At 41.4% G+C, this 144,179-nt stretch overlaps 2 protein-coding genes, 3 long non-coding RNA genes and 1 other non-coding gene across 12 annotated transcripts in view; 2 read left to right on the forward strand and 4 right to left on the reverse strand.

The window, feature by feature from the left end:
- LOC135973546 (uncharacterized) overlaps positions 1 to 1,184 on the reverse strand; it is a 12,226-nt gene extending 11,042 nt beyond the window's left edge. The window contains exon 1 of the long non-coding RNA XR_010590443.1: positions 1 to 1,184. This exon is cut by the window's left edge and continues 5,184 nt beyond it. This is a non-coding gene — a long non-coding RNA (uncharacterized LOC135973546).
- Positions 1,185 to 44,065: 42,881 nt separating this feature from the next.
- On the reverse strand, positions 44,066 to 85,808 carry LOC101934701 (transmembrane 9 superfamily member 2-like). Its single transcript, XM_008179007.4, has 17 exons — positions 85,478 to 85,808; positions 83,121 to 83,188; positions 81,725 to 81,818; positions 80,535 to 80,662; positions 80,156 to 80,285; positions 73,815 to 73,942; positions 72,124 to 72,235; positions 69,737 to 69,813; positions 68,734 to 68,842; positions 65,579 to 65,711; positions 63,003 to 63,122; positions 62,761 to 62,818; positions 59,358 to 59,517; positions 58,061 to 58,212; positions 57,147 to 57,258; positions 55,486 to 55,657; positions 44,066 to 44,695 (listed from the first exon to the last, which is right to left on the reverse strand). Exons 1-17 carry the CDS (start codon positions 85,601 to 85,603, stop codon positions 44,628 to 44,630), a joined length of 1,947 nt encoding a protein of 648 aa, XP_008177229.1. The 5' UTR covers positions 85,604 to 85,808; the 3' UTR covers positions 44,066 to 44,627.
- A 1,658-nt stretch (positions 85,809 to 87,466) lies between these two features.
- On the reverse strand, positions 87,467 to 118,482 carry LOC135973548 (uncharacterized). The gene is made up of 4 exons (XR_010590445.1): positions 117,701 to 118,482; positions 115,741 to 115,817; positions 101,538 to 103,539; positions 87,467 to 87,540 (listed from the first exon to the last, which is right to left on the reverse strand). It is a non-coding gene; the product is annotated as an uncharacterized LOC135973548 (long non-coding RNA).
- On the reverse strand, positions 107,264 to 111,952 carry LOC135973547 (uncharacterized). The gene is made up of 3 exons (XR_010590444.1): positions 111,806 to 111,952; positions 110,889 to 111,040; positions 107,264 to 109,057 (listed from the first exon to the last, which is right to left on the reverse strand). It is a non-coding gene; the product is annotated as an uncharacterized LOC135973547 (long non-coding RNA).
- A 3,483-nt stretch (positions 118,483 to 121,965) lies between the features above and the next one.
- RBMX (RNA binding motif protein X-linked) lies at positions 121,966 to 143,305 on the forward strand. Of its 7 annotated transcripts, XM_065557333.1 has the most exons (12): positions 121,966 to 122,086; positions 123,557 to 123,682; positions 123,865 to 123,971; positions 130,835 to 131,006; positions 132,114 to 132,233; positions 132,626 to 132,740; positions 134,854 to 134,979; positions 135,068 to 135,156; positions 135,666 to 136,922; positions 137,829 to 137,916; positions 139,645 to 139,816; positions 141,428 to 143,305. In XM_065557333.1, the coding sequence occupies exons 2-9, from the start codon at positions 123,574 to 123,576 to the stop codon at positions 135,971 to 135,973; spliced, it is 1,146 nt and encodes a 381-aa protein (XP_065413405.1). In that variant the 5' UTR covers positions 121,966 to 122,086; positions 123,557 to 123,573; the 3' UTR covers positions 135,974 to 136,922; positions 137,829 to 137,916; positions 139,645 to 139,816; positions 141,428 to 143,305. The 7 variants fall into 7 exon arrangements, with proteins under 7 accessions (XP_065413405.1, XP_023955596.1, XP_023955597.1 ...); XM_024099828.3 differs by lacking the exon at positions 139,645 to 139,816 and having other exon boundaries at positions 135,053 to 135,156; XM_024099829.3 differs by lacking the exon at positions 139,645 to 139,816.
- LOC112058714 (small nucleolar RNA SNORD61) lies at positions 123,724 to 123,797 on the forward strand. The gene has a single exon (XR_002887863.1). It is a non-coding gene; the product is annotated as a small nucleolar RNA SNORD61 (small nucleolar RNA).
- Positions 143,306 to 144,179: the final 874 nt, after the last annotated feature.

Genomic DNA, 144,179 nt, shown 5'->3' on the forward strand with positions numbered 1-144,179 from the left:
TATTTCTGAGCTCCAGGGTCACACTGGAAACCTCACCTCCACCTTTAAGAGTGTAGAACTCTGCAAGGTCTGGGAATAAAACAATAACTGCTGTAGGATGTGGGCTGAGAAAGAAGGGGAGCTAGAACCTTCATGTTTTCATTTGAGAATTTTTGTAGACTCTTTTTCATAAAAAAGGTGTTTTGGCAGCTGAAATGTTCTCCATGAGCTGACAGATAAGCAAGGCAGGTAAGGAGAAGGGCTTGGATTTAAATAAGAACCCGTTTGAACATCATTGCTTCCAGTAAGGTGCATTTTTATATACAATTTTGCAGGTTCAGTTCACACTGGCCCTCCACACAAGTCTCAGGAGGCCTATGAAACCTCCACCTCCTTGAAAGCCTCAGAGACATATTTGGTGGGGGGCTGGAAGAGGAGAGTGGGGAGAAGAAAGAAAAGAAAAAGAAAGGTCTAGTATCCCTGCTGCTTCCATAGGTGGAAGGAAGGCTATGCCCCCTTCCCATCTATCTAGGTTGTCATGATGTATGGATATCTGTCTTTTTAAAACTACAAACAGGCTTCCACACAACTTGAGTTCCAGCCTTGTCCCCTTTGTTTACCCAGAGACTACCTATTGTCTGGAACTCTATACAGCACACAGAGACATCTAGTGGTTGAATAATCATAGAAGATTAGAATTGGAGGAGACCTCAGGAGGTCATCTAGTCCAACCCCCTGCCCAAAGCAGGACCAACCCCAACTAATCATCCCAGCCAGGGCTTTGTCAAGCTTGGCCTTAAAAACCTCTAAGAATGGAGATTCCACCACCTCCCTAGGCAACCCATCCGGTGCTTCACCACCCTCCTAGTGAAATAGTTTTTTCCTAATATCCAACCTAGACCTCCCCCACTGCAATTTGAGACCATTGCTCCTTGTTCTGTCATCTGCCACCACTGAAAACAGCCGAGCTCCATCCTCTTTGGAACCCCCCTTCAGGTGGTTGAAGGCTGCTATCAAATACTCTACAAATAAACATATTACATAGATATTTATATGGCCCCCATCACTGTGATATCTCAGGGCTTGTCTACACAGGGAAGTTAATGCATAGTAAGCAAGGGTGTGAATTTAAAGCACGCTAGCTATTCCACACTGACTCCCCATGTAGACATTCTTCCTGTGCACTAAAAATGCAGCACACAAAGGGGTAGTGGGTAGTAAGAGTGTCTACACAGAACGTTAGTGCACAATAACTAGAACATTTTAAATTCACATCTTAGCTTATTGTGTACTAGCTTCCTTGTGCAAACAAGCTCCGAGTGCCATTGGGAGCATCCTGAGTCCCAGTCCAGTGCCTTAACCAAAAGGTTACCCTTCCTCCTATAAAACTGAGGTGAAAGATAGCGGTCCACAAACATTTAAGACTCATGCAGGGGTCCCACAAGGATCCTCTTAACTTCTGTGAGGATGGGGAGAGTGCTCAGTTCACTTGTCGTTTTAGGGAGGTACTGGGTGGTGCCCCACTTCTGTGAACCTCCTGCAGGAGACTGATGCCCCGCCTGGCGTTTCGGAGGGAATGGGAGTCCCCTTCCTGCAGACCTTGCGAGAGACAGAGAGGGGAGAAGTAACCGTCTGCCAGGCTCCTTTCTCTCCCCCGCCACATTATGATTATTTATTTAAAAACAAAAAGCACGTACACTAAGGAAATTAAAACGTCATGAAGTCTGACAGCACATATCAGTGACTGTGGGGGGGAAAAAAATCAAAGATTCAAGTGATGTCAGACAAGACTATCGCAGCTGAAGCAGAGGCATGAAATCAGTAGAAATCAGTTTTTATACTCCACCTGCAAGCTGTCCATGTGCAGTGACTATTCAGTATTTAAGCCATAAAGTCCTGTGGGTGATGAAGGGCCCAGTCATCTCCCCCACCCTCACTAGCTCCATCTCCTCCTCTTCCCCTATCAGTTTTCCTGGCCCCTTCCACTCTCCAGAGCACAGCTGCTGGTTTGCCAGGCAGGACTTACAGTGAACTGCTCCCCCCAGTGGGCCAGTCTGGGCCAGTCCCTCCCATTTGCACTTTCCCTTTGGACAAAACACTCAATGTCACAGTGTTTTAAATACACTCCTCGCACAGGACTGCCCCTGAACTCCACCTAACGAACACCAGTACCAAAAATCTGGCCTCATTCTTCCAAGGCCCTGCAGAAACTACCACACTCTGGTGAGGATTTTTACCCTTACTTTACAATATGTACTCTTAATCTTAAGATCATCTTATTTATGCACACACAAATACACACATATAGGCTGGCATCTTCATGAATTGGCTGTAATTCCACCCTCAGATCTCTTCTCTAGCGGACAACAAGATGCTACAATTAATTGGCTCTGACTTTCTTAAATGTGAGAAGGAAAAGAAGAGAACAGGTCGAAGCTTTCAGGAGAGTCTGATTGGGCCAGGGGATTGATTTTTAAAGCATTTATTTTGCCCTCTTCTCTGAATGCTTTTACTCTCATGTTTGAAAAAAACATTTTTTTGCATGGTTTAAAGTTTTCTGAGGAATGCGATTAGCAGCCCATGCTGTCCCAGTGCAGATTTGGTCACAGAGAATTAATACTCCTGCAGTGCCCTGCAAAAAGGTTCTGTGGAAGTGTGACGGGGCTGGGCTTACGGGTAGTGTCATCTAGTGGTTAGGCCACTGGGCCTCCACTTCCCCTACACCCTGTCCACGGTGCCTCTCACCAGCAACCACTCCCACGCTATGATACCTCTGTTGTGAAGCACAAGCGCTTAGCGTAGCCTCTGCTGCCCTCCTTCTGTGCTTCCTGGTCTCCTCTCCGTAGCCCAGAACAGAGGGGAATACCTAGCTCTAAGATTGTAGACCTTTTTAAACCAACAGGTTCCTTCAGTGGAGTTCAGCTTCTATGCCCTGTGGCCAACATCACTGTGGCGCTTGGTCTGCATTTGGCCTAAGACTGTAGTTCCTAAGGCACCTGAGTACACAGCACGGGTTAGACCAGGATAGGATGACAGCTTCTGTCTCACCAACACAACTTACTTAGGATTCATCAGCACATAGACTGTGGGCTAGTCAGAACAGGGTGTAAGAGGGAGGATTCCTGGACTCTGTTCCCTTCTGGTTGTCGTTCTGGCCACATCAGTAATGCACTTTGGTACCACCATTCCATGCTTCATCCTTCCTAGCAGCTATCATTAATATCCTGAATAGCTGTTGCTCTCTTTTGTTTTGGCACAGGGGAGCATTTGTGCCCCAGAATAGAGTCGGCTGGATTTTTAAATCACACCATGTGCTGAAGACATTTTGTAGGGTATTGCGTATGCGTCACCAGATACGTTGGCTCTGTAGTGGAGGGAGGGAGGGGGTCCCTGTGCCGGCCGCCATGCCAGTAGAAGATTGGGTGTGTTTAGATTCATTTAGTTAATAACAGCTTTTAACCAACTTTGTAAGCAGTTGTTAGCAGCGCTGGCTCTCAGAATGCTGTGTGACCACCACACACACAAGCACTTAATGCTCAGTAACGGCAGCTGCTGACCCCATTTCACCCTTGCCAATAATCTCCTACAGGTGTATATTCCTGAAACCAATGAGTAACCGTGTCACTGTGTTGTGGCAGCCACTAACCATGCCTGTGAAGCTGCACCATCGTCCCCAGCTCCTTGTGCAGTAGGGCGTCCCCACAGTACAGTGCCCCACATGCTGCTTCGGAGCACTCCATTGCTGCCCTCAATTTCCCAGAATGCACTGGTACAGCCAGGCATCCATACATGATGCTTAAACTCATTGGACACATGGTAAATGGGTTGTGAAAAAAGCTGTGGCAGGACCACCACCCTACCCAATTACGTCCTAATAAAACCTTTCACGTCCATTGTAAGTCAGGTCAGGTGAGGGGGGCAAACCAGTTGCAGTAGGTTGTACTTTGATTGGGGATGGGGCCCTACATGACAACAGAAACAACAGGTGGTGACATCACATGGCAGAGTGGGAGAAAGGACAGAATCATGCAGCCAACATGGAGGTTATTGTACCGGGGGGGTATGGCAAAAAATGTTTTAAAATTATCCTCCTCGCTTCTCCGCCTCACAGGTAATCAAGTGCTTTGCCCACATTAGAGATACACAGATAAAAGGTGATTTAAATGCACGGTATCCTTCTGTATTAGATGTGCACATATCTCCATCCTGCACTGACTGTGAACCCTGTCCTTTCACCCCACCTTGCTCCACCCCCTCCCACACACACTGGTGTTGAAGATTGACTTCTCTTGGTAAAACCACAGTAGAGTGGTGGAGCAGCCACCTCACGTTTTCACCCCAGCAGACTCCTCACCACAGTATCCCCCCCCAAAGGCTGGCTCTGGCATTTCTGAAAGTAAACTCTGTATTTGAGGCTGGGTCGTTTCGACGGGTCCTGAATTTGACATCACTCTCAAATTTCTGTGTAACACAATCATCAATGAATGCACTGTTTTAAGATTTAAAATGATGGAAAGATTCTATTGCAAGAATACAAATATCAGCTTCATTTTTTAAAACTAATATCCAGCGGCTTTTTCTCACTGTCCATTTTGGGGCAACATTGTATAGAGTCCTTGACATATTTATGAAGTCCTAACCTCAAAAAATATTGCCAGCAGCAGGTCATAATTCTTTGATATGTGACCTATAGTTTTCAAACAGTGACCTGAACAGACTGGCTACTGGGAATGTATGTGTTTTTTTCCTTAGCAAGTTCTCCTCTGAGACATATTTACTGAAATACTTTATTACCTCATCATGGAGCATAATTTAAACCTGCAGTTAAGCACTCAGCATTTAAATAAAAGCATGCATCATTTTGACAACAGTTTGTCGAGAGGGTATAAAATTTTCACAAACTATTAGCCCCCAAATTTCTTTAAAATTCTAAATGATTAGCTTTTCCAAAAGGAAAAGAGTAGCCGAAATTAGACACATTCAGCGAAGCACATTTCAAAGCTCCAATTTTTGCCTTCTGTGTTTTAAATGTAACCATTCTGGATTAGCAAAATATGTGAATTTAATTAATGCAATCTAAACAAAAGAACTGCTTTAATCCATATGAGCAATGTGTTGACTTGTCAATGTGAATTTAATTAGTATCTTCAAGTCTAACTCCAAAAAAACCCGCTTTAATCTAATTATCACATTTATAAAAAACCATTATCACATATTCCTTGGCCTGAATTGTTTTGCCATACAATCCAGATTGTTGTTCTGGAGTAGGAGAGTGCTTCTAACAAGCTCAATAGACTTCAAGAGCATAAATTTAGGCTCAACAACGTCTGATACGTTAAATTCAATCTCTTTTCTGTTTGAGAGAAGATGATTTAGTATCTATCTTTTCATCATTTTTTTCCTTGTGAAGGAAGTGAGATGCTTCTGGTTCAACCATTGATCAGGAAATGTACCAGTTGCACTTAATTCCAAACTTTTAAATATATACAGTGGTGAGAACAATTGCAGTTAGTTTCACATGTAGTCTGCAGTGGGGGAGAGACAGATGCTGCAATTGATGGTTTACTTAATAAACATTGATCTGAATTTTTCCGGGTGCTTAAGAAGAAATAACTATCTTAAAGTATTTACTAACAATAGTCCTTTAGCACCTAGAGAGCCCCACCAAAGACAGGATTTCATTGTGGTAGGTCCTGCACATACACACACAATAAGAGACAATCCCTGACCCAAAGAGCTTGCCACCTAAATAGATAAGGCAAAAGAAGTATCATCAACATTCTTCCGATGGTGAAACAGAGACACAGGGAAATTAAATGACTTGCTTACGGTCAGAAAAGAAGGCCATGTCTACACTACAGGGACTAGAGTGGCATAGCTACAATGCCGTAGCTACACCAGCATAACCCTGTAGCATAGGCATAGTCTACAGCAATGGAAGGGGGTTTTCTATCTCCCGAGGGATGGTAGCTAGGTTGTCAGAAGCATTCTTCAATCGACCTACCTACATCTGCAGGGGAGTTTAGGCCAGCCAAGCTACAGCGCTCAAGGGTGTATATTTTTCACACCCCTGAGTGCAGTAGTTATGTTGACCTGTGTTTTAAGTGTAGCCCAGCCTGGAGCCTGGCAAAGAAGAGAACTGAACTCAGGTCTCCAGAGTCCCAGTCTGGTACCTTATAACCACAACTCAACCTTCCTCTCGAGTCAGACCTATGTAAACATTTTTCATGTTAGGGGAAAAAGAAAAGTCATAACTTTTAGGAAATCCAGCTGCTGACTTGTTCTGCATTTTTACAGTTTAGCCATTCATTCATTCTCACCATAGTTAAATACCTGTGTCCAACATCTCTCTCTCTCAGCAGGGCCCTGACATAGCCTGTTTTGTAAGGTCTTGACATATGCTGCCCCATTCCAGTGCCTAGCAACATTTCTTGAAATATATATTTTCCATTGATTTGTCCAGCTCTGCCACTAACCTGCTGTATGACCTTGGGCTAGTCACTTCCCATGTCTGAGCCTCTGTTTCCCAGTCCACTTCTTGCATATTTAGACTGTAAACTCTTTGGGACAGGGATTCTCTCTTACGACAGAAAGTCCTCAGCTCATTTTTTTCCTTCATAAGATTCTTAGCCACAAAAAGCCTGAATTGTCTCTCTATTAATCACAAGGTAAATCTAAATATTAATGCTGTGTGTAAAAAGTCAGATTTGAAAGGGCAAACAATCCACATTTTCTAATATGTCAATGTGCCATATCCTGCCATTAATTTTATTGTGGAAGCCTGATTTAAAATAGACAGAAAAACAAGGCCCAACAACATTAACGTTTTCTTCTATGTACCAGTTATCACATTTAACAGCAAACCATCCTTCCCTTTGCTAAAATCCAAATGATTGGGCAATTCTGCTACTAAGTGATATCGTGAAGGAACTTAATGCAGGTAACTGTTTAAGAAAATAAAACCCCACACCTGAAGAAGAGCTCTGTGTATCTCGAAAGCTCTCTCTTTCACCAACAGAAGTTGGTCCAATAAAAGGTACTACCTCACCCACCTTGTCTCTCTAAGAAAATAATTACATGCATTTTGAAAAAGCTTTGATCAGATTTCTACTCAGAAACAAAAGAGAGACCTCTGCTGGGAAACAGAAAAATTAAAATACCCTTACTAAACTTGATATTTTTTAAACAATGCATGGTTCGTTTTATATATTACACACACACACACACACACACACACACACAATTCAATAGAATTTATTTAAACAAAGAAATCCACATTTGCCTTGTATAACTAGCAGATAAGTTACCCCATCATCTATGCAGAGAAATAGAAAGAGACTGGGAAAATGCATACATCTGAGGACTTCAGAAATCAAGCATCTTGTATGATAGTAAGAAAGAGCCTTCTTAATTAAAAAGAAAAGCAATTAACCTAGAACACGTGACAGAAAATATTTCATTCAACATTATATAAAATCTTTAGGTGTCATGTAGTAAAGTGATGTAGGATCTAATGCTGCAGTCTTTACTCATGCAAGTAGCACCTACATTGGCTTCGAGGAAACTAAGTACACAAGAAAAACATGCAGCATTGATATATAACTTATTGTGATATACCACACAGGAGCTTTATTATACTGCTTGTATAAAAATCAAAAGAAAATCCCTTCTTTAGAGGGGGTGGAGGTCACACTGTAAAATCTAGCAAAGAATAAGATACAAATTAGAACTCACATACTGAACTACAAAACCATTTTAACTGAACTACAAAACCATTTCAAGAAAAGAAACAGTCTATCTTCCCAGCACTGCATAGCTGGACCTACTCTTGTTTTGCAAATACTTCCATGCACTAACTAGTTTGGTGAGTGTTGACATTTTTTATCCAAGCCAAAATAAAAAACAAAAACAATCAAAAAAAACTTCCGGCTTTTTGAAATGCAAAAAAAAATTGCGTTTTGGCAAAAAAGAAAATTTTCATTAATTCCCCCAGCTGGAGATTCACCATTTTCCAGGGCAATTTGGCTGTTTTCCCAACATGCAAAGCCTCTGTGGGTCAGCACCAGCAGGGTTCATTTCCACAAGATCAGTCTTCAAGTATGTAATGCAGACTATTGTGTAAATACAGTATGAGCATAGCTAAGGCCACTTGATTGGGTGCCTAGTTTCCTGGCATTTACTCCCCCATCAGCCAGTTTTTAGCACACATTTAAGGGAGAGTGCCTAGTAATACTGGTCTCTCATTTGAATGAGCTCATGAAGCCATATTCTACTATGCAGCACATCTTGGACTATGTTCAGGTTCGGCAAAATGCAATTCACATGACGGAAACTGAACTGGAATTGCTTTAAAGGGGGCGTAACTTGCCCAAACCAGTTTCTGCTGCACATGCATTTTCCTCTTTCAAAAGGGAGAAAGGTCTCTGAAATATATGCATGTAAATGAGAGCGTCCCCTAGGCTAACTCTGAGCCCGCTTCATCTCCCATCTGATTGCTAAATACATTCCAAATAAATACAGCAAAAGCTAGACATCAGAGCACATCTAAGAGGTGGGGGAAATCATCATTTAAAATCCCACATTTACTTACACTTTAATGACTTAGACACACAGAAAAGTTTCATGTGTATTTACATAGCTGGAGAGCACCTTCAGAAACTATGCACTGGTAATTCTAAATATAATAAAAAATATTACCCCACTCACCTTGTACCTTTAATATCCTGGGACCAACACAGCTGCAACAACACTGCAAACTACTAGTAATCACATCAGATTGTGTGGTGGTTTGATGACAGAGACTATAATAAACCCACAAAACTTGTGGTCACAAGGTGAAAGTCTAGTGTACTAACCCATCTTTTGGTTTGTTTGGCTTGGTTTGTTTTTTTAAAGGAGTCACAACTAGTATGTTATTATTACTTATTATCAGAGACCCTTTATACAAAATCTATAAACTTCATAGATATTTTTTAGCATCCTGATTGGTTTGAGGCATAACGTTTTATGATAACACATTATTCTTGCATAGTTTGTCATATTTCTGTGCAGAGGGATGGGGCTATACCCAGCCCTCTACACTTCACGTTATAATGCTACTTAAACTGCCATGTATCCTAAGAGAGCCTCGTGTTTGTTTCAAGAATCAGGTTTCTGAAGGTCAGCTTCCCAAAAGCTTGGACATGGAAGGATCATTGTGATTAGGTGCTGATTTTGATAAGCTTCTTAGACCCAACCCACAAGGCTTTTCTGGATTTATGTATTTGGTCCTGCCATGCGGGCAGGGGACTGGACTCGATGACCTCTCGAGGTCCCTTCCAGTCCTATAATCTATGATTCTATGTGCCAGTAATTTCAATAAAAGAGCTTCGTCCATATGTGCACCTTCTTAACATCCTGGTTTGCCTTTAACTCTTTGATTCACCTTTAAAAAATCATCTGGGGCTTCCCCCTGCACATACACACACCCCTCTCCTATTTCTTCTCAAAAAGACATTCTGAGAAAAATACACAAGCTCCCTTCCTGAGAATGTGTAGGTCTGAGTGTCTGCTGTATTGATTGACTTCACACATACACACGTCTTGACGTGGTGATATACCGGATGTGTTTCTTCCAGGTTAGTCTCAGAGCCCTTCCCTTTGAACATCTAAGCAGCAGCACAGCACTTTGATGGATTCCATTCACAGTACATTTTGCTATACTTTATTTTTAAGTGAGTGTGTCTCTTTCACTTTACATTAATCTGATATTCAAGCAGAGTCCTTATGCAGATCCCTATAAATACACCCCAGACAGAAAGAACAGCCTGAAAATACTCATGCTCCTTCCTCCATTGCATCACACTCACATGATTACACTCTGTCCCATGCTATCCATCCCGTCCACCTAACTGCAGCCACAGTTACTAAGACACAGCATACAAAGTCAAAGTGAAACAAAACCTAAGGGGGAACAAGAGAGTTAAAGAGAATTATGTTTGCTCTGCAATCCACACCCCTCCCACCACCCCCACCCCCACATAACCACCCTTTACTCTCGACATATAGAACTGGACATTTAAAACACACAGACAACACCAAGAAATAAGATACAGCATGCCATCAAGAGCAGCACATTTCATTTATAAAAAGGACTGTGGCCAAAAGATGTGGTCCCTCCTCTATCCCACTGCCCCTTCCCAAGGGAGACCATGGCTTCTGCTCCTTTGCTGTTGCGTCTTTTGTGGTTTACAGAAAAAATGGTTACTCACCTTTTTGTAACTGTTGTTCTTCAAGATGCATTGTTCATGTCCATTCCAATCAGGTGCGTGCCCGACAGCCGGAAGGTTTTTCCCCTAACAGTATCCGTAGGTCAGCCTGGGCACCCCCTGGAGTTGTGCCCTCATGGCACTCAATACAGTGCCCTGCTGACCTGACATTCCTTCAGTTCCTTCTTGCCGGCTACTCCGACAGTGGGGCAGGAGGGTGGGTATTGGGAGTCACCTGATTGGAATTGACATGAACAAGCACTCAAAGTACTCCCGAGCCTAAATTACAGAGGCGGGGTCGGAGTTGTGCACTGATTGGAGCAAGGCCGCATCGTCTCTGGCCTGCTGGGTAATCACATAATGCATGGTGAAAGTATGTATGGAGGACCACGTCGCTGCTCTGCATATTTCCTGGGTGGGAACCTGCACCAGGAACGTGGCAGAAGAAGTCTGCGTCATGGCAAAGTGCACAGTGAGCAGAGGGGCAGGCATCTCTACCAGGGTGTAGCCCTCCCGGATGCAGAACGTGATCCATGATGAAATTAATTGAGAGGAGGAAGACCTTTCATTCTGTCTGTCACAGCCACGAAAAGTTGCTCGGACTTTCAGAACAGCCTTGTTCTCTCAATGTAAAAGGCTAACGCTCTGCGGACATCCAATGAGTGAAGCCTCTGCTCCCTGCCGCTTGAGTGCGGCTTAGGATAGAACACTGGGAGGAAGATGTCCTGGTTGATGTGGAAATGGGAGACAACCTTTGGGAGGAAAGCCAGATGAGGCCTGAGCTGAACCTTGTCCTTTTAGAACACCGTGTAAGGAGGCTCTGATGTTAGGGCCTTGAGCTCAGACACCCTCCCGGCTGAGTTTATCGCTACCTGAAACGCAACCTTGTATGAGAGGTAGAGCAGGGAGCATGTCAATAGCAGTTCAAAGGGCGATCCCATAAGTCTGAAAAGAACCAGGTTGAGGTCCCTGACCAGGACTGGCTGTCGAACTTGCGGATATAGCCTGTCGAGACCTTTGAGGAAATGGCTGACCCCAGGGTTGCGAAGACCGACCGTCCCGCTGCGCCTGGATGGAAGGCAGAGATGGCGGCCAAGTGAACCATTATTGATGACATAGACCGTACCTGCTGCTTAAGATGGAGAAGGTAGTCCAATATGAGTGGAATAGAGGTGAGCATCGGGGATGAACGATGCTGTGCCAACCAGATTGAGAATCTCTTCCACTTGTCAAGGTAGGTAGCCCTGGTGGAGGATTTCCTACTACCACCAAGGACTTGTCTAAACTAGTCCGAGCAGGAAAGCTCCACCAGGTTTAGCCATGGAGCTTCCACACCATGAGGTGCAACGACTCAAGGTTTGGGTGCTGGAGATGGCCGTAATCCTGAGTAATCAAGTCCAGGAAGAGCGGCAAAGTAACTGGGGCTTCCATGGACATGTCCAAGAGCAACATGTACCAGTGTTGGCGGAGCCAGGCTGGGGCTATCAATATTACCACCCCTCGATCCCTCCGTAAGGCGGGATGGATCCAGTCTTTGAACCTGTGCAGCGCCCCCAGGCGCACCTTCAAAAGGCCAGTTTGGAACCTGAGGAGGGTTTAGACTGGCCAGAACCCTGGCCAGAGGAGGGATGAGGTCTCTTCTTTGAGTTCTCTTCTATTTCTCCAGCATGACTTATCCTTCCTACCCTGAGGTTGATAATTCCTCGGAGGGGATTGGGGTCTCAAGTGCCTCCATTGGGTGGCAGGGGTGTGGAGGCCCAGGGACTTTAAGGTGGCCCGAGAGTCCTTCTTGGAAAACAAAGACTGACCCTCAAAGGGGAGGTCCTGGATTGTCTGCTGCACCTCATACGGGAGGCCAGAGACCCGCAGCCAAGAACTCCTCCTTATGGCCAACCCTGTAGCCATGGTGAGAGACGCCACATCCACTGCATCCAGGGCCACCTGCAGGGATGCACGGGAAATTAATTTGCCCTCCTCTTCTACCGCGGAAAACTCCACGCGAGAGTCCAAAGGGAGGAGTTCTGCAAATTTTTGCATGGCTCCACAAGTATAATTGTATCTGCTAACCACCACCTGATGGTTAGTGATACAGATCTGCAACCCCCCTGTGGAACAGATTTTCCTCCCGAAGAGGTCCAGTTTTTTGGCCTCTCGATTCTTGGGAGAGGGCCCCTGGTAGCCCTGGCACTCGCGCTGGTTGGCTGCGTCCACTACCAGGGAATCCGGCTGGGGGTGGATGTAAAGGTGTTTGTACCCCTTTAAGGGGATAAAGTATCTCGACTCGTACCTCTTGGCGGTAGGCGGCAATGAGGACGGGGTCTGCCACAGGGTCTTTGTGGCATCGCTGATGGTTTTAATCAGCGCCAGCATGATATGGGATGGCCCTGGAGGGGAAAGAATGTCAACCGTTGGGTTGGCCTCCTCCACCACCTCCTCAGGTTTAATGTTCAGGTTCTGGGCCACCCGTCTCAGCAGCTGCTGTAGGACCCTGCTGTCCTCTAAGGCCAACATGGTGACTGAGCCAGCCACTGCCTCATCCGGAGATGAGGAGGACGAGATGGCGGCTGGTACCGGAGCCTGCTTCCTGCCCTCGGCTCCTCTTTTCCATGGGCTGCAGCATGATTCAGGCAACACAACTGGCGCCATCTACAGTGCGTGACAGAACCATGTTTTAGCCATATTACATTTACTTCATATTTCTACTGTAATAGTGCCTACAGTCCGAAACCAGGAAGACTGTAAACTACTCTTGTGAAATAGCTCAATTATGATATTTATTGCATCACATTAGTATTTTCCTCTTCCATATCCCAAACATTTATTTGGCCAGGATATTAACTGTAGTGCTTGGCTTGGTTAATTGATAACCAGTCAATTTAGGATAATCACTGCTGGCTTCTATCAGAACTGTTTAATCAGACCACTACAGAATGGGCTTTTTGATTTTAGTGGTAATTTACTGCTAGTTAGATGGGCTTGCTCCGAATTGAAGGAACGCAGCATTGAGGTGCATTGGATGACGAAAGAAGTGGTGCATTAGTCCTGAAGGGTAGTAATCACTTGAGCAGTATGTGTATGCAGCTTAAACGCTGAGCCAGGTCAGGCTACATCAGTGGATTGGATGGGAGACCACCAAGGAAAACCCAATCACTGCAGGAAGTGGTTTCTTTTACAAAGGAAAAACGGTAAGTAATTTAAAGGTGTCCTTATTTGAGTCAAATAAGCCTTTATTCACCCTGCTCTGTTCCCTGCACTCCTCTCCTCTCCAACCCCTTCAGGGCTGTCTGTTTATGTAGGCCTGCTTGCCAATAGAGCCCCACACTAGCGTCTGTTTTAGATTCAGCCCAATACACCGCAGCCGTTAACCCACTCTATTACAGTGTTGGCAATTCAGCAAGCTGCACTCTTCTGAGTCAGGACTGCACCAACCTCTGTGCTGAAGGGTTTGCTGCAGGTGCAGTTTTTCAGATGAGAAAGAGGCCTTAATCATCTTTTAGTCATTAAAGATCATAATTGCAAGAGCAGGGGTAGTAATCGTGGTTTCCTGGCAACATTCCAAGTTGGGTAATTACAAGGAGAATTTCAGCACACGGAATATAATATCAGCTGGAGAAAGTGCACACTCCCCTTACATAGCTGCACTTTGCTGGACAGCAAAAGAGTTAGAGATTTTCTCTGTAAATCTGTTGGTAAAGAGTGGAAAAAACTTGGGGATCATTCTGGATAAGAAGCATGGCATAAATGTACCATGAGTGTAACTCTGTGCACCTTTTAGACTGAAAAATTAATTTGCATCTAAATACATTCCAGTATGATCACATTTCAGTAACTGTGCTGGATAACCCCAGAAGCTCAACTTAGTCTTCCATTTTCATGTCCCAAAACTAAAACAAGGCACAAACTTTCAGATTCAGATATTCGTCCAGAAAAAGGAAATAAATATTGGCAATACTTTCCCCTTAGTCTCCATGCTGATTAATACAGGCTACAACGAAACCCTGCCAAGGGTTGGCGTCAATACCATTGTGGTGCATCAAATGAGGAAAAATAGGTTCATGGGCAAAAATGAAAAAGTTTTAATTTCACTTTCATAGGACTCTTCAAATAGGATTAAAGCTTCATTTTAGCCATGTTATCTTTGAGCATATATTTTCCTATGTGATTCAGCACACTAGTATTACCTATTGGTTATCAGGTTTTTTACTAGTTTAGGGATTTTTATTTCCCATTCCATAGGTACAAACAAGAAATCTCATGGATTAACTGATTTTTAAAAGTTTCCATGAAGGGCCCAATCCAAAACCCATTGAACTCAATGGATATCATTCCACTGACTACAGTGGATATGGGTCAGGCCCTAATTAAGAAGGGCTATCGATAACATTGGTTATATAATTAAAACCAAACTCATTGGTCACTTTCAATACCAATTCTTACTAACTAGATTTTTCTATTGACTGATCTTAAGACCTCATGGTGTTTGAGTATGCAAACATCAGTTGAGGAAGGGACATGATGGCACCACTGCCTACGAAATATTAGCTGTTCACTAACAGTCATTGGTGCCCACTTCATTGTTTGCACTGGACTATTAAACATTTATCTTGCAACAACTAGCCCTAATATTTCCACAGTTAAACACTTTCCTCTGTCCCAACCAAAAATGCTTGCTATTATTTTCTCCCCAACATGCTGCTTTAGATTTTAGTGGCTATTGTCCAATAGTCAGTGGCTAGTTCACACCAGAATAGAAGACTTTGTTAGTACAATACATTCTATTTAAATTCTTACCTTGGAAATAAATTAATGTCATTTTCCACCCTGTCCAGCTCCCATCTGCAGACTGGAGAGAGACACATGTAAACAAATTGCCAGTTGGCCTTTTGGAAATGAATGGCTATTGGCCAACTGGCTGCTGGTTACACTGAAATGGGGAAAGGAACTAGCTCTCACCACAGATCACCTTCAGTGGGAGCTGTCCCATCCCAGGAATAAAATTAATTGCGACTGTAAAATGTGATCCCTGCACTAGACTGGCATCACACCTGTCAACACTGTGAGCCCTTTTCAAGATGTCCATTTTGGATATAAAATGCCCTGTAGCAAACAAGATGCCTCCTAGTTGCCCTCCACAATAGCCTAGTACAACATGTGCATTTCTATTCCATTTCCTCTTATACATTCTGAGCAGTATTCTGCTACACCTCTACCTCGATACAATGCTGTCCTCGGGAGCCAAAAAATCTTACCGCGTTATATCGAACTTGCTTTGATCCACCGGAGCGCGCAGCCCCGCCCCCCGGAGCACTGCTTTATTGCATTATATCCCAATTTGTGTTATATCGGGTTGCATTATATCGGGGTAGAGGTGTACCTAGGAAGATATTTTCTATTCCAAATAATGGGCTTTGATTCTATATAGATTCTGATAGGCTTGATGTGACAATTCCTACCAGATGAGTAAGACCATAACTTTCATGGAGCAGGTTCTTGTGTAAATACTGTATAGTTTTAAAAATAGCATGGCTTATAGGTTGCAAGATGTGTAACTGGCTTTTTGAATGGTATTTATCAATTGCCTCTATGATATTATGTCTCATGCAATAAATATGAATCTTTCAGATTAGTGGAAATGAAGGTAAATTCGCTTTTGAAAGATAGTTTCATCAAAGGAATTTCTTCTACATAGAATTGATGAGCAATAATTAGACACATTCTTAAATAATTATTTAATAATATGGGAAATGTTTTTGCATGCATAGTATACACAAATAAAAGCCCCTTTCTAACTCCACCCCTGACAGATCTGATTTGGAGGCACACTTTATCAACCAAGTCCATTTGGGGGATGTGTAATGGCATTTTATATTGCATTGGACACCAACTTCATTAAGACAAAGAAAAGTAACCAAATGGAATATGCATGTAGTATGACTTCTTTACTATATCTCTGCAAGCACCCAACTGGCAGCTACTTGGCTGTTGGCCACTCAAATCCAAAAGACCATCTGCCAACTGGTTCACATTTATCCCTCCCAGGGTTAACAGATGTATGCTAGATGGTATGGGAATGTTGTTTTACAGAAGCAATTAGTTTAATCTTCAGATAAACAGATTAAATGCCAGGCTATTTGGAACAAAAAAAAGTTTGCTTCTCCCAATTCCAGAGTGAATGGCTAACTAGAAGCCAATGAGCCACTGACTATTCAAAATTGAAAGGCCACCAGACAACAGTACTAGCTTTATTCTTTCCTATTTTGATTCCTAGTGGTGGACAATATAGGATTGATTGATTTCTAGATTGCAAATGACTACAGGTATTTGTGCTCATTTTGATTAGTGTACTTTATTCAAATCACAATCTAACAGCCAGTTTGACATTCGAATAGCCAAAACTCAACTGGTTAGTTGATGGGTCTTTCAAATGGAAATCTAACCCTGATTTTTGACACTAACTCACTGTCTGACCTTGAGCAAATCATTTAACCCCATGTCTTATTTCCACCACTTCCCCTCTGTAAAATGAGGCTAATAATATGATTTACCTCAGAGGCTGTTCTGTGGCTTAATCAATTAAGGTTTGTGATGCCCTTTAAGATGGCAGGAGCTGTAGAGGAACAGAGCATTGTTATTAATTATACTAGTCAATTAATTTATTATTATCAAACCAACCAATTTTATTCTCATGACACAAGAGAGGGTTGTTTTGGTTTAAGCTCTCTTTTCTGTCATTTCTTTGCTTCTCCTCTTGTAAAGAGTTACTTTCACACTGGAGAAAACCAAATGAGAAGCTTAATCGCAAATAAAATAAATTGCCAGTAATTTCTACTATCCCCTCTGCTATTATGGAAAAATTTGCATTTGAATAGGGGCTTTTTTCCATCACAATCCAGCTTCACCTTGATCCTGCACTGTAATCATCATCCCGCATTTATGAAATCACAGCGTGTTGCCGTAGAAATTATGTCACAAATTCATCATTATGACTTCCCCTGCAGGAGCAATTGAAGCTGAAGATCAGCTGTAAGAGTTACCTTTTTACAAGCCCTGGTTTAAAGATATTTTAATATTTTTAAAAAGGTATAGAATTGAGATTAACCATCATAGGGAATTATTCCTACATGTCATAAGTATCAGAGGGATACAAGATTACCTCTATAAATTGCAGACACCATAAAATATGATCAAGAGACTTTATGGAGGATGATTTTCAAAATCAGCTCCTAATCTCTGAAAGGTTTCCATAAAAACAGACCATTAGCTTAAAAAAAAAAGCATTCAAAATCCCAAACACAGAAGCAGTATTGCAATAGTAAAGTTACAGACAACATATTCCAGTTAGGAAGGCTCATCTGTCAAACTGCTGAAAGGGATGGGTACATTGTCCTACACATTGCTGTGATAACCTGAGAAGTAGTTAGGTACCGTGGCAAGAAAAATTTCAGGTAAATAATTTATACTTAAAATATTTTAAAATGTTCCACTAGGTTAAGCCCCTGTTTCTCCTACTTCCCAGAGTGATAGGTATTATATTTTCTAATCAGAACCACTAAAGTACTTTTACCCAGGGGAAAACCTTAAAACAAAGACTATATGTGTTATAAGCAATGCACTCTGCTAGTAAGTGTCTTATTATCCTTCTTAATTATTGAAAATAATCCACGTTGGATTAAAGAGCTCCCCCAACCCCTCATAGCTAGAACTGAGACATTAAAAACATTAGCTAGTAGTCCAGTGCGGCAGCTCATCAGTTCCAGAGACACATGCAGATGTTTACTACAATTAGGGCCATGTGTATAAACGTTGCTGATGCTTGTGTGTGTGTGTGCAGGTGTGTGTGCACTGTCTCAGTGTGGGTGAAAACATCCAGATCACTTTGGAATGGCACATTCTGAATTGGGACTGGTCATGTGGCAAAAATGGGGCAAGAAAAATCAAATCTGTGATATATACAAGCCTCCCTTTCCTAAGACTTTTAAGCCCCTCGAACCTGAAATCTGTTCCATCTAGATGGACCCCTACCCTACACCCATGCACAGCCCTGTTGAAGTGCTATATGCGAGGGTTTCCCCATGCAGCTCAAGTTGCAGGATCAGGGCCTCAGTGATGGAGCCATGACAACTTTTCCCATTCCAAGAGTATGTACGACAGCACAGTCTTAGGTATCAGAGCCCCTTGCCGGGTATGAGTAAAGAACAGGCTCTACTGGTCTGTGCTCTGGGCCCCAGTTCCTGGAGTCATATGATAATGTCAGAATCTCAGTTTTCATCAACAAAAGTAAGTTTCCAGTTCTCACAAAGAAAAGCTTGAAACCTGACCTGAGCATGACTGTCGCAGTGACAACTGCCTGGGTCTCCGGATAGCCTGGAACACTAGCTCCAAAAGGGGCAAATGGCCCCCAACTGGATGGGGCATCCCACCAATACCTCCCTTCTCTCCTAAACGGAGACTCCTGCTGCTACTCCTGGGGAGGAATAGGCACCATGCTCCTTCTTCTGCCTCTCTGGGCAGGGAGGAGGGTCTTCTGCCGTCGCCACACCAAAGAGGTGTGATCACAGCATGAGGACTAAACCACAGAGTGCCCCATATTGTGCTGTTCATAGGGCCCCAGATTGCCTTAATCCCATCCTGCCCCTGACTCTTCCATCACTAAGCCCTTGGTAAGAGTGAAACTGGGTTAATAGGGCACCTTATTTACCCCTTTCCAGCACCAACACCATCATTCCTTAACTCCTGGCTTTCCAATAAGCTAAAAGGTTGAAGTGCCTGAATTGTTTTACAGTGCAGAATCCCTATTAACACATTACCCCACTCAGGGGATCTCAGGGGGTATTGTTTTTAATAGGGCATCCCTTTGTTTCTGTGGGTTTTCAAGAATTTATACTAAAGAACCTGCACTGACCAGCAAAATGCCCAGTGCCTGTGTTCAGATTGGAGAATGAGGGCCCAAATGTCAGCTAGCTCACTAGCATTTGTGTTTAATCCTGCAGCAATTGTAATTCCAAATGCTACCCTGTTTCCCCGAAAATAAGACATCCTCCAAAAATAAGGCCTACTTACAGTTTTGCCTCTCGTTGTAATATAAGGCATCCCCCCGATAATAAGACCTCCCCGATAATAAGGCAAAAAAATGTGTACCGTATTCTTCTTCATTGAAAAATAAGACATCCCCTGAAAATAAGACCTAGCGCATCTTTGGGAGCAAAAATTAATATAAGACACTGTCTTATTTTCGGGGAAACAGGGTAGTAACAAGGTGGCCCTAATACAAACTGCACACCAAGATTCTTAACTAGAGCTGCCCAGAAAACCATTTGATTTCACGCCCAAAAAAGAATTTGAGCTTTTGAAGTTTGCTTCCCATTGAAACAAAAATGAGACTCTGACATTTTTCATCGGGTGGGGGAGACCCCAGAATAGCCAATAGCCCGGTGATGAGGGCATTCATCAGGGAGACCTGGGTTCTGCCTGAGCCTAGTCCCTCATGTCCCATGCCCAGCCTAACCACTGGGCTACAGAGTCAGTCTCTCTCTGTCCCAAGGATTATTTAATGATTTATATGAAGTGGAACAGCTCCAACTGAGGTGCATCAGCTGAGTGATTTAGGCACTTGGCTAAGATCCTGGAAGGCGTGGGTTCAAGTCTCGCTCAATATCACAATGAACGGTCACCTCCAATTCACCCAGCTGCCTAACAGGTACCTGATCTATGGGGTTAGAACTGTCAAAAGCAAGCTGGCCACATCACTCCCTTGCTGCAAAACTGATGAGCCTTAACCGGGTCAACCTGATGAGGCTTTGGTATGGAGGAACTTTAACTGTCAACAGGAGAGAGCGAGTGACTGCCCTTATAGCCCAGTGCTTAGGGCATGACATAGGGAGATGGAGATCATGGATTTGAAGCTGGGTGTCCCACAACCCCAGTGAGTGCTCTCCCCCCAGGCTATTGGGTATTCTGGGAGCTCTCTCTCCCCTCCCCCCTCCGCCCCCCCCCCCCCCACCTGAGGAACCTTTCCAACACAATTTTCATCAAAACAGATACATTTCCATAAAACAGTTGTTTCAATGGAACAGCAGGTTTTTTGACAGAAAAGAGTTTAGTCAAAAACATTTTTGACCAGCTCCATTTTTAAGCACTGTGGCATCTAAACCTGGTCAGGGCAGGTCGAACAACATGGTAGTAAAGCATACCAGCAACTGATGTACACAAGCATTTCCTCTAAAGTTATCTTGACCCAGTCTGTCCTTAGCATCTCTCTCAACCAACCACTTACGTTTTGTCTGAGTGGCTGTGTTATTGCTTGATAAATGCTTCCCCTAAGTGTTTTGTTACCGCTTTGCTAAATGCCTCTTATCGTTTGATCTAGACAGTTGCTAAGCATTTCCCCAACTGCTGGGAGCACTTCACAGGGATACAAATTTAGATGGGCTCTGCAGCTGGCAGAAGTGTCCTGTTCCCAAAATTCACAATCCCCGCGCAGTGTGGATGCCGGCTAGCACCACGCGAGTGCTGCTACTCTACGCAAGCCTTCCTACTAGTCCCCACTGTGTGTCCAGAAATTCACTTCCCACAACTCACTGGGAAGAATTCACAGTTCACTAGGAAGGAATTCATAGAGCAGCTCACCTTACTGCAGCACAAAGAGCCATATGATGTGTGCCCAGATGGCTTAGTGCCACACATGAGTGACTGCAGCACCTCTGCGAACACAACACCTTAAGTATTATTGCACAGTGAGCTGGGTTAACTTGAGACAAGTAATTCCAGTGCAAGTCTCTCGAGTTAACACTGCAGTGAAGACACAGCCTCATGCTTCTGCAACTGCCTAGGGTGAGAGCCCTGAAATGAACAGGGTAAGTGCATTTGGGGCCACAGAATGGTGTCGTATTGGGTACACAATCACACAGGGACCAAGTCATGCAGTAATTGATACATAGGAGCTGGTTAACACTTCTCATGAGTGGTTTGACTTATTTGGTTCTGAACTCAATCCTAGGGCATGTCTCACTTGAGTTTGGGGGCTACATATTTTAGAAGTTAATCACTGTTGATTTAGGAACATCAGAATAGTCTATTCGATTTCAAGGGTTTGAAAGAGCCCCTAAACACTGGGAACAGTAGGAGAACTAGAGACCACAATTACTGGGAAAAATAACTTCCAGTTGATCTATATGAAGACTCTTTGTTTGGTGTGTATTGATTAATTCCGTTTTCATTTTCACTTGAGTTCTTCTGAAGTGTATGGAAAGCACAAGAGAAAAACTAGAGGGTCCCCAACACAACCAACAATGTCAGAGTGAAGGCCAGCAAAATGGCATATGGTTCTAGAAGAACCATAAAAGAAGGAACTAGAAGATGGAGGCTTACTGCCACCATCACCAGCTTCATTTAAGAAGTCAAAAGTCAAGTTGAACTGCAGAGAGATGTTGACATTTAACATTATTACTGTACTTCAGATATTTTTACAGACAAATATTAAGTTAAGAATATAAGAACGGCTATACTGTGCCCAATGCCTCTTGCTACATGAAGACTCTGGTTTTTGAAGAGGGTGCAAAGAAAGCAAATGAAAAAAAATCCTTATTTAAGGGTAATTTTTTTCAGCTAGGCAAATAATGAAGAGAACAGGGGAAGAAGTTATATTAGTTGTACCAAGGATTGTTGAAAAGGTTTCATTTTTACAGACACAAGCCCACCTCCAAATCAGAACCCCAGACCCTGACCCAAATAATGTGTGTGCTGAATCTGGATTTTTGAACATGGAGCTAAGTTTTGTTTTGGAAGGCTCAGAGTCTGGAGCCACATCTAAATTATGCACGTAAGGTCCAATGTTTGTCAAGTCACAAGATAAAAGTGGAATGATATTTTACTGCGATAAACAACTAGATTCTATTTATTTCATCTCTCTGAAGTCATAAGGCAGTTTTCTGCTGTATACAGATGTTCTAGCTAATTCAGGGGTTCTCAAACTGGGGTTCGGGACCCCTCAGGGGGTTGTGAGGTTATTACATGGGGGGTCGCGAGCTGTCAGCCTCCACCCTAAACCCCGCTTTGCCTCCAGAATTTATAATGGTGTTAAATATATAAAAAAGTGTTTTTAATTTGTAAGGGGGGGTCGCACTCAGAGGCTTGCTATGTGAAAGGGGTCACCAGTACAAACGTTTGAGAACCAATGAGCTAATTCCACCATTTCCTTTATTCACAGGTTCAGTGTGGTGAATTATAAGATACTGCAAAAGGATGTGGTGCCAGTCAAAGAATGATGGTATAGCATCTAAAAATGGAGAATTGATAGCGGGATATTAAATCACTTAAAAAAAACAACTTGTTCTTCAGCAGAGAGGCTTGAATTTCTAAGATAACAAAGGAGAAGATATAGAACTTCAAGGGCTGCTTACATAGCAATTCAGCAGTTAGATAGTTCAGAAAAGTACAATCTTGTGTCTTTGACCTTTTAAGCACTTAATGCTTTAAACGTAATGTAGATACACTAAGAAAGGAAACACACACTTCACCCCCATTCCCCTTCACCACCCATCTGCCTGTAGCCCTACTCAGCTGTAACCCCCTCTGCACATTTCTAGAATACACATGCGCTATGGCATTGAAGATAGGGAGAGCTTGTTCGAAGAGTCTCCTATAGGTACAAGCCTCCATTTTCCAATACCAAGTCAGCTAGGCTTAGTGGTACAACAGAAACCCTCCAACAATTTTATTTTAAATTTCTTAGCTTCACACACTGTATTCCTCTGTGCATAGTGGAAGATTCTGACTAGAGTATTTAAACCTCTGACTTAACGCTCAGCATTTCATCTCCTTAACAAGTGCCAATGCTTTACAAAACCGTTCTACAATCCCACTCTTACAAACTAGTTTCAAATCAAATATGTTTTTGTTCCTCTTAGTTCTGACAACATGGCCCCTTTTTTCTAGTGAGAGCTGAGGACAATGAAGATTTAAAATGATGAACCCTTTGGAAACTACAGAGGAGATTACATCCTTTAGAATGTCCTGTAAAACCCAGGTCATCAGTAGAGTGGTCCAAACCCCACAAAACAAACTTTGAAGGGAACCTTTCCCCATTCCCCCACAGTAAGCTCCACTTCCTCACCAAACTTGTTACCTTTGGTGCCTTCAGAGGAATCCAGCCACCTGTACCTTCCACCTGGTCCACATTTACAGTGATGGGTTACCTGGCAAAAGATGCTGCCTCCTTCAGAGTGTCTTCTATAGGGGATAAAACATGTCCTTCTGCCCCATCCCTGTAGTACAACCAGTGTAGGCACATCCTTCCCCTGCTTCTCAGAGACCCTTTCAAGATTTGGGGGAGGCCCCCTGACCTAGTGTCCCGCGAGGCCCTCCTCCTCCAGAGATCTGGGTAAAGAAGATGCCTGTCCTATTTAAATACTGCTAATGGTAATTTTCCTACATAGCATTTGGACAGCACAGTATTAACAAGGCCTTCCTGCAGATACCTCTGTATAGGATTAATGATGCAAAAGTGACAATGACATTCTGATTCAAGGAAAGTTTTTGTCAGGCTTCAAACATTATTTTCATTGACAGCCTCTAATGAAGTGTCACTTCTTTACAGAAACACATGGGATGGCAAGTTTAATCTGTAATTAAATTCTAGCAAAGTGGTATGAAGCACACTATTGGCTCCTCAGTACTTTTTGTTTAAATTATCTATAGATTGAGGCAAGAGTAAGGAGAAACAAAACAGAGCTCAGTGTGATGTTCTCTTGTGCACACGCTGCAGCAATTCCAAGTCCAAAATGGCAACAATCTCTGCTCACAGGCAGAGTTCTTTAGAAATGTAAAGGTACAGTACACAAAACAAAGTCACTACAGTTTCATAGATCTGCAAGACACAAGAAAAACTGTCATTACATAACAGGTTCAAGATAGATAGCTCGTTGCCTATCACCTGTCTTTCCTTGGACATGGTATTTAGACTAGTGAATTATAATGAATGACCAGAAACATGGTTTGGCTATTTTTTTGGCTGAAGTATTGCATAATATTCGCATCCATTTTTGCTGATTATTAAATATGTTTATTCGTTACCCCTCATTCCCCAACCATAAGCTGCAAGATCTACAGATCAGATATAAGGGAGAATGTCTTTCATTAATTAATGAGATCTTAGTTGATTAAAACTGCTACTGTTTCTACATTTACTGATAAGGTAGAAGGAATGCACACATCACACACACAGGGCCACATCTTGGCAACACACCCAAGTGTCTGTGCAACCAGCACATACCTAGCTACGGGGTCATCGCAACACAAATCCTCCCAGCTCAGAGCAGGCTGACACATGAAGCCAGCCAGATATGAGCTGGACAATTGTTACTTTAGTTTGTCTCAGGAGCAACTTGTGTGCTGTTTTGCAGGCATTTAGATGGTTAGGCATGGCTTCATATGCCCCTAGTGGAGCCCTGGGTGTCTCAGGTACCGCATGCTGGGTGATAACATAAGAGAACTGTGTGCTCGTAAATCTAACCTGGCTCTTTATAAAAAGAACTATTTACTGAGGTGCTCCAACTGCAGCTAGGCTAGCATTCAAATCATGTGCCTCCAGACTGGCTTTCTAGAGTGCCTCCCCCAAACCTTTCCTTCCTCCTGCAATCTGTGCACCTCCCTCCAAATTCCATGCCGGTTGCTGCACTGGGAAGCAAGGCCCTCTTTTCCTTTCAACTATTCCCTTTCTAATGGATTTGCATCACCCACAGCATAATGCCTGCATCTCTTACTGTGCTATGCTAGGAAACCATCTTTACCCTGTATTGCACTTACTGGGGCTCACAATCCACAGGCTCAATTCACCACTGCCCTGCACCTTGCATAGTCTTTTGCACCAGGGCAAAGTGAGCCTGAAACACTGCCATTCTGAAGTGGTGGCATTTTACAGCCACGTTACACTGGTGAATGCAGCTGCACAAGGTACAGGGCAATGGTGAATCAGGCCCCACTGTTTGTATTCTGTATCCTCATTTCCCTCTCCCTGCACCTGTGGAGCCATGGGCAGAGCCCAGCTCTTAGTTCTAGCTCTCAAGCTGGACATGCAATTTCTCCCCCTGCTCCCGCAAGTTTTCTAGCCTGCCTTTTTTTTCTTTTGTAATTAAGAAAGAAAATAGGCTGCAGCACAGTCAGTACTGGTCAGCTGTATTTTGTTTCCTAGAGATCATATAAGCAGTAACAGAAACTTTCACAATCGGAGTTTAAGGTCTAAAACAGTCTGGTAGCATAATTGATTCTTTGATATTTCATAATATACATTGTTTGCTTGATATTAGCAGTACTGATATATTATACGTGTTTAAATGGACAAAGTTCATAGGCATTTTAAGGAAATTCTGATAAATGTATTAAAATTGTAGGGCCCAAATGTAACGTACCATGACATGGTTACATTCATCTGCGCTCATTCATAGTGACTTGGATTCAGAATATCTATTTTAGCATATCTAATATCCATTTAAAAACAAAAATCCATGGATCTGAAGCCAACGCAAAAGATGCCCCACCAACTTTTGGGAGTTCGTCCTGAGTGAGGACTGCAAATCAGTCTGCAACCCATACAGAAAAATTGTTGTAAAAACAGCTCATTTCATAGGACATCTATAAAGCCTCATTTTGTTCTCTCAGGCTTCTGCTGACTCTGTACACGTGTGCTCTATTAACAAACACTAAGGCTTTGCCAAATGGAAATCCACAAAAGGGAGAAATTTGGTTTCATATTTCTAAGAGGGCAGTCTGGCAAACAGGAAAGATTTGATAGCAATTAGGTCCCAGTAGCTGTAGTTATTTAGTACCTGTAGGTCTGTTATGTTACAGCTGTATGAAGCGGGAGGACACAAGTAACAAATAATAATTAAATAATTAATCGAAAACATTGTAAAAGGTTTTCTCTTCTTACTTTAGCAATTAGACGCTTTCAGATGAGAAGTCTATGCTAGCAGTTTCTCATTTAGCCCACCGCAGCACAACTCATTAAGGGAAAGAGCAGAGGGAACTTCAGAGTCATTCAGAGCACAAAGTAGAGGAAAATAAAAAAGGCCAGCGCTACAAGCCCCATGGCAAGATTCTGAAGTAGGTTCTAATTAGATAACTACCAGCTTGCGATTTTCTAACCTGGACATTTCTAATCAGCGCGTAAAGAGAATTATATACAATATTCCGAAATGATCATTTAAAGTTCTTAATGATGTGGAGTGCTGGAAGTTATCTTGCCTGCTAATATGTTAATGAAGATGCTATCATTAAGGTCATGTGCTATAAAGAGTAGTTGTCTCATTTGCACTGTAGGTTGTGCAGCACTCTGTAGAACTATTGTGTTCTCTCCCCCTTTTTAAAAATCCCGTTTATTGTAGGAGCTGGAATTAAACTATGTACTGACGTTCAAGTTGGATGTGTTCAGATCTCTGCTTTCTTAAGCAAATTCAGGGCATCAGATATAAACTAATCCAATCATACTCCCTAAAGCAGGCTACTAACATTTTGGCATCACTGCTATATCCAGCAATCTTCATGTTGCTAAACATCTGTGGTGCCCTGGTTCACAACACACCAACAGTGCAGACCATAGCATGGGCTACCATTGAAGAGATTCAGTGTTCTCATAAAAGACAAACCAGTGTTTGTGAGAGAGCAGAGGCAGGGTGAGGGAATCCAGCAGGTGGCAGTAGACTCTATGGCAACAGCTACTGTGTTTATGATATAAATAGATCCTTACTGCCAACTTTTAATTTCAGGTTTCTAAGGGATTCTGCAAAGATCTTCTTACATTTATGAAAAATACCTCAGCAGTGTCCTTTGGCTCTGATCTGTGGTGTATAGGGGATACAAAATGATGCCATATTCACTTGTACTATAGCAATCGAAGGCAATGCCCTCCCCTAAGGACAGCCTACAGTTCGTTTCGGGAAGTCATGGGCTTTGTTTTGATTTGAAAGCCTGTGATGTTGAAGGCTCACTTCCCCTCTCCCCCACTTAGACCTCTAAACAAAATATGAGACAATCTGCACGCCGCTTTTCCATGTTCAAGAAGGCTGCACCCATTTTACTGAACGAAGCTACTGTGAGACATGCAGCAAAAGTCATTTCTCTTGCACTATATACACTGTTAATAATTGCAGATCAGGGAGGTGGCGAGTTAAAGCCTCCTGTTGGTGGCCACCAGTTTTGTTGAAGATTAATATTATGTATGATGTCCATCCATCTATCCTAGGTACTTATATAGCCCCCAGTACTGTAGTATCTGAGCACCTCCCAGTCTCCAATGTATTTATCCTCACACACACCCTAGGAGGTAGGGAAGTGCTATTAGTCCCATTTTATAGATGGGAAACTGAGGCACAGACTTGCCCAAGGCCACAGAGGAAGCCTGTGGCAGAGCAGAGACTTGGACCCAGGTTCCCCTAAACCTCAAGAAAACTCTGACCCTGGAGCATCCTTCCTCTCAGAGTTATTGTCAAAGATCCCCAGTGCACTGTTGAGGATGGAGGAGGAATGAGGTGGCTCCCTAACAATTTTCTCTTGAAGGATTTAAAAGCATATTCCTCAGTTGTGCTTCCAGGCCTGTGGAATCCAAAGGTGTATCCTTGACTTCTCTGCAAGCAATGGCAGAACCCCCACTGACTTCCTTGGAGCCAGGATTCTACCCCAGTTATAGTGTCACAGCATGGACTGGTGCTTGGGTTTTTGTTGGGCTGTACAGAGTTTAGTTCAATCTGTCCCATTTTAACGTGTGTGAGAATGTGTTGTATTCCTCCGGAAGTGCACTGTAAAGAGAGAAATGGTGACTTCTGTAATAAATGTAACCCAGCAGCATCCTGAGTACGTCTGCAGAGAGCTGCCACTGGTTATGTTTGGAGCATCAGACCTTAGCACCACCCAAAGTTACCGCCTGATTTCTCCACTGAAAGGAGGATGAGACTGTGGTTGGTGTCTGGCAAGATTAAACTGAGTTGCTCATGACCTTGGGCCAGTTTGTCCTTTCTGAAGTCCTTGCCACAGGCAATGTGTGAGCCTGGCAAGTGAAGAGCTAGTGCCTATTTACTAGTGGAAATCACAGCTAAGGATTTGGGTAGAAGGGGAAAGAGTCCTTCAGCGCAGCAGTTACAAAGAAGACAAGATAATGCAGGAAAACACAGCATTAACTCCTGGCATCAACAGCTGACTGGAAGTAATGACAGTCTTTCTGTTCTGTGTCTGTACAGCTCCTAGCACAACGGGGTCCTGGTTTATGGCGAGGGAGTCCTAGGCACTGTGATAATACAAATAATAATAATTTGGGGCAAAGGACAGGCCAGGGGAGCATTCTGGCAGTCTCAGTCGCCCTTAGCCAGCAAACACTTAGGCACATGTGTTACTGACCCAGGCATGAGTAGTTCCTTCAGAGTCAGTGGGAGCACTGACATGAGCAAGATGGTAAAGAGAAAGAGTGGTCTTGGGGGCAAGGCTCCAATTAGAGACTTGGACCTTTTGAATGTAACTCAGCCACAGACTCCCTAGGGAACCTTGGCCAAGTCACTTAGTCTTCCTCATCTGTAAAATTGGGATAACAGCACTACCACTCTGACTGTCCTGTCCATTCACACTGTAATCGTTTTGGGACAGGGACTGCCTCTTGCTGTGTGTATGTGCAGCACCTACCACAAGACCCTGATTTCCATTGGGGTCCCTATGTGTTACTGCAGGGGTAGGCAACCTATGGCAGGAGGCACGCGAGCTGATTTTCAGTGGCACTCACGCAGCCCAGATCCTGGCCACCGGTCCGGGGGGGCTCTGCATCTTAATTTAATTTTAAATGAAGCTTCTTAAACATTTTAAAAACCTTATTTACTTTACATACAACCATAGTGTAGTTATATATTATAGACTTATAGAAAGAGACCTTCTAAAAATGTTAAAATGTATTACTGGCACGCAGGGGCGGCTCCAGGCACCAACGCAGCAAGCGCGTGCCTGGGAGGCAAGCCGCGGGGGGGGGGGGGGGGGCTGCCGGTCGCTGTGAGGGCGGCAGTCAGGTGGCCTTCGGCAGTGTGCCTGTGGGAGGTCCGCTGGTCCCGTGGTTTCAGCAGTAAGTCGGCGGCGGGTACGCCAAAGCCGTGGGACTAGCAGATCACCCGCAGAAACGCCGGCGAATCCGCGTGACCATGGACCGCCGCAGACGTGCCGCCGAAGGCCGCCTGACTGCCGTGCTTAGGGTGGCAAAAAACATAGAGCCGCCCCTGCTGGCACACAAAACTTAAAATTAGAGTGAATAAATGAAGACTCGGCACACCACTTCTGAAAAGTTGTCGACCCCTTTGCTACTGTAACACAAAAAATAATTGCTATTTCAGGAGCACCCAAGCAGTCCCACAGTCAGGAGCAGGACCCCAGTGTTCTGGGCGCTTGTCGCAGTAGACACCCACACAATCTCACAAGCGAGAACTACACAGCAGCTCTTTGACCTTTACCCAGCACCCTGACCAGACAGACACTGGCTCCTGGACCAGGTGAGCCCCTATACATTTGTGTGAGAGGATTTAAGGGAAACATATTTGTTTCCTTCCCTTCCCACCCTCCTCCTTTTGAGAAATCAAGGAACTCAACATTGGGCAGAGATTGGGAAAGTATTTGTTCAGTCATGGCCATGAAGCAACCTCACACAACCCCCCATCCATTCAGGGTGTAGTACATTTGCATTACTCACTGTCAGATACTGCTAGCGTCCATTCTCCTTCCTGCCAAGAGGTAGCCCCTTCGCCACTTGGGACCTGCAAAGAGTAAAGCAGGGCTACATCAATGATTCCGTTGGGTGACCCAGAATTACAATACCTGCTATCCACACAGTCCCTTCTGTCATTGCACCTCGTACCTTCTAAAACACAGGGGGAGTCATAGGCACATTTATTACACTAATTATGCATATTAGCCACCCTCAGATAACACAATTAACTCCAGTTTGCTGATCTCTTTGCTCCTAAGCCTCCTTTCTCCCAAGGAAATGTTCCCTTTGGGTTTGTACACCAGCCAAATCTTTCACAGTCTTGATAGCAGAGCATCCCAGTCAGCACAGGAATTCAGAATAGAGCCACGCAGACAGCAGCAGATGCACATTGGTAGCAAAGCCCTTCTCTTTACATCTTGCACCAATCCAAGTCCATCTCTACCCAGGGCAAAACTGCACATCCCAAACTACAAACCAGGTTCCAGTCACATGCAACTTCTAGCCTTGGCTTCCTGAGACCTCCCACCTGACCAGTGGTCAAGGCTCTGGGTCTGAGAGACAAATGGGCTTTTTGGGGGTTACCCCTTCAGCAGCTACCAGCCCCTCCTCTACTCTGCCAATGTCCATTTCCAGGATCTAAGCCTTCTCTCTAGTGGCAATTTGCCCCAGTTACAGCCAATGATAAAGTTGTGCAGGTACAGGCCCCTAGAGCAATCAGGTAAAGTTGCTAACTGCCCAGTGAAGGATAAGCTCTATAGATGTCTCTGTGCACTTGGAGTGGCACCAATTGGCCTGAAAATGGGCAAATCCCCAGTGCAGATGATACTATGGCTGCTTTCTCTAATCATGCTTAATTTTAACCCCACTGGGCTTCTGCTTCCTTGGATTAACATTAAAATCAAAATTCACCAGTCTTTTATGATCCTATCACTGAGATGTTCTTTTACATCCAACTTTCCTGACCGCTTCACCTGCTTTTCCTGCAAGAACTACCTTAGTTTGTCCGATCCTGGGGAAACCCTCCCTTCCCAGGATGCAGTTAGCTTTTCCTGACCATTTGGCTGATTGCCAGCAGATTTAGTTAAAACTTCAAACACTTTGTTTTAAGACACTCTAAACATCTCATCTTAAAACTTTCATGCTGATGCAGATTTCCATGGATCTTTTCGGGAAACAGCACAAAGGAGGAAAGAGGTGTCTGAGTTAGACAACAGAGCCTGAGAACACATGGCCATTTCTACCATCTCATTACAGAGCCTGACCCTTGGGTATGTCTTTCCAGCACCCCCCTAACCTTCCTGAAGAGAGAGACCTGACAACATACAACAACTTCCGTTTTGCTTTAATGCTGGTGCAGTAATCAGAATAACAATCAAACAGCATTTACTGTAAGATGGTGGCGAGTTGCATTAGGCTCTGGAAAAACAGGGCAAGTGCCAAATCTTTTCAGATAGAGCCCCCGATCCTTCCATCTGATCAACACGGGTATATACTCACATCCAAAGCCCCATTCAGGTAAATAGGGTTCTGTGAAAATCCAAGAGTCCTCCCAGTTGTATCCACATGCAGGACTAGGGCCTTATTTTTGTAGTAAGGGTCTTCCTTGGGGATGGCCCTTTGAAACTTTTCAGCTATGTTATCCCCATTCTCACCATGTAGTCTTGCTGCCCTCCAACCTAGCAAGCCTCCTCTAGCAAAGGAAGGCCCCATTCCTGAAAGCACATGAGTAATTTTACGCACAAAAATAGTCCCACTGAGTGTGTGTTGGCAGGATCAGAGACTAAAATGGATTGATACTGGTGTCATGCTTTCTGGAGTGGCTCATGACCGTGAGTGCCAACCTCACGGCAGACTGTCGAAAAGCAGAGCAGAAACCCCAGACTGGTTTTATGTTCTATAATTAGATTTTACCACCCCAGCAAGAAGTGTGAACTTCTACAACACTATAACAGTCTTACCACGGAGTCACAGACAGTCCCCTTGAGCATTCCGGTCTAGCTTGCCACCCAGGCAAGATTGACTATGTGACAGATGGTCTCTTTAGACTCAAAATCACAACAATATTCAGGTTACTTCTAGTCCCAAAGGATTAGTCACTTACCCCAGATCAATTGTACTCAGATCTTAAACCAAAGACAACACCTCAAGCTAATCCTGTAATAAACTAACTAAAGATTTATTAACTAAGAAAAGAAATGAAAGTTATTTACACGGTTAAATTAGGAAACACGTATGCACAAATGAGTTACAGTCTTAGATTTAAAAAGGCAATATAAGCTTCTATAAGAAGCAGCTCTATATGTCCTTTAGGGCTGACCATGGGAATTTCTTGCTTATGTTTAGCAATCTTTGTCCCGCAGAGCTCAGACAGCATAAAGAACCCAGTTTCTCCTTGTCAGGGATTTTTATCCCCTTCACCCACAATCCAAGCTCCTAGGATGAGTTCATGCACATGTCTCCCCTTCCTGGAGGGAGTGAGGAACACTCAGGAGTGAGTCAACGAGGGCTCTGTCCTTTGATGCCACACAATGCCTCATTGGCTTTCAGTGGGCTATCTTGTGTGCAGGACAAGTGCTTCACCTTAATTAATGCTTCTCTAATTGTTTGGTAAGTTACACAATTGCAGAGGTTTACAATGCAAACACTCAATACAGCTCTATACCATGGGCTAGTGGTTATAATTGAGATCAATACATTCAGCATCCTACACTATTCATATGGTCTAGACACCAAACACAGCCTTACAACTCTAATATTTACCTTAACAATACAAGCACACACGTCAGCCAGACTGCTTTCCAGGCTAGCCTGGGGCCTTGGCATGAGCTGCACCTGGTCTCTCAACCTCACAATTGGGGATAGATATAACTAACCAGTGGAATTCACTTCCACCATTTCGTACTGAGACTCTTAAGTGAGATTCTAAAACGGATTAGACATGCTTACAAATAAGAAGAGCCTCATCAGTTATAATAGCTAGAGGAATCTTTTCCAGGGCAGTCAAGCCTTGTGGTTAAAGGCAAAAGATGACCCATGGGGCCAAGGAAACTGTGACATAGTGCTGGAAAATAGGTGAATTATAGGTGTTTCTAAATGCCTCCTATTGTTCAGGGAGAGGATGGGTTTGTTATCAAGGCCCTGGACTAGCACTCAGGGGAACTAAGTTCTATTGCTGACACCGACATCCTGGGTGACCCTGGGAAAATCACTTAATATCTCTGGGCCTCAGTTCCCCATGTGTAAATTAGGGATAAAAGCACTGCCCTGCTCACAGGGCAGCTGTAAATACAAATCTATTAACAAATACGAGTGCTCAGACACTGCAGCGATGAGCACCATAAGAAAGCCTATACATAAGCATACATCATCGACCACAGTCAGGGTTAAAGGACTAAATGGATCTTGGGGCTCGTCTACTTGAAATGCTACAACTGCAGCTGCACCGCTGTAACGCTTCAGTGTAGACACTGTCTACACCAATGGGAGGGGTTATCCCATTGGCGTAGATAATCCACTTCTACAAGAGGTGGTAGCTAAGTCGACAGAAGAAGTCTTCATCGACCTAACGCGGTCTACACCAGGGGTTAGGTCAACTTAACTATGTCACTCAGGGTGTGGATTTTTCACATCCCTGAATGAGTTAGCTGAGTCACCCTAACTTTTTAGTATAGATCAGTCCTTAGTCTATTCCAGGATGGTAACCCCTATGAAACGGATTCTCTTTCAGAGCCTGTCACTGCTTTTCCTTAATTACTGGCCAGAAGGGTTGCTGTAATATATGAAGCATTCTTCTCAGTAGAGGCTAAGTTTGTTGCTTACAATTGCCCCTACCGTATTTCAGTTTTAACTGAGCAAACTGGATGGCACCTCAGTCTTATGGTTGCATTTCTTTTCTAGTAAATTCTTTTAAAAGTAAATTTTTCTCTAATTCTTTCTCTGCAATTGTCATCAAAGCCAACCTGGTAACCTGTTATCCTCTTGTAAGAGCATTTTTACGTGCCAGTGACACCAACATTTTTGACCAACTAAAGCAGTAAACTACCAGGCTGGTTACATTACTGTAATTTTCTATAATTTCACTGTAGTTTTTACCCTGGGAACAGTTACAATGAGAATTTTGACTGTGTGTGTTTCTTTTCCATTACTGGTAGCTAAAGAGGGAGATAAATATGCCTTAATGTAAAAATATAATCCCTGTACCATATAGTCCAAAGCATTTTTGCTACAGCTATAAAGTTTTTCAATATATTATGATTCCTGCAACAAACAGCCCAGGACGGAAACTAAACCAAAGAAATATAGGAGACACATGTTCACATCTGATTAATCTGACTTTTTATGGTAAACAAAGCAACTCAAGGGGCTGTAAAAAGCAACTCTTTGCTACTGTAATAAATCTCTGTGTTTATAGTGTTTTATGATGTCAAACATCTAAGAGTTGTTCCTTCACTTGAAAATAGAATATAAATTACCTTGGGTAAACTCTGCAGATGCTAATGTTATCTAGAAAACCCTGGGGCTAATAACTTCATGGAAGGTCTAAGAGCTTCCCACTGGGTATGAGCAAAGCTAATGAGAGTGCATAGAGTAAGCATCTAGATTAGAAAGATAAGATACCTTACTGTGAACTCAGCAGCTCTGGATAGTAAAATAGTAGGGCTCAGAAGTGAGTTTTCAGGTACAGGTTCGTACTGTCTCAACAAAACAAAGGCCTGATCTTAAGACCACTGAAGTCAAAAATATCCAGTATTGAATTAATGGAGACATGTGAAGGAGAATCCACCATGTCCCAAGGTAAGTTATCCAATAGTTGATAACCTTCACTGTTAAAAACGTGTATCTTATTGCTAGTCTGAATTTGTCTAGCTTCAGTTTCCAAGCACTGGAACTTGCTATGCACTTTCCTGTTAGCTTATAGAATATCTACTGTGAGAAATCTCATCTTCATTTAGGTACTGTTAGACCAGGTTCAAGTCACCTCTTAACCTTCCCTTGAATAAACTAAATAAATTGAGCTTCTCAAGTCTCTTACTGTAAAGCAGGTTTTTCAGACCTTGAATCATTCTTGTAGCCCTCTTCTGAACCCCTTCCAATTTTTCAACATCCTTTTCAAATGTGGACACCAGAACTGGACAGTATCCAGTAATGGTCTCACGGATGCCATATGCAGAATGCCACCTCTCTATGCCTACAGGATAGTCACCTCCTCATGCATCCAAGCATGGTTAGTCATCTCGGCTAGCATCACACTGGGAGCTTATATTCTATTGGATATCCACTATGACCCTTCTAAGTCTTTGTCAGTGTCACTATATTCCAGGAAACAGTCCCCCATCTTGTAAGTGATATATAGTGCAGTTGGGCTCTAGCCTTGGTGCTGATGTTGCAGCTGGTAGTCACATTTCTGAGCTGGGTCCCAGTAAGTTAATGAAAACAATATTGTTGTTAGCAAGAAGAAATTTTCTTATTTGGGATAAAAACACAGTAAGGATCAGAATCAAAGCCAATGGGAGTCTCTCTCTTCATTGCAGTGGGTTTAGGATCAGGCCCTAGTAGGATGGGTTAAAGGAATGACTCCCCAGGGATCAAAGACACAGGAGCTGAGGCAACTCCAAAATATTCCATGGAATCAGAGATGTGTCTCTGCACTAGTCCTCTCTGTACGAGGAGGCTGAACCGACATCGAACCCCTTCGACCCCATTGCCGAGTACATCTGACCCTCCCTTGTGCAGGGTGCTCCTGTTTGTTACCTTTCTCCTTACTGCTGAATGAGGAATGAATTGAAAATAGTTATTAAAAATAATTATATTTTAAAAACCCCATCCACCATCTGTTGTAACAAAATTATGCAGCTTGCCTACTGCACCCTAGAGAACCTAGGAGCCTCTGTATCTCCTAGCAGCAGCAGTGCCTAGTCCAAGCAGGGTGGGCTATGGAGTGGGCAGGCTTAGGCTACATATTCTGGTGATTGGGGTTTAAGTCTGGCTCTTAATAGAATTTCAAGGCAGATTTTTTTCTCTTGTCAAGTCTGGTGGCTTAAATACCTGAGAGAACAATACTAAAGGCTGGAAAAACACAAGTAAGTATAACGAGCAGGGATGGTTGTGTAGTTCAGGCATTGGTCTGGCATTCAGACAATCCGGATACAATACACAGCTCTGCTGCAGCCATTCTGTGTGACCTTGGGCAAGGCGTTTACAGCTGTCTGTGCCTCAGTTCCCCATTTGTACAATGGGGATAATACTTCCTTTGGGAGGAAGGATGGCCTGGTGATTGGGGCATCAGCATGAGCTGCGCGAGATCAGCATACAGTTCCCTGCTCCACCACAGACTTCCTGTGAGATTCAGGCAAGTCACTTAACCTCTCTGTGCCTCAATTTCCCATCCATACAATGGGGATGATAATGCTTCCCTATCTCACAGGGGGCTCAGAAAAGAGATGGGCATTGCTGGGATAAACACACTGCCCCTTGAAATGTCATGAACTGACACCCCTACGAGCAGGTTGAGCACAGGATACATAGAATACTTTGCCTGCCTTATCTATTTTGATTGTAATCTCTTTGGAGCAGGGACTGTTTCTTACTATGTGTATTTATGGTACCCATCATAATGAAGCTCCAATCTAGAGCCCTTTTAATGTTCTTTTAAAAAAAAAAGCTAATTATAATAACAACAATTATTAAGAACAGAGGAACAATTCTGTATTAGTTGATGGAATGAGCTACACAGGACATAAAAGGTCCATTAATCTATTAATACCCTTTATTGGCTATTAGAACATAACGGCCATACTGGGTCACACCAGTGGTCCATCTAACCCAGTATCCTGTCTTCTGATAGTGGCCAATGCCAGATACTTCAAAGAGAATGAACAGAACAGGGCAATAATCAGCTGAACCATCCCGTCAAGTCCCAGCATCTAGCAGTCAGAAGCTTAGGGACACCCAGTGCCGGCTCCAGGGTTTTGGCCGCCCCAAGCAGCCAAAAAAAAAAAAAAAAAAAAAGCCGTGATTGCGATCTGCGGCAGCAATTCGGCAGGAGGTCCTTTGCTCCCAGCGGGAGTGAGGGACCGTCCGCCGAATTGCCACCGAATACCTGGACGTGCCGCCCCTCTCCGGAGCGGCCGCCCCAAGCACCTGCTTGTCAGGCTGGTGCCGGCCCTGGGGACACCCACAGCATGGACACCCCTGACCGTCTTGGACAATAGCCATGGATGGACCTGTCCTCCATGAACTTCTTTAATTCTTTTTGAACCCAGTTATGCTTTTGGCCTTCACAATAACCCCTGGCAATGAGTTCCACACATTGACTGTGTGTTGTGTGAAGTACTCCCTTTTGCTTGTTTTAAACCTGCTGCTTATTAATTTCATTTGGTGACCCCTGCTTCTTGTGTTATGTGAAGGAATAAATAACACTTCCTTATTCACTTTCTCTACACCATTCATGATTTTATAGACTTCTATCACATCCCCAGCCCCTTAGTTGTCTCTGTTCTCAACTGAACAGTCCCAGTTTTTTTAATCTCTCCTCTCATGGAAGCTGTTCCATACTCTTAATCATTTTTGTTGCCCTTCTCTGTACCTTTTCCATTTCTAATATATCTTTTTTGAGATGGGACGACCTGACCTGCACACAGTATTCAAGGTGTGGGCATATCATAGATTTATATAGTGGCATTATGATATTTACTGTCTTATTATTTATCCCTTTCCTAATGGTTCCTAACATCATTAGCTTTTTTGACTGCTGCTGTACATTGAACAGATGTTTTCAGAAAACTATCCACAATGACTCCAAGAGCTCTTTCTTGAGTGATAACAGCTAATCTACATCTCATCATTTTGAATGTATAGTTGGGATTATGTTTTCCAATATACATTACTTACATTGAATTTCATTTGCCATTTTGTTGTCCAGTCACCTAGTTTTGTGAGATCCCTTTGCAACTCTTCACGGTCTGCTTTGGACTTAACTTTGTACCATCTGCAAACTTTGCCACCTTGCTGTTTACCCCTTTGTCCAGATCATTTATGAATATGTTGAACAGCACTGGTCCCAGTACAGAACCCTAGGGGACAATGCTATTTATCTCTCTCCATTCTGAAAACTGACCATTTATTCCTATCCTTTGTTTCCTGTCTTTTAACTGATTACAGATCCACGAGAGGACCTTTTCTCCTATCTCATGACGGCTTACTTTACTTAAGAGCCTTTGATGACGGACCTTGTCAAAGGCTTTCTGAAAGTCAAAATATACTATATCCACAGGGTCACCCTTGTCCACATGCTTGTTGACCTCCTCAAAGAATTCTAATAGATTGGTGAGGCATGATTTCCCTTTACAATAGCCATGTTGATTCTTCCCCAACAACTTATGTTCATCTATGCGTCTGACAATTTTGTTCTTTACTATAGTTTCAATCAATTTGCCTGGTACTGAAGTTAGGCTCGTCAGGATCGTCTCTGGAGCCTTTTTAAAAAATTGGCATCACATTAGCTATTCTCCAGTCATCCAGTACAGAAGCTGATTTTAGCAATAGGTTACATACCACAATTAGTAGATCTGCAATTTCATATTTGAAGTTCCTTCAGAACTCTCTGGTGAATAGCATCTAGTCCTGGAGACTTTTTACTGCTTAATTTATCAATTTGTTTCAAAACCTCCTCTACTGATGCCTCAATCTGGGACAGTGTCTTAGACTCTCCATCACATCTTCTGCAGTAAAGACCGATGCAAAGAATTCATTTGGCTTCTCCCATCCAGTGGCCCCACTGATTACTTCAGAAGCAGGAAGCTTGCCAAATACTTACAAAAAATTGCTGTTGGTTTTTGAGTCTTTTGCTAGTTGCTCTCGACATTCTTCTTTGGTTGACCTAATTATACTTTTACACTTGACTTGCCAGAGTTTATGCTCCTTCCTATTTTCCTCAGTAGGGTTCAACTTCCAATTTTTAAAGGATATCGTTTTGCCTCTAATGGCCTCTTTTACTCTGTTGTTCAGCCATGGAGGTATTATTTTAGTCCTCTTTCAATTTTTGTTAATTTGGTGTACACACTTAATTTGAGCCTCTATTATGGTGTTTTTCAAAAATGTTTCCATGCCGCTTGGAGGCATTTCACTCTTGTGACTGTTCCTTTTAATTTCCATTTAACTAGCTTCCTCATTTTTGTGTGGTTCCCCTTTCTGAAACTAAATTCTACTGTGGTCATCTTCTTTGATATGTTGATAGATGAGAGCGGGCAGCCCATGGGAAATGACTGATCGTCCTTGAGAGTCCTTCTTTTGGATCAAGTACTGTATTGGGGATTAGAAATCTCTCTTCTCTGACCCCATTTAATCCTTGCTCTTTGCTGTTCATTGTTGCAGAAACCATTCTAACGAGATCTGTGCAAACACCTTGTGGAAAGCTGCCATTTCCTGCTTTCATAAACGGGCTCCAAAAAATTCCTCCTTTGCTCAGATTTCAGCTCCTTCAGCCCATCAAATTTCAACATAAGTGAAAAACTATTTGACCAGCAAAGCCTGCTTTTTTTCTCACTAAAGTCAGAAGTTGGGGTGGAGGGGTAGTGAAGGAAGTTCAGATTTAGAATGCTGCAGCGCCTGGTCTGGATGGAAATTCAGTCACTCCATAGCAGTAAGAGCTATAGGAAGCGGCCAGGCTTAGCGACTATTTAGAACAGTAAGGTAAGCACAGTATGGCTGGTGCAGTAGCTTCTGCACTATGTTCCATACTGGGTTCCTTATCTACAGGGACAGCAGTGTTCGTTGTCACAGCAACGAAACAAACAGCAGGGGAAGAGCACTAATGGCAAGGAGAGGAGGAGAAGGGAGCCTCATGCAGCAAACTATAGGCAGGGGTGGCTCTAGCCTTTTTGCCACCCCAAGCATGGCAGGCAAGCTGCCTTCGGTGGCATGCCTGCGGGAGGTCCGCCAGTCCTGCGGCTTCGGCGTACCCGCTGCCAAATTGCCGCCGAATCCATGGGACCGGCGGACCTCCCGCAGGCAAGCCGCCGAAGGCTGCCTGACTGCCGCCCTCGCAGGGACCGGCAGGGCACCTCCCGTGGCTTGCCGCCCCAGGCACGCACTTGGAGCACTGGTGCCTGGAGCCGCCACAGACTATAGGAGCTTCACTGGTTGAACAGATGCACTAGGAGTGTCCCCTCTGTACCTAGACTGGCCACCCTGCAGAGGCCACTGCATTGCGGGCCTGCACCAGTGTGCGCAACATCATTCCCAGGAGTTAACAGCCGGCCTAAGAAGTGAGGATTTGGAAGTTATGAGACCTCCCATCTCTGTCTCCAGAGCTTCAGCACAGTGCAGCATCCGCTGGCTTCTTCCTTTCCATCCCTTGGCTGAATACTGCAGTCAGTCCTTTCTCATATTGAACACTTGCCAGCTTCTAAAAGGTATTTTGCCTATGTAATAACTACAGGATTGGGCCCCTTGTTAGAACAGGGAGCAGGAGGTCTGTCTCTGACCAGAGAGACATAGCTATGCCATAGGTGCAAAAAAGTGTAGTTAAATTTCTAGAGAAAAAAGGCTCAAAGATGACAATGCTGCAAATCCCAGCTTTAGAAAGATTTGTACTAACAACAACAACATCTGCTCTTTAGCAAAGAGCAGCACTGACAACGCTTGCAGTGGAAGCACTGGATTTTAAACAGCTCCCTCTGTTTGTATAGCGTTCAGATGCAGAGAAGCTGTTGAAAGAGGTAGGGGGGCTAAGTCCCCTCTAGCAGCAGTGAGCTCAGCTTCAGCACAGAAAAGAGGCAAAGCAAATCCATCTTCGATTTCTCACCGTCTTCTTCAAAGAACTGGAAGCGGGTGGTAGATGTAACAGCTGACATCAACCGGTCATCAAATCCATAGTAAGTAACTCAACGATAGACAAGGGTGGGCAGCCCATGTGAGACACTACGTTTTCACCCCTGCATCATCCAAATTATCTCCCATTTGACAGAGCTACTTTGGGTGCCAGCTCCCCCTTTTCATTTCTGCTTCCAGCCATTCTCTTTTTTCATCCCCTCTCTCTAGACCTCAATATTCTCCCATCTCTCGTTTCTTCTCTGCATATCTCTGAGTGGGGCCGCTGCCTTCATCTGAAACATGTCCAGCAGCAGCAGTTCCTTAGCCTGCACCAATCATGTAAGGCCACTGGCCTCGGAAAGACGGCGCTGCTGTATCATTTTTAATCCAGCACTAGCAACTGGTGCCCTCTTTGTGTTGCGGAGTGCATGCTATTGAGAGCCTGGAAATCCTTGCAAGCCAAGAATCAGCACTAGATCCAAGGTAAAGCCAGTGTAATCTGGGGATGGTCCCACTTTTGTGGGGTATTCTCCTGGTTTCTATACTATCCCAGTGGAATCAGACAACAAAAGGATCCGAGTCCCTGCCCAGCCCTTTTTAGACGGATGCCTGCCTGACCTCGAGGACTCCTCTTCCACTCTCCCATGCAGCAGATTCCTTGTAGCCCCAATAAAGCTGGGCCCAGGATCCCTGGGAGGGCTTAACCCCCAGTCTCATCATGAGTCACTCAGGACAGGGGCTAGAGCATCCCCACTCCGGGGTACTCTCCACACCAGCCCCTTCCCTAACTCAGCGATTGCTACATTGAGTTTAAACCACGTATAATTTATTAAACAGCAACTGTGAACGCATAAGGGAAAAGCCGTAAAAGTTCAAGGATCCAGAAACCCGCCCGATGGGCACGGGGACCCCGCCAACAACAGTCTCTTGCTGCCGTGATACCAGGGCTCAGACACTGCTCTGGTGGTGGCCACGTGCCCTCAGGCTCTTGGGGGCAAGACTCTTCTCCTCAGCATCACCCCCCCTTCCTCCATCAGGGTCGCCCCTCCCCCAAGTCTGGCCTTCAAGACCCTCGTCTGGCAATATCTCCCTGCCGTTACGTGTGTGGCACGGCTGGCGCCCGCTATCCCAGCTCGGGGCCCGCGGCTCGCACCTGGTGCACCTTCGCCGCCCCAGCTCCCGGCCACTGCTCCGGCCCCTGGACGCCCTTGGCGCCGCTCCGCCCTGGCGGCCCCAGCTCCCACGGAGGACGGGCTCATGGGGCTCTTGACTCCCTCATTGGCCTGCCTGCCCTGTCAATCTGGCTGGCTTGGAATGCTGGACTCTCCCCCCTGGCCACAGGGACTGTCAGGCTCAGGACCCTGACTCCTCTGCAACCCTTCCCCTTTCTCCAGGTACTGGGAGAGGGCCAACCAAAAAAACCCCACTGCCTTTCAGTAAGGGGCCAACAGCCCCCCTCACACCAGTGTCACTGGCCCAGCACAGGGGCACTGCAGAATGCAGCTCAGTTAGGCAAACTCATCTCCACATTCCCCATACAGGCCTCTACCTGCAGCGCTGCCCGAGGGGGAAACAGGCAGCAAGGGTGACCCTGCTGCTGTTAGCTGCCTGAGTGGGGGGGGGGGCGGTGCTGTTTGACCAATGGTCGATTTTATTGTAAAACTAATTTTTGCACCCACACACATTTGCCAGCTTCTCTGCAAGTCTCAGGAAAATAGAAGTTTAATTCATGCCATTCTCAAACTTTTTAAAAATGAAAAGCTTTTAGAAGTTAGAGTTTTCTTTTAAGGAAATTCCTCAGACAAGACCATCATACAGTTAAGTTTATAAATAGAAAACTAGTTTATTAAATATTAGAATACAGTTATAAAAAGTATTAAAGTCCAGAGTAACCCTTTTAAGGATTCTATCAGACTTAATCATGCCTGATTTCATTAGGTCTTTCAGTACCATTGGCCACAAGGCATTGTTGGTCATTCACCTATGGAATCTGGCAGGAATGAAGAGAATGGGCCTTCAATGGATTTGTTTCTTTGAGAGGTCTCAACCTAACCATGGACAACTGCTTGGCACGCCTGATAGAACTCTGATGGACCTCACATGTGGAGGTGTTCAGTCACCCTTGTTCATTATTGACACATGAATCCACAAGGGGAAAAGATGTCTTGGACTGCAATGTCATCAGCATGCCTGTGATCCTCAGCTCTACATTTTTATTTTTGGGTCATAGTCCCATTACACTCCTAATGGCCGACAATGGGGGATCTGTATGAAAGCAAGCTGGCTGTGATTCCAACCTAGATAAAATCGAAGTAGTGGAACATAGGAATTGCCATACTGGATCAAATCCAATGTCCATCTAGTTAAGTACCCTGCCTCCCAGATGTTTCAGAGCACGAGATGCTGCAGTAGGCACATGAGGGATAATCTGCCTCACACATCAGTCTCATCGTGATCACTAATAGTTAGATGTCTGCTTAAGCCTTGAATCACAAGGTTTAATATCCCTTCCAAAATCTGTTGTTAATGGTAACAACTCTGGATATTCTTGATAACCATGTAAAAATCCAATCACATTATATGGGAGGTCACACTGGATGATCTGGTGATCCCTTCTGGCCTTAAACTGATTATGACATTTTGAATCTTGTTAAATTCTTGGCCTCAACAGCTTCCTCTGGCAACAAGCAACAGAGGGTCCTGTGGCATCTTTAAGACTAACAGAAGTATTGGGAGCATAAGCTTTCGTGGGTAAGTCTTGCATCTGAAGAAGTGAGGTTCTTACCCACGAAAGCTTATGCTCCCAATACTTCTGTTAGTCTTAAAGGTGCCACTGGACCCTCTGTTGCTTTTTACAGATTCACACTAACACGGCTACCCCTCTGATATCTGGCAACAAGTTCCAGTTTGATCATACATTGTGTGGGAAAAAAAAAAAAAAAAGATTTCCTTTAATTTCACTCAACATCCCCTTGTTCTTCAAACGTGACCAGCATGAACGTAACGGAGCTTGTCTCTGCAATGATTTCCTGTTCACTTCCAGATACAATCGGAGGTGTTGGTAATCCACTATAAAGCCCTGGAGTGGATCTGGTTAGAAGAGAGAATGCCTCTCATCCTATAATCCAAAGCAGCAATTAGGCTCCATTGCTATTGTTCCCTACATTCGAACACTCCGTAACTAGCAGTACAGCCCAGAACTAAGGGAATCATCCCCTTGTCAGCCCATTTGACAAAGTAAATGAATGAAACTTATGCTTAAGAGTCGTGACGTACTTGAAAAGAAACTGGACAATTCAGCCAGAGTTGTGCAGTTTTATTTGAAGAAAAACAGTGTCGATATCCTTAACAAAATTCTACGTTACACTAAATGCATGTTCCTTTGTACGATGATAAACAAGCTGTAAAGAAGGTGCACAATACTATGTACAATCAGTTTTAAGTTAAAAAAGTTTCACATTTTTACATAGTATTTACTGGACAGTCCTATGTTTTGATGGTATAATTGGTAAGAGACAAAAGAAAAGTAACAAAAATGACAAGAAATCTCAGCTGGAAAGCTATATAATGCACTATTTTTTTAAAAAAAGAAACTGGTTTCATTGCATCATTCATTTGTTTTAAATCAAACTCTGTATACAGTATTTTTTAAAAATGATTAGAATGGATTAACATTTTCAGGAACAGGACTGGTGTAAATGTTTTCCAATGCTGCTATTTCCATCCATAAAACCTGTATTTTCTGCCATACAGGCTGAGGTTCAGCTTTTACATTTTAAAATAATTATGCAGTAGGTTTCTCAATACATGGTAAAAATATATCACAGCAAGGGAGATATGTTCCAAAGACACTTTGAAATTCTTCAGTCCACTTTCACAACACTGTAAATCTTACTAACAAACCAGAAGCAGGCAAAAAATCCAATCGTCCCTAAAACAAGAAGAGTGTTAAAATAGTTAGTTTACCTTCCGTACATGCTTCTGGAGCAAGTTTAGTAACAGACAATTCCAAGCAGGACAGAATATCCCATTATCCTCCAATTACCTATCTAGAAATAAAAGTGCACTTTTTAATTGTAACAATGCACAACCTGGGGCTACTAAATTATCAATTTCAAAGCTAATAAAGACTTTTAGGACTTTCTTGCATGATGTGCCTGTAACCAATTGAACATGGTTACACAAATCTGTCATTAGCAGCCATATAAATACTCTAAATCAACTAGTAGTTAATTTCCTCAACTGTATGCAACATTTACAATGTATACATATGCAAAGGCCATGTCCAGCTCTCTCTTTAGGTCATACACTGCTGCAAAGCTATGTATCTAGTGAACGGCCCACTGACTGGGAGTCAAGAGACCTGGATTCCATTCCTGGCTCTGCCACTGATTATGTGATCCCAGAGAAGTCACTTCAATTCTATTTTTCCTTTATTTAGACTATCTCTTAAGGACAGAAACTGCCTTACTATGTGTATGTATGTGACTCCATTGTACTAGGGCTGATCTTGATTGGGGTGTCTAGACACAACCATGGTACAAATAAACATTCCAGCTAGAGTGTGGACCAACCTACCACTGAAAATGGTAGTCCAACTAAATTTTCAAAATCCACCCTTCTGTGAAAAGAGCGTTCACATGAGTGAGCTGTCCACCTCCCCATCAAGCTACACATATGGAACTATGGTGTGAATTTCTAAGTGACGGTAATTAGCCACTGGAACAATTTATGAAGGGCTACAGTAAGCAAGTTGGCAATTTTTAAATCAAGACGGGATGTTCCTAAAAAATGTGCTCTAAGAATTGTTTTGGGGGAAATTCTCTGGCCTGTGTTATTCAGGAGGTCAGACTAGATTATCAGAGTGGTCTCTTCTGCTCTATAAGTAGAGTGGAGTAGCCTGCAGAAGTTATTGAAGACTTAAGGCAGGAGTAACCATTGCATGGCAAGAAGGTGGAGAACAACACAGGGCAGAGGAAGAGACTGGCCCAGGGCCAGAGTATTTTCTGTTTTTAGTGTAAAGACCAAAGCTGTGGCTGCCTCACCCACTATCACTGTGATGGGGTGACTGGAAAGAAGTAGGGAAGACTAGGCTTCCTTTTCAATTACTGGGGACATGTGCAATGTGTCCCAAATGTCCTCCACATTAACTCAATTGAAAGTTGAGGGTAAATATGTTTCTCTCAAAATCCTGCACCAATTTCAAAGGCAAACTTTATGAAATAAATAAACCTTGCATTTAAGGAGATTCAATATTAAACCTCAAAACCCATCCAGGAAATAGCTATTGCAATAGGCACTTTGCACATTGGTTAACTGAGGCACAGATGTTAAACTAGATGCCACACTTAATATCCTCCCAATGGTAGGAAAAATCAGTGTTAGCCGAACAAGTTTTTAAAAAGACAGTGATATGCTGTGTTTTACTGCAACAGTCTTATAAAGATTCACTGCACCCTTAGGAGACATACCCAGTCCACTCTATCAGAGACTTTTTATAAACATACAGTAATTATGGAAAACAGATCATGTTCAATATCAGCTCCATAACCTTATTTATTCACCATCACAGGCACAACCACTGGAAGGGAGTCTCAGGTTCTTTATTAGACTATTTTACCTTTCACATATTTATTGAATTAGCTTTTCTGTCTTTCTACAACCCTAAACTACTTGCTGACCAGACTTGCACAAGTGATAAATGAGGAGCCTTTCTTCAGATGCTTCCTATTATATACCTGCTAGTTCTTGTGATACTTCATTTTGCCACATATATTTCTAGTAAAGGGCTTTTTGACAGCCTACTATTAGGTGCTGTAGATTACCCTTTTCCTCCAAATCTTCAGTTATCATACTCTGAAACAGTGGGGGATGGCAGATTTACCATGCTTGATAGGAAATCATACACCAACCACAAAAGAAATGTAATTCCTCTGTGGGCTTGACATCACTAAGTCTTTCTAGTTTATAGTTGATTCTCTCACTCCTTCCCATTGTGTCCAATACTCCCATATCTGCATTGTTACAACCTCTCCTCCCCAGCTCATAGCTTCTTCCTTTTAGTGTTTGTTTCTCTGTATCCCACCTTCTTGTTATGTTTATAACACAGCCTGCTTTGAGCCTATCTGTCTCTTAAAGCAGCTACTTACTGAAGTACTATGTTTTTCCTGCATGTTTAACAGATTAGGTACATTAAAAATCAATCCACTTTCCTGTAACAGAAATTCAATATTTTACAGCACTAAAGTTCTAGCACAAGAATAAGATTTTCCCATTGCACAGTTCTATGAACACACAATTGCAAGTATGTACAAGCTTACTAGAGAAATATACTCTATATAAACACACCCATCCACTGACCCTTGTTACTCTGGAGCTTCCCTATGCACCACTTTCCCCTCAAAAGATGACTTCATTCAAAATATGAAATTACTAAAGCCATTCCCAGTGAACATCTTTAATCCGGTTTCTCAAGTACACCAACAGAATCACTTGCCAACTTCCCTCCCCAAAATCTGCTCAACAAATCAAAGAGAAAATATTCTTTTTCTTGGAGATTTTGCCAATTTAGATAGAAGACAAGCAGATTTACTGATATTAGCAGCTAAATCTGAGATGTGTACTAGTAAATGCATAAAATGGAGGCAAGTGTCAAATACCACCTGTCACCCTGAACTGCAAGAGGCACACAGATGTAGTTCTTAGACAGAAAACTGCTAGACTCCTAATTTGGATTTTGTCCAGTAGCCTATATAATTACTTTAATCACCAGTACACAAAATCTCCTCTACCAATATTATAATGGCACATCTGTAGTTAGAGTTCAGTCACCGTTTCCATTATAACCCCAGCATGCACTGTAATTCCTCCATCCAAACAAAAATGTCTTAAGGATTTAGAATGTGGATGGTTGTATTGACAAGAGACTTCAAAGGGTATTTAAGTCTATGGATACCATTATTTGAATCATAAATAGCCCCTAGTTGATAGCTATCAAGTCTACTTCAAACTCAAAGATCAAAATTGTTTGAGAGGAGCTACCATGGTCCATATCATTTCAAAAATTTACCTTTAAGCATCCTTAATTACAGAGTTATATGATGAGTGAATTATAGTTGAAAATTTCAGTGAAGCAATCTTTTAAACAGCTCCCGTGGTTAAGTTCAGCACATTGCTTGTTTTCAGTAGTTTGATTTAAGTTAATTTAAGATTACACAAAGCCAACATTACCTGACAGATTAAATTATTCTTCACGAGTAACCCCTATGTTTGCAGAGCTCCTATAACTCACTTAAAATCCTCTCATAAAAGCTGCCCACTTCTTCCAGGTTCCAACAAAAAGACCATTTCTGGGGACAGGAGCATTTCTTCCCCAACCTGGTGCACGGCTTTATCACTATCCGAAAGGCCGTCACTTGACTTTTCTATTCTGTTTGTAAAGTCATTTATTTTCTATTGCCTTTGCAAACTTTTTAAATAAACTAACGTATTTCACTTCAACTCTGTATCGTGAAGGCCACTGCACTAAGTTGCAGTGTGTGAATGACTGATTGAGCAGAGTGGGGACAATTCTTCTCTGACCAGCACCTGGTGTAAGAATATACAGAAGTGATAAATGGGTATAAAATGTTAGATTACGATGGTGTCCCACGTAAGCAATTCTATGATATTGGCACTGACCAACCAGTTAAGAGTAAAATACAAACCAAGTAACACCTGGGTGAGGTGAATACAAGTGAAGGAAACAGTTATTTTAAAGGCTATTTTAAAGGCTGCAGCTTTAGCTATATCATTTACTTCAATGTGCTGGACAAGAAGGCTGGGATTTTCAGAGGCTCCCAAAGGAGTTAGGTGCCCAACTGCCATTGTTCAAAATGTTATCAGCTAGCGTGGCACACTGGTGAGACACTGATGCCAGTCAGACAAGTCAGCACTGGCATTTTCAGATTCTCTTTCCTCTGAGCACCTCTCTCATGAAAGCCAGTCTTGAGATACAAGCACACAGCTGATAGCAGTTTCTCTCAACTGAAATATTGCCTAGATTGCCATCCTTTGTTGCTTTATTTAAAATATCATTCCAGTAAATATCTGAACCAGCTTGTTAAACAGGACACCCTTTCCTGCAGAGGGGACACTCTATTAGATTTCTAATTTAGTATACATGCCCGGTATCAATTTTTGTAAATTTACAACATGATGCCCAATTAAAAAACACGTCTATGTTTCCAAAAACAACAAGGTTATTTGTTCATAAGTGGTCTAATTTGTTACCATTCAAAGCTACTTCCGTTTCTTTCATAAAGCATGGTCAAAAGCAAATCAGAATTTTCTGAAAGAATCTGTACAGTCTACTGATTCAAGTTACACATTCATGTGACTGGCTAGTTAGTTAGCAAAGTGCAAGAAGGCTTTCAATCTCAAGTGAAATATCAGCTGGAACACAGAACAGGAAAACCCACAAACTCTCTTCACTATAAGCAAGTTTTACTCACTGTGGATGTTAACCTGTTTATAACAGTAAAAAGTACTAATTCGGACAGGAAAATAACACTTTGTTCCTGAAGAATTTGTTAGCACTACACTTTTATTCCACAATCTACTTTTTTGATAGGGGTAAGAGCTTTGATATACACTTCTCTTTGCCCCATACTATTGTGAAAGATCTCAACCGCAACATAAACTCCTCTGATATCCCTAAAAGGCCTTGATTCGTTCTAGAATCAAGTGTTACGAGTGCACCTTTTTATTATTTTTTATTTTAGTTTAAGTAATCCCAATCAGCCTGCAAATTTATAAAAATCTGAATATGGATTAGGGTAGACATGCATTTAAGGAATTACTTTTTTTTTTGGTAGAACTATCTTCAAAGGGATGGTCTTTCACAATTACTTAAAGATTCTAACTTTCGTAGATAAGCCCTTAGAGCTCATCCATAGAAATGAAAGCATCAGCTCACTGCAAACCATTATGTACCTTCTCTCTGATTCTCCACAAGTGTAAATGTAAGCTTGGTTTTTTTTTTTATTAAGTTATTTAAAATTCATGAAACTGATAGTCAAGATGTTACTGAATGTCTGAAGTAACTTTCCTACCCCAAGAGGCAAAATATGACCAATACATCTGAAAACAGCTGACAATTCAGCTCTTTTTATCTTTTGTCCTCAGCTTTCTACATTGTTGAATTCTCTACTCAGTAATGCATAATAGCAACAGTTTTCTTTCTGTCTATACAGAATGGTAGCTAATGGTATTCTTTTAACTGGCTAACAGATTTTTTAGTAAACTATTTCTTTTAAAATTTCACTTCTATATTAAAAACACAATTACTGCACCAAGTAATGCCAAAACACTTCAAAGAGACTGCCCTGTTCTACTCGGCTCTTCTAGCTTTATTGTTTAATGAAGAAAAAAACATTCAGAGCACGAACAGAATGTAAGAAAGCAAATAGAAGAGCACTCTGCACTTGGCTGATACTTCTTATGTACCTTAAAAGCTCTTTGTATCATACTGGTTTCAATCACTGCACAGTGGTGGGTGCTTCAGAATCTCAGATTCTAAACACAATCTACCCGGAAGATCAAAACTCAATTTTGAACATGGCATTAACTCACAAGTGAAAGTGATGTTCAAAAATAGAGGTCACTATAAAGCAACTTGCTTTGACTAAACTCAACCATTTTTTGTCCCCAAGCATAAAATCCATGTAATCATAACTATCACCATTCAAATATACTTACTACATATTTATTTCACTGCAATTTGTACGTTAAAATAGCATCTGTTTGGATGTACACAATAATTGTTAGCTTTGGACAGCTTGATTATATTGGTGACAGTCATTGTTTTAAATATTCACAAGTAGTTGTTCAACTTCAGCATTCAGCTCCTATTTGGCTATTCACTATAGTCTCTTTTGTGGAGGCCACAACCGTGTTGCCATGCATGAGCTGTTGATGACTTTTATACTGGATTTCAAGTATTGTGATGGAGAAATGTTTAAAAAAAATATAGAACAGACCGTACTGCTAACGTAACTGGAATAGTTATGCACTTGAGTACATCTACTCACATTCACAAGTGTTGACAGGATTGGGCCCTTATTTAGGTTTAATTTACAAAGTGGGTGCTACTAAGGAAAAGTCATGATAAATCAAAACAAAACTCCTCTAACCTTGGTTGGATTGTCTAGGTACAGTAGTTTACTATCCACCCAAAGCACAGATTGTTAAATTATTAGAGAGGATAAAATTCAAAAACAGATTTTTAGTTTATCAAGGACTCAAACTCAGAATTGCTCACAAATTTAAATATACAAGCCATTTTTAACTTACAAAGTACAGAATTTAGAAAAACAGTCACTACCTAAGGTAATGTGATTCCACAGAGACTTCTGCCATGAAATGGTTATAGAAAGCAGTACTATTATTAATGTGGTTCTATAAAAGTTAACACATGAAAATAACAGAATTACACATTATTGTAGTTTTTCAAGCCTCATTGGCCTTCCCTTTAAGGACTCCTGGATCAACACATCTGAAGCTCTTAATACCATTTCAGCAGCTGCCATGACAATTTCAATTATTTTATATGTGAAAAGGATATTTTTAATTCTACCAATTTACATCTTGTAACTTGAAATTGAAATTGGCAGAGTAGCAGCTAACCTATGCTAAAACCCAGACACATATTAACATATTGCTTTAGTTTAAAAATAATTAAAATATTTTTAACTATAGATTTCTTTTTTGTAAGTTACAGCAGACATCTGGAGCGTCTCTGTTTTGCCAGGATTTAAGCGGGGGTTTAACTGGCAACATGCCACATTCCATGTTTGCTTTCTAATAATTTAAAATTGGAAGAATTAAATCCTTCTCAGTTTTCACTTTTAAGAGACTCAAAACCACAAAAGATACAATCCACAGCCTTCCCCTCCTCTCCCACCATGAAAACAGGAGGAGAGAGACAGACTTCATCAGGGTGTAAATAATGAGAAGGAAAAAACCATAGCAAATACATGGCAGCTAACATCATTAAACATAACTTACACAGGGTATTTGGCTCACTTTGCTCAGAAACACATGCACTACTCCTTGCTAATTCTAGCATGCATGGTGCTGTTTTGTTACCTCAGATGGTCATTCAACCAGTTTCAGACATAAAAAAAGATCAGGCTCTCTTCCCCTCTCAGCTGCAGGGCTTAAATAGTAAGAAAAAAAAACACCACTAACTTTTACAGTGCCCAGGAAAATACAGAAGAAAAACTGCCTAGAGACAGTTGTGTGCAATTTGGCCATATATACCGTGTCCTGCCTCAGTGCAAAAGACTGGACTAAATGACTTATCAAGCGCCCTTCCACTCCTACGTTTCTATAATTCTAGATCTATGTTAAGTGAATATAAATATTTGCAGTGGTTTTCAATAAGCAGGGAGATGTCTTTTAGAGGTAGCAATGAGTTATCTGTCAGTGTCTTGTAGCTAGTCAATAACAGGATACTACAAATTAACATCAGTAGTCACAGTTTAAAATAACCCTCTATATACACAAGGCATTTTCTCTATAATTCTACCACTCGTGCTTTGGGATTCAAAGTGAAATGGCACACGTAAGGTAGCACTGCGTGAATTCTACATCTTGCAGCACCAAGCTAATGAAAGATTATTAGAAAGATGTGATCCTGAGCATGAAGAGAATTGCACCTTGTTTTTGAACCTGTTTGTTTGCACAAGAGCCTTTCCTCTTTGGTATAAAGCTTTCTGGGCCACATTTTCAGGTCAGGCCCCAAAATTACACTTGACACCACTTGCTTATGAATGTTAGAGAAATTCTGTAGCAGATGCCCAGCTTGCATGAGTAATTTCAGAGGCCACATTTCAAAGTATGGCTCTCTGTTTGGAAGTCTATGGTGTGTGAAGTTTTATTACCCTGAATAATCCTCTTGTTAAAATGGTGGCAAATTCTACCTGGCATCTCATTCTTCATTCATAGACATTTGCCTTTTTACCACTTTTCTTCAGGTTTCCACAGAATAAAATTACAGAGGTCTTAATCATAGATCCAAGTGCGGCAGCAGATCCCAATTTAGCAAGCAAAAGTTCCTTCTCTCCAGAGCATTTGAAGTTATCCCACTAAGTAGCCAGGCACCAAATCCACTTCTCTCCACAACTAGTGTATGGCAAGCAACAAATTGGAACGGGCTCCGATGAACTTAATCTCAGCAAGTCTAGTGACAGCAGAGAAGGTGGTGCAGGGCAGCAACAGAGAAGAGACTGAGGTTGGTGGTGTAAGCAAACCTGAGTGCATCCAAAATATTTTTATTTTTTTTTAAATTGTTCTGAATGTAAATGAGGATCTTCCAAGAAGAGAAAAGTCCTATCACTTGCTCCCAAAATTTAGGTCAACTTAGTGTAGACCAGCCCTTAGTAAATTGTCCAAGGTTACAAAGGAAGTCTGTGGCACAGCAGGGAATAGAACTCAAGTCTCTGAAGTCCCAGACTTGCACCCTAACCACTGAGCCATCCTGCTTAAGTTCTAAAAGTTACAGTCACAGTCACAAGAGGCCAGATTTAGACCCTTCTCGAACTGGAGGAAGCCAGACTTGAATAACCACCTAGAAGTCTCCATAGCATGCACCCACTGAACATCAGTGCAGGTGGTGGTTTCTTGGATTAGCCAAGTGCTTGCTGACTCACTGCAGTACTAAAGACCTTTATATATATTTTTTTAATATATGGAGATATACCTATCTCATAGAACTGGAAGGGACCCTGAAAGGTCATCAAGTCCAGCCCTCTGCCTTCACTAGCAGGACCAAGTACTGATTTTGCCCCAGATCCCTAAGGGGCCCCCTCAAGGATTGAACTCACAACCCTGGGTTTAGCAGGCCAATGCTCAAACCACTGAGCTAGCCCCCACCACCTTCTGCTGAACCTAGACCTCACAACCCCTAGCCTTTTCTGTGGGACTAGGGAAAAGAGCTGATGATGTGATCAATAAAATTCACACATTCTTCATAATCTACCAGAAAGCTAATGTCTAGTTCTGGAAAAAATCCTGTTCCTCACATTATGCTCCAAGTCTAATTACATCAGAAGATATGAGAAAAGTAGATTCTAGTAGACTAGGGGTTCGGGACCCCTCAGGGGGGTCACCAGGCTATTACATGGGGGGGGGGGGGTAGTCACGAGCTGTCAGCCTCCATCCCAAACCCTGCTTTGCCTCCAGCATTTATATATTTTATAAGAGGGGGTCACACTCAGAGGCTTGCTATGCGACAGGAGTCACCAGTACAAACGTTTGAGAACCACTGTAGTAGACCACAGTAGGTGAGGTCCTGCCTGCATCTCAACAGCACAACACTGGAAGTGTCCCCACATTGTCTGTTTAACAATGTGCTGCAGTACCCCATTTGCCTCATTTCAATAGGTTCAGAACTCTGAAGATGTGTAACTCCTCCCCAATTTTTTTTTTTGGGGGGGGGGAAGAGGGGGGAGGTGTGTCAGTGTAGGGCAAGTTTTGTTCAACAGATTCCTAACCCCTCTTTTCTTCTTTGCATCTTCAAGTTATGCAACATCACATCTGCTTCACCATCTGGCATTTCAAGTATCTGCCTGCTCTGGGTATTCTGTTTCTATCACATACTCAATACCAGTTCACTACCATGTGAATATTTGGACATCTTGCATTCATTATCAAGTTAAAGAAGTTGAAAATAAAAATGTCCAGTCCCTATACACTGCGTGTAATATTTGCAGTTTAAAACCTTTACGTTTAGTAATAGTTATATTTAGCATTTAGATCACTTTACATTTTCAAAACCTTTTACAAATATTATCTGTTGCAAGGATTAATTAGGTAAGCGTTAGCCCCATTTCACACACTGTGAACACACATCAAGATGTTGAGTGACTTGCAACAGTTAGGCTTGGTCTACACTAAACCCCCAAATCGAACTAAGGTACGCAACTTCAGCTACGTGAATAACGTAGCTGAAGTCGACGTACCTTAGTTCGAACTTACCGCGGTCCAGACCCGGCAGGCAGGCTCCCCCGTCGACTCCGCGTACTCCTCGCGGCGAGCAGGATTACCGGAATCGACGGGGAGCACTTCTGAGTTCGATTTATCGCGTCCAGACAAGACGCGATAAATCAAACCCAGAAGTTCGATTGCCTGCCGCCGAACCAGCGCGTAAGTATAGACAAGCCCTTAGTGTCAGCGTGTCAGGATTAAATCTTCCAGTCCCACATTCATCCTTCTAGCAATGGCTGTTCTCATTTTTAGTCTCCGTTTCTTACCTTTCGTTTACGTTTTTATATATATAGCATTGCTTTCATGTTGTGACTTCCTAAGTAATTTCCAGTATAAAAGCTTTTCTATCGAGGGCATTTTGAAAATGTAAATCTATAATGTTCTTAGGTCACTGTTACACTACAACGCAATAATCAAGGAAACTTAAGTTAGAAAAGAATCGCTGCAAATTAGATTGTAGATCTTCAGGTCAGGATCAATACATTATCTATACTTTTATGTCCCTAGTGTGCATATTGTTGGATGCGTGAATAATGGGTAGCAACAGCCTCAAAACCATATTTAATAATCAAAATTGCTGGTTTCTTCCAAGCAAGTGTTTCTCAAATTGACTCTGGCTATAATGATCAGAAAACAGTAACCCAGAAGTCCTGAAACCATTGCACTGAATTTCACCGATAATGCTGCACTTACCTGTAAAAAGGAAAAATATCAAAACCATGATCATAGTATACCCGAAGTATAAAATGGTACTAGCAGTTCCCGTTATTTGGAGTTTAGAGAAGAAGTAATGAACCGCATAGATAAAAAGATAAACGGCTGTAAAGCTGCTCGTTAAGAACGATCTCCACCACCAATGATAATCCTGAAAGAAATAATAAACCATTTCAGGAAAAAATCCAAGTACAAAACTAAAACTGCACTTTTATTTCAAAGCAAAGCACTATTTACAAGTCTATGAAAGATTAAATTAATTCTTGGCATATTTCTACACTCACTCTTGCTTAAACTCCTTTTCATTAAAATTATGCTTTTCCAATTGCTATTTCTTTCTCAAAGTCAATTCTGTCAGGATGTTTCAACTATGAACGTGAAACTCTGTTATCCAGGGGACCTACAGCAAATGTCTGTTCAGTCTACAAAGTCTCAGGAGAATGTGCTGGGGATTTAACTAATTTTTTTTGTTTTGTAGATTTTAAAAAGTTGCAGAATTATACATTTACACAGGGTAATGTGTTACAAGTAACTTAATTCATTGAAACAATTTCACAGATGTGTAGCAGCTCTCACGCTCAAGGATCCCACAGCACCTTGCAAGTTTACATATATATGGTACAAGTATCCACCACAGAAATGCAGCCACAAGGGGCAACACAATAGTAGTTTAACTGCACAGCACAACTATAGCATTCAAGAGTGGAAATGAACACTGTGGTTGAGGACCAAATCTTCAAAAGTCTGCAAAAACTGCCAACATACATACCCCTTGATGAGTGTACCCTCAAGAAGGAATAAGTGTATACAAGATTGGATGGCACGCAAAGTTAAGCAAATTTGGTACTGAAACTGCAGAGCAATTATAAGTTACACTGGCCACAGCATATTGGAAACCTTAACTCATGATTTACAGGGAACAGTCACAAATGGGACTTCATTCTTTCACGGTTATTTTAAATACACATAGTTGAGAATGTGTCAAACTTTCTGCAAAAGTGTTAGTGAAATCAGATTCAAAGCTTTCTTTAAACCACAAGAACTATTTTATTGGCGATCGCTAGAAAATATTTAAGTAGCCCTTTTCAGTAAGGACAAAATTACTAAAACCAGTGTAAAATACCTCATTAGTGATCAATTTGAAAGCAACATCTCTCCCCCTTTATATTGATGACTTTGTAATGCCATGCCTGATATTAGTAGCATAAAGCCTCCAAACCTGAGCACTGACATCTTATGCCCAACAGTTGACTTAAATCAAGCTGTTCATAACCTTAAAAAGTATACCTCTGCCAGACCAGCTGGAGACTCATTTCCTGTTTTGTGGCTCCTCTACCATTACAGGACCATTCCAGTGTGTAAAACGAGAGCTTGCACTGCTAGCTGCAGTTGCAGTGACAAGGCAGAAATTGCCTTTTTTGAAAATGTTACTTGTATATATTACAAAACATAGGCCAACAACATAACCAGGCCAAAGGTACATACAAAAACCTGACAATACATCCACATAGTCCACAGTGTCCAGCACTTTGCAGAGGTGGCCGTGCATAGGCATCCTTGCAAACTTCACTCTGACATGTTCCAGCTAGCTATGCACTGTGCTGTCATGATATATGCATCCAAATAATATGTTCATTTACCTCTGCACATAGATGGAAATAGCACAGCAAGACTGTAGCCTCAGAACACGTAATAAGAAGAATTATAAACACTAAGAACAGGAAACCAAACATGTAGTACATTTGATGGGACCTAAAACACACAAAAGAAATCTGTGTCAAATTAGTGTTCACTTTTTTTGTGTTACATACCTAAGAAATAAGTAATCAGAAAACAGAACGGGCTTTGTCTGCATTGCTGACATACTCCTACAAATCTTTAGTCTGTACCTGCTATCCCTCTACCTTCACGAGTAAATACGCTGCTTACACAATTGCATTGTTCAAGTCAGGGAAAGGGCACCTCAAAGCAATAGCATAGTTTGTAAAACAATTAGACCCTGATTATATAGGCCAGGGAAATCATTCCTTTCCCTCACCTTTCTGTCAAGGACTGTTCCCACTAGAAAGGTACTTATGATTTCAAATCTCAGGGCCTTCTGAGCCCTAATGATCCACTGGCTCTCCCGTGCTGCTCTTCAGCTTAACATCTGCCTCCTTCACGTTGCTGCAATTAGTCCTCCAGCTGTCTTATTTCACCATGCTACACCTTCTAACAGTCGCTCCTCCACTCCCAGACTCCTATCCCTAGACAAATCAATCTTACTCCAGTTCAAGGGTCATCTAAACGCTTGACCATACAAAAATGCACCCTTTCCTACCAAGTGCATAAGTATCTTTTTTATGAGATGTGGGAGGAAGCATTAAATGTAATAATTAGAAGGATGCAATTACTATAATTTAAAGAATTCACAAAAAGGGAATACTGGCAAATTCCTTCATGTCTCCCTCCTCATTTTTCTGAATCCACTGTTTTGGGTTCTCCATGCTCATTGTACATGCCATTTTTGAGCTGACAGCCCAGCCTACCTATCAAGTAAAGATACAATACTCACCAAATACTGTTTAGAATGAAAAAAAGCTGAATAAAAATACAACCAAATGGCAAGATGCCACCCATGATGATACCAGGCAACGGCTTTGTGAAAAATGACTGCTCCGGGATCTGACGAGGAATCTGGTTTGTACGAACTGGGTGTTCAATAGGCTTTGAGAGAAATTAATACAATTAAAAAAGACAAATAACTGTAAATACCATAGTAAGAAGGTAAGATAGGAAAGTGTTAAAATAATTAAAGACACTTAAGAGGATTTTTTCCTAATATCAGCTCCTTGGAACTTGACATGCTTAACTCTCCCATTATATTCATCCATAAACTGTGCCATAAGTAAGGCTATGTTTTACTCACAGATTTTTTAGTAAAAGTCATGGACAGGTCACGGGCAGTAAACAAAAATTCACGGCCCATGACCTGTCTATGACTTTTCCTATAAATCCCTAACTAAAACTTGGGCGGGGGGCTGTGGGTGCATTGGGGGGGCGGTCCAGGGGCACTGTGGGAGGTGGCCAAGGACCCCACTGGTGCTGGGGGAGGAGGGCCAGGCCACATCCACTGTTGCTGGGGGAGGGGGAGGGGGACAGCGGACGGGACCCCCGCTAGTGCTGGGGGAGGGGGACTGCGGGCATGGACAGCATGCAGAGCCCCCTGCCCTCTCCACCGCCTAGTAGCTGCAGGGCCATGCCAGTGGGAGCTGGGGAGCCCCCCACCCCTCAATCCCTAGCCCTGAGCCCCCTTCCACACTCCCAAACTGCTGTTGCTGGCCGCTGCAGAAGTCACAGAATCCAAGACTTCTGTGACAGACTCGCAGCCCTTAGCCATACGCCATATCTCTGAAGATTACAAACTAATGCACAAACCAACAAACAGTGATTTTTTTGGAAATTCCACTTCAGTGGTGACCTAGTAAATTTCAACATGCAGGAGGGAGAGGTCTTTATTTAGTTTTTGATGGAATTACTGAATTTCTTCTAGATGTGTTAACAAGTCAGAGGACTATAGCACACATACTGTGTAGACAAGAGGAATGTCAATAAAGATATGTTCTTAGAAGAGAGATCCTGAATGGCCAGAAAAATATTTTGAAAATCAGTTTGTATTCTTGTCTACCATACAAAAAGATCAGAAGTTGGCAAACAGTTCATTTCAGAATGGACAGCCATATGCATCTTAGCCAAATTCTGGTGTTTTGATGTTGTCAGCTAACACACTAATGCCGCATGATGTTAGAACAGAAAAAGTATTATACTGAGTGACAGATAAGACACACTTAAACAATGTACTCAAAAACTACCTTTTCTTTGAATCCAAAATATGCACCAATGAAGGTTAATGGGACAGAAATTCCAAACCACATTGCCAGGATAGCAACCAGTGTACCAAAGGGGATGGCAGCTGATGATCCCTTCACCCACAGAATAAGATTCATAATGAAGAAATCAGCAAAGACAATTCTGAAAAAAAAACAATTTTCTCACTAGCAGCGTAAAATCAGAAGAGAATTAAATATTTTAAGGTGGTTCATAAAACTAAAGGATTATGAATATCCACTTGTAGGCTATTTCATTCTCTGTTTGTGCAATATTGTTTCACCACTAATACATAAAAAGTGGTAATTATCACTTTCAACAACTAGTTGTTTTTAATCTTTAGGGTCTTTTAGCAATAAGGCCACTTATTTGGAAGACCTTTAACTGGCTACAAATAAACTGAGGGAACGTGAAGAGACACTATCACAAAAAACATGACATGGTGTTTTTAGCAAGTACTCTCTTGACTGTACTGTACTTTGCCAGCCCTTCCTTTCCCATCACTGCTATTTTCTGGTAATGCTTTTAAATAGCTCTTTTCTAATGAACCTGTTATTCCTTCTGCCAAATTCAGTCATTACTGGCAAAACCCACTGTTCAAGATACCACAAACTACATTAGGGCTACCACAGGCTAATCTTAGAAAAAGCTTATTGTTACAACCAAATCTCTCTTCAGCCGTGGGACACATTACATAAGAAGTGAACAAAAAAAGTGTGCTAGTTCAATAACATTACATCTTTGTACTATTTTAAGAAATTCACAATTTCAAAGGGAGCTAAGCTACTGAAGCAAGAGTGTGTTATTTCTTCAATTTAATCAGCACGATACACCTCTACCCCGATATAATGCGACCCGATATAACACAAATTCGGATATAACGCGGTAAAGCAGTGCTCCTGGGGGGCAGGGCTAAGCACTCCGGTGGATCAAAGCAAGTTCAATATAACGCGGTTTCATCTATAACACGGTAAGATTTTTTGGCTCCCGAGGACAGTGTTATATCGAAGTAGAGGTGTACCTTCATTTTTTCAAAATCTATAAAAAGAAAAACTATTCAGAGTTTGCTAAGCCCTAAAGGCTGGTTTTCTAAGCCTGAAGAAGTCCTCTTCTTACACTTTTAGTGCAGAATTATGTCACAAAGCAAACAACTTCCTCACCCCATTTTATTCCCCTAAACCCTCCATTCAAAAACAAAAAACAAAAAAACAAAAAAAAAGGTTTTAAAGACTTCGATTTTGGAAATTAACAAGACTTATGTCATGCTCTCCTGCACCCTCTCCACCTGCTTTCTGAAAATCCTTTCAACAAATGAGACTGAAACCCAGTTTAAATTTGAGAGGAGTGATTAAGATTTCAAACATGTCCCATTGAGTAATAAAGCAAAAAAATACATTGCCAGAGAACCTCATCTGGGAATCTGCATCATTCTCACCATCCAGGGTACAGGAGAAGCATCAGTCCCAGGAAGGGGCATTGCCAAATGAACCACTCACTGGGACTCATATGGAAGAATTCTTGAAACAGAATTTACACTAGTCTCAGAGGAAGCTACCCATTCCACTGTATTGGACAACGTCATGCAAAACAAAAGCAGTGGGCAAGCCATTGCACAAATGGTTCCCAAATACTTCTGTGAGTAGCATCCTATAAATGTGCAATCAAATGCAGTTAAAGCAAACTGCATGGTGTATTTTAGACCTTGTCCATGTCAGTAATCCAATCTCTGCTTCTCCCCTTCCAAAGATAAAGGAAAAATACTTTGTATATAAACTCAGTCTACTGAGTATATAGAACTGCCTTGGGCTGTTTATGACATTATGCAGTTTCACTGAACAAGCACAGCATAATCAAGACATCTGTTCTTATTTTACCAATCCCAATCATTCTGCTTCCTCTATGAAACTGAATATATTCTGGAGTTTAAATTATCAGCATGATTTTTTTTCTACAGATAAATACCCTCTGCACTGTGAAGATATCTAAATGACAGCAGGAAAAGACTGAAGCATATTTTGTTTAGGAATAAGATTTCCACATAGAAATACTACAAATTCAGTTGTTATCCAATACATCAGGTTTCATTCGATCCAATTCTAGTTTATTCAAACCAAGCCATGTTTTATTAATTCTATTTTTCATCTGTCTTCATTCAAAAGATAGAGACTTCTGCTGAAAACATATCTTGTTAAACTCCATTCTGAAATAGGTTATCTTGAATAAAAATCTGAAGCCAAATTCAAGATATTTACTGAACACAAATCAGAAAAATTGCTTTAACTATTCACTATGCCAATAATCTCCTATATACATTATATACATTTTCTTTCCACTCTACCACCCACCCAGAAAGCTGTGCCAAGGACTACCTCTAATAGGCAACCTTCTGTCTTAAAGGACCACTTTAAATTACCTCTAAGGTTTCCAGTACAATTGTATATACAACATTAATTTTAAATGATGATATTTTTAGATACATAGACATAAAAACATACCCGAAATCCTAGTTTCCAAATGAAATGTTCCTAAACCCAATTTTAAAAGCTATACATGCAGAACACCATATTGTTCTTCATGAACTATTCTCTTGTCCTGTCTTTAGCAAGATTATTCACTGCAGTAGAACACAGCTGCTATTTTAGTCATAAAAATAATTTTGTATAGAACACTAAATATATTCAAGATACAAAGAACAAGATAAAGTATTTGTACCACATTAGTAAGGAACTAAATTTACAGTATCAGATCTAACCCTACTTTCCATATACTAAGTATGAATAGTGTGTGACTGACTTCAATGGGGACAGGATCTAGCCCCGATTTATAAAGGTGCTCTAGACAGAATAGCCTTTCCAAAAAGCCACCATAATAAGCCATGCATTCACAATGAAATATAGTCCCTACTATGTTAACATGAGGATCCAGAAAATACTCAGTGCTGTAATCTAAGAGCAGTTGTATTGTATCAGGATTAACTGCACCAGCAACAATACAACTAAGTCAATGGTTCACAAATTTTTCCATGCCATGACCTCATCTTACAACAACAAAAACCCATGTTTCAGGCCCCACCTCCATAGTGTTGGGACTACTTATGAAGAAAGGGAGGGTGGTCGTGACCCCTAGGTTGAGAAGCCATGCTCTAGAACATTATGTAATTTGCAAACTCTCCAAATGCAGGCTGTGATCTACAAGCCTTTCTTCCCACTCTAAGATGTTCTGTGTAGAAAGGAAAATAAAGTAGGGAAACAATAAAGGCAATGGCACAGCCCTTGAAAGAGAGTTCTGTGCTAAGAAATTAGTATTTTTCTTTATTTGTGGTAACTGTTATATACAAGACTACAGGAAAGAACAATTTCATAAGAGTAAGGAACAAAAAGTACTAACCCAGGGCACAACAGAGCTGTCAGCAAAACATTTGTCTTCCACTTTTCACCTCGAAATGCTGAGGAATAAGTAAAAATCATTACTATAGTTTCAAACGTAACACCTTTTATAAATATTTTGCAGTATGACAGCAAGGAGCAGGTCTGATATCTGATACATCAGCTCCAACTTGAATTACATATCATGCCTGGCAATTCTGAATGTAACATGCTACATCATACAAAATAAGTAATGGTACTTACTTTTATACATTCTAGCAGATACATAACCAGCAGGAGTTCCCAGCAAGACCCACAGTACAACTGCACAAGTCATCAAAGCTCCTCGGTTGGCAGGAGAAAGAAAGCCAAGGCAAGCTAGAACTAAAGATGTGAAAAGAAAGAATAAGCCATTTGTCAACACATTTTATTAGCAAATTGTAGAACGTACACCATAGCTCACATGTTTATCCAGTTCACTGAGACGGCATATGTGTATGTTAACATACGCACACATACCAACTAGTCATAAGTGCACACCACTCTGGGCATAACTCTGAACCAAATGCTTGGATATTTTCACCTCATACTCAAAAGGCAAAGATTTTTGTGGCTAAAAGGCTTCAAGAGAGGCATATGGTTGAAGTCTCTGCTCCTCCAACGACTACGCCATGAGATTTCAGCTTGGAAATCAGCTTTCAAAAGCTTAAAGAATGATGCTTCTATAAGAGCACATTTATTGCATAGGCAACCATAATAGTTTAATACATGCCATAAGAAAAATAGGCCCAGAGTAGTAAAAGGCAGTGATTTAAGTTTTAAAAAGGTAGTTATAAGAAGCATGAAGATAACAGGACTGGATCTTCAAGTACTGATTTAGAAACGTCAAACTCCAGACAAAGGCTATCACAGCTCCCATGATGGACAATGCTTATCCTCAGGAACAAGGTGGACCATCTGGAAAACAAGGTCCCCATATTTAAAAAGGAAAAAAAAAAAAGGGGGGGGGGTAAGTTGGAGTTCTTGAACAAACTGCAAGGGCAACCCCCAAGTTGAAAGGCAGTTATTCAATTACAGACTCTGCAACTAGTGGTATGTGAAATTTTTGTATTTGGAAATAGACTCCAAGAGCTGTCATGGATTTGGAAGGACCAATTTATGAAGGTACAAAAAGGTAAGTTATTATACTTACATTTAAACACATTAGGAACAGAGAAAAGGACGCTGAACTACAACTCGGAAAAGTAATGCTCTGTGTGAAATGTTAGTCAGCTAGGAATGAAGTGAGTTGGGGTGAACATTTTCATAATCTGATCTCTAACCAAGAAAAGAACTGATGAAGTGGAAAGATAAAGTTGCCATTTTCACTGTTAAAAATAATTGACCAAGTTTTTAAACTCTAAAACAGAAGGCCAACAGAATGTTAGAAACCCAGAATTATAATCCTATCTTACATTGATTTATTTGTTTTGCCAACCTATATATGAGTACCCTACTCGGGCTAGTCAAAGACTATTGAGATTTTGTTGATGTGATTTTTTTTAAATTTAAAATATTGAATACAAAAGTTATTCCTCTCCCCATAAGATTTTCATTTCTACTTTTAATGAACAATCAACAAGGCAGAAAAATCTTCACTACCACTGTCTAGACTTTATGAAGTCTTATCTTCTAACAGCAAGTTTTCCTTGTTGTTTTTTGATAATGGTCTTTGCAGAACAGCTACATAATCAGCCTTCAGGCAACTGGCAAGTCTATGCTCTATGGGAGTCAAAGGCTACAGAACTTGATGGTTGCTTGTTCACGCTCAGCGCCACACAGGAATCTTTATTAAAATTAAAGCTTAAAAACAAGCCAGAAGGGAAAGCCAACATCTTACAGTATGCTGTTAAATATGGCAAGAATATATTTTAGAGGAGGATCAAGGACAAGTGTATACTGACTCTTCTGCTAAACAACCTACACTAAAAGGGAAAACAGGCTACCCTTTTTCCCTGCATAAGATGTTTATAGCTAACAGCGAGTACTGAAGGTCAGTCTGAATTTGCTACCATTTTATCTGGACTTCTATCTGTATTTACTGTAGTTCTCTGGTCTGAAACAATTTAATCAAAGACAATTTGTTTTTTGCTTGGCATCAAGATATACGGAAGATAATGTTTTGCTGGTACGTACAATTTAGAACAAATGATTTAATACAAAGTGCTACAAAAATATATAAACCTCAGTATGATCCAATATTTTATTGTGCAGTAACAAAGGGAGTTGTAAAAGATTTATATGAAACAATGAAATATACTGATTAGTAGTAGATTACAATGTTATTGTTGTATCTAGGTGTTTGTACCAAGCTCAAGTTACATGAGCACTGTCTCAATGCCATTTTATTGGCACATACTCAAGTTCTTATTTCGGAATGGCTGTTGACTGCTGAATCAAATTTATCAGAAAAAATGTGTTCCGAAAAATGTTAGAGCTTTGATTAAACGTCTTTGAACTTACCTTACTGGGGTCCAGGTATTATTGGACCATGATGAGTAAGTGTGGTCTTCTAATATATTTAACTTTTAAAAGGGGATTTGGACTAGGGCTACTTCACTTCTATAGATGTACAGCATGTGAATTAGCCCTAATAGGGAGATGCTGCAATAATGCTCAAAACACTACTATTTGCAATAGTGTTATTACAGTGATCTGGGTCATTACTATAAGGAAGTTATTTTTCTTTTCTTAAATAAAGTAAAAAGGATAGACAACGATGCCAGAAATCATTTATTGTTTCTTACAATTACACTAACAGAGTGTAAGTACGTAATTTTAATAAACCTAATGATACTTACATAGAGTAATAAATGTCATAATGAAAATTTGCGTTCCTTGACCCAAGAAGACAGATAACAGCATTCCCTTCCTTGGAGGTCTAAATACATCTCCATGAACCAACTTCCAACCAAATTCCTCTTGAGCATCTTCCTGCATAATAGCAACATCTTTATTAAATATACATAATTCAGCAGTGAATATAAGCTAGATGTGAAACGTGCTTTCAAAGTTTGATTAACTTTCAGTTTGGTTCCAAAGACAGACTAATTGCATTGATTCATCACTCACTGATTTTACTGTCCCCTCATGGTTTTCTGGAAGAAATAGGCAAGATTTAGGATGAAACTACTTGCCTTTGAGAGTGGCAGAGAAACAATGTAATTAGCAAAGATCCTCATAAGGTCAATGTGAATGTAAAGCAAAACAAAGCATTCCGTTTCATTTAACCTGGAATACAGCAGTTCACATTGGTTTAAATATTTATCTTCTCGCTTGTCTCAAACCATATCAGTCTCAGTAACTATAACAGTAAGGAATGACAGGATTTTTGCTTTACTTTGTAAGTGCAAATTTGGGCTCCCTCTGCTCCAAATATCTTCCCTGTTAATTCCTGAGTTGAGACCATAGTGTTCTTCACCATGTAGCTGTCATGTTGCTAAATAAACTAACGTAGTCTCTGAGTCTTAGGGAATATCAATCTGGAGGAACTAAGCAGCAGCCAACTCTGAAAAAACTGGTGGTTTCCAACAAACGTGGCCCATGCTGAAATACCTGTGCCCCATTCAGTCAAAGACTGCTGGGTTCCCTACCCATCCTCCAGCCTAACTGGAAGCAGTAAATATTTCCCTGGGGTGTTTGATACCAAAATCAAACATTCACAGAAAAGAGGTGGGAAGGAAGGGAAACAGAACTGCATGACAACGCACAACAGCTTAGTTAGTGACATAGACGTCTCTTCATTTCCTCTGAAACATTTTATCATCTTCCCAGTGTGAGGAGCTTTGTGTCCACCTTGTTGATAAATTACTCTCAAGAGCTGAGGGTATGCTAGAAGTGGGATTTTTCTTTTTTTAATGTGTTTAGAAAACAGTTTTACAGCAAGTGTTATGTCAGCAGGGAAACAGAAACCATAGATCCAGAGTTAGGGAACATGATTACAAAGGTACAACATGGATGAAACGCTTCCAGACTCAGTATCATAATAAATTCTCCTCCAGGACAGAAGTCTTCTAGTTGCTCTTTTCCCAAAAGTACAGTGCACTTTGCTGTGGGAGTCCACATAAATCTGGTTCTCATTTCCAAAAGCAGGAAGCTTCTATTATCCTTACTAAACCTTTTTTCATAAACCAGTAAGTAAACAAAGCATTGGTTTAAAAGGTTGTTGCCTGAAACAAATGCTTATTTTTAATTTAGTTCAACTGAAAAATAAATCTTGCATCTGAAGAAGTGAGGTTTTTACCCACGAAAGCTTATGCTTCCAATACTTCTGTTAGTCTTAAAGGTGCCACAGGACCCGCTGTTGCTTTTGAAAAATAAATATCCCTTTTTCAGGATGGACTTCCTAAATGCATGCCTTCTATTCCAATGCAACAGGGGATGAGGCAATCATCTTCTATTGGCACATTTGGAAAGGTTTAACCAGTGAAAGTACATGAGTTAGATTTCCCATGAGAAATTAGTCAGCAAAAACACTTTCCTTGGAAAACAGAGCAGGTTCTGGTCCCATCACCAACTTTGCTCTGAAAGTTGATTCATAATCTGTGCTGTATGTCTGAAAAAAATCAAATCAAGCTGGGCAGCCTGAGCCCTTGATTTGTCTTATGTGAACCAGAGCACTCCTCACTCAATGGAGTTGGATTTTTAGTAAGCCTAGGGGTGGGTCTCAGAGGCCAGGCTCTAGCCCAAGCCAAAGTGTCTGCATTGATATTTTGAGCCCCACAAGCCCAAGTCAATTGACCCAGGCTCAGACTTGCTTTCACAGGTTTTTTATTGCAGTGTAGATGTACCCTAAAATACACCTCTACCCCGATTTAATGCAACCCGATACAACACAAATTCGGATATAATGCAGTAAAGCAGTGCTCCGGGGGGGGGCCGAGGCTGCGCACTCCAGTGGATCAAAGCAAGTTCGATATAACGCGGTAAGATTTTTTGGCTCCCGAGGACAGCGTTATATCGAGGTAGAGGACTTAGAGCCAGGACTGCATTGGACTTAGAGCCACACTGACTATGAGAAGGTTCAACTGTTGTTTTCAATACAACTCCACTAGAATGGGAGTTCCATCTGCTTATGCCAGAGCTAAACCTGGTCCCACCATCTAGCTGAAACTGCAGTTAGACCACGATTGATAAAAAAAAAATCAATGTCCTACTGCAAGCTTGGTATTTCAAACCTCTAAAACAAGTAGGTTTGAAACATGCAATGTTTAGGCCTTAAAATGAAGAGGTTTACATCTACAACTGACGATTACTAGAAAACAATTCTCTAAATGATAGTTTTAGGTCCATGAACCTCATGCTTTAGATTTAAAGTGTAGAAGTAGTCCTTTCCCCATCCAGTGCACAAATCAAATAAACCTGTTAATAAAATATTTCATTAAGATTACGATAGGACTTCAGAGAGCACATTTATTTGCATTTTAAAAAAAAGGAACAAAGTTGTACCAAATTCACTTCAGGTTGATAAATTTAACCAGTGAGAGAAGCAGAATGATTTTGGTTTTTACCATTACAATGGACTTGCAGAAACCTACGTATAACAGTATAGAAATTCTCAGCTTGCCTTTGTAGCCATCACTTGACATATTACAGATTTACTTGTTAGTGTCTCTCACAAGGCATCCAAGTATGTGCACAGGCACTCAACATTAAGTTCTCTGAAATATCTAAATAGCACTCACACCTCACCTTTGCTTACCCCTAAAGTTTGTCCTTCCACATTAAAAGTTTGTCAAATCGAGGTGGAAAACTGAGCCTCTTAATCATATCTACAACAAATACTCCCTTCTTTAGAGAATCTGAAATTTTAGTAAGGCCATTTATTACTCCCAAAGAGCTGATATGTCTACATATTACTTATAGTGACCCCCCAGACTGCATTCAAAACTGTAGTTAATAGATTTTTCCTTCATAGAAAATGAGATAATCTAAAAACCGTAAGAGTTCTACTCACAGAGGAGTCAATTTGGTTGTATCTTGCAATATCTTTATGAAGAGTCCTCAGTATGATCATAGCCACCATGCCAGATAAGAAGAGAACAATTACGAGTGAATTCATTATGCTGTAGATAAAGAAAAAATCAAAGTTGCTATCCGCTTTTTCAGACTTCAGCATATGCACTGCAATAGTCATAATATGTGCACATCTGAAGTCTGAAGCACATTTTTTGGATATCAAGTTTTTGTGTAAGTCATTCTGTCAGGTATTTTAATGTTTTCCTACACAGAAAAAATAAATTATAATATGACATACTACTATATAACAAATAGGAAAGCCCCTGCAAAGCCATTCTGCCGAAGAGCAGAGAAGACTAGAGAATCTCAAGCCAACTAGTTTTAACCAAATGGATTTTATATATATATGAAATAATCAAATGTAATTCCAGTAAACAAATTAGTTACATATTAACTATCAGATTAATTATTTCATGTTTTATATTGCTTTTTTAGCATTTATGTACAGCACAGCATTTTCCTCTTTACTGTACAAATTATACATTAATTCATAAACAATAGCTCTTTTGGTACATTCTTTAGCATAAAAAAAATCTCACTGACTATTTTTTGTATTTAACAGCAGCAGCTAATATTAAAAACAAAACTTTACCAAATAAAGATCTGTACATCAGAGTAAGCCAGATGGTAATGGTAAGAAAACTGATGGGCAGTCACCTTCCAAAAGCTCTGCAGAACAAGATGATAAAGTAACCTCCATGTTTTTACTTTGCTTTTGGATACTAATGGCACATTCCTTTGGTGACATTCAATACTTTAGTCACTCTCAAGAGATCCAAGACTGATCAAAGTTACTTCATGTATTGAAACAAGGAAGTTAATTTGCTTGGAAACTAACAGACTTCATTTTACATGTAAGAGTTACGTATCCTGAAAACTGCAGGACAAGATCTTTGTGCTTCACAGCAAGATTTATTCACTCCATAAATTAAATTTTTTACCTAAACCACTGAATGTTGGTATGTGGCATGGACTCCAAAATGTAGTCCCATCTGGAAGCCCACTTGATATCATTTTCCTATAAACAAATTGAAACAAAATGATTAAACAAAAAAATGGCTTTGGAGAAGTAAAGGTTTTGATGCCACTTCCTAAAATTAGTGAGTATGCATAATCTACTTGACTCCAATCTTCATCTTAGAGACAGGTCTTTTCCCTGCCTTATACTCTTCAATCTCTTCTTCTGACTTCTTTATTTTATGACTTTGTCCTTCTCTGTAACTCACTTTATAATGTCCATTGCCTGTAATTTTTGAATTATGTGTAATGTTTTTGGGCAAAGTTTATATTGATCAGTGTTCTTCAGAGTAAAATTATACAACAAGATTGAACTCACCTCTTCATGTGAGTTCATCAAGCTACTCTGTGAAGTTACCATCCCACAATTTGGTAAATAGATCATGATTCGCTGGATCAGGTTTTCAGAAAACTGTGTGCAATTTACTATTTCAGCATCCAATTGAACTTCTGTATGTGCTGTATGCAAACAGCAAGTGCACAAATGTTTATTTTTGCACATGCACAGGTCTAAAAGCCCGACCCTTCAAAATGGGTCGAGATGTCAGTCTATCATGGCGTCATTACCAAAAGTCAGCTACTGTAGAACAGAGAGCAGATTTGTGTCTCCTCAGTGTGCAGACTGCAAGATCAGACTGACAAAACAGTGGCCAAACTAAAACAATGCAGGTGCAATAACAAATCATGAAGCCATTACTATTTAAGAAATGGGCTTAGTTTACTTTTGAAAAGTAAGTGTCCTGGATCCATAAGACAGCCACTATTGACTTTACTGGTTTATTAATTTAAATTTTAAATAAACAACAACAGCCTTTTTTCCTTAGAAAAATGGATTCTGACTATATCTAAAGTAAAGCTTAACGACAGCAAACTGCAGATAGTCAATTTGAAGTGTACCTGATATTTAAGATGTAAATAGTGACATCTGCTGGAAATATCTGAACTAGCAGGAATTATCGACTTGCTGAAAGAACAGATGTCCCACATGCATAACGCATTTTGTAAATTACTGAACAACACTGACATTACAATTTGCAATTTATCCTCAAGATTTAAACACATGTTAATAGACAGGAGGCTCATGCATGTAGTAAAATCAGCAAGTCTAAGGATAGCTCAAGGGAAAAGTCCAAGGCTCTATATTCTATTACCTCAAAGACATAGGTTCGAGTCAACTTCAGATGGGTGGCTAATGAAAGCTATTATCATATGACAGCTGTATGGCTGCCTTTGCAAAATGAACTAGTGCTCTCAGTCCAATTCCTAGTAGACATGTGTCTTACATCATAAAAACAAACCATAATTGCCACTTTTTAGGGTAGGCTGAACAGAGGTACCAATTTTTGAAGCAACAGGGAAACTGAACTATCCTCACACCCATAAGAGGTTACTTTTCAGGTTAGGGTAAAAGCACATTCACAAGTACGATTTGCTACTTACTGCCTGTGATGTATTAGGTGAAATAAGGACTCTGTTTTCAAAGTCACTTATCAAGTAGTTAATTTAGTGCTTGCAAGTGTCTGGGTAAAATTATAACGAAGGCACTTTCAAATCAGATGGACTGCAACTCAGTTGACAAGAACTAAAAAAATATGCTCGCTATAAACTGATTAATTAAAGCAGGTAAATTATAAAATCAAAAATGTCTCCAAGAAAGTTTATATATAAATATATTCTCTCCAATATGAGGGTTGCTTAAGTTAGCGATCCACTATGAACAGTGACTATGTAGAAGAGTTACATGAACCAATAGCTCTGTTTCCTGTGTTTAGAGCTGGATTTGCCAACTTTAATGCCAAATCTAAATTTTAATTTTACTCCTATTAACACTGAAGATCCAATGAAGCTACATAAGAGTGACCTGGATTCCATTTCCTTCTTAACCATCAGAAAGACAGTTACAGTTGCAGATTAAAATTTGAGAACAGGTGGATTGCTCTGTTGTAACTCAAGGCATAATTTAACCTGTAATGTTTTCAATACTGATGACGCATGATCAAAGAAAAGCCCTGCATAGTTTTCAAACTGAGAGTTGGTAGTTAAAGCCATCTTTTTACTTGTAAACAGAAAAATTTGCTTCTGGAAGTCATTTTTCACAGTGCTCTCCTACTGCATTCTGAACTTTGGGACTGGACGTTTAATATTTTTAGCTACAGAACTGCTTACATTCCCAAGTTGTTCCTCAGACACTTTAATATTCATAAAACTGTATTAAAACAGTGGAAACATTTATACTGAATAAATGCATAACTGCCAGAAAGAACCTGGATCCAAATTTAGGAGATTTGTTCCAAAACATTAATATACTTACTTCAAATTTCACAGAATAAGTGTAGATCAAATCCAGTTTGTTCGTGAATTTAGCAGGAATCTCCATAGGGGGACCTCCACAATTTAAATTGTTTTTATCTGTATGTTTGTAGCTAGCAAGACAGAAATTTTAAATAAGATTCATAGCTGCTGGATTGGGTAGAGAATTTCACAATTATTTAAAAGTAATTAAGACTAATATGTGAAACATTTGGCCATCTAACTTTTTGTATCTTTTCCCACCGTTTTACAATTTATTTATTGAGAACAGGCCTTCCTGTTCCCTCTATCAAAATGGACTTCACCTCTGAACACGTGAAGGGTTTGGTTTGAGGATTTAGAACAAGGGTGGGCAAACTATGTGGCCTGAAGGCCACATCGGGGTATGGAAATTGTATGGCGGGCCATGAATGCTCACGAAATTGGTGGTACAGATGCAGGAGGGCTCCAGCTGGGGGTGAGGACTTTGGGGTGGGGCCAGAAATGAGAAGTTCAGGGCGCGGAAGGGGGCTCCGGGCGGGGGTGCGGGCTCTGGGGTGGGGCTGGGACCGGGACCGAGGGCGGAAGGGGGCTCCAGGCTAGGACCGAGGGGTTCAGAGGGCGGGAGGGGGCTCTAGGCTGGGGCAGAAGATTGGGGTGCCGGGGATTGGGGTACAAGGGAGGGGTGTGAGGGCTCCAGCTGGGGGTGCGGGCGCTGGGTTGGGGCCGGGGATAAGGAGTTGGGAGTACAAGAGGGGGCTCTGGGTTGGGATCAAGGGGTTCAGAGGGCATGAGGAGGGGAGCTGAGGGACGGATCAAAAGGTCTAATGGGCCGGATGTGGTCCGCAGGCCATAGCTTGCCCATCCCGGCTTTAGAAAGTTAGAGCAAACATGGTTCAGCCATTTCTGATTATGAGGATAATAGGAAAACATATCTCCGCATTATTGAACATTCTTGCCACAGCCCTGTAGCCAAAACTGACATGAAGAGAAAGCTGAAGTACACCAGAGAAATTGCCTTCATTGAACAGTGGCCTTTGAATGTTCTAATGAGTCAGTTTTATTACCACTAAACATAAGAATGGCCATAAAGGATCAGACCAATGGTCCATCTAGCCCACTATCCTGTCTTCCAATAGTGGCCAATGCCAGAGGCTTCAAAGGAAATGAACAGAATAGGGAAATCATCAACTGATCCATCCCCTATCATCCAGTCCCAGCATCTGGCAGTCAGAGGCCTAGGGAAACCCAAGGCATAGGGTTGCATCCCTGACCATCTTGGATAATAGCCATTGATGGACCTATCCTCCATGAACGTATTTAAATTCTTTTTTGGACCCAATTATAGTTTTAGCCTTCACAACATCCCATGGCAATGAGTTCCACAGGGTGACTGTGTGTCGTATGAAGAAGTACTTCCTTTTGTTTTAAACCTGTTGACTATTAAATTTAATTGGATGACCCCTGGTTCTTGTGTTCTGTGAAGAAGTAAATAACACTTCCCCATACATTTTCTCCACACCATTCATTTTTACTTTTAAGAAGTAAAGTAAGGAAGATGCATCAATGTATTCAAAGATTTACAATAGTCAACAGATCACAGACATTTCTTCAGAAAGACTGAAATTGGTTTATTTCAACTGTAATTTCTAGTTTCCCTACGCATGGTTGAAGACACTGAAGCATATTAAAATGGCATGTACTAGTAATTACCTTTTTGGATCCAGTCTTGCCATTACCAGTCTTGCTCCAGGCCAGCTTTCATCTTTCCCGCTATGGTACATGATCGTAATGTCAACATGGTTGAAGAGATAGAAAGTGTCCCACTTGTGAAACTGAGACTGCAAAACATTACATGTTTGAAAAACTTTTCCAGTAGAGAGGTAATACTGTGGTCAAAGATCCTAGTACTCCAAAATAAAAGAATGCTGGGGGCGAGTGGGGGAGACTCAGAAGGGGTGGAGGAATGAGGAATATTTTCTATATATTCTTAAAATAGACATTAGAAAGGTAACAAATCTACAAAAAGCAAAGAAAATAAAGGTAAAGAATAAACTTTGCATTCCACAAGGTTTAAGCAGTCTACATCAGCCTTGCAAGGTCATCATAAGACACTCCAGTTCAAATTTAAAAGTCTGCTCACTCTTTATTATCTCCATGTAACTCACACTAACTGCAGCTCTTTGTCCCGCCTCTAGTGGCTAGAGCAGAGGTCCCCAGAGGGCACAGAGGAAGCTTGGGGAGGAATGGGGGGTGCGCAGTGGGGCCCAGGCCAGCCCCCACGGGGGGTGGGGAGAGAACACCACCCAGCCCCTTCCCTCACCCCCAGCTCTGCTCCAGTCCTGGCTCCCAGCCCCACTCCAGCCTTGGCGCAGCTCCGCACATGGCCCCAGGCCTGGATGTCGGCCCTCACCATAGCCAGGTTGCAACTCCACTCTCACCCCCAGGCTCAGCCCCCGGCCACGGCTCGGTCCCTAGCCCCGCTCCTGGCCCCAGACCTATCCCCAGCCCTCTTACCCCTGTCCGCGTCACGTTCTCCCCACAAGCCACAGCCCTGCTCCCAGCAATGGTGGGATGCAGACAGGGCGGGGGCCGTGACCCTCAAAAGTTTGGGGACCACTGGGCTAGAGCATAGACATGTGAGTACTATCTCTAACCTAACACATGTGGTTCTTCAGCTGAATAGTCTATTACTCCTTGGGGAATTCTGCATCACTGCGCTTGTGCAGAATTCATGGCCCCTGCAGATTTTGCTTCCCCGCAGAAAAATGACTTCTGACAGGAAAGCAAAGGGAAGCCGCAAAAGCGGTCATGCGCCCTCTGCCCAGTAATGCAGGCAGGTTGGTTTGGGCACCCAGAGCAGCCAATAGAGACATAAATCACCGCCGGGCGGGGAGGGGTGTAGTCATGCATGTGAGAGAGAGAGAGAGAGAGACAGAGAGACAGACAGACAGACACTCTGTCCCTCTCATTCACTACTGTGGCACGCACGGCGTGGAGGGGCAGGGCTTTGGGCTGTTTCTGAAGAAGTAAGCGTGGGGCAGGCTCTTTTCCCTCAGACAGAGCAAAATAGCCTGCCTGCTTAGTTAATTGTTCTTAGTGAATTCCCCCAGGAGTATAAAACAGTTGTAAAAATGTTAAGGCTCCTTTACTCCGCTAGAGTGATGTAAGGGAGCCTTATTGTAAAGGACAGTATAGCCTTATAAATGCTTAGTGACTAAATGCGTTAGTGATTAGAACTGGTCTAAATTTTTGGACTGAAAAAATTTCCTATCAAAATGTGCTCCATGAACTGTTTACTACTGACCTTTCTGGAGATGATCAGTAGCCAGTATAAATTGTGAGTTTGAGTCCCCAGCCCTCACTTGCTCTTCAGTTGCCTATGATGTAACACTGAGCATATGGCTGCATATATTTGTTGACTAATAACTAGAAGTAAAGGGTCAATACTAGCTACATTACTATTAGACAAAAGGGGGTTGGTGATTTCCTCCAATGCTCCCCACTCCCATTCTCCATCCATTGTATTGTAATTTAAATTACCAAAATATTTTAGATCTATTATTCAATTCCCACAGATGACCAATTCAGAGGTGATGTTAAATTTACACTAGCAAACGTTCTGACCAATCACTACGGGTGCATTTCCACTGGCAATAGCAATGATGGAAGCCGCAGTGCATATCAAAACACCTAATTTTGTAGCCATAGTTAGACACTGGTAATAACAATGCAGCTACTTTTTTAAAAAAACATACCGAGTCCTCTATTCTATTGCTCCTGGAGCTGCAATGGTGATAAATGACAACAATGAAGTTTACTATGTAGACAAAGCCTAACATAACTAAGTCTGATTGAACTTTCCTTTCTGCTTCCATCCCACATTTTTTCCCAAAAGAGATTTGTTTGCTAATAGCTTGTCCCAGAAAGTGTTCGCGAAACTAACAGTTAGCCTGTTTCAAAAGGCCTTCAGAAAACACTTCCATCTCACTCTAACCCCTTTCCCCAGCATTTCAATTATTCTGAGTAATGTGCCTTGCACCCAGAAACATTACCTGAATTTTCAGGTAAAAATGCCCTCTTCCCCTCATGCTTTGCTGCATAGATTAATCTGTCCTTGTTCTGAAAGCACTCAGATCAGTATTCTTCAGGATTCCAACAAAGGTAACACTGGGGAGTCCTAGTGTTGAGATATCTGATCCTCTAAGATCCAGTAACTCTGGAGTCTTTTCCCTCCCCAAGATCAAGATTTATCATTATTGGCATAGTGCTAGCTTTTTGCTACAATTCTCTCCAGTAACTTATGTATTTAGTCACTAGTTTGTTTTCTTTGGCATTTTGTGCAGTTTAAATATTCTAAGTTAAGGGTTTTGGAGGCACTGAAAAATTAAATAGCTGCAGCAAGCATGGGGGATATGCAGTAGCCCTGTCGGCATGTTGTATTATCCCTCTTTAAAATATATATATATTTTTTAAAAAAAGCAGCAATAATTGCTTCTGAATTTAGGTAGGATGGAATATGTATTTTAGTGTGTTTTTAAAAGATACTGGAAAGATGCATAGCATTTTACCACCTTTGCAATTTAAACTTATATGCATAACTACTGCGTTTTTCCTTGCCCAGTTGCTTCTGGTCACAATGGCAGTTACTTCTCTGGCACAATGGCATATAAATATATTTAATCCATTCATCTATACACAGACACATTACCAGGCTAGGATATCCACTGCTGCAGAAGCACTGTACAGCACAGCTAGTGCTTTATCCAAACATGTACATTTTATGAATAGGCTTGTACTACATACTGTTCTCTCTGGGAAAATCATTTGGTACCTGTGTATCAAAACCCAGAGAAGTTTAAGCTTTGGAGTTTTCAGCTTGCTGTCTTTGATTCAGTCAATATGCATTTACCAGCCAATTGTTAGATCTATTACTGTACAAATTTAATCCATAAAATATTGTCCCATTAATGTATTCGTGTATGAACCTTGGTATCATAACACCATTACTATGATATTAAGTTTACAATATTCCCCTACACTACCCTGGAGGAATTCTACGCCACTGCGCGGGCACAGAATTCATGTCACCCGCAGATTGCTTTGCTTCCCTGGAGAAAAGTGACTTCTGAGGGGAAGCAAAGGGAAGCCGCAAGAGCGGTCTCTCGCCTCTCCCCAGCAGCCGGCATAGACATAAATCAGTGCGGAGTGGGGGGTACTGTGCATGCATCCGGGGGACACGTCAATCACTGCCGGGGGGACAGGGCTGGGCGTGTATGCATGCAAGCAATGAGAGAGAGAGAGAGAGAGAGAGAGAGAGAGACACACAGACACTGTCCCTCTAGCTCGGTATTGTGACATGCCCAGCATGGAGGGGCAGGGCTTTAGGATGTTTGGAGGTAGGTGTGAGGCAGGCTTTGTCCCCTCAGGCAGAGCGTAATGTACTCCTGGGGGAATTCTGCACAACTGCGCATAATTAATGAGCCACACGTATTTTTAGTTTTTTGTGCAGAAAAAAGCGTCTGCTAGAATGTTGCTGCAGTTCTGCCTTTTGGCGACCAAAGGGTGCTGTGGCGCTAGAACAGAGCAGCAGCTCCCAGACAGCTAGGGACGAGAAAGAGCATGCAGAGCCTTCTTCGCAGCGGGCCCGGTCAGGAGAGAAGAACTATGAGGGGGACAGACAGCATTGGGCTGCTGGGGGATCAGACAGGGGCTCATTAAGGGCTAGTGGGGGAGGACATACTGAGGCAGGAGCTGAATGCGATTGGAGGCACAGGACCACAGGTGGGAAGGAGGTGCAGGGCCACATGAGCAGAGGGGAAGAGGGTGCAGCACTACAACGGGAAGGAGGGTGGCTGAGTGGGGGCACAGACACATGGGGACACAGGGAGGGGATGCAGGACTACATAGGAACAGGGGAGTGGCTGAGTAGGGGGAACAGAGACACATGGGGATTGGGGGTGGGGGTGGTGCAGGGACACATGAGGACAGGGCAGATGTGCCTGACTGAATGGAAAAGGCTAGGGGGGTCAGCCACAGTCTGCATGGAGAAAGCTCCCTACAGTCCCTTCCCACCCCACAAAAAACACCCCACTGTTCCCCACCCATACCCAATAACCCTCCAAGTTCAAACCCAGGCTCCTTCAGAGTAATTACTTCCCTCTTCCTCAGCTACCCCTGACTCCACCAATCCTTTGCACTGCTTCTGAGGGGTGCAGGAAATACAGTTTTGTATTGTAGTTTAAATGAATTATTGCTCAGGGTTCTGTATTAATATGCCTACTAAGGCATCTATTTGTCAAAACACATTTTCTGAATCTTTTCTATGAATTGTTACAGAAATACTTGTTGACAGATATTTTGAAATAAATTACCAAAAATAATTGAAACTGGTGTGATTATATTGTGTTATTTTGACAAATAAAATATGCAGAATTTCAAAATATTGTGCACAGAATTTTTAATTTTAATTTTTTGTTGCAGAATTTGGGGGGGGGGGGGGAGCACAAAATTCCCCCAGGAGTAATAATGTAGCAGCCTGCCTGCTTAGTTGTTTCCATTGGTGTTAATGAATCTCCTCAGAAGCATAAAACAGGTGTAAAAGTTTTAAAGCTCCTTTACCCTGCCAGAGTGGTGTAAAGGAGACATTGTTTTTCACAATGCGGCCTTATAAATGCTTATGGTACTTTAGGGATTAGAACTGGTCTAAATTTTTGGACTGAAAATTTTTTCTGTCAAAATGTACTCCATGAACTGTTTACTACTAACCTTTCTGGAGCTAGTCAGTAGCCAATATAAACTCTGGGTTTGATACCCCAGCCCTCACTTACTCTTCAGTTGCCTATGATGTAACACTGAGTATATTGCTGCATATATTTGTTAACTAATAACTAGAAATAAAGGCTTAAACCTAGCTACATTATTATTATTAGACAAAGGGGGTTTGGGGATTTCCTCCAACGCTTCCCACTCCCATTCTCCATCCATTGTATGGTAGTTTAAATAAATTCCCAGATTTTTGCAGAATTTTAAAATATTGTGCACAGAATATTTTTTGGCACTAATTCCACCAGGAGTACTAAACACACTTGCTGCTAACAATTATTTTCTCCATCAAAGCAGTGTTTGACAAGTATTTCCACAACTGTGAATAAACTACATATATTTAACTGCCATTTTTGAGGATTACACATTTGTCAAACACATCAGTACCCATTTCTTGGCGTTTGCTGGAAGGTTTCATTCCTAGTGATATCTTGCAATAAGCTGCATGCAGCACAAGCCCCATTAACGTCAGTGGGGTTCTGCATGGATGCAGGGATTTGCCTGCATGGAGCAGGATCTAGGCTCAGGTTTCAACACACTACTGTTTCTGAGTTAGGGAGGTGGCAGAGAGAATGTTTTTCCACCCTTACAGAACTTGAAAATCTGCACAGGACTTTGCCCAAGCTATTAAAAATTCCCCTCGGCCGGAGCCTAAACATGAAGTTTCATCCCAAAATGTATTTCAGAAAGTTTAAACCCAGGCTACACCAGGAAGTTATGTATGAAGCAATTTTGCACCCTTAACTATATTAACAACAAGGAGTCCGGTGGCACCTTAAAGACTAACAGATTTATTTGGGCATAAGCTTTCGTGGGTAAAAAACCTCACTTCTAAAAACCCACGAAAGCTTATGCCCAAATAAATCTGTTAGTCTTTAAGGTGCCACCGGACTCCTTGTTGTTTCTGTAAATACAGACTAACCCGGCTACACCCGATACTTAACTATAGTGTTTACTACCAACTGCAGCACAACCACACAATGTATAAAAAATAGGAACGTTTGATTACATATTGGTGTGCTTACCTTTGTCGATGCACATACTGTAGATCTTATTTAACTATATTTGTGTTTTGTATATCAAGCCTGTTTTACACTCTGTAAGCACACAGTTATTTATTAAAAACAAAAACCCATGACAAAGACTAACAAGGACATGACCCCAACACCACAGCTTTGTAGCTAGCCCCATATCTGGCCATATTAAAGAAATAAGCTCTCACCACTTACATCAATAATGCAAGCATCTTTAACTCTGCCATCTGTAGTAATAAAACATCCTATTGGAAATCCCGGATTACAGTATTTGTGTTCATCTTCCACTTGATAACACCACGTTACAGGCATATTATCAATAATCCTAGGTAAAGAAATTTTAAACAGGCAACTCCTTAGTAAGAAATGTTATCTAATTATTCCGTTATTTTTAAGTTACATTTCATATGCAAATAAAAACAACAGGGTTTTAGTTTGGTCTCAAAGAATAATATATTACAGGACAATTACTGGATAGAAGAAAGATAAAAGTGTCACCTCTCAGAACAACTCATTACATTATGTTAATTTTCATTTAGCTGTTCATAGTTCAAAACAGGATGTCTGAACTCACCAGTGATGTTGATAATTCAATTGCATTCCTTTCTTCAAAAAAGCCAGTTTATTTTTGTCATCACTTTTTTCTGGGTCATATGATTTTGTACAAGCTACCTTGCATGTTTCCGGTTTGTTAAATGTAAACTGTTACCAAAACATACAAAAAGAGCAATTTTAAAATTTTGTTCCCAAAGTACCTTTTTAAAAAGCCATTATTTTTCAATCAAAGTTTATTTTTCATCTAGATCCTAGCCTATCCCACTAAAAAGAATTCTTGAAGCCAATGTTGGTTTCATATCAGCAGTTTCAACTCAGTTTGAGAACCAATGCTTATGTACAATTTATGCAAAATATTTCATCTGTACATTCCAAAAAGCACATAAATCTCTGCAATTAGAATAATCCAAGTAAACAACTATTTTAAATGTTAACCATAAGGTTTTTAAAAATAATCCGCTTGCAAATTGATAAAGTATTGCACCAGTAAAGAGAACAATCACATTAGCTTTACTTAGCACGGTGCATCATGAAATTACTCGTTACCAACAATGCCCCTTTTGTATAGTATGTTTTAATTTCAGCTGCTATAGAGCATGACAAACTATGAGGCAATGCTGGCAAATTGCAGCAGCATGGTGGACATTTCCTGCTGAAGCACACTTTTCCATTAAGGAAGTGTTTTCACACATTTATATTTCTAATCTGGTTTTACAGTGTGGTTAGAATTTATAGCTGTGTTAGTTAACACATGTTACAACACAATTAAAATTCCTAGGTTATACAAGCCCTAAGAGTGAGTGCAAGTTATTGCTCACAAGTATTCTTGTGGGCTATTTTTATATTGCCACATCACACCAATAGCTCTACCAAATTGTGTGTGCAAAGGTAACTATACTGAGGACCAAACTAACTTCCATTCTATGTTACCCAAAATTTTGCACATATGCGTACTTGAATAATCTCTGTAAAATATACCATTAAATACTCTTGGAAAAAGCATTAGCAGGTTAGGATGGAATTCTCAATTCCCATGCACTAAGTTAACAATGACCAAGATACTGCTTTATAGTGACAGTACAAAATCCATAGTTGTTATCTCCTTGCTTTCTATCATCTGAATATTATTGAAGGAGAGATTTTTTTTTAAGTGTGTTAAGACTGCAACTATCAAGTGTAACCACAATCACTTTGGATGGCTAGAATAACCTTATATGGTGATGATGCTATTCTTTCTCCAAACAGGATTTGTCCAAGATTTTCCGAAGGCCTTTTTTCTATCTCATCTTGACAGAAGTCAAAACTGAAAAAAATTAGAGTCTTTAATGTGAATACATTTTAGGCTGAAATTTACAGTTACAAAATAAATTAATTTGTTAAGCTATAGCTTTGATACAGGAGTTTTCATGGTTTTTTTTTTTTAAACCAACAATGCTTAAAATACCATTGAAAGTCTGACTCCAAATGGAGACAGATTAGGTACAATTCACTGCAAAAAGTAACTTTTTTAATCAGTCACCAACGCACTCCATAGTTCCAGCAATATTGTTTAAAATAAATACTGTAAGATAGTAAAAGTGCCGTTTTCAGACAGCAACTGAAGTAAGATAAGTTCCAGACTAAAAGAAGTAAGAAAATCATACAAAACGCTATTGGCATGACATAATGCCAAATGAAGAACGATTTTAAAAAAAAATAGATAAATAAAAAGATTCCTTAAAGATAGAAAATAATTAACATGGCAAGTGTATTTTCTGAGGGACAAATCTGATGGCTTTTATACCAGTATGCAAAAGAGATCCATTCACCTGTCCAGAAGTCCCCCTTTACTTGAAACACCTGAAGGTAGGGAAATATAACTATTCATGATCTCAGTGTGTGGGCCTAAGCTATCAATTTCTGCAGCATTTAATGCAACACTTGTAATGTTGTTTTACTGAGCAAGCCTCCAGTATCTCTGCAGCTATTCATTGCTTTTCCAAGGAAGAGCAGAGTAAAGTTTACAGGAGTATCACTTGTTATTCCCCAGTGTGTTCAGCAGTAAAATTTAAGAATCACACAAATTTCACACTTCTACTTGGCAAAGCTACAAGCAACAGCAAAGGCAGGCAGTAACATTCTTCACAAAAAAGGACCAAAAAAATCCCCCCAAAAAACTAAAAAACAGAGGTTGGGGGCGTAACAGATAATGAAGACCTCCTTCCTCTTCATAGTAACCAGGAGGCACTGGGAGAAGAGAGACAGAAAGCTCTAGTCTTACAGCAGATAGCTGATAAATTTGAAATTCACCCCCACTTTATAGTAAGACCCAGGGACAAAACCCCAATAGAAAACCGTAAAACTTCCCCGCTTTCCAAATAGTGTAGGGGTTGAATTACTTAGCAGGACATAGCTAGTGAACCCCTATAACTCCACCAATTGTCATCTTCCATACCTATCTGAGTAGCAGGCTTACTTCTCCAGCTAGCAAGTGTCTGACAGTTCTTTCAAACTGTATGTATATGTATCAAGTTATAAATCATATTACTTTAGTTTATATAAAAATAAAGGTGAGGCTAGAAAACATGCTTTCAAACACTCTAGAATTGTACTGTAATGTACTTACGCATCATATTCATAAGGTAGAACTGATTCTACTGAGTCCAGTCTATTCACAAATAGCTCAATTTTTGACTAAAAGAATGAAAAAGTATATAAGTAACATACACTGTAATACAAGAAAAGGCAACAGGACTTTCACCCATGTGAGAAGTATCTTAAACTAGTTAAACCCATTCCAAGTTTAGAAAGGCTCATTTTTTATCTTTACATTGTGTGTGCAGTGCTAGGAAGACTCACATTAAAGACCTTGACTAGACTAAAAATCTTTGCACCTGTTTTCCAGTAGTACCACAATAGTAGCTAGCACTAGTCACTTGTGTAAACATCAGTGCAGACAAAACTCAGGTTTTTAAAACATTGGTTAAAAGCGCTCTAGCTCTAACTACATTAGCACTTACCAGGCTGCTACCACAGCACAGCTGCACCACTGACTGAAAGACAGGTATCAGGTTTTCTAGTAGACACACACCTACACAGGTAGACTGCCCACTTTGCAGAACTGAGCAGGAAGTTCTCACATTTTTATGGCACCACATCACAAAAGAAACTGATAATTTTTCAGAACCAATGGTCTCTAATGACAGCAGAAACCAGCGTGCTGTTTGAAGGGCTCAATGGCAATAAGATACAACGTCATAATGCACAAGCAGTCTTGCCCCTCTGCCAAGTTTCCATAGGTGACAAGTTTGAAGCAAAAGGATTTCTGGGCACCTAACAAATGGTTAGAAACATTTTTAAAAAAAAAGTATCATGCACACAAATGTGTGGATAACACCTACGGTAGTTTTAAAATGTTCCCAGAAACTTTGCTTTGTAACTTTTAATTTGGAAATGCTTTCAGAGTTACAGTTTGCACCAGATACACTAAGAACATAAGAACAGTGATACTGAATCAGACCAATGGTCCATCTAGCCACTATCCTGTCTTCCCCAGTTAGAGGCTTAAAAGGGAATGAACAGTACAGGGCAATTATCAAGTGATCCATCCCTTGCGGCCCAGTCCCAGCTTCTAGCAGTTTGAGGCTTAGAGCATGGTGTGCATCCCTGATCATCTTGGGTAATAGCTATGAATTTATCTAATTCATTTTGAACCTAGTTATACTTTTGGCCTTCACACCATAACTTGGCAATGAGTTCCCCGAATTGACTGTGTGTTGTGTAAACAAGTACTTCCTTTCTTTTGTTTTAAACCTGCTGCCTATACATTTCAGTGGGTGACGCCTGGTTCTTCTGTTCCATGAAGGGATAAATAACACTTCCTTATTCACTTTCTCTACATCATTCATGATTTTATAGACTTCTATCCTATTCCCCCTTAGTCATCTAAGATGAACAGTCCCAGTCTTTCTAATTTCTCCTCCTATGGAAGCTGTTACATGCTCAATCTCTTTTCTTGCCTTTCTCTGTACCTTTTCCAATTTTAATACATCTTTTTTTGAGATGGGGTGACCAGAACTGCATGCAGTGTTCAAAGTGTGGGCATATCATGGATTTATAAAATGTCCTTATAATATTTTCTGTCCTATTAGCTAGCCCTCCCCTAATGGTTCATAACATTCTTATCTGTTTTTGACTGCTGCTGCACAATGATTAGATGTTTTCAGAGAACTATCCACACTAACTTCAAGATATTTTTCCATGATAACTAATTTAGCCCTCATGGTTTTCTATGTACAATACGCTATTCAAAGAAAAGCTGTATTGTATGACAGATCCACTGTTCCTCTGAGAAGCAGCTTGCTCTCGCCTAGCACCTGGCCAGGGTTGACAGGCAGGTTCAACATCTTATCTGCACCAGAGATGCTAAAAGCCATGGGATGTATCCCTGTCCTAAACCCCACCACAGGAAAGAGAGAACTGGATGTGAAACGGGTGGGGCTCTCTCCTCCCACCAGAGCCACTTGCTGCCCCATGAAGGGACTGCCCCAAGGATCCCTAAGTTTGACCACTGAGAAAGGGTCATCACCTCCCCATACACATACCCATATGGGCCCTGCTCCATACCCAGCTAGGTATCCCCTACAACCCTCCCACCCACCCACACATACCCCAGGCACAGGGCCCTACTCTATAGTCACCAGGAGGCCCCCTACAAATCCTCCCATCCCATCCACACAGGACCCTGCTCCGTACCCAACTAGGCGCCCCCTACAACACCCCCCCCCCATACCTCTATGGGCCCTACTCCGCACGCAGCCGAGGGCCGCCCTACAAGCCCCCTTCCTCCCAGCCCTTCGCAGGGCATCAAACCAGGAGCCCCCACCCAGGGCTCCCCAGCGTCCCCCGACAAGCGGTGCCCGCCCCCAGGAGCGCTGAGCCCAGGCCCCGGCCCAGCCAGGGCTCCCCGCGGGCCGCTCTCACCTGGCAGCTCTCGCTCGCCTTGTCGGGCTCGCAGAAGCTGACGGGGGCCAAGCCGGGCAGGTAGAAGGCGGCGCAGAGGGAAGCCGAGCAGCCCAGCAGCAGGATCCCGGCAGCCAGCAGCCTCATCGTCCCGCCTGCTGGGAAGGGAGGAAAGCTCGAGCCGGGACCCGACGAAGCTGCACCCAGCTCCAGTGCAGGGGCCGAGCTCAGCGCCTGGCGGGGCGGGGCGGGGCGGCGTCACAATCGCGCTACCCGGCGCCTGCGCGCCTCAGCCTCCCGCCACGGCACCACATGATGAGGCCCCGGGCGCCATCTTGAGTGCGGGCAGCGCAACCCTTGCGCGCGACCTTGTGCCTGAGGTGGAAGAAGGAACAATGGCCCCGCCCCCACGTTATGACGCCAAGCGCCTCCTCAGGTGGTTGCCAGACACCTTCCTCCAATCTAGGGGCTGGATTCCAAAGGCAGTGGCCGTAGGCTCTGTCTGTGTCCCCCATACGCTGACCTTCCACCATCCAGCCCAAAGAATGGCCTCGGCACAGTCCTGGCATCCCCAGGGTACCATCCTCTCTCACCTCTGCCCTCGCATCCCCACAGTCCTACAGCACCATCTCCTCAGCTCTGGCCTCTCATCCCCATGGCCCTATGGCACCGTCCCCTCAGTTCTTCCCTCGCGTCCCCACACGGTCTTACAGGACCATCCCCTCAGCTCTGCCCTCATGTCCCCATGGCCTTACAGCACCATCCCCTCAGCTCTACCCTCACATCTCCATGGCCTTACAGCACCATCCCCTCAGCTCTGCCCTCACGTCCCCATGGCCTTACAGCACCATCCCCTCATAACTGTCCTCACAGCACCATCTCCTCAGCTCTGGCCTCTCATCCCCATGGCCTTATAGCACCATCCCCTCATAACTGTCCTCACAGCACCATCTCCTCACCTCTGCCCTCACATCCCCATGGCCCTACGGCACCGTCCCCTCAGTTCTTCCCTTGCATCCTCACACGGTCTTTTACAGGACCATCCCCTCAGCTCTGCCCTCGCGGCCCCATGGCCCTATAGCACTGTCCTTTCAGTTCTGCTCTCGCATCTCCATGTCCTCATAGCACCATCCCCTCAGCTCTGCCCTCACGTCCGCACAGCCTTACAGCACCATCCCCTCAGCTTTGCCCTCACGTCCCCATGGCCTTACAGCACCATCCCCTCAGCTCTACCCTCACATCTCCATGGCCTTACAGCACCATCCCCTCAGCTCTGCCCTCACGTCCCCATGGCCTTATAGCACCATCCCCTCAGCTCTGCCCTCACGTCCCCATGGCCTTACAGCACCATCCCTTCATAACTGTCCTCTCATCCCCATGGCCCTATGGCACCGTCCCCTCAGTTCTTCCCTCACGTCCCCACACGGTCTTACAGGACCATCCCCTCAGCTCTGCCCTCACGTCCCCATGGCCTTACAGCACCATCCCCTCATAACTGTCCTCACAGCACCATCTCCTCAGCTCTGGCCTCTCATCCCCATGGCCTTATAGCACCATCCCCTCATAACTGTCCTCACAGCACCATCTCCTCACCTCTGCCCTCACATCCCCATGGCCCTACGGCACCGTCCCCTCAGTTCTTCCCTTGCATCCTCACACGGTCTTTTACAGGACCATCCCCTCAGCTCTGCCCTCGCGGCCCCATGGCCCTATAGCACTGTCCTTTCAGTTCTGCTCTCGCATCTCCATGTCCTCATAGCACCATCCCCTCAGCTCTGCCCTCACGTCCGCACAGCCTTACAGCACCACCCCCTTATAACTGTCCTCACAGCACCATCTCCTCAGCTCTGCCCTCGTGTCCCTGCAACCATACAGCATGATCCCCTCACCACCACGCTGTGTCCCCTGACTGTACAGCACTAACTCATTGTGTGACTTTGAGCAAATCACTTAACCTCTATACCTTATTTCCACCCCTTCCCCATCTGTAAAATGAGGCTAACAATGTGATTTACCTCAGAGGCTGTTGTGCAGCTTCATGAATTAAGGTCTGTGATGCAATTTAAGATTCGTGGATGGAGGAGCTGTAGAAGTACAGAGCATTGTTATTAATTATATTAGTCAATTAATGTATTATTATTACTAAACCAATTTTATTCTCATGACTCGAGAGGGTTGTTTTGTTTTATTTTGTTTTAAGCTCTCTTTTCTGCCATTTCTTTGCTTCTCCTCGTGTAAAGAGTTACTTTCACACTGGAGAAAATTTAATGAGAAGCTTAATCACAAATATAATAAATTGCCAGTAATTTCTGATATCCCATCTACTATTACTGAAACATTTGCATTTGAATAGGGACTTTTTCCCATCATAATTCAGCTTCACCTTGAACCTGCACTATAATCATCATCCTGCATTTATGAAATCATAGAACGTTGCCATAGAAATTATGTCACAAATTCATCATTATGACTTCTCCTGCAGGAGCAATTGGAGCTGAAGATCGGCTGTAAGAGTTACCTTTTTACAAGCTCTGGTATAAAGATATTTTAATATTTTGAAAAGATATAGAACTGAGATTAACCATCATAGGAAATTATTCCTACATGTCGTAAGTATCAGATACAAGATTACCTCTATAAATTGCAGATGCCATAAAATATGATCAAGAAACTTTATGGAGGATGATTTTCAAAATCTCTGAAAGGTTTCCATAAAAACAGACCATTAGCTAAAAAAAAAAAAAATCATTCAAAGTCCCAAACACAGAAACAGTATTGCAATTGCAAAGTTACAGACAACATATTCCAGTTAGGAAGGCTCATCCGTCAAAATGCTGAAAGGGATGGGTACATTGTCCTGCACATTGCTGTGATAACCTGATAAGTAGTTAGCTACCGTGGCAAGAAAAATTCACAGAGTGAACTTTAAGGTAAATAATTTATACTTAAAATATTTTAGAATTTTCCAGTAGGCTAAAAGCCTGTTTCTCCTACTTCTCAAAAAATGATCGGTGTTATATTTCTAATGAGAACCATTAAAATACTTTTACAATGCGGAAAACCTTAAAACAAATAATATTTATGCTATCAGGAAAGAACTCTGCTAGTAAGTTTATTGTTATCCTTCTTAATTATTGAAAATAACCCACGTTGGACAAAAGAGCTGTCTCTCTCACAGTTAAAGCTGAGAAAATCTTTCAAAAAGAAATCAAAAACATTGATTAGTAGTCCAGTGCTTGAGTTCATCAGTTCCAGGGAAACAAGCAAATGTTTAATATAACTTTGGGCCAACTTGGATAAATTTTGCAGATGCTTGTGTGTCTGTCCGTGTGCGCACGCAAACACTGGCATATGTGCACTGTCTCAATGTGGGTGAAAACATACAGATCACTTTGGAATGCACATTCTGAATTGGGACTGGTCATGTGGCAAAAATGAGGCAAGAAAAATCATAGCTGTGATATATGCAAGCCTCCCTTCCCTAAGACTTTTAAGCCCCCTAATCCTGAAATCTGTTCCATCTAGATGGACCCCTACCCTACACCCATGCAGAGCCCTGTTGAAGTGCTATATGCGAGGGTTTCCCCATGCAGCTCAAGTTGCAGGATCAGGGCCTCAGTGATGGAGCCATGACAACTTTTCCCATTCCATGAGTATGTACAACAGCACAGTCTTGGGTGTCAGAGCCTCTTGCCGGGTATGAGTAAAGAACAGGCTCTACTGGTCTGTGCTCTGGGCCCCAGTTCCTGGAGTCATGTGATAATGTCAGAATCTCAGTTTTCATCAACAAAAGTAAGTTTCCAGTTCTCACAAAGTAAAGCTTGAAACCTGACCTGAGCATGACTGTCGCAGTGACAACTGCCTGGGTCTTCAGATAGCCTGGAACACTAGCTCCAAAAGGGGCAAACGGCCCCCATCTGGATGGGGTGTCCCACCAACACCTCCCTTCTCTCCCAAACTGAGAGACTCCTGCTGCTACTCCTTGGGAAAAATAGGCACCATGCTCCTTCCTCTGCTTCTCTGGGCAGGGAGAAGGGCCTTCTGCCGTCGCCACACTAAAGAGGTGTGATCACAGCATGAGGACTAAGCCACAGAGTGCCCCATATTGTGCTGTTCATAGGGCCCCAGATTGCCTTAATCCCATCCTGCCCCTGACTCTTCCATCACTAAACCCTTGGTAAGAGTGAAACTGGATTAATAGGGCACCTTATTTACCCCTTTCCAGCACCAATACCATCATCATTCCTTAACTCCTGGCTTTCCAATAAGCTAAAAGGTTGAAGTGCCTGAATTGTTTTACAGTGCAGAATCCCTATTAAACGTGACAAAATCTTAATCTTAGTCATAATCAGTTGACCATTATTGTCCTGTTGAAATGTGTGTATCATCATAGTATATGAAGTTATGAGGTTTTGCTACATGTTTGTTACTGACACATGTTGTGAGTCTGGGGAACATCCACAGTCTAATCAAGGGGTGGCCAAATTTATTGGCCCCCCCGAGCCACATATGACAATCTTCAGAAATTCGAGAGCCGGGGCATACTTGCCAAGGGCCGGGGTTGTGGTTGTGGGAGGTGCCTGACGGGGTTCGGGGCTGAAGCCCCGCTCCTGCTGAAGCCCCAAGCCCTGGCAGGTGCGCCCCGCTGGGCTGAAGCCCCAAGACCTCCCTCCCCACTGGGCAGATGCCCCTACTGCACCATCCCACTGCAAGGCAGAGGTCCTGAGCTTCCCACTCCCACAATGTAGAGCTTTGTTGGGAAAACTACCCCCAGCCAGGCTGAGCTCCCCAGGTGAAATCAGTCACTACATGGCATCACTGCTCCTCTGGCTGCTAGTTCAGGGCTGCCACCTGCTGTGAGTGTGTCTGAGTGCTGGGGTGGGAGACTAGTTTGGATTTTAGTATAGTTGTGTAATCTGCACCTTGAGTCCTGTACCCCTGTGTGGTGAGGGGAAATCCTGGCACCAGAAGCAACCTGATTCCTGCATGAATAGGATGCCTGCCAGCAGAGATCATCAGCCCCTCTGCAGTGATTGAGGAGTTCAGAGCCATCTCTGAACCTGAGGATCCATTGCCGAGTTGTGAGTGTCAGTTAGCTAGTTAGGGAGATTGTTTGGGAGACCCCTTATTCCCTCAACTGTGTCCTCAAGCCAGCAGGAAAGAGTTTGGGGATTTTATTACCTGCGGCCTATTAAATCTGCATAGGCACTTACCACCTTATCCCACTTGAGAGTCTTTTGGGTTGTACTGAACGCAGTCAGCCACATTGCTAACTTCTGCACAGAAGATAGCGTGGTCACCGGTCATCAAGGGCCCCTACAAAGTACACATACCAACAGGACACTAATTGCATTTGCTATATCAGGTCACTGGGGAAATTCATGGTATTATCAGCATGGGCACCAGTGACCCTAAGAATAGTGTTTTACCTTATGTAATATTTATTTCCTGGTTAATATAATTACTGTGCTAAATATATTGTATATGTCTGTATTATTTTTTGGAAGTCTCCAACTATCTGGCAAGTAAGTGGGGGTTACCCTGTGATTAGAATTTTCCTCCCAAGCTGCGCTGGTGACCCTGCCAGGAGGGAGCAAGAGGGGTGGAAACACCACAAAATACATTTTTATGGGAAGAAAAAGAAGTTACACCCTGCCAAGTGGGTGGCAGGATCCAGAAAAACCCAGGGCTGTCCATCAAAACCTGTAAGGAGATTGTAAGGAACCTATGAAACTGCGTTAACGAGAACTTGGACAGAATCACAGAATCAAAACAACGTGAAATCCAGCACTGTAAAAAAAAAAAAATCCATGCTATACAAAAAAAATAAAGTCATTCAACAACAGAAAATGAAGCTTGAAATAGCATACTTGAAACCTACGTGCGTGAATTTTGTACTGTGTGGGAAGTGTCAAAGACACATGTACACACACAGAACAAGAATGCATATATATGCATTTTCGCCCTTCTTCGCCACTGTAAATTAACTGACCATTGTTTAGGGACTCAGCCTGCTACTACTAGTGCGGTTCCCACACCCCTCCATGTTCAGTACACAATTTAAGCATGTCTAAAAGGCATTTTACAACTGGAAAATGCTCATCCAAAAAACTAAGAAACAACATGCTGACACCAAAGTTAAGAGCTAGTCAGTTCCCTAATGACTTCTATGAATCAGGCGGTATGATGTTCTGCAAGTGCTGTCATCATAAAAATAGACTGGATCCGAAAAGATACCTGCAATCATCATCTAATGTCAAAAACCCATCTGAAGAATCATGCCACATATGACAAGAATCATCAAGGTTCTCACTCTCTACAGAGAACAATTGCAGACAGTATGAAATCTGCAGATGCCAGATGTGAGTTTGTAGAAGATTTTTTTGCGGTCTGTGCTAAGGCTGATATCCCATTGGAAAAAATGAAGAAGCTTCGACTTTTCCTCTTAAAACACTGCAGGTGGGGGGGGGGGGGGAGCATTGCCTGAAAATGAAGCAACTCTATAGCAGATTCACCTGCTGCATGTTTATCAGGAGCACATGGTGGCAGTGCTGGCAAAATCCATGGGAAAAAGATTTCAATGATGATCGACAAGACAACAGATATCCAAGACTACACTGTGCTATTGTTAAAGGTAATTTTTTTTTCTTTTACTATAATGGGATCCATAAGTAGATGCTTTTTTATAACGTGTGCATTGACCTTTAGAAAAACATTTGTTGTACTTAGAAAAGAATAACCATTTATACTATTTAAAGTACAGATACTTTAAGAAAAACATTTAAGCTGCTGTAACCCCTTAAAATAGCCTTAACACACACAAAAAGCACCACATTGGGATTTTAGAGCTATTCTATAAAATGCTTGTTAATAATTTTATCAAACATTTCATATTTAATATGCATTAGGACATTTCATTGTGTATTGCAGTGCACCTGTAATATGATGCCTGTACAATATAAAAAAAACCCTTTTAACATGAAATGATACTATAGTGATTTTGAAGCTGGATTTTTCTTCCATTACTGAATTTTAAGTTTGTTTAATGAAATCATCCCGTAACAAACAAGTAGAAAAATGATGGCAATAGACTATATATTATAGTCAGGAGTTGAAGATCAGTGCTATTTGACTGATGTCATATTCATGAAGAACGGCAACCGTTCCACATTCTTACAGACTGTTCTGGAGTCAGTGATAGGAACTAGCTCAGCCTCAATGATGTTTGGGCAGTCGGAACTGACAATGCAGCATACTGCAGCAAAGCATACAGAGAAGCACTGAAATGTGTCATACCCAGCCGTGCATGTGACATGTCTATGTCACATAATCAATCTGATAGGTGAAACATGGCAGCATTTTCACTTCTTTAGCGATGTGGCATCTTTTGTTACTTGGATGAAATCTGCCTTGTTCAAAAAGCCAGCCAGAAAGCGAAGATGGGTTGCTTTTCTTAGAAGATGTGCACACCACAAAGGTCCCCCCTGAAGCAGTACATACAAGATGGAATAGCTGGTTTCAGGTAGTAAAATATCATGCAGAGCACACTGATCTCTACCAGGAATTTTCTGAAAAAGAGAAGTATTCACCACAGGCTGTGACAAACTCTTTGACATTACTTAGCAATCAGGAAAAATCAGACTTACTGAAACTTAATACAACTTTCATATCTGAAGCTTGCCCCAAACTGATAACAGCTCTGACCATCTTTGAGGGTACCCACCACCCTACAGCCATCTCAGATTTCAATATTATGGAAGACCTGGGGTCTTACTAGATTTCTGGAACAGCCAAAACCTGTGGGTTTGGTGAAGAAACTCTTGGACAGACTCTTGGATGACTTTTCTCTAAGAGAGAAGAGAAATACCCTGGACAATCTGCATGAAGAATATCAACTTACTTTTATCAAATTCTCCAAACATTGGGATGTCCATTCAGCAAAAGACATGTATCAACTGATCCATTTGTTTCATCCCAGGCAGACTCCAGTTATGCAACAACAATCTGATCAGAACTGCTCACCCCTCACTAGAACTGTGTGAACAACGGCTGGTGTTTCTGCACAGCACTCAGAATGAGCCCATCCCAGATCTACTGGATCTTTCTATTTACTGGAAAGTTATGAAGGGACGAGTACCTAAAGTAATAGAGGTTGCCCTACCTTACATCTTCTTCCTTGTCCTCTCTTGTAGACACTGAGAGAAGCTTTAGTAAATATTAAAATCTACTTACAGACACGAGGGAATCACTTTCTGAGGAAAACACTAAAAATCTAACATAATGTATCACAATGGAGATGTCTGCCAGAGATGGCAAAAATGGCATTTAAGTTTGTCAGTGTATAATGCTGCTCAGAAATAAACTCTTGATCTGATAGTTTGAAATGTATTTAATCAAATTTGAAATTAATTTAAGCATTCCTTCAGAATATAGGAAGCTTGAAAGTACTGAGTTTAATTTAAAATGGCAGCAATGACTGCTGGAAGGATGAATTATTTTATGTTTAGTAATTTTTTTATGTTTTAATTATTCAAATATTAATTCAGTTAAAGGGACACTGTAAGAGGCTCTTACTTCTGTGGATTTCTTGTGTTACTGTTCAGCAATGTCAGTTTGGTCATATTACCGAGGGCTACTTTAAAAAGTGATTTAAGATATGCTACTTTTACCATATACAGTATATCTGCAGAATGTTTTATTTAAATTGTAGGATTTTTTATTTTTTGTAAAATCAGTTTTTCCCATTGAAATCCAATTCTGTACATTTTTATGCATTTATAGTAAGGCTACTTAATTGTTGTCAGTGTATCAAGCAATTTTGATTTAAAAAAACAAAGATGAAATTATTATTTTTAAAAATGGAAACAAATCAGAAAATAATAAATCTGAAAATCCACAATAATAAAACGGATTTCATAGGGCCCTAAAGGAGGACACCGGGTGGATGGGGGTGCTACATGTAGCTATGCTCTCCCTCCAACACACTCCAGCCCCATTCCCCTTCATTGCTCACCTCATCATAATGTTACCATAATAAGTACTCCTGTTATTCTTTTTGCGGATACAGACTAACACGGCTGCTACTCTGAAACCATCATAATGCTGTTCTCCTGCAACCCCCTCTGCACATTTCTAGAATACCCGTGCGCTATGGCATTGAAGGTAGGGAGAGCTTTGTTGAAGAGTCTCCTATAGGTACAAGCCTCTATTTTTCCAATACCAAGTCAGCTAGGCTTAGTGGTATAATAGAAACCCTCCAACAATTTTTTTAAAGCTTTCTTAGCTTCACACAGTGTATACCTCTGTGCATAGTGGAAGATTCTGACTCGAGTATTTAAACCTCTGACTTAACGCTCAGCATTTCATCTCCTTAACATGCCAATGTTTTACAAAACTGTCCTATATTCTCGCTCTGATAAAATAGTTTCAAATCAAATATGTTTTTGTTCCTCTTAGTTCTGACAACATGGCCCCCTTTTTCTAGTGAGAGCTGAGTACAATGAAGATTTAGAATTGTGAACCCTTTGGAAACTACGGAGGAGATTATATCCTTTAGAATGTCCTCTAAAACCCAGGTCATCAGTAGAGTGGTCCAAACCCCATAAAACAGATCTCCTAAAGGGACTTCTCCCCATTCCTCCAGAATAAGCTCCACTTTCACACCAATCCTGTTACCTTTGGTGCCTTTAGAGCAATGGTTCTCAAACTTTTGTACTGGTGACCTCTTTCACATACCAAGCCTCTGAGTGCGACCCCCCCTTATAACTTAAAAACACTTTAAAATATATGTAACACAATTATAAATGCTGGAGGCAATGCAGGGTTTGAGATGGAGGCTGACAGCTCACAACCCCACCCTCACAACTCCCTGTTTGAGATCCCCTGCTTTAGAGGAATCCAGCCACCTGTACCTTCCACCTGGCTCAGTGGAAGGAGGCGGAGTTTTGGCCCACACTTACAGAGTGATGGGCTACCTGGCAAAAGATGCTGCCTCCTTCAGGGTATCTTCTATAGGAGATACAACATGTGCTTCTGCCCCCATCGCTGTAGTATTAACATGTTTCCCCTACCTCTCAAATACCCTTTCAGGATTTGGGAGAGGCCTCCAGACCTAGTGTCAGCCTCTTCTGAAGGAGGGGGATAAAGGTGGTGACTTACAGCTCAGCCCTACTCCTCCAGAGAGCTGAGTAAGGGAGTTGCCTGTTCTTTTTAAATGCTGCTACTGGTAATTTTCCAACATAGCATTTGGACAGCACAGTATTAACAAGGCCTTCCTGCAGATACCTCTGTAAAGGACTAATGATGCAAGAGTGGCCATGACATTCCACTTCAAGGAAAGTTTTTGTCAGATTTCAAATGTTGTTTTCATCATCAGCCTCTAATAAATTGTCATTTCTTTACAGAAATACATGGGATGGCAAGTTTAATTTGTAATTAAGTTCTAGCAAGGCATGAAGGATACTATAGGCTCTTAAGAACTTTTTGTGGTTTAAATCAACTGTAGATTGAAGCAACGGGGGAGGAACAAGAGAAAGCACAGTGTGATGTTATCTTCTGTACACACTGCAGCAATATCAAGAACAAAATGGCAGCCATCTCTGCTCACAGGCAAGAGTTCTTTAGAAATTTAAAGGTACAGTACACAAAACAAGGTCACTACAGTTTCACAGATCTGCAAGACACAAGAACAACTATCATTACACAAGAGGTTCAAGATATATAGCTCTTTGCCTATTACCTGTCTTTCCTTGGACATGGTATTTAGACTAGTGAATTATAATTAATGGCCAGAAACATGGTTTGGCTATTTACCACCTCCCCGCTTTAAGTGTTGCACAGTATTCACATGCGTTTTTGCTGATTATTAAATGTGTTTATTCTTTACCCTCCCCCCTCATTCCCCAACCATTAGCTGCAAGATCTACAGATCAGATATAAGGGAGAATGTCTTTCATTAATTAATGATATCTTAGTTGATTAAAACCTGCTACTATTTCTACATTTACTGATAAGTAGAAGGAATGCACACATCACACACACAGGGCCACATCTTGGCAACATGCCAAAGTGTCTGTGCAACCAGCACATACCTAGCTACGGGGTCATTGCAACACAAATCCTCCCAGCTCAGAGCACAATGACATGTGAAGCCAGCCAGATACGAGCAGGACAATTGTTACTTTAGTTTGTCTCAGGAGCAACTTGTCTGCTGTTTTGCAGGCATTTAGATGGTTAGGCATGGCTTCATATGCCCCTAGTGGAGTCCTGGGTGTCTCAGGTACCGCATGCTGGGTGATAACATAAGAGGACTGTGTGCTTGTAAATCTAACCTGGCTCTTTATAAGAAGAACTATTTACTGAGGTGCTCCAACTGCAGCTAGGCTAGCATTCAAATCATGTGCCTCCAGACTGGCTTTCTAGAGTGCCTCCCCCAAACATTTTTCCTCCTGCAATCTGTGCACCTCCCTCCAAATTCCATGCCGGTTGCTGCACTGGGAAGCAAGGCCCTCTTTTCCTTTCAACTATTCCCTTTCTAATGGATTTGCATCACCCACAGCATAATGCCTGCATCTCTTACTGTGCTATGCTAGGAAACCATCTTTACCCTGCATTGCACTTACTGGGGCCCAAATGTTAGCGCCCTAGGCGACCACCTCGGTCGCCTAATGGGTTGCGCCGGCCCTGATTGCCCTGCACCTTGCATAGTCTTTTGCACCAGGGCAAAGTGAGCCTGAAACACTGCCATTCTGAAGTGGTGGCATTTTACAGCCACGTTACACTGGTGTGTGCAGCTGCACAAGGTACAGGGCATGGTGAATCAGGCCTCACTGTTTGTATTCTGTATCCTCATTTCCCTCTCCCTGCACCTGTGGAGCCATGGGCAGAGCCCAGCTCTTAGTTCTAGCTCTCAAGCTGGACATGCAATTTCTCCCCCTGCTCCCGCAAGTTTTCTAGCCTGCCTTTTTTTTCTTTTGTAATTAAGAAAGAAAATAGGCTGCAGCACAGTCAGTACTGGTCAGCTGTATTTTGTTTCCTAGAGATCATATAAGTAGTAACAGAAACTTTCACAATCGGAGTTTAAGGTCTAAAACAGTCTGGTAGCATAATTGATTCTTTGATATTTCATAATATACATTGTTTGCTTGATATTAGCAGTACTGATATATTATACGTGTTTAAACGGACAAAGTTCATAGGCATTTTAAGAAAATTCTGATAAATGTATTAAAATTGTAGGGCCCAAATTTAACGTACCATGACATGGTTACATTCATCCGCGCTCATTCATAGTGACTTGGATTCAGAATATCTATTTTAGCATATCTAATACCCATTTAAAAACAAAAATCCATGGGTCTGAAGCCAACACAAAAGATGCCCCACTAAATTTTGGGAGTTGGTCCTGAGTGAGGACTGCAAATCAGTCTGCAACCCATAAAAAACATTGTTGTAAAAACAGCTCATTTCATAGGACATCTATAAAGCCTCATTTTGTTCTCTCATTCTTCTGCTGACTATGTACACTTGTGCTCTGTTAACAAACACTAAGGCTTTGCCAAATGGAAATCCATGAAAGGGAGACATTTGGTTTCATATTTCTAAGAGAGCAGTCTGGCAAACAGGAAAGATTTGATAGCAATTAGGTCCCAGTAGCGGTAGTTATTTACTACTTGTAGGTCTGATATGTTACAGCTGTATGAAGTGGGAGGACACAAGTAACAAACAATAATTAAATAATTAGAAAACATTGTAAAAGATTTTCTATTCTTACTTTAACAATTAGATGCTTTCAGATGAGAAGTCTATGCTAGCAGTTTCTCATTTAGCCCACCACAGCACAACTCATTAAGGGAAAGAGCAGAGGGAACTTCAGAGTCATTCAGAGCACAAAGTAGAGGAAAATTAAAAGGCCAGCGCTACAAGCCCCATGGCAAGATTCTGAAGTAGGTTCTAATTAGATAACTACCAGCTAGCTATTTTCTAACCTGGACATTTCTAATCAGCGAGTAAAGAGAATTATATACAATATTCGAAAATGATCGTTTTAAGTTCTTAATGATGTGGAGTGCTGGAAGTTATCTTGCCTGCTAATATGTTAATACATATGCTGTGCTATAGAGAGCAGTTGTCTCATTTGCACTGCAGGTTGTGCAACACTATGTAGAACTATTCTATTCTCTCTCCCTTTGTAAAAATCCACTTCATTGTCGGACCTGGAATCAAACCATGTACTGACATTAAGGTTCCTACCTTCTTAAATTCAGGTGATCAGATATAAGCTAATCTTATATACTTTAAGGCCAGATGAAACTATCATGATCATCTACTCTGACCTCCTGCACATTGCAGGCCACAGAACCTCACCCACCGACTCCTGAAATAGACCCATACCCTCTGGCTAAGTTCCTGAAGTCCTCAAATTATGATTTAAAGTCTTCAAATTACAGAGAATCCACCAGTAATCTGATCGTACTCCCCAAGCCAGGTTACTAACATCGTGGCATCACTGCTATACACCGCCATCTTCCTGTTGCTAAAGATCTGCAGTGCCCATATATGTCACAATACAGTGACAGTGCAGACTATAGTATGAGTTACTAATGAAGAGATTCAATGTTCTTATAGAAGACAAACCACAGTGTTTGTTAGACGAGAGGGAGACCAAGGGAATCCAGCAGATGGCAGTAGACTCTATGAGAATGGCTACTGTGTCTGTGATGTAAATGGACTCTTACTGCCAACTTTTAATGATTTCAATTTCAGGTTTCTAAGAGATTCTACAAAGATCTGAAATGTATAAAAAATACCTCAGCAGTGTTCTTTTGCTCTGATCAGTGGTGTACAGGGATTACATGATGTCAGATTCACTTGCACTATAGTGTGCAATCCTAGGAAACCTCCACTCCCCCACCTAAGGACAGCTGACAGTTTGACTGCTGTTATGAGTTTTGATTTGATCTGAAATCCAGGGATGTTGAAGACCTTTTTCTTCCCTCCCCTGCTAAGACCTCTTTAAAAGAGAGAGAGAGAGAGAGAGAGAGAGAGAAACTGCACAAAGCATTTCCATGTTCAAGAAGGTTGCACCCGTTTTAGCGAACGAAGATGTTTGGAAAAGCACACGGCAAGTCATTTCTCTTGCACTATATACACGGTTAATAATTGCAGGACAGGAAGAGAGTTAAAAGTAATGAGCCTCCTGCTGCTGGCCACCAGTTTTGTTGAAGATTGATATTATGTATGATGTCCATCCATCTAGCCTAGGTACTTATATAGGCCCCAGGACTGTATGATCTGAGCACCTCCCAGTCATCAATGTATTTATCCTCATACACCCCTAGGGGGAAGGGAAGTCTTATTAGTCCCATTTTATAGATGGGAAACCGAGGCCCAGACTTGCCCAAGGACACAGAGGAAGCCTGTGGCAGAGCAGGAATTTGAACCCAGTTTCCTCTAAACCTCAAAGAAACCCTTGATGACTGACTCAAACTGCTTCCTGGTTCATGTGAAGTGCACCCCTATGAGCAGGTTGGGCACAGGATACACAGAATACTTTGTCTGCCTTCTCTTGGATAAACTAAACACATTGAGCTTCTGAAGTCTCTTACTGTAAAGCAGGTTTTTCAGACCTTGAATCATTCTTGTAGTCCTCTTCTGTACCCCTTCCAATTTTTCAACATCCTTTTTCAAACGTGGACACCAGAACTGGACAGTATCCAGTAATGGTCTCACAGATGTCATATACAGAATGCCACCTCTCTGTGCCTACTGGATATTCACCTCCTCGTGCATCCAAGAATGGCGATAGTCATCTCGGCTAGCATCGCACTGGGAGCTTATATTCAACTGACCCTCCTAAATCTTGGTCAGTGTCACTGTAATCCAGGATACAGTTCCTCCACCCCCCATCTTGTAAGTGATATTTAGTGCAGTTGGGCTCTAGCCTTGGCGCTTATGGTGCAGTTGGTTGTTACATTTTGAGCTGGGTCTCAATAGGGATCAGGTCAAGTTAACGGAAACAATATTGTTGTTAGTGAGAAGAAATTTTCTTATTTGGGATAAAAACACAGTAAGGATCAGAATCAAAGCCAATGGGAGTCTCTCTCTTCATTGCAGTGGGTTTAGGATCAGGCCCTAGTAGGATGGGTTAAAGGAATGACTCCCCAGGGATCAAAGACACAGGAGCTGAGGCAACTCCAAAATATTCCATGGAATCGGAGATATGCCTCTGCACTAGTCCTCTCTGTAAGAGGAGGCTGAACCGACATCGAACCCCTTCGACCCCATTGCCGAGTACATCTGACCCTCCCTTGCCTGTTTCAACCCCATTGCCGAGTACATCTGACCCTCCCTTGCCTGTTTCAACCCCATTGCTGAGTACGGCTGAACCTCTCTTGCCTGTTTCTGGTGTACGGTAGACCCCATTTGCCTGAGCAGAACAGGGGTCATGGAATTTATCCAGATAAATGGGGGACAGACAATATATGTCAGGCATCGTAACCCAGTTTCAAACAGGAGGTTCACATAAGAGGGGTTTGGATAAACAAGGCTCTGCTCTTCTCACTTGCTTCCTGGCACACAGCAAAAGTTGCCACAACTGCCTGACGAAGTGGGGAAAGGCAGATTTGGCCTGATTGTCAAAGGAGCTTAGGCTGGCTGCAGAACGCAGAAGAGTGGCTTCATCAGCCCCTCAGGAGAGCACAGTGTGCGCAACACCATTCCCAGGAGTTAACAGCCGGCCTAAGAAGTGAAGATTTGGAAGCTATGAGACCTCCCATCTCTGTCTCCAGAGCTTCAGCACAGTGCAGCATCCGCTGGCTTCCTCCTCTCCATCCCTCGGCTTAATACTGCAGTCAGTCCTTTCTCATATCAAACACCTGTCAGCTTCAGAAGGTATTTTGCCTATGTATAACAGTTTGCCTAACTGTTATACTTATAAGAAGCACACAGAATCTTTTTAAAGAGGATAAGGCAATATGCCGCGTTTATTAAGAGTACAATTTAAGCATTAAAATCAGCATATGCTTCCATTCACACACACACACACATCCCAAAAGGTTCTTCAGGTGGATTTTATAGTTACCGGTCCTTAGTGTTGCTCGGTCAGTTCCAGTGGCCAGCTGAAACTGCAAACGAGGGAAGGGAGCTAGGCCTCTGTCGAATGCTCCGATGTTGATGCAGAACAAACCCAAAGTCCTATGTCAATATACCCTTCTTTTATAGTAATAAGTTCCCATACAAGTCTATGGCTCGCCAGAGCTGTTAGTCAAGGTTGCTCCCAATCAGGTTGTTACTGGGAGTATCCGCAGCTGTTTCTTATCTTGTTCCTTTGGCTCCACTCTTTATCTTGTCCTTGGGGCGTATGCCTTTGCTTTAGGGTCGTCAATCTGCCATCTGAGTGATTCCTCTCGATTTCTCCACTCCCCTCCCAACCATCTGGCCCATCAGTACTGGTCTCTGTTAGCATGCCATACATTCTTCACTCACACACAAAACAGTAAATAATTTCAAAAACAAGAACTGCAGCCATAACACTTCTATCCTTCTAAAAACAATCAATAACATGTGAAGCAAAGAATAAAACCAAAACAATTTCTTCTTACTAATTCAAGGCTAACAAAATAAGCAAAATGGAGTACAATTTACTCGAGACAATTTCTCCCCATTAGGCTTTTGACCTATATAACTACAGGATTGGGCCCCCTGTTAGTACAGGGGCAGGATATCTCTGATCACAGAGACACTGGTATGCCATATGAGCAAAGAAAAACAAAAGAAAAAAGCATAGTAAGTGGAGTTAAATTTCTAGAGAAAAAGGGCTCAGATGACAATGCTGCAAATCCCAGTTTTAAAAAGATTTGTATTAACAACATCATCTGTTCTTTCACACACAGCAGCACTGACAATGTTTTAAACCGCTCCCTCTGTATAGCGTTCACATGCAGAACCATGTAAAAATCCAATCACATTATAGGGGAGGTCACACTGGATGATCTGGTGATCCCTTCTGGCCTTAAAATCTGATTATGACATTTTGAGTCTTGTTAAATTCTTGGCTTCAACAGTTTCCTCTGGCAACGAGTTCCAGTTTGATCATACTGAAAAAAAGATTTCCTTTAATTTCACTCAACATCCCCTTGTTCTTCTAGTGTGACCAGCATGAACAGAACAACCGAGCCAGTCTCTGCAATGATTTCCTGTTCACTTCCAGATACAATCGGAGGTGTTGGTAATCCCCTTTAAAGCCCTGGAGTGGATCTGGTTAGAAGAGAGAATGCCTCTCATCCTATAATCCAAAGCAGCAATTAGGCTCCATTGCTATTTTCCCCTTCATTCGAACACTCCATAACGAGCAGTACAGCCCAGAACTAAGGGAATCATCCCCTTGTCAGCCCATTTGACAAAGTAAATGAATTAAACTTATGCTTAAAACATACTTGACAAGAAACTGGACAAGTCAGCCAGAGTTTTGCCTTTTTTATTTATTTATTTAAGAAAAACAGTGTCGATATCCTTAACAAAATTCTACATTACCCTAAATGCATGTTCCTTTGTATGATGATAAACAAGCTGTAAAGAAGGTGCACAATACTATGTATAATCAGTTTTAAGTTAAAAAAAGTTTCACGTTTTTACATAGTATTTACTGGACGGTCCTATGTTTTGATGGTACAATTGGTAAGAGTCAAAAGAAGAGTAACAAAAATCACAAGAAATCTCATCTGGAAATTATATAATGCACTATTTTAAAAAATGGTTTCATTGCATCATTCATTAGTTTCTCTGGATACAGTATTTTTAAAAAGTGATTAGAATGGATGAACATTTTCAGGAACAGTATGACTCGTGTAAACATTTTCCCATGCTGCTATTTCCATCCATATAGCCTGTATTTTGTGCCATACAGGTTGCGGTTCAGCTTTTACCTTTTAAAATAACTGTGCAGTAGGTTTCTCAATACATGATAAAAATATATCACAGCAAGGGAGATAAGAGCCAAAGACACTCTGAAATTCTTCAGTCCACTTTCACAACACTGTAAATCTTACGAACAAACCAGAAGCAGGCAAAAAATCCAATCGTCCCTAAAACAAGAATAATGTTAAAATAGTTAGTTTATTTTCCATACATGCTCTTGGAGCAAGTCTAGTAGCAGGCAAATCCGAGTGGGGCAAAATATCCCATTATCCTCCAGTTACCTATCCAGAAATAAAAGTGCACTTTTTAACTTTTAACAATGCACATTTACCCTGGGCTAATTATCAATTTCAGAGCTAAAAGATTTTTTAGGACTTGCTTGCATGATGTGCCCCTAAAAAACTGAATACAGTTATAAAATTACATAAATCTGTCATTAGCAACCACATGGATACTCTAAATCAACTAGTAGTTAATTTCCTCAACTGTATACTACACTTACAATGTATACATATGCAAAGACCATGTCCAGCTAAAATTATACATTGTCTTTAGGTCATACACTACTGCAAGGCCATGTGGTCTAGTGCAGTGGTTTTCAAACCGTGGTTCGCAACCCAGAACTGGGGCGCGAAATAGAAGGGACTGGGTCATGGCCACTCTGGTCAGCACCACCAACCGGGCCATTAAAAGTCCCGTTGGCGGTGCTGCCTGGCTAAGGCAGACTAGTCCCTACCTGTTCCAACACCACGCTATGCCCCAGAAGCGGCCAGCAGCAGGTACGGCTCGTTGGTGAGGGGGCCATGGGACTCCATGCGCTGCCCTGCCCCGAGCAGCAGCTCCGCACTCCCATTGGCCGGGAACTGGGGGGAGCAGACGAGAGCTGCGCGGCGCTCCTTGCGCACCTCCACCTAGGAGCCAGACCTGCTGCTGGCCGTTTCCAGGGCGCAGCACGGTCTGCGATGCTAGAACAGTCTTGAAATACAAGCACACAGCTGATAGCAGTTTCTCTCAACTGAAATACTGCCTAGATTGCCATCCTTTGTTGCTTTATTTAAAATATCATTCCAGTAAATATCTGAACCAGCTTGTTAAACAGGACACCCTTTCCTGCAGAGGGGATACTATTACTAAATTTGATACCAGGCATGTATACTTATAACAGGATGCCAAATTCAAAAACACGTCTATGTTTAACAAAAAACAAAAAGGTTATTTGTTCATAAGTGGTCTAATTTGTTACCATTCAAAGCTACTTCCGTTTCTTTCACAAAGCATGGTCAAAAGCAAATCCGAATTTTCTGAACGAATCTGTACTCTACTGATTCAAGTTACACATTCATATGACTGGCTATTTAGTTATCAGAGTGCAAGAAGGCTTTCAATCTCAAATGAAATATCAGATGGAACACAGAACAGGAAAACCCACAAACTCTTCTCATTGTGGATTCTAATCACTGTGGATATTAATCAGTTTATTCCAGTAAACATCACTGATTCAGAGAGGAAATATAACTTACTCTCTGAAAAATTTTCTGTTAGCACTCTACTGTTATTCCACAATAGGGATAGGGATTCAGCTTTGATATACACCTTTCTTTGCCCCATAATATTGTGAAAAAGCCAAATCCCAACATACACTCCCCTGACATCCCTGTAAGGCCTTGATTTGTTCTAGAATCAAGCATTACCATTGCAGCTTTTTATATTTTTTATTTTAAAGTGATCCCAAGCTGCCTGCAAACTTACAAAGATATGAATATGGATTTAGGTGGACACGCATTTAAGAAATTACTTTTTTTGGTAGAACTATCTTCAAAGGGATGTCCTTCACAATTACTTTAAGCTTCTAACTTTTCCTGATAAGCCCTTAGAGCTCATCCATAGAAATGAAAACATCAGCTCACTGCAAGCCATTATGTATCTTCTCTCTGATTCTCCAGAAGTGTAAATGTAAGCTTGTTTTTTATGACAGTTATTTAAAATTCATGAAACTGATCGTCTCAAGTAACTTTCCTACCCCAAGAGGCAAAATATGACCAATATAGCAGAAAGAGCTGACAATTCAGCTCGCTTGATTGAAGTCCTCGGCTTCTGAATACTTTAGGCAGTAATACATAATAGCACTTAGCAACAGTTTTCTTTCGGTGTATTTGGAAAGAATACCATGAGCTAACACTAAACTGGGTAAAATCAAGTTATTAGTAAACTATTTCTTTAATTTCACTTCAATATTAAAAACAGAATTACTACACCAAATAATGCTAAAACACTTCAAAGCAGACTGTCCTATTCTACCTCGGCTTTTCTAGCTTTATTGTTTAATGAAGAAAAAACATTCAGAGCACGAACAGAATGTAAGAAAGCGAATAGAAGAGCACTCTGCACTTGGCTGATACTTCTTATGTACCTTAAAAGCTCTTTGTATCATACTGGTTTCAATCACTGCACAGTGGTGGGTGCTTCAGAATCTCAGATTCTAAACACAATCTACCCGGAAGATCAAAACTCAATTTTGAACATGGCATTAACTCACAAGTGAAAGTGATGTTCAAAAATAGAGGTCACTATAAAGCAACATGCTTTGACTAAACTCAACCATTTTTTGTCCCCAAGAATAAAATCCATGTAATCATAACTATCACCAGTTAAAATAGTGTCTCTTTTGATGTACACAATAATTGTTAGATTTGGCCAGATTGATTATATATTGGTGACAGTCATTGTTTTAAATATTCACAAGTATTTGTTTATCCTCAGCAGTCAGCTCCTACTTGGCTATTCGCTGTGATCGCTTTTGTGGAGACCAAGATATCACACCATGTTGCCCTATATGAACTGTTAATGATGACTTTTATATTGGATTTCAGCTACTGTGATGTAAAAACATTTTAAAATATAGTAAAACAAGATACCTATTGCTAACATAACTGGAATAGGTCAAGGTCCCACTCCTGCAAATAATTATGCATGTGAGTAGATGTACTCACGTGAGCAATTCATTAACTCATGTCAGTAACTTAACTCACATTCAGAAGTGTTGGCAGGATTGGGCCCTTATTACAGTTTAATTTACAAATTGGTTGCTACTAAGGAAAAGTAATGATAAACCAAACAAAACTCCTCTAACCTTGGTTGGATTGTCTTGGTATAGTAGTTTACTATCCACCCAAAGAACAGATTGTTAAACTAATTAGAAAGGATAAACTAACATTCTTTTTTGAATGTTATCAACGACTCAACTCTGAATTGCTAATTAATGGGAAATTACCATGTACAGAATTTAGAAAACAGTCACTTCCTAAAATAATATGATTCCACAGTGATTTCTTCATGAAATGGTTATAGAAAGTAGTGCTACTATTAACGTGGTTTATAAAAGTTAACGTGTGAAAACAACAGAATTACACATTATTGTACTTTTTCAGGTCTCCCCATCACGGACTCCAGGATCAACACATCTGAAGCTCTTAGTACCATTTCAGCAGCTGCAATTTACATCATCATTTTATAGGTGAAAAGAATATTTTTAATTCTACCAATTTATGTCTTCTAAATAGAAATTGGCAGAGTAGCAGCTAACCTAGACACACATTAACATATTGCTTTAGTTTAAAAATAATTAAAACAGTTTTAACTATAGATTTCTTTTTTGTAAATTACAGAGGACATCTGGAGCTTCTCTGTTTTGCCAGGATTTAAGCGGGGGTTTAACTGGCAACATGCCACATTCCATGTTTGCTTTCTAATAATTTAAAATTGGAAGAATTAAATCCTTCTCAGTTGCAATTTTAAGAGACTCCAAACTGCAGATACAATCCACAGCCTTCCCCCCCACCCCCATCCCCCCCATGAAAAGGGAAGAAGAGACAGACTTCATCAGCGTGTAAATAATGAGAAGGAAAAAACCATAGCAAATACATGGCAGCTAACATCATTAAACATAACTTACACAGGGTAGTTGGCTCACTTTGCTCAGAAATGCATGCATGGTGCTGTTTTGTTACCTCATGTAGTCAATCAACCAGTTTCAGACATCAAAAAAAGATCAGTCTCTCTTCCCCTCTCAGCTGCAGGGCTTAAATAGTAAGAAAAAACCCCACCAACTTTTACAGTGCCCAGGAAAACACAGAAGAAAAACTGCCTAGAGACAGTTGTGTGCAATTTGGCCATATATATCTAGTCCTGCCTCAGTGCAAAAGACTGGACTAAATGGCCTATCAAGCTCCCTTCCACTCCTACATTTCTATAATTCTAGATCTATGTTAAGTGAATATAAATATTTGCAGTGGTTTTCAATAAGCAGGGAGATGTCTTTTAGAGGTAGCAATGAGTTATCTGTCAGTGTTTTGTAGCTCGTCAATAACAGGATACTACAAATTAACATCAGTAGTCACAGTTTAAAATAACCCTCTATATACGCAAGGCATTTTCCCTATAATTCTACCACTCATGCTTGACAATTCAAAGTGAAATGGCACATGTAAGGTTGGACTGTGTGAACTCTACATCTTGCAGCACCAAGATAATGAAAGATTATTAGAAAGATGTGATCCTGAGCATGAACAAGATGCAATTTTCTGCAAACAAAACAGGTTCAAAAAAAGTTCTTTTCCTCTTCAGTATGAAATTTTCTGGGCCAAATTTTCAGGTCAGGCCCCAAAATTACTCTTGGAGCCACTTGCTTATGAATGTTAGGATAATTCTATAGTAGATGCCCAGTTTGCATGAGTAATTTCAGAGGCCACATTTCAAAATATGGCTCTCTGTTTGGAAGTTTACGGTGTGTGAAGTTTTATCCCCCTGAATGTTCATCTTGTTAAAATGGTGGCAACTCCGACCTGGCATCTCATTCTCCATTCATCACCATTTGCCTTTTCACCACTTTTCTTCAGGTTTCCTCAGAATAAAGTTACCTTACTGAGGTCTTAATCATAGATTTGAGGATGGCAGCAAATCCAAATTGAGCAAGCAAAAATTGCTTCTTTCCAACAGCATTGAAGTCACACTAGTAAGTAGCCAGGCTCCAAATCCACTTCTCTCCACAATAGCCCTTTTCAGTAGGGACAAAATTACTGAAACCAAACACTACAAAATACCTCATTCGCGGTCAATTTGAAAACAACATCTTTCTCCCTTTATAAAGCCTCCAAACCTGAGCACTGACATGTTATGCCCAACAGTTGCCTTCAGTCAAGCTGTTCATAACATTCAAAAGTATACCTCTGCCAGACCAGCTGGAGTGTCATTTCCTGTTTTGTGGCTCCTCTACCATTACAGGACCATTCCAGGGCATAAAATGAGAGCTTGCACTGCTAGCTCCAATTGCAGTGACAAGGCAGAAATTGCCTTTTTTGAAAATGTTACTTGTATATATTACAAAACATAGGCCAACAACATAACCAGGCCAAAGGTACATACAAAATCCTGACAATACATCCACATAGTCCACAGTGTCCAGCACTTTGCAGAGGTGGCCGTGCATAGGCATCCTTGCAAACTTCACTCTGACATGTCCCAGCTAGCTATGCACTGTGCTGTCGTGATATATGCATCCAAATAATATGTTCATTTACCTCTGCACATAGATGGAAATAGCACAGCAAGACTGTAGCCTCAGAACATGTCATAAGAATTATAAACACTAAGAACAGGAAACCAAACATGTAGTACATTTGATGGGACCTAAAACACACACACAAGAAATCTGTGTCAAATTAGTGTTCACTTTTTTTGTGTTACATACCTAAGAAATAAGTAATCAGAAAACAGAACAGGCTTTGTCTGCTTTGTTGACATACTCCTACAAATCTTTAGTCTGTACCTGCTATCCCTCTACCTTCATGAGTAAATACGCTGCTTACACAATTGCATTGTTACAAGTCAGGGAAAGGGCACCTCAAAGCAATAGCATAGTTTGTAAAACAATTAGACCCTGACTACATAGGCCAGGGAAATCATTCCTTTCCCTCACCTTTCTGTCAAGGACTGTTCCCACTAGAAAGGTACTATCATGATTTCAAATCTCAGGGCCTTCTGAGCCCTAATGCTCCACTGGCTCTCTCTCGTGCTGCTCTTCAGCTTAACATCTGCCTCCTTCACATTGCTGCAATTAGTCCTCCAGCTGTCTTATTTCACCATGCTACACCTTCTAACAGTCGCTCCTCCACTCCCAGACTCCTATCCTATCCCTAGACAAATCACTCTTACTCCAGTTCAAGGGTCATCTAAACGTTTGACCATACAAAAATGCACCCTTTCCTACCAAGTGCATAAATATCATTTTGTTTATAAGATGAGGGAGGAAGCATTAACTCATATGTAATAATTAGAAGTATGCAACTAATACAATTCAAGAGATCTGAGAAAAAGGGAATACTGGCAAACTCCTAATGTCTCCTTCCTGAATTTTCCCTCATTCTGCCTGTAATGGTGTTTAGTATTTTTAACTATATAACTAATATATGGAGATATACCTATCTCATAGAACTGGAAGGGACCCTAAAAGGTCATTGAGCCCATCCCCTGCCTTTACTAACCAGACCAAGTACTGATTTTACTCCAGATCTCTAAGTGGCCCCCTCCAGGATGGAGCTCATAAACCTGAGTTTAGCAGGCTAATGCTCAAACCACTGAGCTATCCCTCCCCACCCAAACAGGCCACTATAAAAGGTGTCTGTTTGAAAGCTGCCTACATTTTTCAAACATGTCTCATCTTACCACAATCAAGACCCGGTTGAGGACTGCTGGTGAAAGGTGAATAAATGCCCAACAGTATATTTTACTTTCTATATATTTAAACCTTGCAATCTTATTCCTGTAGATGTAGAACATCCTTCTGAGTGGATATAATATCAGGATATGGAGTGTATATCGGACCGCAATAATCTAGCACATTAGGTATTTTTCATATGACAATCAAATGCTGAATTTGGGTTATGTCTACACTATGAATAGCTACACTGGTCAAATACTTATATGCAAGACTAAAACAAACTGCATTTTAACCATGTTCCTGAATTTTGTTGCAGCCCTGTGACATCCAAGGTCTTGGCCTCGTTCAGAAACACATTTGAAAACAGTTTTGTCCTCCTGACCATGCAAGACCACCACAGTGCTTTAACTGTGTCAAAGGTCTATCAAATTTTAATAGAGTCCTGCAAAACATTAAGTCCCATTATACCATGACAAGCTAATGTATAAGGCCAATTATGATAATGCTCTCACATTAGTGCTTCTCTTTTGATCTTCCTGGTTCCAGGCAAAATGCAAAATAAATGTATTGTCTTAAAGTTCTCAATAAAGGCAAGAAGTTTTATTTTTAATTGTACATATTATATGCTTAGATTCTGGAGAATTCTGAAAAGTCTTCGGAAAGCCATCAATCCTAGGAGTTTGTGGATTTTTCTGACTCCACAATTGGGGGTTCTCCATGTATATGTAAATTTTTTGGTTTGTTATACAAAGCTTGAGCTGACAGCCCAGCCTGCCTATCAAGTAAACATACAATACTCACCAAATACTGCTTAGAATGAAAAAAAGCTGAATAAAAATACAACCAAATGGCAAGATGCCACTCATGATGACACCCGGCAACGGCTTTGTGAAAAACGACTGCTCCGGGATCTGATGAGGAATCTGGTTTGTACGAACTGGGTGTTCAATAGGCTTTGAGAGAAATTAATACAATTAAAAAAAGATAAATACCTTGTTACTATGTTATTTACAGTTAAGATATGAAAGTGTTAAAGGAATCAAAGACACTTGAGATGATTTTTTTCCTAATATCAGATCCTAGGAACTTGACATGTTCAACTCTCTCATTATATTCATCCATAAACTGTGCCACAAGCCACTGAGCTAAACCACATCTCTAAAGATTACAAACTAATGCACAAACCAACAAACAGTTATTTTTAGACACTCCATTTCAATGGTGACCTAGCAAATTTCAACATGTAGGAGGGAAAGGTCTTTATTTAGTTTTTGATGGAATCACTGATTTTTTTTCTAGATGTGTTAACAATTCAGAGGACTGTAGCTCACAAACTGCGTAGACAAGAGGAACATCCGAAGAAGTGGGCTGTAGTCCACGAAAGCTTATGCTCTAATAAATTTGTTAGTCTCTAAGGTGCCACAAGTACTCCTGTTCTTTTTATCAATAAGTTTGTGTTCTTAAAAGAGAGACTCTAAATGGCCAGAAAAATATTTTGAAAATCAGTTTGTATTCTTGTCTACCATACAAAAAGATCAGAAGTTGGAAAACAGTTAATTTCAGAATGGACAGCCATATGCATCTTAGCCAAATGTTGGTGTTTTGCTGATGACAGCTAACACACTAACTCCACATGAATAAATACTAGATGTTAGAACAGAAAAGTATTCTGCTGAGTGGCAGATAAGACACACTTAAACAATGTACTCAAAAACTACCTTTTCTTTGAATCCAAAATATGCACCAATGAAGGTTAATGGGACAGAAATTCCCGACCACATTGCCAGGATAGAAACCAAAGGGGATGGCAGCTGATGGTCCCTTCACCCACAGAATAAGATTCATAATGAAGAAATCAACAAAGACAATTCTGAAGAAAAAAAACCACAGAATTTTCTCACTAGCAGCGTAAAATCAGAAGAGAATTAAATATTTTTAGGTGGTTCATAAAGCTAAAGGATTATGAATATTCACTTGTCTATTTCATTCTCTATTCATGCAATATTGTTTCCCCACTAATTCATAAATAGTGGTAATTATTTTAAGGTCCTTGTGACAGATAATTGTCTCTAATCTTTAGGGGTCTTTTAGCAATAAGGCCACTTATTTGGAAGATCTTTCATTGGCTATGAACAAACCGAGGGACCTTGAAGAGCCACTATCACAAAAAACATTACATGGTGTGTTTTAGCAAACACTCTTGACTGTACTGTATTTTGCCAGCCCTTCCTTTCCCATCACAGCTCATTGTCTATTAATGTTTTTAAATAGCTCTTTTCTAATGAACATGTTCCTTCTACCAAATTCATTCAGTGCGGGCAAAACTCACTGTTCAAGATACCACGAACCATATCAGAGTGAACGCGGTAGGAGGGCTACCATGGGCTAATCTTAGGACGAACTTATTGTTACAAGCTAATCTCTCTTCAGCCATGGGACACAATACATAAAAAACAAAACAAAAAAACCCCCCAAAACATCATATCTTTGTGCTATTTTAAGAGATTCACAGTTTTAGAAAGAGCTATGTTACTGAAGTAAGAAATTTTCATAAACCTAATGCTACTTACATAGAGTAATAAATGTCAATGAAAATGTGTAAAAAGAAGAACAGGAGTACTTGTGGCACCTTAGAGACTAACAAATTTATTAGAGCATAAGCTTTCGTGGACTACAGCCCACTTCTTCGGTGGGCTGTAGTCCACGAAAGCTTATGCTCTAATAAATTTGTTAGTCTCTAAGGTGCCACAAGTACTCCTGTTCTTCTTTTTGCGGATACAGACTAACACGGCTGTTACAATGAAAATGTGTGTTCCTTGACCCAAGAAGACAGATAACAGCATTCCCTTCCTTGGAGGTCTAAATACATCTGCATGAACCAACTTCCAACTAAATTCCTTTTGGGCATCTTCCTGTGTAACAGCAACATCTTTATTAAATATACATAATTCAGCAGTGAATTAATATAAGCGAGATGTGAAACGTGCTTTCAAAGTTTGATTAAATTTCAGTTTGTCTCCAAAGACAGACTAATTGTATTGATTCATCACTCATTGATTTTACAATCCCCTCATGGTTTACTGGGGGGAAAAAAGCAAGATTTATCATGAAAATACTTGCCTTTGAGAGTGACAGAGAAACAAACACGGTAATTAACAAAGATCCTCATCAGACAAATGTAAATGTAAAGCAAAACAAAGCATTCCATTTAATTCCACTTGGAATACAGCAGTTCACGTTGGTTTAAATATTTATCTCAAAGCATATCAGTCTCAGTAACGATAACAGTAAGGAATGATGGGGTGGTTTATTTTGCTTTACTTCATAAGTGCAAATTTGGGCTCCCTCTGCTCCAAATATCTTGCCTGTTAATTCCTGAGATGAGACCATAGTGTTCTTCACTATGTTGCAATCATGTTGCTAAATAAACTAATGTAGTCTCTGAGTTTTAGGGAATATCAGTCTTGAGGAACTAAGCAGCAGCCAACTCTGAAAAACCGGTGGTTTCCAACAAACTTGGCCCATGCTAAAATACCTGTGCCCCATTCAGTCAAAGAGTGCTGGGTTCCCTACCCATCCTTACTGTAATAAGTAAATATTTCCCTGGGGTGTTTGGTACCAAAATCAAACATTCACAGAAAAGAGGTGGGAAGGAAGGGAAACAGAACTGCATGACTGACAATGACATCTCTTCATTTCCTCTGGAACATTTTATCATCTCCCTAGCGTGAGGAGCTTTGTGTCCGCCTTGTTGTTGATAAATTACGCTCAAGAGTTGGGGGTATGCCAGAAGTGGGATTTTTCTTTTAATGTGTACAGAAGACCATTTTACAGCAAATGTTATGTCAGCAGGGAATCAGAAACCATAGATCCAGAGTTAGGTAACAGAGAACATGATTATTAAGGTGTAACGTGGACGAGATGCTGCCAAACTCAGTATCATAATAAATTCTCCTCCAGGAGAAAAGTCTTCTAGCTACAAAATTGTACCAAATTCACTTCAAATTGGTAAATCTAACCAATAAGAGCAGTATAATGATTTTGATTTTTGCCATTACCGTGGATTCACAGAAACCTAACTACTGCAGTATAGAAATGTTCAGCTTGCTTTTGTAGCCATCACTTGATGCATTAGAGATTTACTTGTTAGTGTCCCTCACAAGGCATCCAAGTATGTGCACAGGCACTCAACATTAAGTTCTTTGAAATATCTGAATAGCACCCACACCTCACCTTTGCTTACCCTTAAAGTTTGTCCTTCCACATTAAAAGTTTGTCAAATCGAGGTGAGAAACTGAGCCTCTTAATCATATATATACCAAGTACTCCCTTATTTGGAGAAACTGAAAATTTTAGTAAGGCCTCTTATTACGCTCAAAGAGCAGATATGTCTACATACTCCAGACTTTTGCTTCATTACTTATACTGATCCCTAGACGGCTTCAAAACTGTAGTTAATAGATTATTCTTCCTAGAAAATAAGCTAATCTAAAAGCCATAAGAGTTCTACTCACAACCAGATTGACTCTCCTGTATCTTGCAATATCTTTACAGAGAGTTCTCAATATCATCATAGCCACCAAGCCAGACAAGAAGAGAACAATTAGGGGGGAATTCATTCTACTGTACATAGAGAAAAATTCAAACTGACAATCACATAAGAATGGCCATACTGGGTCAGACCAAAGGTCCATCCAGCCCAGTATCCTGTCTACCGACAGTGGCCAATACCAGGTGCCCTAGAGGGAGTGAACCTAACAGGTAATGATCAAGTGATCTCTCTCCTGCCATCCATCTCCACCCTCTGACAAACAGAGGCTAGGGTCACCATTCCTTAACCATCCTGGCTAATAGCCATTAATGGCTATCCACTCTTTTTAGAGAGACTTCAATACATACACTGTAATGGTCATAATAGTGCACATCTGAAGTCTGTAGCACATGTTTAGATATCAAGTTTTGTTTAAATCGTTCTGTCAGATGTTTTAATTTATTGTTTTCCTACATATAAAAGAAATTACAATATAACGTAATACCATAAAATAAACAAATAGTAAAACCTCTGTGAAGCTATTCTGCCAAAGGGCAGAGATTGCTAGAGAATCTCAAGCCCACCTGTTTCTGTCAAATAGATTTCATTGTATTTCATATGTATAAAATCCATGTAATTCCATTAAACAAATTAGTTACATATAAAATATCAGATTATTTCATATATAGCATAAAAGCTTCACTGACCATATATTTTGTATTTAAAAGCAGCAGCTAATATTAAAAACAAAAACCAACCTATTCATACAGATTGTCAAATAAAGGTTATCAGAGCAAACCAGACGGTAATGGTAAGAAAACTGATGGGCAGTAACCTCCCAGAAGTTCTATGGAACAAGATGATAAAGCAACCTCCATGTTTTTACTTTGCTTTTGGATACTAATGGCACATTCCTTTGGTGACATGCAATACTTTAGTTGCTCCCAAGAGATCCAAGACTGATAAAAGTTGCTTCACATATTGAAACAAGGAAGTTCATTTGCTTGGAAACTAACAGACTTCATTTTACATGTAAGAGTAACATATCCTGAAAACTGAAGGAGAAGATCTTTGTGCGTCACGGCAAGATTATTTATTCATTCCATAAATTAAAATTTTTACCTAAACCACTGAATGTTGGTATGTGGCATAGACTCCAAAATGTAGTCCCATCTGGAAGTCCACTTGATATCATTTTCCTATAGGCAAGGGAAAACAAAACAATTAAACAAAAAATGGCTTTGGAGGAGTAAAGGTTTTGATACCACTTCATAAAGTTAGCGAGTATGCATAATCTACTTGACTCCACTCTTCACCTTAGATACAGGTATTTTCCCTGCCTTATACTTTTCAATCTCTTCTTCTGACTGCTTTATTTTATTCATCTGATGAAATGGGTTTTAGCCCACGAAAGCTTATGCCCAAATAAATGTGTTAGTCTCTAAAGTGCCACAAGGACTCCTCGTTGTTTTTGCTGATACAGATTAACACGGCTACCACTCTGAAACCTTTATTTTATGACTTTGTCCTTCTCTGTAACTTATCTTATACTATTCACTGCCTGGAATTTTTGATTTATGTGTAATGTTTTTGTGCACAGTTTATATTGATCAGAGTAAAATTGTACAACACAAGATTGAAGTCACTTCTTCATGTGAGTTCATCAAGCTACTCCGTGAAGTTACCATCCCACAATTTGTTAAATAGATCATGATTCACTGGATCAGATTTTCAGAAAACTGTGCGTAATTCATTATTTTTGACTCCAACTGAACTTTTGTATGTGCTGTATGCAAACGGCAAGGGCACAAATGTGCATATTTTTGCACATGCACAGGTCTGAAAGCCTAGCACTTCTAAATGGGCCAATATGTCAGTTCATCATGGCCTCACGACCAAAAGTCAGCTACTGTAGAACAGAGAGCAGATTTCTGTCTCCTCAGTGTGCAGGCTGCAAGATCAGACTAACAAAACAGTGGCCAAACTAAAACAACGCAGGAGTGATAACAGATCAAAGCTCATTACTGTTTAAGAAATGGGCTTAGCTTGCTTTTTAAAAGTGTCCTGGATCCATAAACACCTACTACTGGCTTTACTGGTTTATTACTTTTTGAAAATTAGATATAGTCAAAAGGCAATTTAAAAGTAAAGCTTAAGACAGCAAACTGCAGATAGTCAATTTTAAGTGTACCTGGTATTTAAGTTGTACTTAGTGACATCTGCTGGAAATGCCTGAACTAGCAGCAATTATCTGCTCTTTTGCTGAGAGAACAGATGTCCCAAATTCGCAACACATTTTGTAAATTACTGAAAAAAGCTGATGTTACAATTCCAATTTAGCCTCAAAATTTAAACACAAATGTTAATGGACAGCAGCTCATCCAAGTAGTAAAATCAAAGAATCTAAGAAGGACTGGATGGCTCAAAGGAAAAATAATAGGTTATAGAGCTATTGCACCTCAAGGTTACAGATTCAAGTCAACTTCAACCGGGTGGAAAATGAAAGCTATTATATGACAACTGTATAATTGCCTTCACCAAATGAACTAGTGCTCTCAGTCCAATTCCTAGTAGACAGGTGTCTTATATCACAAAAACAAACCCTAATTACCATATTTTTAGGATAGGCTGAACAGAAGCAACAAGTTTTGAAACAACAGGGAAACTGAACCTAAGATGTGAGGATAGAAGGTTACTTTTCAGATAGGAGTAAAGACACATTCACAAGTATGATTGGCTACTGCCCTGTGCTGTATTAGGTGAAATAAGGACTGATAGTCTTTGAAAACAATCTCCCTCTTTATCAAGTAGTTAATGTAGTGCTTGCAAGAGCCTGGATAAAATTATAATGAAGGCACTTTCAAATCAGATAAGATAGAAACTCAGCTGGAAAGGACTAAAAATACGCTCACTTTAAGGCTCTCCTACTACCAAAATTTGGATTGTACTGTTATTCATAAAACTAATATTCGTAAAACCATTAAAATACTGCAAATGTTTATACTAGACAAATATAACTGCCAGAAAGAACCTGGATCCAAACAATTTAGGGGACTAGTTACAAAAATATTAATATGCCTACCTCAAATTTCACAGAATAAGTGTAGATCAATTCCAGTTTGTTCGTGAATTCACCAGGAATCTCCATAGGGGGACCTCCACAATTTAAATTGTTTTTATACGTATGCTTGTAGCTAGCAAGACAGAAATTTTAAGGATTCATACATGTTGACTGGGTAGAGAACTTCACAATTATTTAAAGGTAATTAAGACACTTGTGAAAAATTTAGCCATCTTCTTTTTCTATCTTTTTGCACCAGCTATACAATTTCTTTATTGAGAATAGGCTTTTGTTGCCCACAATCAAAATGGACTTGGTCTCTCTGCACATGTGAAGAGTTTGGTTTTGAGGTTTTAGAAAGTTTGAGCAAACATAGTTCAGCCATTTTGGATTATGAGGATAATAGGAAAATAGATCTCCCCATTACTCAACATTCTTGCTGCAGCCAAAACTGATGTGATGAGAAAGCTGAAACACACTAGAGAAATTGCCTTCACTGAAGAAAACACTCAATGGCCACTAATGAGTCAGTTTTATCATCACTGAACATGAGAATGGCCATAAAAGGTCAGTTCAATGATCCATCTAGCCCACAATCCTGTCTTCCAACAGTGGCCAATGCCAGAGGCTTCAAAGGGAATGAACGAAACAGGGAAATCATCAAGTGATCCATCCCCTATCATCCAGTCCCAGAATCTGGCAGTCAGAGGCCTAAGGACACCCAAAGCATGGGGTTGCATCCCCAACCATCTTGGATAGTAGCCAATGATGGACTTATCCTCCAGGAATTTATCTAAATTCTTTTTTGGACCCAGTTATAGTTTTGGCCTTCAGAATATCCTATGGCAATGAGTTCCACAGGGTGACTGTGTGTTGCATGAAGAAGTACTTCCTTTTGTTTTAAACCTGCTGCCTATTAATCTAATTGGATGATCCCGGTTCTTGTGCTCCGCGAAGGGGTAAATAACACTTCCCTATTCACTTTCTCCACACCATTCATCATTTTATAGACTTCTATCAATTACCCCCCTTAGGTGTCTCTTGTCCAAGATTAACGGTCCCAGTCTTTTTAATCTTTCCTCACACGGAAGCTGTTCCATATCCTTAATCAATTTTGTAGCCATTCTCTATATCTTTTCCATTTCCAGTGCATCTTTTTTGAGATGGGCGTGACCAGAACTGCACATATTATTCAAGGTACAGGCATACCACACATTTATATACTGGCATTATGATAATTACTGTCTTATTATTAATCCCTTTCCTGATGGTTCCTAATATAGTTAACTTTTTTGACTGCCACTCCACATTAAGCAGAAGTTTTCAGAGAACTATCCACCTCACCAAGATCTTTTCTTGAGTGGTAGCCATTAATTTAGACTTCATTATTTTGTATGTATCGTTGGGATTATGTTTTCCGGTGTGAATTATTTATCAACATTGAATTTCATGTGCCATTTTGTTGCCCAGTCACCCAATTTTGTGAGATTCCTTTGTACCTTTTTGAAGTCTGCTTTGGTCTTAACTATCTTGAGGCTACATATATTTGTTGACTAATAACTAGAAATAAAGGATCAAACCTAGCTACATTATTATTAGACAAAGGGGATTTCTGCCAATGCTCCCCATTCCTGTTCTCCTTCCATTGTATGGTAGTTTAAATAAATTCCCAGAATTTTGCAGAATTTTAAAATATGGTGTGCAGAATTTTGAATTTTTTGGCACAGAATTCCATCAGGAGTACTACACATACTTGCTGCTAACAGTTATTTTCTCCATCAAAGCAGTGTTTACAAGTCTTTCCACAATTCTGAATAAACTATGTATATTTAATTGCCATTTTTGAGGATTACACATTTGTCAACAGACACATCAGTACCCATTTCTTGGTGTTTGCTGGAAGGTTTCATTCCTAGTGAGATCTTGCAATAAGCTGCATGCAGCACGAGCCCCATTAAAGTCAGTGGGGTTCGGACGCAGGGATTTGCCTGCATGAAGCAGGATCTGGGCTCAGGTTTCAAAGCACTACTGCAGGGGTCTGCAACCTTTCAGAAGTGGTGTGCCGAGTCTTCATTTATTCACTCTAATTTAAGGTTTCACGTGCCAGTAATACATTTTAATGTTTTTAGAAGGTCTCTTTCTATAAATCTATAATATATAACTAAACTATTGTTTTGTGTAAAGTAAACAAGGTTTTTAAAATGTTTAAGAAGCTTCATTTAAAATTAAATTAAAATGCAGATCTTATCAGTTTAGTGCAGTGGTTCTTAACCTGGGGTGCACGCACCCCCTGGGGGTGCGAGATGCCCTTTCTGGGAGTGCGAGACATGCAAGATTTTTTTAGAAGGTAAACCATCAAAAACACAAATTAAGCACAGGCACATAAGTACAACTACTTTGTTTCATCAAACCTATGTATTTATTAACATTATACACATTTTAACGATTGCTATAATATACAAAGTTTTTAAGTTTTCAAGTTTTTAAGCTAATTGTAGTGTAATTTTTTATAAGGGCTGCAGAGCGCTGAGACCAGGCCAGGAGCAGAGCCCTGGGCTGGTTGCCGGTACCCCAGGCCAGCAGGAGGGTTCAGCAGGGCCGGAGGCCTGGACCCCGGCTGGCAGGGGGCCGGGTGGCTGGAATCCCAGACCAGCAGCAAGGTGAGCCGCTCTGGCGGCTGGTATCCCAGGCCGGCAGCAGGCTGAGCGGGGCCAATGCCGGGACCCCGGCTGGCAAGGGGCTGGCGGCCGGAACCCCAGACCGGCAGCGGGCTGAGCCGCTCAGCCCGCTGCCGGTCTGGGGTTCTGTCCGCCAGCTCCTGCCAGCTCCTGCCAGCCGGGGTCTCAGCTGCAGGCCCCGCTCAGCCACTGCTGGACGGGGGTTCCGTTCACCCAGGCTGGCAGTGGGCTAAGCGGGGCCAGTGGCCAGGACCCCGGCAGGCAGCAGCATGCCAGTAAAAATCGGCTCGCGTGCCGCAGGTTGCCGACCCCTGCACTACTGTTTCTGAGTTATGTAGCTGGCAGAGGAGAATATGGCATTAACTTTGTGAGAAGAGAGAATGTTTTCCCACCCTTACAGAACTTGAAAATCTGCACGGATTTTGCCCAAACTTTATTAAAAATTCCCCTTGGCCAGAGCCTAAAAATAAAGTTTTGTCCCAAAATATATTTCAGAAAGTTTAAACCCAAGCTATACCAGGAAGTTATGTATGAAGCTATTTTGCCCCCACTGGCACCCTGTTCTCCTCCCCCTTGGCAGAAGTCCATAACCTCTTGTTCAGAGTTATGGACAACCTCCATTCCCGAGGTGTCCATAACTCTGAGGTTCTACTGTACAGCTAGGGTGACCAGATGTCCCGATTTTAGGGTCTTTTTCTTATATAGGTTCCTATTACCCCCCACCGCGTCCAATTTTTCACATTTGCTGTCTGGTCACCACGTGTACAGCGTTAGTGCAGACCAGCCTTCAGAGAGGTGGATTTACTACAGCAACAAACGAACCCCTTCTGTGGCTCTAGTAAGTGTCTATATTACAGCCCCACTGCTGCTCTAGCACTTCTAGTGTAGACATCCCCTATAGGCACCAACACACAAACTGGCTGTAAATGAGAGCTTTTCATCATGTCCAGGTGTATCTGCACTCCAGCCACTCCAGCGGCACAGCGCTGGTACACCAGCTGTGCAGCCATAGTTTCCTACAGCACCAGAAAGGGTTTTCCCATCCCTGTAGGTCAGCGGTTCTCAAACTGGGGGTTGGGACCCCTCAGAGGGTTGCGAGGTTATTTCATGGGGGGGTTGTAAGCAGTCAGCCTCCACCCCAACCCCTGCTTTGCCTCCAGCATTTATAATGGTGTTAAATATATTAAAAAGCGTTTTGAATGTCTAAGGGGGGAGTGGGTCATACTCAGAGGCTTGCGTGTGAAAGGGGTCACCAGTACACAAGTTTGAGGGCCACTGCTGTAGGTAAGCCACATCCCTGAGAGGCAAGGAAGCTTCTTGGGACCAGAGACGTTAGGTCAGGGAAGAATCGTCCCCTCAATTTCGCTGCAGTCACAGCAGGGATGGGGTCGACACTTGACCGATCTAATTTCTAAGTGCAGGCGAGGGCTGTGTCTGTGCGTGAGGCCAGCGGTATGAGGCTGGCTCCAGGGCCCTTTCTTTCCCCCCAGAGCAGACAATGGCGCCCCACACAAAAGAAAGCTCCTTATTCCCAAGCGCCTACAACGACTCGGGCCTCTTTACCCCCCCCCCCCCCCGACGCGCCCCCCTCCCCACTGGCGGCTGCATCCGGGTCTCGCCGTCGCGTTCGAGGCGGTGACGTCACTTATATAAAGGCCTGCAGCACCTTTGTTCGCTCTCTCATTGCGCAGTTGCAGCTCAGTCCGCGAGGACGGGAACGGGAGGGGAGGTGAGTGCCGGCCGGGGCAGGCGGGCGGGAATGGAGCGGGAGAGGAGAGCAGGGCTGGGGGGGCAGGAAAGAGGACGCAAAAGGAATAGGGAAGAAGGGTTTTTTTGGAGTGGGTCAGGTCCCGGCCTTCCGTCGGGGAGTTAAAACCTCCTCCCGCTCTGGAGCGGGGTGGCCGGGCACTGGCTGCGGTTTGGCGCCGCGCCGCTTTGGTCGGTGCCTTGCCGGGGTGCGCGCGCGTGGGTGGGGTGTCCAACCGCGTGAGGCGCGGTGGCCGCCATTTTAGGTGTAGGGTAATTGTCGGGTCCCGCGGGGTGGGCCTCGCGGTGTGTGTGTGCGCGCGCGCGCAGGGGAGGGGGCGCGGCTCGGCTCGGCTCTTTGTTGCGGTGCGGGTGGCTCGATGCCGGGCAGACACACGTGGCCTGGTGGTTCCCAGTTTCGCTGCCGAGGCCACCCGCCTCTCCGGTAGGAGATTATCCCCGCCAAACGGGGCCGCCATTTTGTGGTAGTGTCGCGAGACTGTTGAGGGTCTAACGCTCTCCTGCCCTCCCGCCTTGCCTGGGGCTCACGTGCCCCCGCCTTTGTCTTGGGGGCTGGCTGCTGGTCCCGCGTGCTCTCCGCTCCCGCGCCGCAGCGCGCGTCCAGCCACCGCGCCGCGTTGTGGCTGCCGAGCCCGCGGTATGCGGGGGGGTCTGGTTTTCCCGCCACTGGGGGTGCGGGGGGAGGGGGAAGCAGCCGTGGCACATTCCCCCCGTAACTACTGACTCCCTTCTGCGTTACAGTGGCGGTTTGCACCCGGCCCCGGGGGCAGCGTGGCGCGGCCCGGCTCCGTTTGTTAGCAACTTGTTGAAAAACGGACCAGGGTTTCCAAAGTAGGCTTGTGCAGAGTTTGGAAATAAGAGCTGACTGGCCGAAACCGGCCTGAAGCGAATTAGTCTGAGATGGTTTTGCACCATTTTAAACGTAGCTGCAGGGTCCTGCTTCTTTCCCTCTGGTAAAGGATTTTGCTTTGTTGCCATAGGACTTAAAATTGCTCCTTCTGCCCATAAAACGTCATTCCTACATCATGTGCAGTTAGACCAGGGCTTATTAAGGTCTCATCAGCCCAAAAAAAAAAAAAGTTTGTTTCCCGGCACTGTATTTTATAGCATGTTTGTCTTCCTTCTAGAGGATTCAAATATATAGGTTCATCTGTTAGGATGCTAATTATGAATATTGCTTTGTAAAATTGATACTGTATTTTGTGTCCAGCTATCTCATTCTTTCATACAAATGGTCTCTGTTTCTTTCACTCTGAAGTTTCTAACTGACTTGGCTAGAAGAAGTCACTTTTATATGGAGAGGAGAGGGAGAAGGAGAGGGAGGGCGAGAGTTGAAATACATTCTGGCGTTCACAACCTCTTACAAAAGAGAAATAAAGTTTCTTAAATCTAATGCCATGTCTCGCTAATAGAACTTACTTATGTTTAATAGGTCCTACTAGAGTCAAAATGGTTGAAGCGGATCGTCCTGGGAAACTGTTCATTGGTGGACTGAATACAGAGACAAATGAGAAAGCTCTTGAGGCTGTATTTGGCAAATATGGGCGCATTGTGGAAGGTAAAAATAAAATTTCTGAATGGATACTAACTAAAAGTTGTGCTGTGATGAATCTTACAGTATTGATCAGCTGAAGTGATATTACTTTCATAATCCTCTAAGAAGTACTGAGCACGTTGTAAGGGGTAGGTTATGCTGTGAGCTTTATGAAAAGTAGAATAACATTTAGATTTGTATTGTAGTTCTCTTGATGAAGGATCGTGAAACCAACAAGTCCAGAGGATTTGCTTTTGTCACATTTGAGAGCCCAGCAGATGCAAAGGATGCTGCCAGAGATATGAATGGAAAGGTATGATGTTAGAACAAGCATGTTTTATCAATCACTAGTACAGTGCAGTGTCAATCTTAATTATTTGAACTTAATAGCAGTGTGCTTTACGAACTAGACTTGTATTAAGACCTGAGACAAGTCCTACTGTAACGAATGACTAAATTTCTTTTCTGCTGCTAAACTTACAAATGCTAAACGTAATCTTTGCTACCACTGTAGAAGTGGCATTTATTAAAGCTTCTCTTCCTGTCCCAGGATTTGGGGATTGGGTGAAAGCTTCCTGCTAGTGAGAATAAGAGGGAAGCTAATTTATGTATCTTTGAAAATCAGGATGCCTTTCAGATGGAGTTTTTAGCTTTTTATTATCATACAAATTCTTACCCTATCAGTTTGTAAAGCCAAAAGCTACATAACTCTTATCAAAGTCTAAATTTGGTTATGAACAGCATCTACAGTACTGAATTGATACAAATACAACTTTTTAATCTGGAAAGATTGGAGTCTCCATGGGCTAAATATTGACATTTTTATAACTACAAAGTTAAAGAAAAACAGTTCCATTTGTTTTTGGAATTTGATACAGTTACTCAAGTCTTTTAGCATTTATCGGTCCTGCTGTAGAGGAGATGGATAACGGATATCTGTGTTTATTAAACACACACTACCAGACCTAAGCGTGATAAGGAAGGTGGCTTGTCAGCTATATCATTCAATAGTAGTAACAACAATGATTGCATGTATGCTCCTTTCTCAAATCTGGCAATTTAACTAGGAACAGTAACTTCGATGATAGGAAAGGATTGAATTGCTTCATTTACTCTGATATGCAAATAATGTAGCTATACATTGCAATTATTTCATAAAAAGTTGACAAAGGCCCAGGGTAGTAATGGGGATACGTAGCCTTTGATCTGTAAGTCACAGGCTAGTATGTAGTCCAGGGTGATATTGCAAAGTTGATTGCAGTTGCCTTCCCTGTGGGAAGTGTCTGCTGTTGCTCACCAGCATCACAGCCCTCCTTTTTGCAGTCTCAAGATCTGAACAACTATGTAGCAGGACTGAATTTACTTTTTCCTTGGAGCTGTCCCCTCTAAATCAATGGACATGTTGGTGGGGCAGTTGAGGAAGCTTGTATTGATATTACTTGTCTTCTATACCTAGAGTTCTTTAGTTGTTTGACACTCTTCACAATTTGGATTATATTCAATCATATGTTATGTTTTGAATGCATATCTTAGTGTGATTAAGCATTATATTTTGCAGTGTTTCAATAACTTTTTAGTAAGTATCTATGGAATCCTGGGAATGGAACATCAACGTGCTGGTAGCGTTCTTAGTTAAAATATTTAATTTCAGCAAAGCTCTCTTAATCCTTGCCTTATGTTGTGTCTCAGTGACAATCAAACACAAACAGTAAAAGCTAGCTATAGCATGACTTGCTGTCAAACTGTTTGAATATGTGTTCTTGGTGCTCATGCCCAACTTAGTGTTACAACTTGTGCCATTTCAGAGATGAGCAGTCTTTCTGAGGCAAAGTTCACAATCATGTGACTTGGAAGGCAATCTCTTTTACTGACTTGTAGACAGTTCCTTAAAGGTGCTGTTATTCCAGGATTTACCTCAAAATATGCAGGTTACTGTAATACTGAGAACTATGTAGCACAATTCTAAAGTCCTCTTAAATACAGTTTAAACCAGAGTGGCTTGAAATAATTTTATGCTCTAGCTGCAGCGGCACTGGAGATTAGTGACTGGCTGAGAGGATTTGATCATTAGGCAATGTGTGTAGAGTACTATTCTAAAACTCCTCTTAAAACAAATGATTGCTTATTCTTATTTTAGGTCTTCTGTATTACAGTATAAGATTGGCCACACTTGGAACTTTTAGAACAAATGCCCAGTGTATTAGCTAAAATAGTGGCTTGTTTATATAATGTTTCATTTTATTTCTTTGAGGAGATCTGTGCATTCTAAAATAGTGAACCTTAATAAAGTGGTGCCTTTGGGGTTGTATGAGCACCCTCTCAATGCCCGTAATGTTCTGAAGAGTGGTCCTAAGTGTCCAACAGCCTTTGATTCCTTCTTCCTGTGGTAAACTGCAGATGCATGGAATGAAGGTCCTTACATGGAAAATCTTTAAAAACTTTATCATATTTTTAATAGTAGCTTACTTAGTTTCTGTGCCACAGAACAGTTTAAATATCTGCATCTGCTTAAATTTGGACCCACTGCATTCTGGGTCAATTATGGGCAATCCCAGAGGAAAAGTGAGGTAAAGTGGTATCTTTTGTGTGGTTTTTTTTTTCCCTCTCTCTCTCTCTCTCTCTCTCAAGAAAAGAGAGGGACAGGCAAAAAGGTGTAGGTGAGACATGTCTTGTATTGGACCAATTTCTGTTGGTGAGAGAGACATTACCTCACCCACCTTGTCTCTCTAATATCCTGGGACCAATATAGCTACAACATTGCATCCTTCATCTTTTAGTCATTTGAACGTTGTGGAAGATATCCCAAAGCTGGTGCTCTGTAATGCTATTCCTCTGAGACACCTTAGGTCAGAAAAGACGCATGCGTTCCTCCAGGCTTTCTATAGGACAAAGCTCCCATGAGCCAGAGGCTTGTTTCCATCTTTAGATCCTTACCTTGTTCCCATAAAGGGGCCTCTTTGGTTCTATGGTTTCCTAAAGTGGGAAAGCAACAGAAGCTTTCTGTATAGGGAGTAGCAGCTTAAACCAGGTGCAGGATTGTTGGGATACAGCAAGACTGACCTCTGGAAAAAAGGCCGTGTGGGAGTTCTACGCTTTTGGTTCTTTCTGTCATCTCAAGTCCCAAGTCTTCCCAACAGCACAAAAGAGAGCACAACACTTCAGATTGGTCGAGTTATTCTGTCTTTTACACTCGCTTCTAATAATTCTCAAGTTTGATGGTTGCTGGGGGTCAAGATAGCTTTGCTTTGTTCTCTGTTCGGGATGGGTGATTCTCATCCTTGTGGAGTGAAATTACCACAGATCACTGGGTTTGGGCTGCTGTTTGGTCCATATGAGATTGAGTTCCATCCTGTGCTGCCTCCTAGCTTCTTTCCTATACGTTTTCAGAAATCCCTTACATGATCTGCTATTCAGGGTAAAACTGAGTTCTGTAATAAGGATGGGTGTCAAAAGAAATGTTCAAACAGTACAGAAGAAATTGCTTCATAGATGCTTCGTCATTCTAAAAAGACTGTCTTCATCCCATGATGGATTTAAGGAAACTGAACAATTACATGAGTTCAAATTACGTGTAGTACCACAAACTTTTATCCCTGTTTTTTTTCTCTCTGAAACTGGTTCAGGCATAAAGCATATACTTTTACGCTGCAGTCAGATTAGCTCACAAAGTACTTTTGCTTCTTCATAGATGGTGATCACTACAGATATACCCTCTCTGGAACTATCCTAGGCTCCACTAGCCAAGGCTTTTCTACTAATGAAGGCATTTGCCAGATACTCTTAATGTAGGTGCTCACAGTGCAGTTTTCCTGAGATTATAGTTAACATGCTCTCCATGACCTTTCAAGGACACTTCCAGTCATACATTTTTATGATTTTAGGTATGACCTCTGCCTACCTGCGGAGGAGATCCTTGCATCAGTGGTTGGTAGTGCCATACAGTCCAAATATAGGTGATTTAGGTATACTGTTTATTATTTTACTGAAGGCTGTCCTAGTCATCAGTGGGCTGATAGGTCTTTCTAGTACCAACTATTGCAGATGCATTCAGTTTGGTCTGAGAAAGTGGACAATTTATGGTCAGTAAAACATATGGAAAGCCAAACTCTATATAAGTGTCTGGTTGCAGGCCATCAGGTGAACTTGAAAATCCTTTCTGCTGTTCAATCAAGCACCATATAATACAAAGTGTGTCAGGACAGTATGACAGCCCGTGTATTATGATAGCAAGCAAGGAAGTGCTCATTTCTAGCTGCTCTGTCAGTGAACCTGGACCTGTTACCTTGCTAATAATGAAAGTATTTACCGTTTTTGCATCCCTGCCCATCTTGGCTAATTGAAGTTGAAGTCGGACTACAGAAACAGTTAGCAATGAGCAGTATAAGAGGAATGACATGTCTATTAAATGTCCGCCAATGCACAAACTAATTCACTGACATCTTACACTTTAGCTAGCATGATGTTATTTCAAGGTTTTAGGTATTAATAGCACACCTTGGTACTGTTTCTTGGCAATCTTTACAGCTGTTGTCAAGGGTAATTCTCTAATCCTCACTTAATAAGAATCTCCCCAGTCCACCTTTATAGGGTTATACTGATTGCCCATTCCCAGTTGCCGGGTAGGTAGTACACCAGCAACTGTAGTTCTTTGTTGGGTCAGGACCGGTGTGGCTTTTATGACCATGGCTCTGAACGTCCGTACTTGTTGCAGAGTATCTAGAGACCAGGTCCCTATTCTAGGCACCGCACAAACTAGAAAGGTGATCGCTGCCCCCAAAGAGTTTATGAAACTAAGCTTAAGATATGATCCAACTATTGGATGTGCTGTGGTCATAAGGCTGTATTAGACCCAGCAAAGGATAAGGTTTTAGTAAAACCATTGTTCTGCTGATACAACACTAAACAGTTAAAGGTGGCTTGGGGTTTTATATCAAGTTATTGTTAGCTGCCATTGTAGTAACCACTATTTAAATTTCTGACCTTTTATATGGACACAAGGAGAAAGGGAAATAATTAAAACATTTTAACTTTAAGACTTTAAAATTAAGGGTTTTATTTTTAATTATTGTTTTTCATCTGTAGTCTCCTTTTTATAGGGTAGATCCCTGTTTGAGCTTTCTCAGGCGGCACTGAAGATTGTATTAGCTGTCTAATCCCCAAAAGACTGTTCATTTAGATTGTCTTGAGCTGTTGGAATTAAATCTGTTTATTTTAGAATCAAACAAGTAGCTTATAGGTAGGAAAAATAAAAGCAAAGATAAAATAATGCAGCTTGCATCCTAGCTGATGGTAAAACACAGGCTCTGCACATCATCCTGTTAGTCACTTAAGACCTTTGCAAACTTACTAGCATTGGACTGTCCCAGGCATTTGTAGCTGGCCTCTTGTCACAGGTTCACAGCACCTGCTACAGAAGGTGGTGTTATCTTGGCCGAGTAAGCCAGGCTTTCATTGAACAGAAAGCAAAAAAAAAAAAATTTTTTTTTTAAGTAATGTGGGGAAGGAAAACCACACATTAGGGAATAGGTGACAACAGGCACTTAAAGCTTGCATTCCAGGTATTCAGAATTTAGACAATGCCAGATGGTCAAAGAGGTATTTTGGTATCAGAACAGCAAAGGCCCAAAAGTGGCAGGAATCTACAATGAGCCAGGAGAAGTTGGGGAGAATGGTCATGATAGAGCTTGCTCCTTCCAGTCTTTCTGCTGTCTCTTAGTGACCTCTTCAGACAAACTATGTCCAAGAAGTGATTGCATCCTCATGCAATTGAAACTAACCAATCAAAACACTTGCTTCCGTTTCTAGACTATTTCAGCTCATCATGACAACTGATGGCTTTTCCATGAGCCTTGAAGATGCCTTATCATAGTAGTTCTAATTTAAACAATCCAGTTTACCAATATTTGTGTCTTCAGTTTGTATCCAACAGACTGAGTTGGACTCTTGGGTAACAGATGCGATGGGAGAGTGCTTGTACTGCACCATAGGGAACTAATTTCTATAAAGCTTCAAAGATGTGGGTGGTAAGGGGGTGTCACCACCTACAGGCTGCAGACACCTCTCTTTACTGGTGAGTGATGGCCTCATAATCACTAACTGCAGAAAGGGAGAACAAAAATAATCAATTGGATTCTCTTTAATGAGATGATGTATTTAGTGCAGCATTTTTGTCCTTTTTGAGTTCTGGGCAGAGTAGATGTGCAGAAATCTAAATAACACACACCTTTCACAGAGCTTGCAGTCTTGGTAGATAGGCTCAAATTCTTTAAGGACTCTTGACTCTTTGATTGCAGAACTTTTGATAATCCAGCGTATAATAGGCTGGTAATAAAGCAGCCGTAAAACTTTGAGTTTACTTGTTGAATATATTGAACACTGAGCTTTGTATTCTGGCCCCACAAGGCACCCATTTTTGTAGAGCCGTGCCTTTAAATCTAGAATCTAGATCTAGAATCAGCTCTTGCTTTAAAAAAAAAAAAATCTATCCCTAGTGGTTTCAGAGAACCTTGAAAACAACATAAACGGAGTGTCACGTTTTGGAGTAGGCAGCCTGATGCAGTAGAGCAAAGGTATCAACTGCCCAGTTCAGTTCAGTGTTAATTCTGAAACTGCCTTTAGTTTTCATGCCAGTTTTAATTTAGTTCATGGCTGATCATCTTAGCAGAAACATCCAGTGAATGCGTCCAACTGCCTTCCCATGTGCTAGAAGCTCCAGCTGACAAACCTTTAAGCTTCATCCCTGGAACTTCTGATGCCACTATAGTTTGGTACAAAAATCCTATGGCCTATTGAAAACTGAAACTGGAGGTAGTAGTACATACATAGAACATATTATTTAAAACAGACCTATGTTCTAATTTAAACACCACAAAAATACCAGAGTTCTAATTTCTGAAATTGCTGCAGATTTTCCTTACGTGCCACAGGAGCAAAGGACCTTCCTGTAGAATGTATTCCTTCTGAGTCCATTCCCAGTTGTTTATACTGGCATTCTGAAGATTCAAAGCTGTTCTAGAATTACATTATAAATTAAGTAGGCTTGTAAAAGCCCAGTAACAGGAAAGCTGAATAGAAGAATGGCGCTACTGGGTCAGACCAATGGTCCATCCGGCCCAGTTGCTTATTTAAGACATAAAAGCATAACTGAGCACTGAGTAAAGCAGCTTCTTTTTTTAGTCACTAGATGGGAAAGCAATTAAAGTGGAACAAGCAACCAAGCCATCCTTTGAAAGTGGTGGTAGACGTGGGCCACCGCCCCCTCCAAGAAGCAGAGGTCCTCCCAGGGGCCTTAGAGGTGGAAGAGGCGGAAGTGGAGCAAGAGGACCACCTTCAAGAGGGAGTCACTTGGGTATGTATTTACATATCTGATTATACTTGGACAACATGCTAGACTGTCCGTTTTGGAAGGTGACAATATCCTTCTGAAAAATCAAGCCACTGAATAAAGTATTCCTTGTTTTTAAATTAAAACAGATCAAAATGTGCACTCTGCAGTTGAGTCAGATTATTGGCTAGGTAATTAGACTTAAACCTTCTAGTGTGTGAGGGTTCCTTTCTGCATATAACATTTGCTTGACTTTGGGCTAAAATGGAAAGCAAAACTCCTGCCTTGCAAGCGAGCGAGGAAGCTTTCTGGTGTCCTGGTTTGAAAATCATCTTGCACCTGGGAAAAAGGTGAACAATTTGAAGTCTTACTGCCAGAAGACACAAACTAAATAAGCAATAGCTGCTGACTTCAGGGATTGATCCTTGGAGGGTCAAGCTTAATTCTGCAAACTTTGAGCGCTGCTTGTTTAATATAGAGCTGTAGCTTTTAGGAGAGAGATTCGACTGGCTGTCCTTTGATGTAGAAAACGTTAGAGTAGCACACAAGGTTTTGTTAGTGTTTGTCTGGATACTGGACTAAAATGAAACGCGCTGCTTTCTTAATGGGAGAAGCAAGTAGTCCCTTATCTGCGGTGTAGCTGAAGATTGAATGCAAAACAGCCAGAAGCAGTTGCCCCTAAATTTCTGGTCTGTGGGGTCTGTATAGTGGGTCCTGCATAACCTCGAGGGTAGGATATGTGGTCAAATCTGCTTTTAGGCTGTTCTGTTCCTTATTTGGCCACACTATCTGGAAACAGTGGACTTGTGCATTGTCTAGGCTGTGACCATGTAATCTGATTTACGTTGCTCTTCCTCCTTTGGTCACACTGCATCTTTTATTCCTGACTGGGGCTTCCCAGATTTGACCGCTGTACCAAAAAAAGGGCCATTTTGGAATCTCAGGGAGCATGCATGTGGTCAGTGTTGCAGTTCTAAGTTCCTCCTACAGATTTCTGCTTTGGCTTGATGGTACTGATTTGCCACTGCTTAAGCATATCAAATTTTAAACATTTAAACTGCAGCAATATAAAAAATGGCTTATCTAGTTCTTCACGTAAATAACCGGTTGTCTTACTCTTTATCTTTTTAGGCTCTTCTAGAGGGCCACTTCCAATGAAAAGGGGTCCACCTCCACGAAGTGGCGGACCTCCACCTAAAAGATCGGCACCTTCAGGGCCAGTGCGTAGCAGTAGTGGAATGGGAGGGAGAGGTAAGAAGTTGTTCAATGTTTTTCTTTTTGGTTGTCTGAATAACGAGGCTGGATTTATCCATGCCTGTAACAAATCACCAATCACTTTAAATCAAATTCATTGTTTGTTAGCTATACAACCACAAACATTATACTATTAACTCTTCATGTCAGCAGAACTTTCAGGTCTGTGACTTTTTAAAGATGTTCCTCTACTGCTGTTTCTTAGTTTGACTAGCAGAGCCATGAAACAGTATTGCACGGAATGCAGACTATAGCAAAGTGATCTCCTAAATAACTGAACTATGCTGTTAATATAACTTTTCATTTGAGGAACGTCCTCTGCAGCAGTTGTCCTTCATTCTTGCTTCATTTTTAAACAGTTGGTTAACCTGAATTGTCCTTCTTTAAAGCTCCTGTATCACGTGGAAGAGACAGTTATGGTGGTCCTCCACGCAGAGAGCCAATGCCATCACGGAGAGATGTCTACATGTCACCAAGAGATGATGGTTATAGTACAAAAGACAGGTAAAGTTAATGCATTATAGTTAAAGCTTAATACCAGGGTCCTGGTTTCTAATTTTGCCTGCAGAGAATTATGCTCCTCTATGAGGAGCTGATTGAGAATTTGAAAGTGGAGGGTAGCTTTCGTGAAAGTGATCATGAAATGATAGAGTTCATGATTTTAAGGAATTGTAAGAGGGAGAACAGCACAATAAAGATAATGGATTTCAAGAAGGTAGACTTAACCAAACTCAGGCAGTTGGTTGGTAAGGTCCCATGGGAAACAAGTCTAAAGGGAAAAACTAAGTCAAATTACAAAGGATGAATATAACCAAATAATGCAAGTATGTAGGGACAAAATTAGAAAGGCCAAGGCACAAAAACAGATTAAATTAGCTAGAGACATAAAGGGTAACAATAAAGCATTCAGAAATACATTAGAAGCAAGAGGAAGACCAAGGACAGTGTAGGCCCGGTACACAGTGCTGGTGAGGGAGTACAATAACAAAATGTGGAAATGGTGGAAGTGCTAAATGACTTTGTTTCAGCTTTCACCAGAAAGGTTTGTAGCAATTGGGCGTCTAACATAATGTGAATACCAGTGAAAATGAGGTAGGATCAGAGGCTAAAATAGGGAAAGAACAATTTGAAAATTACCTAGACAAGTTAGATGTCTTCAAGTCGCCACGGCCTGATGAAATACATCCTAGAATACTTAAGAAGCTAATTGAGGAGATATCTAAACATTAGCAGTTGACTTTGAAAAGTCATGGAAGACAAGAGAGATTCCAGAGGACTGGAAAAGGGCAAATGTAGTGCCCATCTATAAAAAGGGAAATAAGGACAACCTGGGGAATTACAGACCAGTCAGCTTAACTTCAGTACCTGGACAGATAATGGAGCAAATAATTAAATAATCAACTTGCAGATAAGGTGATAAGCAACAGCATGGATTTGTTGAGAACAAATTATGTCAAGCTAATCTAATAGCTTTCTTTAATGGGGTAACAAGTGGTAGATGTATATTTTGACTTTAGTAAGGCATTTGATACTGTCTCACATGAACTTCTCATAAACAAACTAGGGAAATACACCCTAGATGGAGCTACTATAAGGTGGATGCATAACTAGTTGGAAATCAATTCCAGAGAGTAGTTAGTTATTAGTGGTTCACATTCAAGATGGAAGGGCATATTGAGTGGGCTCCTGCACAGATCCGTTCTGGGTCAAATTCTGTTCAACATCTTCATCAGTAGTTTAGATAATAGCATAGAAAGTACGCTTACAAAGTTTGCGGACGATATCCAGCTGGGAGCAAGTGCTTTGGACGATAAGATTAAAAATCAAAATGATCTGGAGAAATGGTCTGAAGTAAATAGGATGAAATTCAATAAGGACAAATGCAAAGTGCTCCAGTTAGGAAGGAACAATCAATTGCACACATACAAAATGGGAAATGACGACTGCCTAGGAAGGAGTTCTGTGGATAGTTAGCTGATGATCATACTGGATCACAAGCTAAATATGAGTTAACCGTGTAACACAGTTTGGCGGGGGCAGGAAGCAAATGTCATTTTAGGATGTATTAGCAAGAGTGTTGTAAACCAGACATAAGAAATAATTCTTCCGCTCTACTCCATGCTGATTAGTTCTGAAGTGGAGTATTCTGTCCAGTTCTGGGCACCACATTTCGGGAAAGATGCGGACAAATTGGAGAAAGTCTAGAGAAAAGCAACAAAAATGATTAAAGGTCTAGAAAACATGGCCTGTGAGGAAGACTGAAAAAATTGGGTTTGTTTAGTCTGGAGAAGAGAAGACTGGCGATTCAAGTACATACGAGGTTGTTACAAGGAGGAGGGAGGAAAAATTGAAGTAAGGGATGGATTAGGTTGCACGTTAAGAAAAACTTCTTATGAGGATGGTTAAGCACTGGACAGAATTGCCTAGGGAGGTTGTGGAATCTCTATCATTGGAAATTTTTAAGAGCAGGTTAGATAAACACCTGTCAGGGATGGTCTAGATAATACTTAATCCTGTCATGAGTGCAGGGGACTGGACTAGATGACCTCTCAAGGTCCCTTCCAGCCCTATGATTCTATGATACCTCATAAATAATACAACTATCACTTTTTTCTAGTTATTCAAGTAGAGATTATCCAAGTTCAAGGGATACAAGAGATTATGCGCCACCTCCAAGAGATTATGCATACCGTGATTATGGTCATTCCAGCTCACGTGATGAGTACCCCTCTAGAGGATACAGGTACCTAGCATTGTATTTTTCTCAACTTCAGTCACACCCTGTGTCAACACTGATTTGTAGTAAGTCTCAGCAGTTTTTCTTCTTACAGTGATCGTGATGGCTATGGTGGTGGACGCGATAGAGACTATTCAGATCATCCAAGTGGAGGCTCTTACAGAGATTCATATGAGAGTTATGGTAAGGACCCATTTTGAGGATCTTGTAGCAGAGTTTGTAAAGGCTTCCTAATCCTGATTTACTAGGCTGCTTGCATTTAAGGGGGAATGTCACACTCAGTTTTTTCCTCACAGTGAAAGTGAGAATGCAATTTAGTTTATTTAACAAGATGATCAAATGATTACCATAACCTAACGAAGCAAAGTCTACAGTTCAGAATTGCAACTATCACTGGAAAATATGGCTGAGTTTCTTCTCTAAAAATAACAAGCTGTTCTGGAATATCCCCCAAAAGAGCCTGCTTGAAATAAACACCGTCTTCAGTCCTTTCAAACAGTCTTTAAATTCATTCGCTGCCTGATACACAGCCCCCACTATAAATGTCCCAACATGGCAGATTATATTATGAACATCTCAATTCATACAAAAGAGTAACAGTAAACTTTAGTGCAGCAATTCTGTAAATTCAGATTTAAATTGTTATATATAACTTATAGTGTTGCCATATTACCTGACCATTGACCCTGCAGGTAACTCACGTAGTGCTCCACCTGCACGAGGGCCCCCGCCATCTTATGGTGGAAGCAGTCGCTATGATGATTACGGCAGTACACGAGATGGATATGGAAGTCGAGAAAGTTATTCAAGCAGCAGAAGTGATGTCTACTCAAGTGGTCGTGATCGTGTTGGAAGACAAGACAGAGGTCTTCCCCCTTCCATGGAAAGGGGTTACCCTCCTCCCCGTGATTCATACAGCAGTTCAAGCCGCGGAGCACCCAGAGGTGGTGGCCGTGGAGGAAGCCGGTCTGATAGGGGTGGAGGCAGAAGCAGATACTGAAAAACAATCATAAACTTTTGGACCAAGACAGATTACTTCTCACAAACCCAAGTGGAAGTTGTTCTATCTTTACTACCAGAGGACTACTAAAAGGAAAAGTTGTTCTTACCTTTTTTTATTGTTGCCTGTTAAGTTTCCCCCTCCATGATTTTTATGCTTTTGTGAGGAAAAGTTAAAACAATGTTTAATTTCATTTCAAAATTGTTAACATTTCTTTCAAAAAGCAGATGTTAAATGTATAAAAGTTGAGCTGTGTACTAGTGTTGTAACTTTCAAAGTAAAAGTTTCCCTGAAATGCCACACTTCCCATCTGATTTTCCTCATGAATGGAACAAGCAGTTCTAAGATCTTCCACACAACATCTAACCATCTAAAATGGAGATGGATCGTTCTACACATTCAAACTCTCATTCTAAACAAATTAGTTACTTGGAGGGTGGTGGGGATGTGCCACACTATAATTTCAGTTTCCTCTTGGTTCTGAAATCACACAATATTCCCAGTTCAAAATTTCTTCAGATCCTTGTGTAAAGAAAAAAATCAGGATTCCATTCAGTCACTAAACCAGAAACAGCAAATGGATAATGCTGACCATACTTTGCCTTCCTACTGTTTTGCTGGGAATTTGCAAGGACCTCTCCCCCAAAATAAACCATTTACATGTAATAAGTCAACTACAGAATACTGTAAATAAAAGGTTTGACCAGTTCCATCAAAGAAGCTACAAAACGATGCTTACTCATACTGTTTCAAATTTTTGCAACTCTGTGTAGTGTCTCACTTTTAAAGGAACATCTTTGATTCCAAAGGCAAATGGAGAAAATAAGATAAGCAAAGAAGTCTTTCTCTCCAACTTCTCAAAGGCTTATGACTTCATAAAAACAAGTGAATCTTTCAGCATTCCACAACAGATTTAAAGCATCAAATGCCTGTGAAACAGCAAAGATGGGTAAGCAAAGCAAACTAGTTTTTCAGTCTGTCAAAATTGAACCAAATTACCTTCCTCTTAGTACAGTAAGACAAGCTGTACGTCATGGCAATGGAAGTGCTTTCTGTATTTAAAACAATATCTTATGGAAAAGCAATGCTGGAAAGCATTAGAAGTCTTCCAAATTCAACATTTCTTCTTATGGATATAAAGCATGTATGGCATCAATTTTGAAACTAAAGCGTTTAAGAATGCAGCTCGTAGACAAAATGTGTTGCAAAGTAGGGTTGGGAGGGGGAATTCTATGCCCAGTATGTTTCATTGAAGACACTTAAAACAAGCTGCATATACTATATTTCTAACAAATATTAAAATCCTGATGAAATCAGGAATTGGCTTAGATTGCCAAATATATCAGCTCGGATATTGGGCATTTTCAAGCAAGCCATTGCAAACTTGACGTTTAGTTGGATGCCTGATTTTATTTTAGTTTTGTGACACTGCATTATATGGGGAAATTCTAGTACAAGTGGCAGAACCTGTGGTGAGTTGTCATGTCCCAGGTAGAGCCATGAAGTTCAAAAGATGCTCTTGAATATAGTAGACTTGAAGACCTCCAACTAAAAAAAAAAAACCTTGTTACTACTCTAGTCCTCAAAATAAATTTGCCGTTCATCTTATGGATTTAACATGGCAGTGCACCATTGGAAAGGAATGAGAATCCATAAGCCATGCAACCTATCACTAAGCCATTCCAGTCCATTCCAAGCCAGTGAACCTTCCACCACTTAAAGAGAAGTAGTAAAACTTGAAACACATTAATCTACAAACCCAAGCTTGTGACTTTTCTGGGACCGGGACAGTTATAGGTTGGATAACCATTTTAAATCTGTTCTAGCTCTGTCATATCTATTTTAATTGTTGCAGGTTGATTACCTTCAAAGGCATGATGGTCCGAGGTACAGTTCAGACACGTCTGCATGGATAAGTGACAGCAGCTGTAACAGAAGGAAAGGTAAATTATATAATAGCATTGTAACTTTACAGAAATTTCCTTTTTTTCCATGCTCAAACTTTTGATCTCACTTTTTTGGGCGGGGGAGACCATGCCTGTTTTTATGCTTGAAAGCAGAATTTTTAGGATTCTTGAACAGAGTACTTTAGCAGGTTGGGAAGTGGCAAGGATGACTGGAAGGGACTTGGACCAAATGCATACACAGAGGCCATGTCTATGTGAGATGCACTAGCTCAGCTAAGAGTTCAGTAAAGAGTAGGTAAACTAGCACAAACTGCTGTACGGATGCTTGTTTTGGTTTTTTAGTTCGCTTTTTTAGCTTTAATTTAAATTTGTTCCTGAGATAATGAAGCTAAGCCAAAATAAGCCTGTTTAAAAGAAAATGTCCATGCTGCTTTTGCAGTTTAGCTTTAATTTTTAACCAGTGCCACCTTCTTTATGGAGATTTGATCCAAAATCATATGACTGAGCTTAATTTAATATCTAATGATCTTTGAGTTTGCTTTTGCTGAGGTTCTCCAACTAAACTGTGGAACAACAGACAAATGAAGCAAAACAGCTCAAGTTCTGTAGGTCATTTGCTTATTGTTTAGCATAACAAAGCCTACCTCTTTCACATCAGTGCACATTCCCTTTAATTGGGGGCCCAGCAGGCACAGGAACAGATGTTTCCAGTTTGCTGGGACAACTTCAATAAGGATGAAAGGCTCACAGAAACAAATATCTTCCCCCAAAAAGCATAAAAGCAGATGGATTATTGCTCTAACACAATTTTACCAAAAAGTCTCCAACCAAACAGTTACAGTAGCAAAGATGTGGGTTAACTTGTATGTTGGGTGAACTTCAAAACCTAACAAAGCGTAGAAAAGATGGGACATTCCCATTTAAAAGAAACTACATGAAAAATCTATACTCTAAAAGAGAACCTGCAGTAAAACATGGCTTGTTTGCTCTCTAAAATGCTGCTTTAAAAAAACTGAAATAGGGAAGCAGGTACTGCGAGTTTTTAGTTGACAAGGGTGGAGCATGTCACATACCAGTGTGACTCTTACTGTGTTGCGTGTTTTCACATTCTTTTGGAATTGTCATTTAAAAGTGGCCCCCAGGGGATTACATAGCTGCTCGATTCCCTATCAGAATGTAATAATATTGCTTTGTAACTTATCTTGACTACTTAAAGATATTTTGACATGAGGAGGACAATATTTACTATCTAGGGTGCACTATTAATTTAGAACACTGTTTTACTCTAGGATTTGTTCCTGCACTGATTTACTTTTTCCCACTACATGTCTAGGACAGTATAGTGGATGCAACAAAAAGTTGTGGCCAGCCCACATTCCTATTCCTTATATCAATAATACATGACTCTGGAAAAGTAAAATTAATTAAAAGATCTCCATCTCGATTTGCTGTTAGGATCAGTATTAACATCTCTAAGCCAGTGGTTCTCAACCTTTCCACATTACTTCAGGAGTCTGATTTGTCTTGCATACCTCCAAGTTTCACCTCACTTAAAAACTACTTGCTTGCTTACAAAATGAGACATAAAAATACAAGTTTCCCAGCGAACACTTACTGAAAAATTGCTTACTTTCTCATAACCGTATAATTATAAAATCAATTTGAATATAAATATTTTACATTTCAGTATGTAGAGCAGTATAAACAGGTAATTGTCTGTATGAAGTTTTAGCTTGTACTGACTTCACTCGTGCTTTTATATAGCCAGCTGTAAAACCAGCCAAATATCTAGATGACTTGATGTACCCCCGGAAGACCTCTGTGTACCCCTGGTTGAGAACCACTGCTCTAAACCACCACTAACTGGAGCCCAGGGTCGGGGTTAAGGTCCATCTGGGAACTGGGAGACCCAATTTTATTACCAGATTGGCTACAGGTGATTTTTTTTTTGTGGCATTGTACAAACCACTTAATCTCTGCTTTTTGTTTCCTTACCTATAAAAGTTACCAACCTCACGGTGGTAAATGACAAAGCTGTTTGTCGAGTGCTCTGAAATCCTCTCATGAAAGGTTTAGTACAGAATTAACTTTATCTGAGTCCAGGGCTCAAAAAAATCTTGTCAGTGGCAAATAGGAAGACAAATTCCTAGCCTTAACGGCTGTTAATACAACCATCGAAAGTAAATCAGAGTATGTTTGCAGAATCTGAAAAAGTACTCAACTGCCGCTCCATTTTGCAGTGCATCTCTAGTGTGAAACTGACATTTAAAAATGTTTCAGTGACGGTAATTCCAAACTTTGTGGGCGAACAAACTCTTAAATTGACACTGTTTAGGAAAACCTCAGCAAAGGTAGACATTGATCCTTCCCTATAAGTTACTCACTCTCCTCAAACTTCTGTTTCTGGCATTAATGAGCAGACCTCTTTCCTTGCTGAATCCTTTTTCCCACTTGCATCAGTGAGGGGACTGGAGAGTTGAAGAGATGGTATGTTTATTTCTTCTAGGGGCTAGGGAAAGTGAAACTTAATTTACAAAAAGCCAGAGCCTTGATCAGAACATGGCTCTTGATTGGGGAAATTCAAGTAAGTGGTGCAGTTTGGACTGCTTGCCAGGCTTTTGCCAAGGCATCTTGCTGGTATTGCTCACTTCTCTTCATCTTTCATATAATCTGGCTTAATAGATGTAATTCTTTAGCTATATTAAATGTATTACAAAAATTGTCATGCCCTGGTAGAGTTCAGTTACTGCAATGAGCAGTTATGCTCTGGGCAATTGAACAACTCCTAATGTTTTGGATAATTCAGCTGCTGCTTATGTCAATAAATATCTTGACTTGTCATCTACTGTGTACTGGACCAGTTGTAATTCAAAAGATGTTACATGTAAGCATTGTGTGAGGTCTACTGCATATACATAATTTACACTCACGTTATTTTCCTAATTCTTTCCTCCAAGAATGGCAGCTGTGCTAATGAAGGAAACCATTGCAATGGGCATTAATGCAACAAGTCATTTGCCTCTACTTGAAACAATGTTCTTATAAATAGTGTCTTGATGATCCAGCTGATATATTCATCACTCCTTGTAGTCATGGTTGTCCCAGAATGCACTGGTATGCTTAGTAACTGTCCTAATGTTGCAGGGAACCAAAGTCACTTGCTGATCAAGTGCAGATCATTTCATGTGTGGGGAGTGAATTAGCAGATGACCATGTAGCTGTAATGTTTTTGTTCCCACAGTTGTATCAGCAGTTCAGTTTGGTCTGAAAGCTTTGTCCTATGTGTTAATTAATTCAGTAAGTCATACCATTTGCACATTCCAACTACAATTAATGCAAGAGCTGTGCATGTCTTGGGTCACACTCAATGTTCCAACCTAGTGGCTTTTGCCATCATCTCTTCTAGTGTGAAAAGGTGCTGAAGAGCATTCAGCTTCTTGAAGTCCAGCCTAGGCCTAAACGTATTCAGTTACCACTTAAGGAGAAGAAACTACATTTCCTCACTGTTTTGCAATATACAATGTACTAACACATTTCCTTTCTTCAGTTACAGAGTGACTGGAAGAAAGCGGTGGAACAATGGATGCGTGTTGGGAAATCTGAGGATAACTAGTGCAACACACAAATTTTAACGACCTCTAAAAGTGGTCTTGGCCAGCATTCAGCGTGTGCAGATGTTAATGTTAGGTTTGAAGAAAAAGGTGTTAATTACTATTTTAGAGCTGTTCTTGTTGGAGCATTGCTGCATGAAAGGTTACTCCCCTCAGATGTTACCATTAGTATCTCCTTTATAGCTGAAAAGTGTGAACTAAGTGGCTATTGTCTGGCTTTTGTAACTGTCCACTTCCAAGAAGTAAGTGTGGGTGTACTAATGTTGATGCTGCAGCAGAACAAACATTCCTGTGCTACTGTTAGGCCTTGTCTACACTGCAGAGTCTTATCCAGAAAAGGCAGCCTTTGTCAGCAAATCTGTGGAGGTGTACACACTGCAGTGCCACTTTTGGTGGCAAAGTTAAAGCAACAAAGTGTCAGTGTAGATGCTGCTGTTCCTTATATTGCCAGTACTCTCCTCCCCCAGTATTTTTCAGTCCCCGTTGTGACTGATCTGCTCACTATTTAGAACTCGGCTGCCCTGCATGCATGTGCCCCATCCCTTTCAAAGCTCCAGGAAGTTCTGGAATTTCTGACAGTTGAGCTCCAGCAGCAAAGAGCAAATCATTAATGTGGAATGCTGCTGTCTCCTGTACTAGGAACATAGAGGCAGGTGTGTGCGTATGAGAAACTGCTGTGCAGAGCCAGGTGGGAGCTGATGTGTGCGTGAGGAGAAGAGGGAGGGTGTCTCCCTGGCTCAGGACTGGCTGATTCCAGCAGCTGTCTGAACTTAAAGACTACGCACTCACACTCTCCCCCCCCCCCCCCCCCCTACACTTCAGTTAAAAAGCAGATGGCAATCTAGTAGAATGCCCAAGGAACCATGAGCTTGAGAAACCTGCACCATGTGATGCTGTTCTGTGCCTGCCCCATGATACCTTGCAAATCCTTCGTAAAGCACCCTGTGGCCGGTTGCACAGTGGGATAGCTATCCACAGTGTACTGCTCTGGGTCGATACAAGAGCAACTAGTGTGGATGTGCTGCACTGACACAAGGAGCATAGTGTGGACATGCAGCAGTGGTTTAATTGAAGTGGCATACCTTCTGTTGATAAAACTCTGGAGTGTAGACAGCTTTAGTGAACGGTTTGCAGAAACAGTTCTGCTGAGCTGAAAATGGAACGACAAATCACTTACGCAAAAGCAACTGCCCACTCTGGGAGGGAGGACTTGCAAACACAAGAACATTTTTATGTTTCAGGGTATTCTGCATAGGCAACTTAATTTTCCAACCTTTAGATCTTTTTTGGGGGGTAGGAGGCGGGAGAGTTCTTTCGTACTACATGCCACAATTTGACCTATGAGTTATGGTGGCAGTTTTGTAGGGAGTTGTCCACCACCTAACATAACTGCGTTTGTCCTCTAAAGTGAATTTTTTGGAAATTGCAAGAGCAGAAATAGATTTTTCCCTTTTGGATCAGAGGTAATAGTCATGAACCTAAAATGAGATATAGAGGACTTCTGGGGAATGTTCATATCCATCCTTGGAGTTATTGGTACCCTTGTACCAGCTAGCATCTTTCATAAATGGTTACTTCCAGATGCGATCCTTCTAAGATAGAGCTAATTAGTTTGTATGGAATCTTGTCTTTTAAGTACATCTCCAGGTTGTCTGTATTGCATTTGTACTCTGTATTACGCATGTTTATTGCTTATTTTGCCAATATATGGAAAAAGTGAAATTTTCAAGCATCAATAATTCTGTATGCTATCCCTCATCTTTCTCATTGGTGAAAATGCATAGTCATGGTTAATAAACTTTACATTGACTGAATGTGTGATAGATGCAAAGTGGTATAAGTGAAGCAGCTAAGCTTCGATTTACAAATACGGTCATTGAGAATGTTCATGCCTGTGCTTGTCCCTGACCTAGCTGTCCAGACAAAGGATGGCTTGAAATGAAGGTACTAACTGTGTGTGTGTGTGGTACTATACAAATTCTGAGTTCAACACTGCATTTTAACTAGATCTTACAGAAACAAGTGTAGCGGTATGTTATTCATTCAGTTGGGGTGGGGGGACTAATTCTAAAACTTCTAAAGGTTAAGCAAAATATCTACCTGGTGTTCATCCTGTGTGCCCAAACTCCAATGTGTATGTTCCCTGGTGCGTAGTATCTACCTGTTATAAAAATCCAGCTTCCCCCACTTCTACAGTTGATGTAGGCATTGTGGATGCAAAAAATTTTCACTCTTTCAACTAGGCCAGGAGATTAGTGTGCGGGGAAGTTCTGAATGGTGGACATAGCTTGAGTCTACACAATTTGTAGTAAGAGTGCTGCTGTAGAATTTTAGGTCATGCTTACCATATTGTACATGGGTTGTAGACTTCTATATTAATATGTATATTAAAGGTGCACAACTCCTGGAATACTAACAAAATCCAGTTTTTGCTTGGAATAGTGCTGATCTCTGATGGGAGTGACTACAGTTACATATAATACAATGAACCTTTGTACTATGTACGTTACGAGTAATTCTCTTCTAAATTCTGGTGCTAGTCTTAGCATTTCATAATTGTTAAGCAAGTGTAAGGTTAATGGAACTCTTGAAATGTCTGGTTTTGAACGCATTTCTTAACTACCAAATAATATCTCAGCTTAGTTCTATACCTGCCTCCATTCTTGTACATGTTTTCTGTAGTTACGT

This window comes from Chrysemys picta, chromosome 9 (assembly GCF_011386835.1).
Source record: "Chrysemys picta bellii isolate R12L10 chromosome 9, ASM1138683v2, whole genome shotgun sequence".
Taxonomy (NCBI): Eukaryota; Metazoa; Chordata; order Testudines; family Emydidae; genus Chrysemys; species Chrysemys picta.

Excerpts from the sequence above, each read along its gene's own strand:
- LOC101934701 (XM_008179007.4), bottom strand. The coding sequence starts at position 85,603 with ATGAGGCTGCTGGCTGCCGGGATCCTGCTGCTGGGCTGCTCGGCTTCC. Across the intron at positions 62,819-63,002 it reads ATCTGCTAGAATGTATAAAA|CATTTCGAGGTGAAAAGTGG; the intron begins GTAAGTACCATT and ends CTTATTCCTCAG. Across the intron at positions 57,259-58,060 it reads TTCATTCTAAACAGTATTTG|GTCCCATCAAATGTACTACA; the intron begins GTGAGTATTGTA and ends TGTGTGTTTTAG.
- RBMX (XM_024099828.3), top strand. The coding sequence starts at position 123,574 with ATGGTTGAAGCGGATCGTCCTGGGAAACTGTTCATTGGTGGACTGAAT. Across the intron at positions 132,741-134,853 it reads GGTTATAGTACAAAAGACAG|TTATTCAAGTAGAGATTATC; the intron begins GTAAAGTTAATG and ends ACTTTTTTCTAG. Across the intron at positions 135,157-135,665 it reads AGATTCATATGAGAGTTATG|GTAACTCACGTAGTGCTCCA; the intron begins GTAAGGACCCAT and ends TTGACCCTGCAG.